Genomic DNA, 117,695 nt, shown 5'->3' with positions numbered 1-117,695 from the left:
CAATGAAGCGCAAAGGAAAGAACACTCGAAATGCGAGTTTTCCGTTCACGAAGTTTACGGTGTCGACGTTCTTGTTACAACGGGAGATGGAAAAGTGAAATGATAAAATAACTGATTATAGATGAAATTTCATGAGGATTTTCTATATAGTCTAGACAGTTGGATACTCGTACGACAGTATACAAGAAGACGGACGAAGTCTACAATCTGAAAATGAAAGCGTCCAGAAGTGAGATTCATTTTTCTTTTGAAAAATTCAATGTCAATTTGGAGGTCTGTGTAGATTTTTTTAGTGAAGTGTCAAACAAGTTTACTAGCATGCCTTTTACACTAAGGTAAATTATTTTAATTAGATATTTTTTTTATTTAATTATTTATCTCAGGGCCTGTGAGGATGAGAAAAGGGCCCGTATGGGTGTGGTAGAGTGTTCGAAACACGGTCTTCTTGACCCGTTTTATGTTCTTTATGACAAGGAAGGCACGTGATTTTGATTAATTAATTAATTGTATATTTTTTAGTGTTTGTGTGTGTGTAGGAGACATTGTAGCACAATTCAAGTTCACTGTCTTGCTGATGCCCAATGGACCTCTCAGGATTACGTCCGGGCCTTTTAAAGCCGATGAAATAAGTTCTGAATTGGAAGTGAAAGACGAGAAATTAAAAGTGAGGAGGAGGAGGAGGAGGAGGAAGAAATTTTGGGGTTAATTATTGATTATTGATTAATTAGGCACTACTTGCCACATCTGCAAATAAGAAGGCTCAGAAGAAAAAGAAGAAGAAACAGGTACACTGTAAAAAAAAGAGCAACTGTTTGTACATAATATAATAATGATTAGGCTTTGAAGGCGGCCTCAGCTGCTACAACTGCTACTTCCGCCGCCGAGGAGGAGGAGCCTCATGAAGAAATAGCCAAAGAAAGTGGACAGGACAAAGAATGATCATTTTTCCTAACGATTTGTCTCAATTTACCTATCCGGGTCGCGAGATCATTGTCGCCCGGATGTCGCACAGAGGCGGAGCCGGATCTTTTGGCGCCGCGCGTCCTCTCTCTTGCAGTGATTCTCTTTCTCTGAAGGCAAATGACGGAGGAGGCTTCGTTTCTGCGTACGCGAAAACGATCGAAGCGGTGCGTTCGTTTCGGTGACGTCAAAATACTTTTATTTGAACGCGCGCAAGGTTTTCAGGCGGTTCCGCGCGAAGGTGAGCTAAAATCGGTTGAAAAATAGCGCGCGAGTTGTCTCTTTGCAGGCGGATGCTCTCTCGGTATGAAATACGAGCATTTTATCGAGGAAACAATGAGTACTGATGAATGGGAAGCGCGATCGGGTGTAAAACGACGATATCCGCTTCCTCGTCGATCGAAACGCGTTCAATCGGCAGCAGAGGAACTGCCCGTGCTTAGTGCTATCGAAAGGGCCAAAATTCTTAAGAATTCGGGGCTCAGTTCGCTCGATTCGAGCGAGGATGGGGAATGTGAAGCGATTCGGCAATCACGTGACGAGTGCGGTTGCGTATGCGAGTCGTCGTGCGACTCGACGGCGTGTTCGTGCGTAAACGCTGGCATCGCGTGCCAAGTGAATGACGTCGACGATGCGTATCCGTGCGCGTGCACGCGCGATACGTGCTCCAATCCAAACGGACGCGAAACGTTCGATTCGATTGCTGTTAATGTAGCGCGCATGAAACTGCTGAGAAACATCGCGCGGAGAGCCAAAGAGGAGCAAAGGCAGGCACCTAAGAAAACTTTCTTCTGAGAGAATCAACAACAACGCGCGCTATCCCGTTGTATCTGAACTGTTTCTCTATGATTTTACACACACTGCTGCAACTGTACGGGTGCGTAGGAGGATCTCAATAGAAGCGTGCGCTCTTCTACTTTGAGAATGAGCGATCAGGAGACTCCTCCGTCGAACAGCGAAGACACCATACTCCTCGAGCCGGTAAACCGCCAAAACTCGATCGATTCCAACGCATTAGACGCCCTCCCGTCGCAAAAGAAAACGAAATCGTCGTCGATCTCGTCGAAAAAGGACGCGAAACGATCGTCGTTGAAGAGAAAAGTCGTCGTGAACGGGCTAATTCTTCTCGCTCTATGCATTATCGCCGTCGTCGTGCTCGTTCCCGTTCTACGACGAAACAGTAGAAAAAACGAAGGGTGGAAAACTTCGAATATATATATACGGGCTCTTTTAGAGTCGTCGAGTTCGTCGGCGAAGAAAAAGTTTGATCTCGATAGCATGACAGATCCGAATCTCAAGCCAAAGTCCTATTCCCACACGTGGATTCCGAATGGTGACGTCTCTATTTATTTTATATTTATTGATTGATTGATTTATATTAGCTGATCTCTATATACATCGGCTTGTGACTTCTGATGGCAGTCCAGCCGACTATGTTCTCATTGATCCAACGCAACCTAATGTTACTGTAGAAATTCTTATCAGTAACACAACAATGGTACAGTGTACATAGTATACATACATAGAGAGTATATATTTATTATAATAGGATTCTGTTAATGCTTCTTCAGCTATTTTTTCTGCTGACTTGCAATTCGCCATTCTTCTCTCTGACGTCAAACCCATTTATCGGCATTCATTTAATGCCACTTATCATTTGTATGATCGATCATCAGGGTATGTAAGGAATATTGGGGTACTTTATTCTATTGGAGATTTTGTAGCAATGTGACTTTGTTCTCGGGCGTCTCACAGAAGCAAATTCAGTACATGGGATGGAGTTCATCCAATCACTCTTTAGTAAAAGCCATGGTATTATGACGTCACTTTTTTTCCACTTCACAATCTAGGTTTTTGTACAAGATCACGACATTTTTCTACAGTTGGACTTTGAATTGGATGCCGTAGCTGTAACGAATGATGGCCCGGAAATCTTTGATGGCACACCTGACTGGGTTTATGAAGGTAATTGTTAAAATACCGGAAATATGTCGTCTATTGCTTTCTTTAATTAGAGGAAGTTTTTGGCACGAATTATGCGTTGTGGTGGTCTAAAAACGACTCGTTTCTTTGCTACATCAGTTTCAACGACACTTCTGTAATTCATTTTGAATTTCCTTACTATGGAGACACCATATACGGGCGTACGTACTCGATTCCTTATCCCAAGGCAAGAAACAGATATCGCGACCATTTTTTCTAATTAAAATTGCTAGGCTGGATTTCCTAATCCAACCGTTGTCGTAACGATAGTCGACGTTAAAAATCCGTCTTCAAAATTCACCGTTTCCGCTCCAATTGACGTTTTAACTGAGTTCGTTACTCTCCTTCTCTCTTTTCTTTGTAGTATTCGCGTTTTTATTATAGTGATCATATTGTGCAGAGTGTCACGTGGGCAAACGATAGCACAGTTGCCGTAGTGTGGATGAATCGAGTGCAGAACGAATCTGTTACACTTTTGTGTGACGCAATGACGAGTTCTTGCAGACAGGTGCGAAAAATCAATAAAAGTTTAACACGGAATCATTTTCTCTTGTAGTTTTTTGAGAACAAAAATTCCAATGGGTGGCTGACAATCGTACGTATTGCGTCACTATTGATACTTTTTTAATTGATTGGATTTTTAGAAAAAGTATTTGTTTACGTCATCTGGCGATCGCTTTGCTACAGTTTTGTCGCGTTCGTTTGGATCCGACTCATTTCCGCAAATCGCTCTATTTGATACAAATGTAAGTGATTTAGAGAAGTTTTTCAATGACTTGTATTGTGCCTAAAGGATGATATCGGTTCTCCCGTGTTTCTGACGTCAGGAAATTTCACCGTGGACGTTCTAGTGTCTTTTTCAGAAGATGAGACTTTGATGTGAAGTGAAACGACTCAAAACGTTTAGATTTGACGTTCTTTTTATCTTTTCAGTTACTATACGAGTACTGAAGGCAAAGAAGGCAGCAAATCGACTCAAAGACACCTATGGAGTGTTGCCATTAGCGGACAATTTGAAAAAACGTGTCTGACTTGCGAAAGTTGGGACTAAATTGCACTTTTTTCTTTTTTTTATATATATAAGATTTCTTTTCTCTAGGTTCTTGTGGCTATGCTTCTGCATCGTTTAGTCATTCGAAGCTTTGGTACTTCATGACTTGCCACGGTTAGACTAATAGTTCCTTTATTTCTGAATTTTTCTTACCCTTTTTGGTGTTGTTTAGGGCCAGACGTGCCCGTGTATTCTCTCGCGAATACCGTTGATACGAGTTTAGTGACTGTTGTGGAGAATAACGATGAATTGAGAGAGAATCTCGAACAGCTGGACATGCCCAAAATCGAATATTTTCGCCTAGTTACTGAATCCAATCGTCAGGGTTGGTAAACACGGCAAAAAGAGACGATTCCACCTTACGTAGACCTTCTAGGCTTATCAGCGATGAGACTTCTTCCTCCAAACTTCGACAAGACGAAGAAATATCCCGTTTTCTTTGAAGTGTAAGCGACGCGCGTACAGACTAGATTGTCCCAAGTGATATTTCTTTGATAGATACGGTGGACCGGGCTACCAGAAGGTCAACCGTCAATTATTAGGGGCACCACCGTGCATCGACTTCTTCCTTTAGGTAACGGAAATATTTGGCTTACGCTGGCACACGTACATCGCCAGTTCGTTGGACGTTATCGTCGTCATGCTGGACGGACGAGGATCGTGTTGTCAGGGCGACAAGTGAGAGGGGACTGTAGGAAAGAGCGCCACGAGAGTCATCTTCTTCTCTTTAGTTTTATGCAGTCTGTTTATCGTCAGTTGGGCCGCTTCGAGTCGCAAGACGTTGTTGAGAGTGCAAGGTAATTAGGCAGCGAGGAACGTTTTCTAATCGTCGTTCTATTCGTATTAGAGCACTAAAGACCGACTATTCGTACGTCGACGCCGATCGATTTGGAGCATGGGGCTGGGTAAGAGATATATTGGCAGTGTACCTATGTCTATTTCTTCGCGACTGTGTAGTCGTTTGGAGGTTATCTCACATCGATGGTGGCGTCAAACGGAAGCGGCGAGATCAAGACGGCAATCGCCGTTGCGCCCGTCACATCGTGGCGATACTACGGTACATAATGTAGTGTATGTAGAGTACGTCGTATTAGCATCTCTCACGCCGACTCAGATTCGATCTACACGGAGCGCTACAATGGGCTTCCGACATCGGAGGACAATCTGCAAGCCTACGAAGCACGTCGTCGTCGTCGCCGCCGCGCGTCGTTTGACTCCCATAATATGTTTTTCTGCGTAGACCTACAGTGTGATGAATCCCGCGGCGAATTTTAGCGGCGTCGACTATCTGCTCATTCACGGAACAGCGGACGGTTGGCAATTAGTCGTTATCATTCGTATTGTCTCACAATGAAATCGTTTCTCTTTTGCGGCGCCCGCCCCGCGCTCTTTTTCACCAGATAACGTTCATTTTCAAAACACTGCCCAGCTGGTCAAATCGCTTACGGAAGCCGGTGTCGACTATCAAGTGCAGGTATAGAACGAAGAGACATCTCTCGTCTTCTCTAAACGATTCTTTTTACGCTGCCGCTGCCGCTGCCGCGCCGCGCCCTGTCTCATCGCAGTTCTATACTGATAAACAGCACGGGCTCGAAGGCAGCGCGACGCAAAGGGCGCTCTACAAGTTGATGTCGAAATTTCTCGCCAACAGTTTCGGTATTGAGGCGCGCGTTTAGGGATTTCTATTTCGGGGGGGCTTTCTTTTGTTTGTTTGGATGCAGAACGCGTCCCCACGGTTTTGCCTAGTAATCTAAACAGCGAGTTTCTTCGAAGCCGGACGCGCGTCACACCGGATGTGTTTTTTGCCTACAGAAGCGTTTTCTATCTACCGACGTTCGCGCGTCGAATCGAACGCAATTGTTGTAGCGTTCTCCTTTCGTTCTCGGTACGCGGCATCGGCGAACTTTCCTTGGCGACGAGGATTTCGTGTCACGCGGTTGTCACGCGACACTCGCGCGCGCGCGCGCGCAGATTCACACGGCCACTCGTTACAAGCCTTTGCACCACCCAGACGGAACTGAAAGCCCTGCCTTGCGTCCAACCCTCCGCCGCTACATTCCGAAAGACTCTTCCCTTGCGAACGAACGAAATACGAACGCCATTTCCCACACGAAAGAGACGTCTGCTATGGAATTCGAGAAACAGGTTGGAGAGAAATTTTTTTTTTTGCGTGAACGCGTGCGTGGGGGGGCCTCCTTTTCTTTCCACGTGCGCGTCGAACGAGCGCGTTTGCTCGATACTGTACTTTGGGCTCGGTAGGCGTTTCGCTCCCGCTCCGCTGATCGCACAGCTGGGCCGTGCAATACGATGTGAGGCCCTCCTTTCCCCTCCCCTTCGCCGCAATGGAAACCTCCCCTTCCCCGGTGAGAATCGAGGCGTGGCGCACGGCGTTCGTTGACCAAACCCCTACTTCCACCCCCGGCGAAACGTTTACGCTACGCGCGGACGAGAGGGGGGAAAAAAAGAAGCGCTCGTCTTTCGCTCCTTTCTTTTCTTTCTCTTTCTCCCACGCGTAAGCGGACGTGAGCGGGACGTCGTGCGTGGAATTTTTTTGTGGCGCGCACCCACGCTCGAGAGCGTTCGTTATGCGCGCGTCGAACTCGAAAGGACGACGCGCGGGCGTAGGGGGGGCGTTTGGCGAAGAGCGAGCGCCAATTGCGTGCAATTGGAGCGTCGCGATGGGGGGGACGGGCGCGCGGGCGTTCACTAATTGAGTTGAGCTTCCTCGCTCTTTTTTGAGAGCGCATGGGGCTCCGTTTTCGTGCCGCTAATTGTTCTCCAAACATTGCTCGTGTCACATTCGCAAACGGTTGACGTGAGCATCGATGAGTGGGCGGGTCTCCAATTCCTTCAAATCGAATTAGAACGTATCGGCCACTCGTCGATCGTCGAGCGCCAACGACTTTCACCCAGCGGGGCAGATCCTGCATTCCAGGCTTCGCAGGCTTCCCTCCCGCCTTGTTCGAGATCGTTTACCGAAAGGGTGGGCTTTCGATAAGACGATTTCGAAGATCGACGATCGTCGTCGTCGTTTCGCGTTTTTTTTTCCCTTTCGTCGCACGTCGCTTCAGTTGCGACGCCACCACTTCATGTCCGCGTTGCCGCTTCCGCGCGCCACGTATCAATCGAAACCGGTAGGAAAGAGAGAGAGAGAGAGAGCGAGCGAGCGCGCGCGCGTACACGGATGGAGGAAGGGAGGGGGGAGGAGGGAAGGATGTGGGTAGGGACGAACGCGAAAAAAAAAACCGCCTTACGATTGTTCTTCCCCTCCCTCCTCCGTGCCCATACTAAATCTCCCCCGCCCTTTTTCTTTATTGTAGCCACAGGAGAACACACCCCAGCCGACGTCTCAGCCGTCCCCCTTGGCTTTACTCGCGCAAACGTGCGGTCGCATCGGTCCCGGTCAGCAGCAGCAGCAACAACAGGAAAGCGCGCGCGTCAAGACGAGCGCGAGCGTCGTCGTCGTCGGCGGCGGTCAAAATCAAAGTGCTAGCGAATCGCCGTGGCAGTTGCGCTCTATAGCTGAAATTTCGAATATGGCCGCCGCTGCTGCCGCCGCTTCTCACCAACAACAAATTCCTCCGCCGCCGCCGCCTATGTCTCAACAACAACAATCGCAACAGCAGCAACAATCGCAATCACAGCCTCCACCGCCGCCATCGGTTCAGCAACAAACGGCTCATCATCATCAACCGGTCGTCAATTTGCCACTCGTCACGCCGCCATTCGTCGCTACGATTCTTCCGCATCATTTTACCGGGGGCGTGCCGCCGCCGCCGCCGCCGCCGCCCGTTCAGCAAACGACCGATATGATGCAACTTCGGCAAAAGCATCAGCAACAACTAAATCTCGCCTCATCGGCGAATAGCAATCCGGCTCTGCCTCCGGCGTCAGGCGCTTGTACGCCCATACCGACAAGTGGCATCGACGTAGCAACGAAAACAACTGACGTTATTGCAACTCAAGCGCCCATTTGGTCGCCGCCGCCTCCGCCGCCACTTCCCCCACCCACGCAACTACCTTCGTCGTCGTCAAATCAGCCGCCTGCGTCGCAAGCGGCGGCGGCTGCTGCAAGTTCGGCTCAAGTAGCCGCCGCTGCTGCCGCTTTTTGGCTAAGAAACGGTGGCGTACCGGGAAGTTGGCCTAATCCTGCTGGATTACAAACACCTTACTATAGTCCCGCTCAAGGAATGCCACCCATATCGCCTATATCGCCTATATCGCCCGTCGTTATGCCTTCGACGACGGGAACTTCCATGGATCAGCTGAAAATCTCTAGTGGCGGTAACGGCGGGGGCGGGGGCGGTGGCTCTGCCGATCCGCAACAGCAACAGCAACAAGCCTTATTTCAACAGTGGGCTCAAATCAACGGAATGGCGGCAATTGCTCAAGCGGTTGCCGCATCCGCGTCGGAAAACGGTGCTAATGGGACGGCCGTTACAGGAAATGGCGGCACGCCGACAGGCGGTCCTTCCGTCATCGCCGGAACAGGCGGGCCGTCGCAGGGAGGAGGCGGCGGCGGCGGCGGCGGAACGGCGGCGGCGGCGGCAACGCGACGAGTTCGTCGCGTCGCTTGCACGTGCCCCTATTGTCGCGACGGCGAGGGAAAGACGATTGTTACGGAGAACGGAACGAAAAAGAAGCAACATCTTTGCCACTATCCCAGCTGCGGCAAAGTGTACGGGAAGACGTCGCATTTGCGCGCGCATCTTCGCTGGCACACGGGCGAGCGACCGTTCGTCTGCAATTGGATGTTCTGCGGTAAGAGATTCACGCGCTCCGACGAACTCCAACGACATAGGCGCACGCACACGGGCGAAAAACGCTTTCAGTGCGACGAATGCAAGAAGAAATTCATGCGAAGTGATCATCTATCGAAGCACGTCAAAACGCACGGTAACAATCGAGCTGCCGCCGTCGCCAACGCTGCCGGCGGAGGCGGAGCCACGACAACGCCGTCGTCGCGTGCTTCGAAAGCGACGACAAAAAGCGAGCATTCGCATTCTCAAAATATTGTTCAGTGATGCGTTCTTGTCCCGTGGGAAGCATCCCTGTCAATTCTATTTGCTTTGCGCACTTCCTTCCTTCGGATAGAAATGTAATTCAGCTGGGCACCCTTCCTCTCCCTCTTGTAGCTTAGGATCTAACTAATTTAGTGTTCACGCCTCCTCCGGTGTTTTTGATATGTACTCCATATCTGCTATGCGTATGGGGGAGTTGGGGTTTTTTTTGGTTTCTTTGTGGCACTTCTTTTTTGTTTGTTAGTACAAAGTTATTTATATGTAGATTAGGATTAGGAGGAGGATGGAAGATGGAATTTCTTTAGGGGCCTAATTTAGTTACGATTAACTTTTTCGTATAGTGACATGTTTAGAATCCCTGATTTTTCGTGAGAATTAATTAATTTCTTGCCTGCCTTTGAGCGAGTCTCGCGCGTCGCGTCATGTGACTGATCACGTGGTCTCGTAAAGCTGGGACGTCTTTTCGCGTCGTTTTCATCTACTTTTTCGCCGAGATTTATTCGTTTCGTTCGACGAGGCACGAGAATGCCGCCAAAGAAGAAGGATGCAGCTGCTTCGGCTAAGCCGCCCCCCCTTTTGGGACGCTTTGGTACGTCGCTCAAGTGCGGCATCGTGGGACTGCCAAACGTCGGGTAAGAAGCGTTCCCAGTCGAAAATTCGATAAAACGATGCAGGTGAATGCGCAGAAAATCGACTTTCTTCAACGTTCTAACGAAAAACGCCGTCCCCGCGGAGAATTTCCCCTTCTGCACAATCGGTACGTCGAAGAGCGCTTTTCTCACGTCTCTTGACTTCTCCATTCTCCACAGATCCTAACGAAAATAAGTAGATTCGCGTTTCGAGCGATTTTCACTGATTTTTCTTCTCTTTTCCGGCACGTCGCGTGGGCGTTCCCGACGAACGATTCGATTGGCTGTGCGACTATCACAAACCGGCGAGCAAAGTCCCGGCTTTTCTTCAAGTCGTTGATATCGCCGGACTCGTCAAGGGAGCTCACGAAGGCCAGGTAAGATTTGATTAATTAGTATTGAATTTATTGATTTTGCCTCAGGGTCTTGGCAATGCGTTTTTGTCTCACATCAAAGCTTGCGACGCCCTTTTTCATATGTCAAGTAAGGGGGAAGATGTAGCTAAGAGACAAAAGATATACATTCTCCTTCTAGGAGTTTTTGAAGACGACGATGTAACGCACATTGAAGGCGACGTGAATCCAATTCGAGACTTGGACATCATTTTGGAGGAATTACGTCTCAAGGTGTGGCGGATTAATCAATTAATCGTTATTAATTATGATAAATTTATTATTAGGATGAGGAGTATCTTCAGGCGAGACTCGTATGGGGAGGGGGGCGTGGTAATTTGTTTTGTCTTATCTTTTGATTAGGCTTCTTTGGAGAAGACTGTCATACGCGGGGGAGACAAGAAGGGCAAGCCAGAATATGTTCGTTTGTTTGTTTTGCGTGTCTCTCGCGACGACGTAGTTAGGGACGCGGTGTGCTCTTATTGCGTTAGTTGTGAAAACAATGAAAATATATTAGCAGAGATGGATGAGACCACTCCTCTTTATCTAGGATGATTTGGAGAAGATTTATAAGCTCTTGTCCGAGGAAAAGAAGCACGCGAGATTTTCAAGCTGGAATGTGCGAGAGGTGGTTATTAATTAATGATTTATTTATTTATTTATTATGTGGTGTACGTTCAGATTGAGACTCTGAACAAGCACTTATTGATTACTGCCAAGCCGATGATTTATCTGATTAACATGTCAGAAAAAGATTATATACGAAAGAAGAATAAGTGGTAAGAAGAGAGAGAAAGAATATAAAGTCCCCTCTCTAGTGATGAGGACATAGGCTAGTCAAAATCAAAGACTGGGTAGATGAACACGATCCGGGAGCCATTATCATACCTTTTAGTGGGGAATTTGAAACAAAGGTAGTAGAGTCACATAACGCCACTTCCGCATATATCACGTGTCTCGTTTAGATATTAGGCATGCCGGATGACGAAAGAGCAGCGTACGTCGAACGTAGCAAAGTCCAAAGGTGAGAAACTCCCGTTTTTTAATTAAGTAAATAATTCAATGTATCCTGTCAGTGCCCTGGCGAAAATTATAACGACAGGATATAAATCTTTAAATCTTGAGTACTTTTTTACGTGCGGTAAAGACGAAGTCAAAGCGTGGACAGTTATGGTTTGTAGCATAGATACTATGTAAGATAGGCACGATTTTTTGTTTCTGTAGAAGGGCACAAAGGCTCCACAGGCGGCCGGGAAAATACACACGGATTTTGAGAAGGGTTTCATCATGGCCGACGTACATTAATTAAATATTTTTATTATTTATAAATTGATTTTAGTGGGTTTAGGTTATGAAATACAGCGATTTTCGGGAGCTAGGGTCTGAAGCTGAAGTGAAGGTGCAATTATGTCAATAGTAGACCCTTTTGTCTCCCTTTGATATCCTTTTGAGAGCAGGCTGCTGGGAAGTATAGGCAACAGGGTCGGAATTACGTCGTCGAAGACGGTGACATAATCTTTTTCAAATTCAATGCCGGCGCGGGATTGTCAGACAAGAAAAAGAAATAGATTGATTCACGTGACGTAATGACATCGCCACTTCCGTATTCTTTCTCTCAACGACGCGTGTACGCATGTGCGAACTAAGATCCTCCGCGAATTCTCGCTGTTTATCGGAAAGGTAAGCGTTGTCGCGGCGCCAAATAGTCGGCGTATAGTCAACCGAGCGTAGATGAGTCGAAAAATCAGCAGCGGCGGCGAAATGGAAGCGATTTCGGGACGTGCAAGCGTTCATTCGATTGCACCTCGACACAGTCGCGTAAGTGCCGTAAATCAAACGAAGCCGTTCGACGCTACGGCTTCTTTAGGTCAGCCAGTATCGCATGTTTAGCGACGATCGTCCCTTTCACGTTCTAGCACCACCAAGTAAAAAAGGTGAGACATCGTATGTCTACGTTATCTTTCTAATGAGTAACCAATTATTAGTGACGTCGATTGTTGATAAACAAGATCATTACGGCAGACGCTATAGCGAACAAGTGGCGAACGCCGACTGTTCGGATCTGATTGAAAACATGGCGTCGAATCTCTACGACTTTCTCGCCTGTCTCGAATCGATTCACGTTCAAATGTACGCCGACTTTTGTCCGAGTCTTCGAATTCCCTACGCGTTTCGATGCGAGAAAAGCGTCGAAGGTTTTCTCCGATTTCATTTCTACGCTCCGCCAAATACGCGTTTCACCGACCCGGAAGCGATGATCAGCGGTCTCATTCGAGAGTCGGCTCGATCCGTTTTCCGCATGACCGTCACCGTTGTCATGACAATTGACGAGCAACTCGACGACATCCGGCATTGCGCATTTCGAATTTCCAACGATTCTTCTCAAGTCAATAGTCATTTATCTCCGCCGCGTGCCGCCGATTCCCACGCCTATTACTATCCGCCCAAACTTCGAATATCGCCTACGACATTCTGCAATGCCTGCCCCTTTCACGTTATCTTTGATCGTAATCTCGACATTGTTCAAGCGGGCTCGTCGCTTCAGCGTATCGTTCGCGTCGACGACAAATCCATGCTCAACTTTTCTCGCGTTTTCAACGTCTTTCGTCCCATCATGGATGACGTCACTTTCGACGCCTTTCTCCGTCGCTCCACCGCCGTAATTGAATTGCAAATACGCGACGTTGCTATGACGCCCGTTCTCCGTCGCAGTTACACACCACTCAGTTCTCGTAGCGAATCGTCTTCAAGTAGTTGCAGTTCTCCCATGCCGCGCGCCGGCCTACGTCTTCGCGGTCAAATGTTTCACGTTTCCGAATCAGATACGCTTCTCTTTGTCGGTTCGCCGGTTGTTCGAACGCTCGACGATATCGACAAGACGGGGCTCTACTTGAGCGATTTGGCCGTGCACGACGCAACGCGCGATCTCATCTTCCAAGACGGTTTCGGACTGGGGGAAGAGCGACTTGAAGAGCAATTGCACTACGTCAAGGAGGACGTCGAGGAGACGGGACGACGATTGGAGGAGCAGAAAGAACGCTCTGATGGGCTCTTGAAATCAATGTTGCCTGATCCCGTTGCTGAGTTGCTACTCAAAGGGGAAGAGGTTGCACCTACTCGCTATGATGACGTCACGATTCTCATGACCGATTTGACGAATTTTACGGAATTGACGGCCGATTGGGAGCCGCGACAAATCGTCGATTTTTTGAATGTTATGTATACGGAATTCGATGCTCAATTGGCGCTGCACGAAGTCTATAAGGTTACAAATATACATGTATGTATGTATTTTTATATAATTGTGTCTATTTTTTAGGTTGAAACTGTAGGGGATTCTTATATGGTTGTTGGTGGCTGTCCCAAGCCAAATCCAAACCATGCTATTGAGGTGGCTCGTCAAGCGGTGGACATGATCGAAACCATGTCCTTTATCACTCATCCCGTCACTGGAGAGCGGCTGAAAAATCAAGCAAGTGCACAAATTAGAAAATTGAAAAATTAATTTTTGTTATAGTTGCGTATTGGTATGCATTCCGGTGTCATTCAAGCGGGCATTGTTGGCAGTGAAAGACCGCGTTATTGTCTCTTTGGCGACGTTGTCAACGTGACGGCGCGCACGCTAACCAGCGGCCAAGGCGGCTCAATCGTTATCACAGAATATACATACAAGTAGGACAGAACTATATTCTAAGGGGTCTCCTATTTTTTTTTCTTTAGGAAACTGAAGCATACGAAGGAATTCGTTCTTCAGGAGTACATGTTGAAAGAAATGAAAGGCGTGGACGAGCCAGTGATGCTCTACTACCTCAAAGTGAAAAAGGCAGCAAATCGACGAATTTCAACTGACTCAAAAACGAGTTTGGATCGCGTTCGCTTTGAATGGATGTCCTACGCGCCAACGTCATCATCTCTCTCACTCGAAAGGTAATTAATTAATTAATTAATCAATTAATTAAAAAATTAGAAGTCATTTTCCCTCTGCTCTAGGCGTTTTCTTTCTCAGCCACGCAGCGTTTCGTGTCCGCACGGACCGCAATGGAAAGAACGTCGTCGTCCTGCGGTTCCAATACACGAGGAATCAAGAGCATTTCCGTTGCAGACCACTTTGATTCCGCCGTCGACGACGACGAAGACGACGACGAGAAAAAGTGCAAGTGTAGCGCGCGTTGATGTCAAGCGAATGAGCGTTGCGAGCACAAGCAAAGGAGTCCACGTGACCGTTGTAGGAACGACGGACTCGCAGAGTAGAAGGGAACGGTCGCAATCGAGCGGTTACAGACGTCGGTTTGGCGCTGTTGGGTCACCCAACAGATCGGAATCAGGATCGGGTTCAGGATCAGAAAAGTAAGCCATCCTTATTGATATTAGGCGCGCACGTTGTCAGCTGTTGGCACACTAACACTAAAGGGTCTCGTTGTTTTATTTACACGCAGAAGGAATTTTAGCTAACTAATTATTCTTTACTTCCATGTCTCCTAACTCAACTTTGATTCTCGTATATAAACGATCTAATACGCGTTCAACTACTTTGTATTTGACACTGTGTAGCCCGTCGTAATCGTATCGTTGTGGCCCGGATTTAGCAAGGTCCATTCTAGAAACAAAATACATAATTATATATATCAAATGAGATTTTTACCCTTTTTTGTTTCCTGGGGCTCGAGTGTGATGCTGAACGAGCATTGTATAGACTCCCAACGATTCGCTTAATCGTTTTCGTCCAACTTTATGACGAGCAAGCCTACACATATCACTCTAATAAGAATATATAATATGTGTAATTAATTATATATCTTGCCTTAAGTTCATGTCATCGTCTTCCCCTCCCCATCCCCAGAAAACATTTGAAAATCCGTCAACGGTTTTGTATTGATCCGTAGTCAAAATAGCGGCACCCCCAAAATTAGAATAGTACGGTCTCCTAAGGGGATTTTAATTAAAATTAACACTTTGTTTCTGTTTTTTCTTCTACCATTCGTGCCCGTATCGATGTATGAGAGCTGATAGGTGTAAGGGCTTATCGCCGGGGCATGCGTACATGTTGTGATCATTTTCAGCAATGAGATCAACGTCGTGTAATGCTACACATCCGTACTTCATGTCCTTCATTGCTTCAATGAAGCCGACATTAAAAATGGCACCTCGGTTAAAAACTCGTTTATCGGCCTGAGTGTGTCCAAATAAATAAATAAATAAATACAGATTATTTAATTATGTATGACCTGCTCAATAACGTAGATTCGAAATTCGAGCAATTGACGCTTGAACATGGGTAACATGTAGTGTAAGAAGACTTTCAAGTGAGCCTCGCGATCGCGAAATGGAATAATCACTGCAATCTACGACGGGCCCAGTGTAGCTATATTTTTCTATTTCCCGTATGTAAGAACGCGGAAATTCTTTACGGAGCTTTGTGGAGTGCAGTTGAGTGGACGGAAGTGTCCGCCTTCTTCTAAGTCTTTGTTTTCTTTTCGCATCGCGTCCAAGTCGACGTGTACGTTCTCGTCGACCTTTATCTTACCGACTACAGTGCGTAAAAGAATCGATCGCGCGTGCGCGCGTGTGTGAACTTTCATTCAAACCTAATCCGGGTGGTTCGACGGGACAGGCGACTTCTTTCGGCCGTAAGGGCGTTATTCTCTTCGTCGGTTCGACTGGAGCTTTCGCGACGTCGCCGTAGCTCTTTCTACTGCTATTGCGATTCGCTTGGGCGTTGTTCGGCACGTGCGAGAGACGAAGTTTGAGATTTCTCGGCCGTCGAAGCTCGATGAGAACAATTGCCGTCACGGCTACGGTGAAAAGCACGAGCGCTTTTACAATCGACGAAAAACTCATTGAAAGGTGAGCAAGACGAACGAAGTAAATAAAAAGTACTTCGTTCGTCGTTAAAATCAACCAATGAACGAAATGACGCAATGGCACGTGCGCTACACGATGGGGGCAATTTCTTTCTTTACCCAAACCTAATCGTTTCCTCGAACTCTCTCGCGCGCGAACACACCAAACCCGCTGACGTGACGAAGCCCAAAGAGTTATTGTATAGTGTTTCACCTGGTCGCGTGCGTATTTACGCTGTTGCGCACGTGAGCCGCCACTCCGCGTACACAAACGGGCTTCTGTCGCTCTCATTATCATTGCCATGTCTTCCTCCTTATTGGAACCGAGCAAAAAGACGCGCGGCAGCGACGTCGGCGAACGTCTCAGCCGTCGCGCCGATCATCTCGAACGCGAACGCGCCGTCATACTGAACCACGCGGCAAAAGAGAAACACTTTTATAACAAATCCTTACAAGATCTCAAAACAACGAAAACGTCGTCTCTAGTCGGTATCGGCGCCTCCTCCTCCTCTTTTCCTAGTCAACTCGATGCCGTCGCCGCGGGTGCCAATAGCAACGGGGGACGCCCGTCGAGTAAAGCGCGACCATTTTCTCGTCATCTCATCAAAGGCGAACCTGAGCGTCTACAAAGAAAAATTGTTCGCGCAGCTTCTCCTTCTCCTGGCCCCTCTAGTATTCCGCGTCGGCTCGCTCCTCTCGTCGACGGCGGCGTTAATCCTTCTCATTCTCTACTTCCCCCACTACAGTCTGATAATATTCGTCGATCGTCGTCCGAGCGACAATTGACGACGAAATGGTCTCCGGAAACGTTTCGTTCCAAAACGCCGTCGTTTCGACGGAAAGTCGTCGCAGCGAATGGAAATGTGAAAGCGATAATCGATTTGTTGCCGTCGCTGAAACGCGACGACAGCGATCCGTTTGGAGGCGGGGGCGGGGGCGGCGGCGGCGGTGACGTCAATAAAAAGAAATCTGACGATCAGAAAAAAGACTTTGGTGATGATCATGGAATGAGTAATCGATTGAGTAAAGCCGTTAAAGAAATCGAGACGGAATTGGCGGCGCACGGAATGACGCTCGATGACGTATCAATCAAACCGGACATACCAGAGCGACCAATGAATTTAGAGTTGCCCGATAAAACGAAGAAATATCACACATTCAGTAGTCTACCTCAACAAATTCCCATACCTTGGCATCTATACGGGACCGTCGATGACGAAGATGATGAAGATGACGATGATGATGATGATGATGACATTGACGGTGGTTTGACTATAAAAGTCCCGTCATTGCGTCAACCGTCGGCGAAATCGAGACAACCGTCGGCGAAACCGCGAAAGAAGAGCGCTTTTCGACGCGACGACATTCCAATCAATAAGACGCTGGAGCAGGAATTCAAGGAATTGAAGAATTGTCGATATTTGAGGAAGTACAAGCCAAACACGAAGCGAGAGTCGTGGTTTTGATAATTTCTTTAAGCTAAACGCAACCGTAGTTTATCAAACAATCGTTTTCTTTTCTTTTTTTTCCAGGGCAAAGGGGCTCTTTATTTTATATCGTTTTTTTTTCTATTTTTAGTGTCCACGCTACTGTGAATTTATGAAATGGTTTCTGGCTGTTGCTGATATTCTGCTTCGTCCATAATCGTTCGAAATGATTCGACGCTGACCTGAAACAACAAGGAAGGGAAAATGGTTTTTTTTAAAATTAGGATTTTTCTTACGGCTCCGTTGACGTCAAGTTGAGCGGCGCGACGCCACAACTCCTGAAATACGTCCTCTGTCATATCGACGCCAATACCGGTAAGCACAGTCTTAATCTTTATAAGGAAAATAGTTATTGAGAAGGGGGCCCTCCCTAAAATGTACTGTACTTCTGAGGGACTTCGTCTTTGGAAGAAGTCCTCTTCATAAACTCCGTGATTTGAATAGACGGACGGGTTAACGAGACCATATGCGCTTGATTCATCACCGTAGCTCTAAAACGAGACCTCTAAAAATTTGCAACTGGTTGAGTAGGCAAATGAGAGCACTTTTCGATCATCTAAACGGCGAATCCTCGGTGCAGGAAGGTCGGATCGAATCGTGGGGACTCCATGTGTCCTAAATTCTAAGAAAAACAATATATTCCATTCACGTAACCGTCGTAACGGGTAACGTAAGAACTCCTCTCTTGATTGGTCACTCGCCTTTGTGACGACATCACATGACCAAATTAAGTTAGGGAGTGAATGAAAGCCCTTAGCTCCTTAGCTTAGGACTAGGAATTGATTACCTTGTGTGATTCCGCCGCCAACGACGGCATTAATCGTTTGCGATGACGTCTTGTAGTCGTTTCCGCTCTTATCGATTTGCCGCGTAAATCCGGGTCGTCCAGGTGGCGAGGGAATGGGTTGATGCCAATTCAAAAAGCTGACGAACTCGTCGTAGTCGATTTGCCCGTCGCCGTCGGCGTCGCACCAGTCCATGACGAGCCGAATCATTTCGTCGTCGACGGGCAATTTGAATTGGACGCATACCTGACGTAATTCGTCGGCGTCAATCTTTCCCGAATCGTCTTTGTCGTAGTGACAAAACGCGGCGCCGAGATTGGAAAAATTCGCGAAATTGGCGCGTTTTAGGTGGTGCCGGACGGCGGCGATTGCGCCGCGCTGACGATCTTTACCTCGTAGGAAATTCTGCTTGTCTCGCTGGTGAAGCAAATCCCCGGCTCCTTTTGGGGGGAGGGGGATAATTAATCTATTAATTATTATTTTTTTCTGTTACCGTATGGGTCTGGTTTGGCTTTGATTCCGTATACGTGATTTTTGCCCACTTTGAGTGTATCTTTGATTCTATTCTCCCCCGCCCGTATTTTTAAAATTATTTAATTGTTTTTAATTTTTGCTTACGGATCGTGGACGCGTCCTAATTGTGGTTGGGTTTTCTCTCGGAAAGTGTCCACTCTTTTTGATACAAGTTTATCCCCCTTTTGCCTAGGATACCTCTCTTTGAAATATTTAAGGAAATATTGACTAATTTTACATTTCTGTTTCGTGTAGCCATTGAAGAGACTTTTTGACGTCAATTCCGTCGTTGTCGTGAGGTGTTGGGACTCCGAAAGAACTCCCCTTGTTCACTTTCGTCCAATTATATTCCCTGTCAACCATTTCACCTTATAAAAGTAAGCAAGAATACATATAAGTCTCAATACATAATCTTTCTCTTCTTACCAACTTCAAAACTGTTGTGACTCTTTTTGTAAAGATTTTGTCCCTGCGTCGATTCGAGATCGATTTCTGTACGCGTTTTATTGGGGTTCACCATTTCCGCTGCACTTCCGTCTATCCAAAATTCCAAATCTAAATCTTTCCCCTTTTTTATAACGAACCTATTATCGTTGGTTGGCCGAAACTTGTTTCCAGCGGATTTAGACCCGTTGGTAGTCCACCTGTTTGATCATGTGACCTTCCTAATAATAGATTTATTTAGAGAGGAAATATTTTCTAAATTGTATCTCTCCCTTACCCAGTGGGGCTCTCTGTTTACTAGCGTACAGACTCTCTTTTTTCTCCTGTCTAAGCTCATTAAATAAGGTTTGCGAAGGCGGATTCGCTAAACCACCGGCCTATTTATATAATTTATAATATTGGTTTTTATTATTGTTTTTCTCTTTACCGATAGGGATGGCTTTGTGCTGATTCCGTGCGTTTTTGTTGACGCTTCGTTGGCGTCTCCAGCTCTCGCGTGGAAGATTCTCTCTTGTCCGGGACCTGGACGACTTAGGGATTTCGTTCCTTGAAATTTCTTCACGACGTCGGGCGTTTTTCTCTAAGAATAATAGGGAACGATGATAGAAATGACGTTTCAGGTAAGCCTTACTCCCGAATCGGTCGGAGAAATGCACTCTTTCGCCGATCCTTTGAGTTGAATCAATTTTCCCGCCTGCGTCCAATCGCGTCAGAGAGGAAAAGTCTTTGTAGTGATCTTACGGCGCGAATGTCGGGATTTCGATCGCGATATTTGCCAGCAGTCGCGTTCATTTACGTCGAGTGTTTCGTTGTCAGGAGTTACGCGAGTGCGCAATCGCAAACAGTAGGCGTGGCATATTCGAGAGAGTGCAATACAAAAAAAATAGTAAGAGATGTCCTTTTTAGTCTAGATTTCTCCTACTAGTGCAGAAACAATTTTCTCCATATCAGCTGCTCGTCGTTTTCCCGTTTCCAAAACCTCAGCGTGATTCGCAGCCGGTTGACCATCTCCGTCATTGGCTAAAATCACCTTATTTGTGACCAGAGAAATTCCGACGATTTGCATTCCACAGTGACGAGCGACGACCACTTCCGGAGCTGTACTCATTCCCACGGCGTCGCCGCCAATCAGACGAAGATAACTGGCTTCGCTCGGAGATTCATAGGTAGGACCACTCACCTAATAAATAAATAAATAAATAGAATAGCCCTATAATTTCCCTTATGTACTACCATGCAATAGACACCCTCTTTCATACTCTCGCCGACTAGACGCTTTCCTATTTTTAATAATGCATCGCGAAGTTTTGGGGTATAGGCATCGGACATTGGGGTAAAGCGTTCTCCAAATCTAAAGTAGATGTTTAGTAGTGCGGGGGTGCGGTTGGGTGAGTGGGACTCACTGATGCATGTTGTGTCCTTGGAGTGGATGAAAGCCGACCATTCCAGGGAGAAAAACGTGATCTTTGATTGCCATGACGTCACCGGGTTTATAGGCGGGATTGAGTCCTCCAGCTGCATTGGTGACAATGAGAGTTTGAACACCAAGAAGCTTGAGGACCCGTACAGGCAAAGTAACCTAAAATTTATTAATTATAGCCCCTTCCACCTCCACGTTCGTTTTTTTTTTTATACTTTCCACATGGGATAACCCTCGTAGAAGTGGAATCGACCTTTCATGCAGACGACCGTCTTTCCGCTCAATTTCCCAAAGACGAGTTTCCCCGCGTGACCTGGCACTAGCAAAAAACTCTAAAAAGCGAGGGGTTTGGTTTTTTTCTCTACCTGTGCTAACGGGGAATTTAGGAATGCTGCTGTAGTCGAAATCTTCGGCATCGTCGACTTGATCGGCGAGTCCACCGAGACCTGAGCCGCAAATGATGCCAATTGTCGGATTATGGCGTGTTTTGCTCTTCAGATAAGCGGCGATCGCTTCTATTTCCGAATACGTGTACGGCTGCTCGGCGACGCTAAATCGGCACGGCGTCATGTGCATTCGATTCGCGGAGAGGCGCTTACGATAACTTGCTCATCGTTTGCTGCACCGGTGTGGGGGCGGATCCAGGGTGATGAAGACGCGCGCTAGATAGATACCACGTGAGTGAGCAGCACTCGAATTTTTCTCGGCTTTGTCAATGTCCGAGAGTCGCGTAAGAAGCAATCGAGCGTCAAGAGAGGCGGACGTATCGAATCGAAGTGGAAGCAGCGGAAACAACGATCAGGAAACGGAAAACGAAAGTGGGCACGATTATCACGTCATTTGGGTCGGTCTCATCGTCGTCGTCGTGTTAATCGGAAATGCTCTAAGTGTCCTCGATATCGATCTCCTTCCCCAGCCACTACACGATTTTTTCGCGAACAAAATGAATCCATTGAATCAATACTTTGTCAAGTGGGCGTGGGCGTGGACGTTTTCCGTTTCTCTTCTCTGCATCACGCTCATCTATTGTCATCTCGATCCTCCGCGATATTCCGAGTGGTTGTCTCATTATTTCATGCTCATTCTATGGACAGTGATCTGGTATGTTTGCACCAGTTTCTTTGACTTTCTGGGTCATTACACTGGGACGTGTTCATTGGCTGATCACAAGGGAAAACGTGCGTGCGCGAGTTCGGGTGGCGAGTGGAGCGATTTCGATATTTCGGGTCATTCGTTTCTACTCAGTTTCAGCATTCTTGTGCTCTATACTGTCCAGAAGAGTATCACTACTGTGTGTAACTACACCAATCAGACTTTCTATTTTTCCACTTCTCGCTATTTCACTATAGCACTTCGCGTCTGTGTGACGCTGTTGCAGCTCACGTCTCTCGTCATGCTCTTTTCCACTTCGCTATATTTTCACAAGACTGTGCCTCAATATGAAGGGATTTTCTCAAAGATTTTGGGCACGGGCTTTGGAATTAGCGGATGGGCGTTTGTCTATTTCTACTGTGCATACCCCTAATGAAAACTGTATTTTTGGATAATGTAATGCACGTCCGGGCTTTGTGTGCTATATTTAGTAGGCGTGGCACGAGTACATATACGCGAGTGCGGCGTAGAGGCGATAAAGGCGATGGCGGGCGCTGCGCATCGATCAGTCTCCTTCTGGGGTAGATACGCGACTGACCTGCACAAAGGAATGCAGCCTATTGCCGTTTTGGCTCCGAATTTGAGAAGGAGACGACGCGGCGAGTTCCCCGAGTGCGTATTGCTTATTATTAACGTTTTGTCTCATCGCGACGTCTTTTCTAGCCTACTGTGTTTATGTATAAGGGTCGAGAATCGACTGATTCAGCGAAATGACGATCGGTCTTCCGGAATTGTTTTGACATGCGCACTCCCATGGAGAGAATGAGAACATCGACGCCAGGCACGCGTGCTTATATACGACACCCGAAATAGCGACACCATATATGGAGCGCGAGGTCGAAAACAAGTCCGCTGATTGGCTATAAAGGTAACGTAATTCTGCCATAGACCCCATTCAAACCGCGCTTTCGCCTACGACATGGACGCTCTTCTACCGTCTAACTCGATCTTCGACGAATTCCAATTCGTTCACGACACGGGCTATTATTTCGACGAGCAGCCGCCACCGATGCTCATCGCCGTCGATCCCGAATACCAAACGCTTCCGTGGAATAATCATCCATGGACTCCTCCTCAGCAGAACGCAGCTCCAGAACCAGTCTACGATTTGCAATCGCCGTCATTTCCGCCGCCGCCGCCGCTGCAGCGACAACGGCAAGCCATCGATCCAACGCTCGACGATCTCTTCGCCATTTTGAGCGAATTACCTGAGTTTCGAGCCCCGCCTACCCCGGAAATCGACGCGACGTCGTTAGCACAGCCGAATTTTTTTTCTGTTCCTGCCGCCGAATCGTCGCCGGTAGCGGTCGTCGTGGAAACGCATTCGGACGCCCACAAACGAAAGAATTTATCGTTGCCCACGCCTCCGCGTTCCCCGGATGCGGAAAGCGCGGACTCCGATTCGACGTGCGAAGAATCGCCGGCCGCTTCGTCGAAAACGACGAACAACTCATCGAAACGTCGTCGCGGCAACGGCGTGGCGAAAAGCGATCGTCGTCGCCGACGCCGCATTCACGCATGCTCACATCCGGGATGCGACAAAGTCTACACGAAGAGTTCTCATTTGAAAGCGCACAAGCGCACGCACACGGGCGAGAAACCGTATCACTGTTCGTGGGACGGTTGCACGTGGCGATTTGCGCGCTCCGACGAATTGACGCGGCATTATCGCAAGCATACGGGCGTCAAACCGTTTCAATGTCAATTTTGCGAACGATGTTTCTCGCGATCCGATCATCTCGCCTTGCACATGAAACGGCACATTTGAAGAGAGAAAAAGACTCTTTGTATATACGAAGTAAGATTCTTTTAGTTTAGACTGCATGGGGACAGAACTTTGAGAAGATCTGTCTCTTTGCTTTGCTTTGCTTGATAGAGATGAAAATAGACAGAGAGACTATGACGACTCTTAGGGTTGTGACAAACAAGAAGTTTTTTTCTACTTTTTTTCTATTAACTTCCTTGTTAGTTATCCTAAGAAATGATGATGATAATGAATATTTAACACGTGATCATTTATTCTGTCCACAAACAAAGAAACACAGAAACAAACGTAGACATAAGAAACGCTTTCCTGTACATACACAAGCAACCCTACAAGTTTTAAAAGGGACTGTTATCTGTCTTCAAAAGTCAAAGCGTTTCTCCTCAGATTTCCGGCACCGAATGATCCATGTATTTTTTCAAATTTCCCAAGCTAGAGCCAATAAATAAATCAATAAATAGAATATGACCCTTCCTCCCCTTACCTTTTAACCATGTGCTGATAGACAAAGACAGGCATGATTGTGACTGTGCACGTGCGCGGTGCCAAGTCGAAAAGCGCGTGAATGTCCTTGTCTTTCAATCCAACGCAATTCTGACCATTCACTTCAACGAGATTATGATCAATAAGAATTCCATTTCTAACAGAAAATAATGAAAAATCAATACTAATTAATACTAATTAATTTATTTATTTATTTAACCTTGCTGCAGATGAGTCCTTGATGATTTGCTTGATTTCGCCCTTATTAAAGGCGAAACCAACGCCTCCAGAGCTGTCCTTTTGCATTGTGATTGTGCGTTCGAATGGTCGATCTCTCACGGCAAAGGTAATTCGTCCAGGAGCCGCTTTCTTGATAACCTTATTCACTTTGTCTTCACTGTATCCAGCGACGACCTCGCCGTTGATCTAAAACTATGACGTCACGACAGAAACGAGCGCGCGCGCCCCAAAAACCCACCTGAAGAATTTGATCGCCAAAACGAAGTCCTCCTTGCGACGCCGCCGAACCTTTGTACACGAACGCAACGAAAACTCCCTAAAAAAAGGTTAGGCATACGAAAAAAGGCGGCGACGAGCGTCTACGATACCTTGCTGATCGATTTGAGAGCCAAACCGACTTTTCCCTTCGCGTCTTTGCATAGAATGACTTCACGAACTCCCTGCTTGATCTGCGAGCGCATGATGCCCACTTCTCGCGATCCGCTGACAGGCGCGACGACTTGGGAGCCGCCAGGCGCGACAAGGGGCCCCGATTGGGGTTGGGGTTGAGGAACGACGGCCATGTGCTGGCGAACGACTTCATCGCTGATTTCCAGTCCCATGAAATCGTTTAGAGACGGATATAGGCTCTGCGTAACCGTTACGCCGGAGCCGTGTACTGTTACGGTTGGTGGTGGAGCTGGATGAGCCTTTAGGGAACGAAAGGGGGTTTCCTTAGTGGGGGCCCTCGAAAGGGAAACGGGCGAATTGAGGTACTTACTGCTATGGCGGCGGGTTGCGCACTTGCGTTGGCCTGCGAGATGAGATTATTCGTTTGTCGCACTATCGTTTTTCCTGTTTCTACCTGAGCTTGGGCCATTTTGTCGACGACCATGTCTTCGAGAGATGGATAGAGAGACATTTTACTTTGTTTTGTCGAGAACGATGCAAACGCTTCTGCAATGAGACGGTAAGTGACGCCTTTTGAGCGATATCACGAGAGTCAAAGGGTGACGGGTGCGTCACATGAGAATGACGTAAGACCTATATTCGGAAAGATGACGTAACTGTGGACGGGACTCGTTCGAAGAGGTCAGCGCTGGGTAAAGGTGCGAAACGACGTTGGTTTTCGTTAGATCATCGACGCGGAAATAGAAAATGGTAGAATGATTGCGCGTGCCTTCTTCCTCGTGATCGCGATCCTCCCGGATCGTCGCAGTCGACAAAGAAGAACAAATCGTCGAGCAAAAGTAGAGATAAGAAAGCGTTGCGAAAACAGGTAGAACGAACGAGCGATTCCTTCACCCGCAACTACTTTCGGTGTAGAAAAAAGCAGAATTGGCCAAGATTTGGGCTGTTATAGAGGAAGCGAATAAAGTCAGTTCGTCGCGTGACGTGTACACTACTGTAGCATTTTTTCTTTAGTGCCCGGATCCTATGGAGCATCTTGTCGCTTTTCGTCACTACACTCGAAATGGGTACAGTACGACGAAAATTTTATATATGTATATATTTTGAATTTATTGATTTTTAGTTTGAATGCTTTTATCACGTGTACTCGTTCTGCTGATTTGCCATTGGATGACCTTCAGTGGGCTTTTGAACTGACCAAAGCGAATATGAAAGATGTACATGAGAGGAATGAATGGAAGTGGAATGACAGAGAGAAAAGAGACGAAATGCAAGCGGATAACGCACGGTAACCACATCCAATAAAATTAGAAGATAAAATATATTTAAATTAGGTATATTATTGCAAGAAATGAAGACAAGAAGCCTCTAGGTTTTCTAACTTTTCAATTTGATCTTGGCGACGATGACGTAGAAGTAGGATATTGGTAAGAATAGCTAAAACATATTTAGAGTAGCAACTACGTCTTTATAGTTACGAAGTTCAAGTTGAAGCAGACGTAAGACGTAAGGGCTTGGGAAAGTTTTTAGTGCAGATTCTAGAACTTATTGGACATAGGTAGGTAGGGATATTAATTAATTAATTAATTAATTTGATTAGGCGTTGTGTGGAATTTTTATAGGTGGAAAATGAAGAAAATTGTTTGCACAGTATTCAAAGGTGAAAGGGGAGTGTAGCATAAAAAATAAAAATTTGATTTTTCCCTTTAGAAAATAGAGGATCAATGGATTTCTTCACTAAGAAGCTTCGGTAAGCTAATGACTTATATTTTATAAGAATATGTTCCAAATGATTTTTTAGGTATGAAACCGATGTGACGTCACCTTCGGTGTGCGATCCAATGAACGCTGACGAATATTCATATGAGATACTAAGCAAACAATTGGGAGGTAAATAATGTTATTAATTAAAACACGCAAACAAACAAAAAAACAAAAGTAGTGCAAAGTCCCTTTGGATAAAGTGTTCTAATTATTTAATTTCTTCACATGTCGTGTCCAATGAACATGGAACATGTGTCCCATTTTGAAATAGTCCTCTAAGTGTGACACATGTTACTGAGTCTGTAATAATGTCGCCCCCGTTTTTCTCCCACTCTTTGAGAAGACTCGCTTTCCAGTCCTTATCTAAATAGACGGGACCCGGCCTTTGGCTCTCACTAATAACATTGCTTCCGTCGCAAATCAAATTTCTCGATTGATCGAAATAGTTGTAATTGTAGTCGTAGGAAATTGTTCGCTCATTTTCATCAAATGTTACAAAATAAACGAAACACTCCCCCGTATATATATTGTAATAGGAAGCGGCCGTTTGCCTTGAATTGCCATTATAAACGTCATCGAATCGCGTGAGCACGCTAGCTGACGTCAAACTGTCGTTGTTATAAACATAGACCAAAACGGGACTTCCATCAACGCGAATATTTATCACCGTCACCATGACAATGATACCAAATACCATTACGCCACACAGTGCAACAATGTGCAGACTTTTCAACGCAACTTGCAACGTTGTATCGGCACTGGGAGTGCAGTGTCGAATAAAACATAGAATATATCCCCTCACAAATCCATAAATAATTTGAGTAATAGACGATATTAATTTGAAACCGATATTGACTATGAGACCCCAGAAAAGATAATCAGCGTCGGCGCTGCCTTCGACTTCGACCCAGCAATTGTTGACGCGAAAGAGATAGTAGCTAATTAGCAGGCCCCCAATGTTGTCAATTAGAAGATCAATAAGTACGATATAACCGCTTATTGATTCGGAGATTTTCCATTTGCATACGGGCCCAATGACTTTGACTAGAACGGCGAGCGGGACCGTTATCGATGCGCAGATCGCTTGAGCGAGCCACAGCGTTCGCAGAAGCGATTCGGGACCTTGTAAGGGGGTCACGCCCCTTCGGGCGTACGACGAATAGGCGAGCCAGTTGGAAACGATTCCTGCTATCGACGAGACGACGACAATGATTTGGACGAAGCCTTTCAGGTAAGGATCGAGCGCCGAGCATCTGTGGTCGCGCGTTGTCGCTTCGGGCTTTGTTTCCTTTGTTTTCTCGCCGCCACCACTTGATATATCGCCTAATTCGTGTTCCTCGAGCTTTTTGATCAACTTAGTGTCGATTAGAGGGTCGAGCCACAAGTGGCAAAGTTCGCTGCCAAAGTCTGTGGCGTCCAAGCAACGATCGCACATTTCTCACTTGACAGTTGACACAATCGTCCTAGAGCACGCTAAAGTCATCGAACGCATGCCGGATTTTCGCCGACCGAAAGCTCGAAGACTCAAGAGACGGTTCTGTAGCACCAGGTACGATTTCTATCACGCAAGTAAAGGGGCTCTACGTTTTTTTTACTGGGGCCCCCATTTGGGCTACCATGCGCTCCAACCACCGTCTATAGATAGCGTTGCTCCCGTTATCATTCTTGCTGCTGGAGTGCACAGATAGGCTATCATCTCACCAATCTTCGAGCCAAAACGGGGGAAATTAGATTACGTAGAGAAAGTGTCACTGTACCTCTTCTGGGGTGACAAAATCTTTGTGTGGATGTTTGTCCGCGACAAACATTTTCTAAAAAAATTATTTATTTATTTATTTATTTATGAGTGCACCCGAGATTCATTTGAACAAACTTTTGCTTCTTCGAAGGAGAGTTTCTTCTGATCTGCATACGCTTCAACTTGTTTTTTAACCACTAAAAGTATATAGAGATGATCGTTCTCTCGTTTTTCTTCTGACTTACATGGTGTATAAGCAAAGCCTGGGCATATAGCATTGCATGTTATTCCTGATTCAGCAGTTTCCAAAGCAACACTCTAGGAAGAAGAAGAGGATACATGTAGACTGATTAATTATTAATTATTAATTAATTAATCACTTTTGTCATGCCAACGATTCCATGTTTGGTTGCGCAATAGGGTGCCTTGTTTGCCGACGCCACTAAGCCGTGAGCACTGGCAATATTAATTATACGTCCGTATCCTTTTAGAAATTGATTTAGGGAAAGTTTACATAAAGCAATAATACTCAAAACCTTTTTCTTTCATTTTAGGTAATGCTGACTTGATAGCATGGAAAGGTGCAGACAGATTGACGGCAATCATATCATCCCATTTGTCATTGGGAAAATTCTCGGTTGGACACACGTGCTGAACCCCTAGGGATTCGAATAATATAAAGGTAAGGAAAATGAGGAGGAGGGGCCCACCTGCATTATTGACCAATACGTCTAACCCCTCCGGAAATATTTCATGAATTTTATTAAACATTTTCGCGATTTCTGTTGGCCTTGAGAGGTCGGCATTCACGTATTCGATTTGGCATCCTTTTGCGCTGGTCAACTCGCTTTTGATTTGTGTTACTTGATCCGCTGTAGCGAATCCACTGATGATAAGAGCTTCGAGCTTTGTCGCCAGTACGCGCGCTATGCCAAGCCCTATGCCGCTTGTTGATCCTGTAACGAGCCCGATTCGCGACACCATTTACTCACATAGAATAGTAGTGACGTAGTCTAACGCGCACTAGCATTGAATCTACATTTGGGCACCTTTTCGATTTCTAAACGTCTGTTTGACTTCAAACGATAATATTGGGCATTTTATTTTATCAACGCCGCGTTACTGACGACGACAAAGAAAGGCGATGACCGTTCCAATTTATTGCTTATCAAGAAGATGGAGACGAATATGGATAACTCGCTTTTTTAGTTGCATGTTAGCTGTAGTTAGGGTGGAGGAGTCCCGAGCATGACTTCAAATATGAAACTGCTCTTCTGGGGGTCCTGGGCAAGACCTCCGCGAACAAGAAAAGGCACCAGACGCGCAATACATGTAGAAATCTTTTATTTTGAATAAACCCGGAAATAACCCGGAAGTACAAAAATCCGCACATACTCTCTTCTACTTTTTGCTGTCCACCTGCACGGACGGCAGGGGGGGCCCCCCGTGCAGGCTTCAGAGTGGGGGTCACTCCATACTCCCCTCGATCGGAGTTAGAGCCTGTTTATTCTCCTGGCTCAGACGCCTGGGACCGGACAGCCCTCGGATGTGAGTTCTGCCAGCCTGATTTCCAGGGGGACCACTTTTTTACCCACCGCAGTCCTGGAGGGGGGAGGGTGCACTGCATAACCCTCATCAACAGGTGAGCCAATTTATCCTCTTGGCAACCGAGTTGGGCCGGTTTTATTTAGTCACCCCGGGGCCCAGGGGTGAATGAAGACATCGGAAAGTAACCTCGTTCGTACGATGATCCTTCAATGAGCCTACATAAAAGAAGAAGAAAGAGAGAGGTTGAAGAAAACGAGAATTATACCTGCTTCAGTAAGAGTGGCAGTTTTGCTCTCGTCCCAATTATTTATTGATTTTTTCCAATAGTTCTCCCCTCAGCCATCCCTATGGCATTCCCTCTCAACCGGATGAGAGAGAAGACTTCTCTCCACCTCCTCAGATTGAAGATTTTCGTCAAAGGCTTGGGTTTGTCCTTACTCAAGCAACTCCTTCTTCCTCCACGTTTATTCGACCAGAGAGTTGGTTGATTCGATGGGGAGAAGAACTAGACGAAAAAAATCTGAAAAGAAAATTATTAATTACGCAGAACGTTACCTTGTGATGTCACTTCCTTCTCGGCTCAAGGAGAAAAGACTCGACTGAAGATTTCATTGGTTGACTCGTCAAATACATTCAACTACATGAGAAAATATTTGGAAAAGAAATCAATAATTATTCCCTAATTATTATTATTATACATTGGTCAGACATTTTGAATTTATCGCAATTCCTCCCCCGCGTGGCAAATTCTCACGAGTAGTGCTGAAAGTAAATTTCGTGAAAGCCTGTGTCGTTCGAGCGAAGGAGAATGGAATTGTCACGTGGCAAACCTAAAGAGGGGCCCCTAGAGTTTCTCAGACCGCGATCGTCTCATTTTCTTACCTTTAGCTTTCCATCTCATCTTCGTAGACGTACTTTTCATTCCGGCGTGCTCTAGGGGGGCTATATGGAGAGAAAAAGTCGAGACGATTACCAAAGTCTCCGCGCGCGCGCGAAAATCTCTTTACCTTTCGCTTTTCTTCCAAAAATCAAGGTCTACGCGAACGCAGGCGCTGGCGAAAATTGCCGTCCGAAGGAAAGCGACGACGAAAAAGACGATGACGCGTTTCGCGTAAAGGAAAAGCGCGCTAATGGTCTGTACGCGCGCGAAAATGAGCGGCGAAACGATGAACGAAACGAAAAGTCTTACCTAAAACGATTGTCGACCTCGTTGTTTTCGCCATCTTGTTTCGATGCGAGCGACAAATCTTACATCATCTAAAGAAATCGTTATGCAATAATCGTGTCAAACCGGTTTGTGTTTCGCGCCTCTGTTTTTCGGACCAATGAGAGCGTTAGGTGAGCCCCACGTGACCGCGACGGATCAATCAGCGCGCTGGGCGGGGCCACAGGGTTCAAAAGCGAAGCGCACACCGATTTCCCCTCAGTTGCGGCTGAGGGTGGATGCGTCGCGGTTCGCTGCGTCTCTTCCTTGATCGGACCGGCTCGGGGGAAGACAAAAGGCAAGTTCTGGGTTGTTGTTTCAGCGTGGCCCACGGATTAATCCCGTGCCGGAGCCCGTAGGCAGGGCGATGGGGGGCTTCGGCCTCGGTTTACGCACTGGGCGGAATGGTCGCCAAAGTCTTATTGTTGCCAAACAAGTACGGCCCGCGCTAGGCTCGAGCGGGCACGACTTGGAGGGGGTGTTGCAAGCGGTCTGGTTGCCGGCACTTTTCTCACCAATGGCACGATTAGACTGAGGATGACCTGGCCCAGGAGACTTCGACTTGGGGCATTGCACTGCCTTTCCTGTCGACTCCTACAAACAGTGGTCGGCCGCTTCTCCACTTCCGCAAGGCCCGGTTCTTCTCAGGAAGACATACCGAAGGCTTTGGTACCAACGAGCCGGGGGACTCGGTTTCAGGGGCCGACTCTCGTCCAGGCGGTACTGATCGGAGTGGCCGAGGACCCGTAACTCGCCCTAAATTTTTGGAACGGGTGGTCATCGCTTGCGGTGGCTGCCTTGGGCTACGAAAGCGTCCAAACCTCCCCGTGGTGTAGCCTGGGTAACGCGAATATGGACGCAACGAAAAAGGTACGTAAAACGATGATTTGACAGAGACTAACCTTCTTTTTTCTTCTAGGTGGAAACGTGGCGAAAGGGGCTCAAGAAAAAAACGAGAGAGACTGGAGAAATCGAAGACAAGACGATAAGATAGGATTTTGCATGTGTGTACGTTTATTTTTCTAAATAAATGAGTGCTCACATGAACTATTCGTAAAAATATCCGACGCGAGGCCGAAATCGTTCGTCGTTTCATCTGCGTCGTTTTTCGAGCAAATTTTAGTGATGGCGCTCCTCTCTCGATCTTCTTCCTCGTCTCTGGAGCGAGTTTTCGCGAACGCATGTCCGGGAAAGCCGTGACATCACAGTTTCAGAACATGGAAGGAACGGCGAGCGTTGGCGGCGTCGGAAAAGACAAGACGGCAACGACTCGCCGTCTCGATCCACTGAGAGACGTTCGCTTTCAGAATTCTCTCTTGCTCGAGCTGTAAAACGGCGCTAAAACGCAAATCCGGTCGTGGAATCTTATACAGCACATTTAGAAAGCTCTTACGATTGAACAGTCCAAGCGGAGTCTTCGTTATTCCTTCGCTGAAGTCTCTTCAAGGTAGTACGAAGCATCGCGAAGCATTTTTCGACGCTTTTTTATTGACTTCCAGTATGGCATGGCGTCATTTTTTTATTCTGTGGACCCTTGTCTGGAGGCGTCTTTCGCTTCGAAATCGTCTTACCTGATGGGTGAGAAAAATCAATAGTTATTTAATTTGTTTTTTGAAATCACGTGGTTTGACAGTTATCCACGCGATCCACCTGTAATGAAATTTACGTCGAAAATTTTTCATCCTCAGGTCCACCCAAATGGGTAAGAAGGAAAATTGAAATTTTTCCACACAACAAAATGGGTTCTTTTAGACTCTTGAATTTATCTGAAGAATTTCCTGTGTGGAAATCAGATGAGCATAAAGTTTGGTAAATAACAATAATAATTAATAAATTCGCTTTAGATTATTTTTTCTAGGCATATTCTTCTCTATGCTAAACGTTGTTTGGAATCGCTCAATACTTGGCAGCCAAGCAATGAACGAGCAACAGCAACGTTTGTGTCACACAATAGTCACATGTTATTTGATTTTTATTTATTATGATTATTAGCGTTTATGAAAGTATAGCTGCGTTTCAGGGGAAATCTCAGGCATGTGTGCTTCAGTCTCTGCAAGACGTTGAAACGAGTTTTGCAGAGAGTGATTCTGCAGGTAAAGTCGATAAATTTATTGGCAATTTTTAATTTATTGTGCTGGGGTTGGATTAGCGGATCACGGAAATTGTTTGCAGTTTTCGGATATCAGCCCAGGAAAATGCAAACAATATATCGAGGAAATGAAATCCCAAGTGATTTCGAATCCCGTAATATTCTCAACCCCATTTTAAAAATATTCTCTCCAGGCTTTACGGAATTTGAGCGACAGCAAAAAATTTTAGAAAGTACTGTACCTTTTATTAGTTCTTTGAAAAAAGACAATTGTTCATTTGCACTCGTTTCTTCTTCCTCTTCTTCTCTGACGTAAAAGCGAAGCATGTGAACAAGTGGTCACATGATGACGGACGTCTCCTCCCACTCTTCCTAACGAGCAAAGCGAGCGCTCATCTCTCTTTCCAATTTGCATATTGTCCAGCCAATCGGCGACTCACAATGCAATTAGCAATCCCTAACAAGGCGGCTTTAAAATTGTGCTCACGAACGAGCGGATCAGCCAGTGTTGATCCCCAATCGCGATGGAACACTATATGAACTTGTATCGTTACGTTGCGCCGCCGCCGCCGCCGCCGCCGCCACCGCCACCACCACCACCACCAACGTCTCATATAAGATCAGCCGCCAAGGTCGTGTACCCTCTGCCGCCGCCGCCGCCGCCGCCACCGCCGTCAAATGACGTTGCGACGACGCCAGTAGAACGGCCGCTCAATCTGGAAGATGTCATCGCGATATTGAATAGTTACAGTTCGTTCGACATGCAGAATATCATCTGCTGCATTTGCGGTGAGTAAACGAAGGGGTGGTGCTACATTCTACGCGAAACGTGACGCATGGGCGGGTACGGGGCGGTTCGACTCGTTAGGGTTCTCTTTTCTCCTTTTCTCGACCGTGCTCTTGCGTTCGCGAGCGTTGGGGAAAAGATTTTTGGTGCTAAATGGACGGGGTGTGTGTCGAGGGGCACGTGGATGCGATTAGCATTGAGCCGCTGATAAAAAGTCGATGAGTAAGCCAAACCGCGGGTGCGACCCCTTTTTTCCCAGGCTTACGGACTCGACGAACTGTAGGCCCATTGTGCGCGCAATCGATTACGATATCGGACGTATCGCAAGCGATGAATGGAGGGCGGAGCGCGCGCGCGAAACACGATCCTCAGACCCCTCCCCTCTCTCTCCTTCGCACTCAATTAGGCGCGCTCTAAAACGAAAATCTAGCGTTTTATCGAGTCGTTCGACGTAAACAGGAGCGCGCGAGAAAGGGGGGAGGCTCTAGAAAATATTTAGCCAGCTCCCACTCATCTCTTTCGCTCTTCCCCCTCCAGGAAAACACTACAAGAGTCGCGTCTGCTTTACTAAACACCTGTGGGAGCATAGCGTCTATTGGGATTGTTTCGCCGGCGGAAAGAATCAAGATCGCGTGCTCGCGATTCAAGCGGCGATCATTCTAAGTCGACCGGCTTTGTCGTTTTTGCTCGTCACTTATCCGCAGGAGAAGAAAAAGGAGACGAATGTCGTCGATCGACTTCAGCGGCAGCGAAAACGAAAATATTCAAAAATCAGTTTTTAGTACTAAAGTTTCTGTATAAGGTTTTCTTTTTAGAGATTTTTAGAGTTTTTTTTCTTCTTCTTTTGCCGCGCTATAGATTAGAGAGTTCAAACTTTGTATTGGGAGTCGGGCACTCTTATTTTCCAATAACCATTACAATAATAATAATAATAATAATAATACAGTACCCAAAAAACACGAGATTTCTCTATTTTAGCCTTTTTTGCTGGGCTTTGGCTATGAGTTCCTGATACTCCTGTACTTCGCACGACTGATAGAACTTGTGTGTATTCTGCATTGCATACGGGCCATTAACTGGATACACTGTAAGCGCTTTGAGCAAACGCATGTTACTGAGCGACAGCTCCGATTGAAAAACTTTGCCAGAATAGTCAATATAGAACAACTTTTCTAACTATAAGGAGGGAAGGGACCCCACCCCCATAAATATATAAATATATAAATATATATATGCTTACCTCGTATGCCCACGTGCACTGAATTCCAATTCGTCGACTTATACATCTTCCAATTTCGACCGCCTCATGCTGCGAAGGTGCCGGATCTTTTAAACAGAGATGAGCGACGGACTCGATTCGTTTCAAAATGCTACGCGATACAACAATCCCGGGTCCCGTCATACAGAAGACTTCGCCTGGTCTGAGTTGGAGTGTCGTGCGATGTTCCGGTGCGCCGAGACCCGGCTGTCCGAGATAGACGTCACCAATTGGATTGAGTCTGTGTAACCAATCCGAAAGTCGACGCGTGCGCACGTATGCGTTATCGGATACGACGAGAAACCAATCGTAGTCATTGGCTACTTTTTGAGCCATGTATATGAATGTACTAAGGAGACTCATGTGGGGAGCGTGTTTGGAGTTTGTTTGGAGTGGGGGAAGATTGTGTATTGGAAGGTGATGTTTTTTTGCGTTTTCTGTTGCGTCCGATGGGACGAGAAAGGTCGCGTCGCAATTTGGGGGGAGGTGTCGAAGCCACGTGGTGTTGATGGCTGTCGCGCGCGTTACCAAGTTCGATGTTTGCGTGCGAATCGCGATAAAGAGCGATTTTTTGCTCGTTTGCAGCTCCGATGTTACGTGCAGAGGTCGATTGCCCGTTTTGAATTGCGACGAAGATGCGCGCGACGTCGTTTTGTCCGAACAGCAAAGATCTGGCGACGTCGAAGCCGTAGACGTGGATAGGAAGCTTCGAACGACTATGATACCGCAGGAAATTCCCACAATAAACCCGATAACGGTCTCCTTTCGCCCGCGGCACGACAACATCGCGCAAAGCAAAATCACGTGATCCTCTTCCCCGGATGTCAAGGAGAATAAGATTCCACCACACATCATTAATTAAAGCTACAGCTCTATCGTCTTCCAAATAAAATGCAAATCAAAAGTTCTAATAGAAAACTCTATTATATATACCCCTTAGTAGTAGTACCACTACATGTCTGATTGTGCTGAAGAACTAACTGGTGGTATATTAGGAATATTGGGGGGATGTGTATCAATAGATGAAGACAGGGGTAATGATGCTGATTCCTGCGGCTTTGCTTCGTCTTCAACCCCAGCGCCGTTGCCGGCACTTGTACCACCTTCTCCATCTTCACCATCATCACCGTCGCCAGGCTGCGTGAAACGAACGCACTTTTTCTTTCGTCTTGAAGAGAAAGATGTAATTATTATTATTATTATTATTCTCAATTTACTAACCGGCACGGTTTGCACCACTTGTCCTGCTGTTCGAGTCCATATCGAGCCCTACACTTCTTCAATGCAATATCTAAAAAAATATACATAGAATCCATACGTATATATGATGCTTGTTTGTTTTACCGTTTTGGGTCTTGTCTTTCTTCTTTTTCTTCTTCCTGCCCGTGGCATAATTGTCTCTCGCCGACCAACCAGGATAGAGAGTCTGGTGGAGAGCCCGCTCTTTTCTGGCCAATTCATAATATCGGGCTTGCTCAGCACGATCCAGGGAATGCCACTAAAAAACCACATAATTAATTAATTAAATAATAAATATATTTCTTTTTTCAAAATATACCTTTTTGCCCAATATCTGATTGATAGCAGCACTCTCTTTCAACGTGCATTCCTTAATAACATGTGGTCTCATGTCCTTCATGTATAGCATGAATGCGTTTAGCGGTTTTTTCACGTGCAGCTTATTCATTCGGTTTGCTTCCATTTCCTGAGCAGAAGACATCGAAGGCGCCGCTTGAGAGGAGGAGGGCGGAAGAGACGACGACGGCGGCGGCGGTGGCGGCGCCGGCGGATGATGCTGCAATTGAGGAAGTCCCGGATACTGATTAAGAGCCGGATGATGATGATGATGATGATGTCTGACTGAAGCCCTAATACACAAAGAGAAACGTCTCTACTATGAAATATAGTAACTATAATGGTAACCATGGTGACATGTCAGGCATAGGCGGATGTTGGCCCATGTGAGCCATAGTCGGTGACGTCATCTGTACGTGGTAGTTGGACGGAAGAGGATATCCCGGGTAAATGGATCGAGCGGGAGTGAGTGCCGGCGGAGCGGGCGGCGGCGGCGGCGGAGGCGGCGGCGGCGGCTGAACGTAGTGCATATATTGTTGAGGTAACGCGGCGAGAGTGGGAAGCATCGTCGGTCGCGAAGTCATCATCATCTACAGTAGGCAAGGCAAAAGATAAGCCGTGCAAATAATACGGGGACCCCCCCCCCCCCCCCCCCCAATGGTCACACCGCCGCCGCGACCAAGTGAAAACAAGACGAAAACGTATGCGCTTAGGGGGTTAAACGCTGTGTGAAAAAAGGCGATAGGGAAAAGGAGCATGTCAATTCTTGATTACGACCCGCCCTAATGGAAGGCGCCCCCCTTTCTTCAAACGCTAAGGGGGCGTCACGTGCATTCCTCGAAACTGGGGATTCGAGCGATCGAACGCGACGCGCATTCCGACTCGTCGTAGCGCGAGCAAATGGGAACGAACGTCGCGACAAAAAGAAGAGCGAACGAGTGGAAGGAAGGCTGGAAAACGCGGAAACCTCGTGCTCTTTGTGTCGCAAGCCGCCGCCTTTGAGGCGAGCCGCGCGACAAGAAAACGCCGACACGCGTCCGGGGTAGAGCGAGTGAGGCCACGGGGACGCGGGGAGGGGGAGAGAGAGCGCGAAATTCGCGCAATGCGTACGCATACCGTTCGTTGATCGACGACGGCGGCGGAGACGGGGCCCCCGCCTCCTACGACGCCGCCTTGACTATTTTCGTTCTTGCTCTCGTCCATTTCGTCGCGCAGGCCTAATTCGTCGTCCAAATGCTCGTTCGCGTCGTGTTCGTCTCCTTCGTCGACGAATGTCTTCGTTTCGTCTGGCGGATTGTCGTCGAGAACTACAGCGCTTGTTTGCGCTGCCATTTCGCTTATAGTCGACTTGGGCTCTGTCTCTCTCTTTCTCTCGAGATACGATATGTAATGTGAAGCGCTCTACGGGGCGGCGAAGGTGAAAAGGACAAAAGATCAAAGAGCACCGACGCCTCGAGTAATCAGTTAGCGAATCAGCGATTAGGCGGTTCCTTTCGTCCAATTAGGATCGTTTACTCTGGCTGTGCTCAGTCGTAATCGCGGCCAGACGTCATTCGTTCTGGCTTCGGCCTTATTAGAACCATAGAGGCGAAGAAACGCCGATTTTTGCACATTTTATCGCGACGCAACTCTATTTGACGTGCGCACGCTAGAAAAAAAGAGAGCGTTGTACCCGTATACATATACAGCGCAGGACAGAACGGAACTCGAACCGAAACAGCAGAGCGTTCGTAGAGATACTACACCTTGCCACCTTACCTACTTCCTAATCTAATTTCGAAAGCTCAAACTTCGTAGTCATCAGTTCCTAAAAGACGCCGAAAAATGAATAATAAATAAATAAATACGCTATTTAGCTACGTACCTCATCAGAATCAAGCAGACTTGGCAACGCTCTAAAGGATAAAAAATCAACGAGAGAATCAATAGTGTATATAAAATTACGCGTCGACTGCCGTTGTGGGTAAATTTTCCTCGACCCACTTGAGGTCATCGGCCTGATTAATAATGAATAAATAAATAAATAAATGCAACTGGTTGCCTAGTGACCGCACCGCAGTTGACGAAGGTCGAGATTTTTCAGAGGCTTCATCATCACCACTCTTCGACTTTGTCGGTCTCATTTTCATTCCATCTAAAGGAATATATAGATATATATGTATTATTTATTTATTTTTCTTACCGTATGCTTCCAAGGCGTCTTGTTGTTCGTCTTCTTCGTTTTCGGTCAGTGGATGATAGGCGAATCTGCGTGTGGAGTCCAGTTGACGTCAAGTGGTTAATTTCTGGCTTCCATTATTATTCTTGGGTACCTGGCCTTGTTATTTGATGGTCTCCAAATGAGCATAATTGCGAGAAGAAGCATGGAGAAGAGGATGTGAAAGAAGCCGTCCTTTCTCAGCCACAATTCGCCCCACATCTAGAGAGAAAAAATAGAAACAGAAGTAGCAACGTTGTGTCAGACTCACTTCCGGGCAATCTGAGTCGTCGCCAGACGTAGCGTACAACCACCAGCCCATAAATAAGGCGGAAGCTAATAAAAAAGCAAAATATGTATTATACAAATACGACGCGATTATTGATTTATTTATTTATTTATTTACCCCCCACAAAAAATAAGATGGCGACTGTGAAATGGCGGTATAAGGCAAGCTTGACGTCATTTTTACGTAGGCGAAGATTTCTCATTGTTCCGACGAGAGAAAGGACGACCCACCAAATGATGCCAGCATCTAGTATGACCAAAGGAAGAAGGAGCATCATCTTCTTGTTTGACGGGTCTTTCATTCCAGGCTAATAAGAAAATGAGTACATGCATAATTAAATAATGAACTTTCAGTCACTTTCAAAGCGTCGTATAATCCGTAGACAGAGCAGAGAATGAAATAGATGCTTCCGAGAAGAAGAATCTTATTTAGAACGGGTCCCAGTCTAGGTCTAGGAAAGAGAGGAACATGAGGAATAGGGGGAGGGGAGAGAGACTCTTTCTCTCTCTCACTTGACTATGCCAAAGCCTGTGCTGGCAATAATCACGAGAATTCGTCCCAGAGTTCTTTTTACGCATGATACCAATTCAGCAACAATAACAATGCCAGCTACAATTCATTTCTATATCCATTTTTAATTAATATTAATTACTGACCGTCATTGCCCGTTTCCCTGACGCTGTTGAAGGCGGAGAAGAAGAGAGCCTTTTCAAACATTCCTAAAATACGAAATAATTCATATATGCATATGTATAATGAGGTAGTCTCATAACCTAGGGCAATGACTACCCCAATCCAGTACTAAGAGAGACTGTGTTTTATATTGAATTCGGATTGAATGAATGAAGCGTCACCTGCAAACGAATGAGATCTCTCCAATTGCATGCCATTGTAAGAAGCCAGAAGAAGGCCAAGAAACAATAGATACCTGTCATGCCAGCATACAGCTACACAATATTTATCATTGATCAATCAAAAAATATTAGAAACATCGTCGGCTATTTTACCTGCCACAAAGGAAAGTCTGGTGATGATAATTGACCATGAGACGTCTTGGCTTCAACTTTGATTGAAACTAGAAAAAAAACAGTATTTATCTAGGGCCCTATCCTTTGCAAAACTCACCCTTTACACTGCCAGGAGTGTCCTCTTTAGTAACGAGACTGATTTGAATATCAACCTTATACAAAGCTGTCTGGGTAACATTCCATTTTGAAGTCGAGTGGCTATTGGTTGGTGGTGGTTTTGTTGTGACGGGGGTCTTGGTCGGCTTGGGGGTCTTGGAGGAAGTGCGTTTTCTCCTGCGTCCGCTTTGAGCATCATTCGTATTGGAGTCTTGTTGAGCGTCAAGCGATGAACAGACCTAAATTACAATAAAAATAATAATAATTTATATGATGATGATGCTCAGAAATCATCTTACTTCATTTAGCTTATTCAATTTTTCGATTATCTTAGAAAGGTCTTGAAATAACAATACATCGTCTGCTTTTCCCACTAAATTAGCAGAAATCGCGCACTCCTCCTGTTGTTGAAAAAAAATAAAACGAATGCATAATATGCAACGAACGCGAAAACATTCCTCTTTCGCATTTTTGCAATAGACACGGTGCAGAGTTACGTTCAAATTCAACTCCCCTTTATATTCTTTGACCTCAATGATGTCTAGAAATCAACATCGAATTTAGAAGCGAACCATTTACTTTCTAACGTTCGTACTTATAGTGAAGACCAGCGAGTTCTTTTTTTCTTCTACGAGGGGCACATAGGAGAGCGTCGTTGACACTTCGGGATTCGATTTACTAAGAGTCTAAAAAGTCGGTCGGAATCGCTTCTCGATCGATTGACGACATACCCCGCTTTCTTGGGCTATTGTTGGTACTGGAGCCGAGGCTTCGACGCCCAGTTGCGTCGCTGCGACGAGAAGAAACGCTAGAAAGGAACGCATCGTCATCGTCGATCAAGTCAAGATTGCGCACGCTCAGTGATAAACGCGCGCTAAAAACATGAGCGAATCTGGCACCGCTAGCGAAAACGGTACAAAACAAAGAGGAAATCGAGTGGAAATTAAACGGAATGATTTAGATTATCGATATCGGCTTGCTGGATATCAAAGCGAAGCTGATTACTGCGAGAAAACTGGGAAAACGCCCAAAGAAGTAGGAGCTAAGCGGCGTCTCCAAAATTACGCACGATTTTCGTACAGATAGAGCGTTGGGAAAGCGGATTCGTTAAGAAAATTCAACGAAAAGACGGAACGTTCTACTATTTCAATAAGGAACGCGAAGAGAAATGAAAACACGACTTTGTGTGTGTCCTAACTCTACTACTACTACTACTGTATCATCATTTTTTAATACATAACATGTATTAAAATATCATTTTCGCGGCATTTTAGCAGTCGTTTTCCTCGCCACATTCATACCTTAGAAATGAACGAACAATTGCCTTTTCTCTTTGAAGAATGTCTCCTACAGTCGATCCGCTCTCAAACAGATATTCTTGACTTACTAAAAAGTCTTCAGCATTGAAACTTGTATTGGCATTTGAAGGAGCTTCTAATGCCTTTGGATTTTTCCCTACAATCTGCATACCTATACGAGAACCTAATTTTTCTGTTCCTCCCGCCATGGCAACGAGAGCCCCGTATTTTCCAATAGCACAAGTGAGACCCGGATATGATTTAGGAACGCCCACGTGCGCGTATCCATGGACAGAAACGCCGTTCTCCGATTGGTGAAGCGAGCAGCCGCGTCTCAATATAATATTTTCAGACAGCTTTGATATCAAGCTCGTCAAGAGACTTCCCACAGTCATTCCATCAATGGAAAGACGTGCGAGATCATCACCTGAATAATGACAAGTCGTTTTGTTCTCGAGGGAGTGAAAGTGAAAGGCTTTCGCTGCTGAATTGACGAACGACTGAAAGGCTTCATTACGTGAAACGAAATCCGTTTCACAGTTAATCTGATAGGATATACTGTATGTTTTTGTGGGGGTGTGTCTTTCTTTTTTTCTTACTTCGATCATCGATCCTACGTTTGCTTTCGTTGTGATGGCGACGAGTCCTTCGATCGTTTTGCGATTTTTTAACCGTTCTACTTTCGTCCATCCTTCTTTCTGAGCTTGCTCGGAAAGCCAGATCGAAGCGCTGCTCAAATTATTGGTGCACGCCACGAGAGCTTCTCTGCATTTCGATATGGGATAGCCTGTCGACTTGCGGAGCTCCCAGATGAGTTCTTTCGGCACTTTCGGTTCGGTTCCACTCGATAGATTTCGTCTAAATAACAAAAGTCGCGAGCTCCACGTTCTGAACATGCTGCTAGCCTCTAACGCACGCTATCAACAAAAAATCAGTGATCAGGGGGTCAGTGATCGAGAAAACTGTAATCTGTCATATCTGAAACAGGATCCATTTCTTTTTCGTTGCTGCTCAAAAGGCTCTCCGATTCCGGATAGGAAATATATCGATGACGACGTTGTTTTCTCTTTCCACAATGACATAGAATACGTTTGACTTGGCGTCGAATTCTGCTCCAAAATGCCGACGCTGGCTTAGCCATGAGTATATGAAGAGCAAAGGAAAAGGCAAAAATGTCAAGCAAAATGAGAACAGTGATACAAAATAGAAGAGGATGATTCTCCTTGAAGTAGGGAATGCAATTGTGTTCGCCACGTTGTAGACATTCCAAATATTCAATTGCATCACTTATGAGCGATTTGAGTCGTTGCCCTAAGAAGTAGCTAGTTGTACCGGCCATAGCAGCCAAGAGAATGGGATAAAGTATGATGTGAAGTAGAAAACGACGTTGGAGATTGTCAAAGACTTCGTAGACTTTGTTTCCCCACGTTTGATTGGGATCCAACGTAATCCACTTCTGATAGGACACCTTATTCTAAAGAGAAATAAATAAAACGAAATACATATTTGAATAGTTGATTTATTTACCCGTTGGAGTCTAACAACGGTGATATAAGAAATAATAATTCCTACGGTGACTATCACTTGAATTGGAACGACAAACGTGTAGAAAAAAGTGTTGATTGGCGGAGCACATACTACTATAACCACTCCAGGAATGCTGTATCTTGGCCCGTCTTGTATTGTAGCAAATACAGCCAATATGCATCCAATAGGAAAAGCAATTGCTGCGAAGATTTCCAGAGAGAAAAATAGAGTGGGATGCCTTCGTAGGGGATTTGACGTCTGAAGCGTGCACACTGAAACGGCGACGTTAACAATTGAAAAAAACCACCACGCTAACATGGAAAGAACGCCGAAATGAACAACAATTCCTTTAGATTAAAAAGAGAATTAGTTTTAATGAAAGAAAACGGTTTCTTTTTACCTTGAATCGTGCAAGATCTTGTAGGATTCTGATATGAACTTAGAGTGTCTTCATAGCCGCAGAACGTTCGTTTCTGTCCAATTATCAATGGCACAGTGACAGATGCAACTAAAATTCCAAAAGATGCGCACATGAGAACGAGAGTGCATTGAGGAAAAGATCGCCTAATAATAAAATCAACAGATTAGATAATTTCATTTTTCTTCTTCTCTTACAATTCTTTAACAGCGAATGACGTGATGAGTATGAGCAAGACGAGAAAGGAGCAGAAAATCGCAGAGAATATGATCGTAACTTGAAACATGACAAATTCCCAATGATATGACCAATTGGAAGCGAAACACTTGGGAGAACAAAATTGACCAGTGTCATTTCTTTGCGTTCGAATAAACGGATCCACACAAATGCAACGAGGAAGGGCCGGACAAAAATCATTTCGCAGAACCGGCCGACTATGTTTTGATTGAAGAAGGCCAAGATCTTGGATAAAAGTCCACGTTGAATTGCAACGTGGATCTCTCATCATTTCACAAATATCAACTGTATTCTTACGCGGTTCCCCTTTGTCTGTGCACGTACGAATTGTGCTGAGACACAAGGATTTCAAAAAGTAATTTGCGCAAATAGCGAAATTCTTGGTGTTGTTGTCATTTTTCGTTGGGGGTATTGTCAATGTTTTGTTGATCATTTTCAGCTTTTCTTCCAGACGTCTTAAATCGTCTAGAGCTCTTTTCGATGTGCACTGGCTCGCGTTCCTAAACGTCATCGAAACTGAAGGTGAAAGCGGTTTGGAAGGATTCGAGGGACACGGAAGGTGATTGACGAAACGACAGCAAGGAGAAAGTCTCTCAACAGACACGTTTTCACAATGAGGAGACGACTTCTCGCTGAACTGACGTAGAACTTCGCTCACAGGAACATCGTCATTATTATTCTTCTTAGATCTATGATTCTGTTGGAAAAAGGAGAAGAATTTGGAATTATTTGGAGACGTTTTGTTCGTTTCTTACCAAGCTGGACGGTAGAACTTTCCAGAAAAGGATGGGTAGAATGACAACCGAAGCAATGACCAATATCAAAACAAACGTAAAGATGCACGTCTCCAATTTTTTTCTTTGGACTACCCGAACCATAAAGCCAGTTGCCATGCTCATTTTTTGATGTATCGAGCTTCAGACGACGAACGAGAGCGAGGTGAGAGACTGGAAAAATCCGCTTTTTTCTCCGCCTAAGAATCGCTAGTCGCTCCTCCTTCTCACTTTCGGTTTTTGCGACTTTTGACCAATGGGAGAGTAGGGAACGCGTCGAAACTGAACGGTGCCGCTTTATCGTCATATCGAAACCGAAAGAAGACAGCAGAAAGGCAAACTACGACAAAAAAGGTCCCGATACGCATGCGCATTCGCATTTCTTTCACGCGCATTCGGACTAAAAAAATACACACAAAGCGAGTCACAAATCCCCTCTTTCAACAATTTCATTGTCCTCCCTAAAAGTAGTTTTTAAAAAAAAACGAGAGAATTCATTGCCTATTGGTCTTACATAAGTACGGCCTCCGGGAAATTGATTTGATGTACGTCAATGAAATGACTGAGTTCTTCAATAGTAGCAGAAAACGTCATTTTCTCGTAAAGCTTGTGACTGGGGGACCGCCGTAATCGTAAGTTCAAGCATCGCGGATATCTTATTCACTTACTTCATAAAAAGACCGGTGAGTCTGAGCAATCGTTCAGTCCATTTTCCGCAATGAACGAGATACACGTCTTTCACTTTCCTTTGAAATCTAAAAAAACACTCACGGTAAATAAGAAAAAATAGAAATTTTTTCATCCCACTTTTTTGTTAGCATGAAATACCACTGTCTCATCCAACCGAATTTATCAACATCTTTTCCACTCGTACCTCCGTACAAGTAAACAGCAATAAATTTCCTACAGCGCAATTTATTGACAAAATCAAAGCAGAAACTACCAAAGAGAAATAAGTATTAATTTATAACCAAAAATATAGACGCTTCACCTGTAGAGATGTTGCATGATAGTATCATAATCAGGCCTACTTCGTTCTGGAAGACGACACGCCGCACAGACAATAATAGGAATGTCATCATGATGATGATGTCCTAAAATAAATAATTACATTATATTATTTCCCCCTGTCTCACGTGACGTCTCTCACCAGACAGCCACATGACATTGCTGTATTCATTAATAATCACGTCCGTCAAAGGCGGAGATGAAGAAAATCCCTTGAGAAAATCAATGACGTGTGATAGAACGACATTCCTTTGCGAATTCCCCGTGTAGTAGACAAGAACGCCTCCGACTTCATCAGCAGGACTCAACTCCAAATCATCTCTTTTCGACAAATATTCAACGACTTTTTCAACCAATTGCTCGTCATTTCCGTGAACACTCATCTGACATTTTTCATCATGGGAGGAAGACATGAGAATGAGTAGAGCCAAGTCTTTCTCCTTAACAAAACGTATCAGAGCGTCACGAGCATCAGAACGAGCGAGAAATTCTTCAACAGATTCTCCCAATAACGATGCACCGGAACGAATATTTCTCGGCGTTTCAACGGCGTCATCATAATCGCGACGTAGAATGTCGTAGGCTGTCAAAAAACGTCGTCCCTCGTGATGGCGATCGTGACGAAGCAATTGTTGTAGAAGAGCATCGCAATCGACGTTTGTCATTTCGCTGAGTCGTCCGACGACTTCGCGATCTCGTTCCTGTGTTATTGTCAGATTTTTCGTTGTGTAGAGAATTGTTCCGAGTAGGAGAACAATTATTTCGGGATTGTTTTCGAGCAATTGGGGCATTTGATCGAGATAGCATTCCGCGATGAGAGTCGCCGTGCACGTGACATCCGGGTCGACCCAAATAGGCAAAGTAGGCTCGTAGACGTCTTCCGTTTCGTCTTGATGATGATCGAGAATTTCGACGACGTCCCGTACGAGATGCTTTTGATTCGACGATAGTCGATTGTGATCGACGAGCGTCAATTTGAGTCGTCCGTCGTTTTGGAGTGACGTCAGATTGACGTCATCGATGCAGGCGATTCGTGACGAATCGACGTGGCATTCGTTGAATAGATACGTCGCTTCGGTGCAGAAAACGACGTCGGAACGAGGCGCATTGAAGAGAGGAATCAGAACGGACGACGCTTGGTTGAATTTTAGATTCACCTGTCAGTGGTACGCACAATCTACGTGAGATTGCGCGTCTTTGCGCTTAGTGTACCTGTTCGTTGAAGTAGGAATGAGCCAGTGACGAGACCATGGAGTCGAGACTGCACTCTTCGTTGCATAGGACAGCGTGCATGACTTCCATCGCTTCGGTCTAGATGGAGAAAGCGCGTCGCGCGCGATCGTCATTTTTTTTCCTCTTTCGCTTAGGTACTTGATGGTAGACTTTCGCCGTTTCAACGGACGCGCGAACGTCGATAAACGCTTTGAAGTCGGTCATCGTCGCGAGATGCCCTTCGGCTCCAAACACTTCCGTGGAATCGTTCGGGACTTTAGCGTCTCTCAAAAGTGAGACGTACGTCATCACACAGCAGCGATTGTTGTTCTTATCAACCAAATCAGACGGATCTAACACCTAAGGTAAGCGGATGAAGCCCTAAGGATTGATATCTCGCGCGCGCGCGCGACTGACCATTGGTACGCTGAGATGAGAATGAGCTCGTTCCATAGCAAGTCGCGCGTTTTCCACAGCCCTTGTCTCGTTCATCGTTTCGTGCTCGGGACAGAGACCCGGTTGGATGGCGTTGACAAGTGCAGCGATATTGACGCCGCTTCGCCAGTCTTTCGTGAAATTCGTGACGTTTTTCTCCGGTATCTTTGACTGGACCCATGCGAGAAGTGGGTGGGGCGGCGAATCCGGGTCCTGTGGCGTCGTCATCGTCGTCGTCGTCGTCGATTTGTCGATTTGATAGTGGAGAATGATTTTCCAGATAAGACCGAGAATGAGCTTGGGATGTTGGACTCCATGAACGACGTTATCGCTTCCTATACAGAAAAAAGATCACGTGATCTTTTGTTGACGCATCCTGCGGCGTTTTTCTCACCAATTCCGACGAGATTGATGCCTTCGCTCTTCATGAAGTCGAAACACAACTTACAATTGGCTAATTTTTCGAATTTGTCTTTGGGTTTTTCGCTATAGGAACCCAAATTCTTTCCGGAAACGACTTGGAGTAAATTGATGAGAAGCGTTCCGTCATTCAGATCGACGGCGAGTCGATTGTTGATAAACTTCCGGCGCGGTTTGAGACGATCGTTGCACCAGGCGGCGAACGTGCGTTCTTGCATCTTTTCCCATAGATCCCGATCGACTGTTCGAAGACCATCGGGATCATCGTCCCCGTATAAGTCCATTTCGATGAATTCTTCCATGACGATGCCCAGCGAGAGTGCGATACAGGTTGTCGTAAGCCGGGAAGGTAAGAAATCGACTCCTACACGCAATGACGTCCGAGTAGATGAGTAGCCCATCATCCTCCGCTTTTCATTCCTGATAAACATACGGGCGCCTTTCTCTAGCTCAGGCGCAGCACATTCACGTAAAAAAAGAAACTCCGTCGGTCTACCTAGGCTCACAAGAAGAAAAAACAAACAAACATTCATGCATAGCAACAAAAATGGGTCACAAAGTCATAAAATACGGTCACCGTATTAGAGGACGTCGACTTTTTCCGCTCCATCATCGGTGTTTTTCACCTTGGCTTGAGTGATTGGTCTTCCGCCTCTCTTAGCATCCTCTCTGAAAAAAAGACGCCGCTGTTATTTCGCTTGCTCTAGAACAAACACTCACTCTAAAACGGGTTCTGGAAAACGAATTTGATCTGTGTCGACGAACGCTTCCAGGTGCTCTAGCGTCTTGGCGAAATGAAGTTTCGCGTAAAACTTGCGGCTATAGAAAACTGTGTATATTCGTATAGGCGGATTGATTGACAATTTACCTAATAAAAGGCCTCATTAGCCGAATCAACGTCTTGATCCAGAATCCGCAATGAACCATGACAATCTTTTTCATACTTTTTCGAATTCTAAAACGATGATAGAGTAGAGTAGAGTAGAGTAGAGAAACTTCGTTTTCGAAAGAGAAGACGCACCTGCGATCAAGTAAAGGATAGCAACGTCTCATCCACCGAAATTTGGGCACATTTCGATCGGGAGTGCCGCCGTGCAAGTAAACGACCATATAATCGTCGGCAGCGAGAGTTTCCAAAACGCTAACACAGTAGCTAAAGAAAAAAAAGACCATAGATAAAGGCAATATGATGATGATTGGTCTCTCGTCGTACTAGAACAAATTGTCCATGATTTTCTCATAGTTGCGCTGCGATTTGTCCGGAAGACGGCAGGCGGCAAAAACGATTATAGCCATTCGATTGGGTCCGTGATAACCTAAGAAGTATGATGCTGATTCTTTTAATTAACTATGCTTCCTCTTTACCTCCGTGTTGTATGACGCCTCGATAGGGTTCAATCAATTTCATATCAATCTGAAGATCCTTACCACTAATTGTAACCGTTTTGTATGCTCTCTCTTCTTCAAGTTCTTCTTCAGCTGGATACTCAGGAATTGATTTGATCTCGTCTTTTTCAGGGGGAGGAGGAGTAGGAGTAGGCGGAGTTGCTTCCTGTTTGTTAAGCCCCTTTAGGAATTCAACGAATGTTGGCATGATGATTTTCCGCGATCCTTTCGTATTCGCTTGATCGTACGTCGCAACGTGTGGCAACTCAATATCATCGAGTTTCAACGGACTCAATTTCAAATCGTCGCCTTTCTCCGTCATGTATTTCCCCGTTTTCGCTCTCAGCGCTTCATCCGGACTATAGACGGCTAAATATCGACGCGGTTTCTTCGGATCGTCGTTTTCGAACGTCAAACAGACGAGAAGAAGAACGTCGTCGCCTTTGTCTTCGGCGAAACGTTTGAGAGCGGCGTCGGCGTCGGATCGACGAAGAAATTCGTCCACGCTTTCCGTCACCGATGCCGTGCCGCCTCTCACGCCAGTCTCCGGCGATTTGGCGGCGAATTTGTAATCTTTACGTAGAACGTCGTAAGCGGAAAGAGTCGTCGGATGAAATTTCGCCATGTGCATTTGTTTGAATAAATCGTCGGGATCGACGTTGTCGAGAAGTTGACCCAATTTGCCGGCGATTTCGCCGTCTTTCGCCGTGATTCGACCCGCTTCCGGATTGAGATTCGCCGTGTCGAGAAGTATAGTACTCAAAAGAAGTCGTACGAGATTTGGATTGCGTGCAAGAACGTCTGGGATGTGATCGAGAAAATTTTCGGCGACGAGAGTCGTCGTCGAACCGAGAAGTTCGATTTTGCACGCTGTTTCCGGTCCGTAGACACCTTCTGTCATATCCAGATGATGGTCTATGATTTCGATGACGTCACTGGCGAGGAAACTTTGCTCGGCGTGGAGGACGTTGTGATCGACGAGCGTCAATTGGAGACGACGTTCGTTGTGGAGTTTTTTCAAGGTGACGTCATCGAGGAAGATTTTGGAGCGCGCGTGAACGTTGCAGTCGGAGAAGAGTTTGGCCGCTTCGACGCGGAGCGGGAAATCGGCGCGAGGGATATTGAAGTAAGGGAGTATAGCGACTTTGGATGAGTCAGGCTTGCCCGTCAACTAGAAAGAGAATAGAGTATAGTACCTCAGGGCTTGGGTAGAATATAGTAATCTTAGAGAGTGTACCAGTGCTCTAATAGTAACCTCTATAAAGGGGTTAGGGTTGTGTCTTACGTTGAAAGTGAAGTAGGCGTGAGCCATTGCTGATACCATTGAATCAAGATCGCATGCTTGGTTGCCCATGACAACGTGAACAGTCTGCGCTCCTTCCTTTAATTGAAAAGAAAAAAATTATTTAAAAAATTAAATTATGATATATAGTCTTACGTTTGTTGCGTGTTTTGCTACACGTACAGACGCTCTTTCCTCCAAAAATGATTCAAAATCAACGAATTCCTCCTCTTCCGCCGCGCCAGGCAACGTTTCCGGAAGCGACGGCACCGTTTCTTGAACCATAACCCAGCTCTGCATTTCGGCGGCGGGCGGAGTCGGCTGATCGAGCGCCTCGACGAGCATAGGCAATAAAGCAATGCGAGAAACAGTCGGATCTTGTTCCGCAACCAAAACGTCATCATTCCCCGCCCCCGCCGTAATTTCAACGGGAGTCAATCTAGCGGACGTTTGAGCGACGAAATAGTCAAAGACTTTTTTCCTGTCGCCGTTATCGCGAGAATAAATTCCCAATTGCCGTTTGATGTCAACGGATCCTTCGTTCTCTTTCCAAACGCAATTCAGCATCAAAACGGAGACGTTTTTCTCCGTCGTTATGCGTTGGAGCGCTTCGTTGGCATGGGGACGAGCGAGAAACACGTCCACGCTTTCCGGGATGGAGGCAGCGCCGCCACGAGTGTCGGACAATTTGGGCGAAGCGGAGTCCTTGTAGTCGCGACGGAGAAGATCGTAGGCGGAATTAATATCTGGCGGGAAAAAACGCGCCGATTCCAAATCGGCGTAATTGGGACGATCGATGAGTTGAGTGAGTTTTTCGACGATTTGGCGATCTGTTTCCGTTGCGCGTTTCGCGTCTGGTGTCAGGTTTGATGTTTCGAGGAGAATTGCGCTTAGGAGAAGTTTTGCGAGGTCGGGATTTTTTGGTAATGAGTTTGGACTTTCTTTGAGGAATTTTTGCGCAATGAGAGTCGCTGTTGAACCGGTTTTCGCCATTTCTTTGACTTCGGTTGGGAAGAGGTCAGCTGTTTCGTCGTCATGGTGATCTAGGATGTGAATGACGGTTGGTGAGAAGATGAAATCGGTTTGCGACGGAGAGGGGACGTTGTGAGCGACGAGCGACAATTCGAGACCGCCGTTACGACGACGAGAATTCAAATCGACGTCATCGATACAGGGAATCGATTCCAAGTCGATATTAGAATCTGTGAAGACTTTGATGACGTCAGGACGCAAGGAAACGTCTGTTCGTTGACTGTTAAAGATGGGGAAAGGAGGATACGAAGGCTTTGTTGTAGTCTGAAAGAAAAAGAATAATTGATGCGCGCGTTAAAAACTCATTGTGACGTAATACCTGTTCAAGGAAATAGGCATAGGCTACAGCTGAAACAGTCGAGTCAACGTCACAAGCCTGGCTGCCAAGAACAACTCCAAAATCCTTTGAAGGATCCTTCATAAAAGAGATACATTAAAAGATTTCTCTCATGATGATGATGATGTCACTTACTGAAGCTCTCTCCCTAGCAACGCTAACTGACGCGCGTTCCTCAATGAAGACTTTAAAATCGGTTTTTGCGGCGCCGGCAAATTCATTGATCCCGGCGACCAAAAGTGGCAAGACGACTTTTCGCGATGCTTTCACATTTCCCTGAGCGAACGCTGCGATAGGAGTAAGACTCGTTGTCAAGGGCGACAAGGCAAGTAAATCCTGTTCGGCCAAATAAGCAACAGTGCGTTCGCGCAAGCGATCGTCACGACAATAGACTCCAAGCTGGCGTCGAGGCATTCGCGATTCATCATCAAAGAAAATGCAAACGAGAAGTAGAACACTCGTATCGCGTTCCGAAGCAAAACGCTCCAAAGCGTCAGAGGCATCGGGACGCGTCAAAAACGCCGACAAACTCTCCGTTATTGATGATGCGCCCGCTCGAACGCCGCCTGGCGCTTCGACGGCACCGTCGCGATAGTCGCGTCGGAGAAGATTATAAGCGTTGAGGTGCTCGGAGGGGCTAAAGCGCGCCGATTGGAGTTGCGGGAAAACGGATTCGGCATTGAAAACGACGTATTCGCCGAGACGTGCCGCTATGTCGCGATCTTTTGCCGTCGTCCTGCCCGCTTCCGGGTTCAGATTGACAGTCTCCAGGAGAATGACGCCCAAGAGAAGACGAACTAAATCGGGATTTTTTTCCAATGCGTGTGGCATTTCGTCGAGAAATCGCGCGGCAACAAGCGTCGCGCATGCTCCTGCTTCTTCAATATGTTTCTCTACGGTGTCCTCATAAGCATCTTGCGTTTCGTCTCGATGATTATCAATGATGGAAATGACGTCAGTGGCGTAATGACGTTGATCCGGGCTCAGAGCGTTATGAGTGACGAGAGTGAGACCAAGTTTGGAATGATCATGTGACGGTTTCAAATCGACGTCATCGATGCACGTGACTGATGACGTGTCCAAATTGCAATCGGCAAAAAGACGCGCTGCATCTTCGTGAAGACAAATTGTTTCACGCGGTGCGTTGAATACGGGATATCGCGTTGTCTTGGAAACAGACTGTTCGTCAAAATAGGCTTGCGCAAGTGCAGATACCATGGAATCCACGTCACCCGTTTGACTGCCAAGAACGAGAGCCAATTCATTGGTGTCGCTATGCAACGCTGCCTCCTTGGCAACGGCAACGCACGCTCTCTGATCAACAAATAATTTGAAATCTGTTCTCGCCGCTCGTTCCTTGAGAAACGTCATGATCATGGGTAAGGTGACTCTCCGCGAAGCGCGAACGTTTCCTTGTTTGAAAACGTCGGTGTTTGATTCGGTCGATGTAGCGCGCGTTAAAGCGAGCGTTTCTTGCGTTTCAAATCGTTGTGCGAGATCGCGTCGAAGATCGGGATCGCCGCGACAATAGATACCGAGTTGTCGTCGAGGAACGTTGAGTTCGTCGTCGAAAAAAATGCAGACGAGTAGAAGTGCGTCCAAACGGCGTTTAGCGGCGAATTTTTCGAGCGCTTCGCCGGCGTCGGGGCGACGAAGAAATCCGACGAGACTTTCGGGGATTGATGACGCTCCAGCGCGAACGTCGACGTCGCCTGACACGCCTTGGCGATAATCGCGTCGTAGCAAATCGAATGCGCTCAATCCCGAAGCGGGATTGAAGCGCGCCGATTGGAGTTGAGGAAAAAGCGATTTTGCATCGATGTCCGCGTATTCGCCGAGTCGCGCCGCAACGTCGCGATCTTTCGTCGTCGTTCGACCGGCATCCGGATTGAGATTGACCGTTTCGAGAAGGATTACGCCCAAGAGAAGACTCGCGAGATCCGGGTTCTTTTCGAGCGCACGTGGCATTTCTTCGAGAAATCGCTCGGCGACGAGCGTCGCGCACGATCCGGCTTCTTCGATATGTTTCTTCACACTTCCATAGACGTCGTGAGTTTCGTCCATGTGATTGTCGATGATTCCGACGACATCCGGGATGTAGTCATTTTGATTGATATCGAGCGCGTTGTGTGTGACGAGAGTGAGACGAAGGGTGCCTTTGGAATGAGGCACGTTCAAATTGACGTCATCAATGCAGGGAATGGAGACGGTATCCACGTTGCAATCCGAAAATAGTTGCGTTGCATCGCCGAGAAGTTCGAGATTCGATCGCGGTGCATTGATCACGGGGAATGGAGTCAGATTAGTATAGCCACGTGACTGAGATTTCTATATAGAAAAGAAATGATTTATTTATTTATTCATTTATTTATATAAATAATGTACCTGTTCGTCAAAGTAGGCTAGCGCTAGAGCTGAAACAACGGAATCTAAATCGCCAGTCTGACTGCCAAGAACAACTTGAATTCGTTCACTTGGACCCTAGAGATGACGTCATTTTATTTCATTATTTATTTTATTTATTATTGTACACTGCACCTCTAAGGCTTGTCTTGCTGATTCGACGGCTGCTCGATCGTCCAAAAACTTCTTAAAATCCGTTCGAGTGTCTTCCTTTGGCGTCACGACAACCCAACTTCCCATTTCGGGACCCTTTTCCGCGATTTCACTCAACCCCGTCACGATCATCGGCATGACAACCCGCCTCGACATGCGCACGTCACCTTGATCATATCCAAGACACGACGAATCGAATTCCAAAGACACTTTTGTCAACGACAAAGCCTCTTGCGCCGTCAAATAAGAATCGAGCGCTTGTCTCAATCCATCATTGCGACAATAAACGCCTAATTGCCTCTGTGGTTGGCCCCCCTCACCCAATGAAATGCAAACAAGAAGTAGAACGCCTACGTCACGTTCCCCAACGAATTTCTCCAAAGCGTCACTAGCATCTGACTTGGCAACGAACGTTGCTAAGGAAACGGGCATAGAAGAAGCGCCAATGCGCATGCCGTCACTCGATTCTTCAGCTGCATCGCGATAGTCTCTTTGGAGAAGATCATAAGCGGATAAAGTAGCAGTGGAGTCGAAGAGCGACGATTGAAGTCGACCAAAGAGAGCGTTTTGATCGACGCCCGTTATAGCGACGAGTTTTTCAACCGCTTCGCCGTCGCGTTCCGTCGCGCGACCAGCATCCGGGTTCAAATTAACGGTTTTGAAGAGAATGACGCCGAGGAGAAGTCGAGCAAGATCCGGGTTCTTTTCCAGTGCATCTGGCATTTGATCGAGAAAACATTCGGCGATGAGCGTCGCGCACGTACCCACTTCCGGTTCGATCCAAATCGGAAGATTGGGATCGAAGATGTCTTCCGTTTGATCGTCGTGGTGATCCAGGATTTCAACTACATCCGGGATAAAACGACGTTGTTGAGGCGGAAGTACGTTGTGATCGACGAGCGTGAGTTTAAGTCGGCCTTCGTCTTGGAGATGAGCGAGATTGATATCGTCGATGCACGTGACGCTGTTGGCATTCACGTGACATTCTTTGAATAGTTCGACGGCTTCTGCGCGAAGTTCAATGTTGCTACGCGGAAGATTGAAGATGGGAAGAAGAAGAGATGAGGGTTGTTCGAATGATTTGTTCACCTGACATTAAGAATTCAAAATAAATATATATTAATTATTATTATTACTTGTTCATTGAAATAGGAGTGAGCCATTGCGGAAACCATGGAGTCTAAATCGCAAGCTTGACTTCCGAGAACAACGTGAACCATTTCTTTTCCACCCTATTAGAATGCATATATTATAGAGGAGAGGTATTATTTTAATTATTTATTATTTATTATTACCTCTGCGTATTCCTTTGTTACGTTGACGGATGCTCTTTCATCGAGAAATTTTTTGAAATCTGTTGTTTGAACGGCGTCTGTTTCTTCGTCTTCGCTACTTGAACTACTGCTACTGCTGCTGCTGCTGCTACTTTTAGCAGAAGAGTCTGAGTGACTTCCGCCGTCTTTTGAATCCTTTTCCTTCTTTCTTTTCTTTCTCTTTTCTTTCCTCTTCTTCTTTGCAGCTGTCTTCTTCTGTGGCTTTGGTGTACCGAAAGTGGGCATGCCCTCCTTCGGTTTTGCTTCAGGGAAATAGGATAGATACGTCATGACGCTCAATTCGTCAATTTTAGGATTAATCAAATCCTGTGCATGAAGCACCTAAAATACACAAAGATAATTAATTAATTATTTAAATTTCAATGACCACGCCCACCTGAGGAACACCAAGCCATTCTTCAGCTCTCGTCATTGCCATATCCGCATTTTCAAGTGGCGTTGATGAGTCCATTTGTCTCCATTCTGGACATAGACCCGGTGCAAGAGCCTCTACAAGAGCAGCTACATTGATGCCACTATTCCAATCTGTTGTGAAATTCTTGATATCTCGTTCGGGTAATTGAGATTGAATCCAACGAAGGAGAAGTTGTTTTGGACTGGCTGATTTGTCGGCAGAGGCATTGCCACTTGAGTCGTCATCGGACCCAAATCTGGGAAGTCCACTGATTTGATAATGAAGAATCAACGTCCAAATAATTCCGAGAATGAGTTTGATATTTCCTTCGACGATGTCGGAAGCGCCTGTAACAAATAATCATCACGTGATGACGATTATCTGAGCATGCGCTGCAGTTCCCTCTTGGGAGGCCCCACTTGCGTATCGCTAAAAATCTCACCGATATTGACGAGTTTCATGCCTTCCGATTGAATAAATTTGATGCAGGCCGTGCAGTTTTCGTGCTTTTGCTGCACGATTTTAGCTTTCTTGTTGTAGCGACCGAAGCTTTTCTTGGAGAGAACTTCGAGTAAATTGATGAGCTTGATGCCGTCGTGGAAATCGGTCGCCAAACTGTCGACGTTCATGTCGCGCGACTTGAGATTCTGATTGCACCAGCGCGTAAACGTTTTCTGCTGAATATCCTTCCATTCGCCGCCTTCGCCGCCTTCGCGACCTTTCTTCGGAGACGACGACATAGCACGTAGACTTTTTTCGCGAGGGTGCGAACACAATGACGTGTGACGTAACCAGTTCCAATCACGTGGGACCGCGTGCGCGTTAGTAAGTGTGACGTGCGACGCCGCGTGCGTTAGTACAAGTCTAAAACACATCGATTCCACAGCAAAAAATGTCGGTTTTTTTTACTTCTTGTCCTCTTGAGTGCCAGCTAATTCGGTCTTTCCGTCGGGAACCCACATTCCCGAATCAATACATCTCTTCATATGAAATCTTGCCTCAGTGGGATCCATTTCCTTGAGAACTTTTTGCAACATTGGTATATCCTTCTTCTCGAAACAATCCTTCATCGATTGAGGCAACGAATCAAAAACCTCGACAGGATCCAATCCCCCAGGCCCAAGACGTTTCTTCCTCTCCTCTTCCTCAATTTCATCCTCAATTGCTTTCATGCGAATTTTCGCGCGTTCCTTCACTCGACCAATCAACGCTCGATGCTCGTCATCCATAGCTTCAACGTATTGCTCATCAGCGACTTTAATTCGCTTGAAAAAAGTGAGAAAAGTGTCGCGTGGATCCTTGCGTATTTGACGCGCCAATTCGAGAATATATTGCATGACAATCGTCTGCCTAGCCACGTGACTCATCAGATCATGTTTCTCCTGACATTCCAACGTAATGCACCATATCGTTAAATAATTTGCCGCCGCTTCGCAAACGAGATGAGGATTCTTGCGTAGAAATTCCGAACTGCTATCATAATCGCGTAGCATTCCATAATGTTTGATTTCCTTTTCGTGTTCATCCCAGAAATCTTTTCCTATGTCGTCGTCTGATTTTTTCGATTTTTTTTCATCGTCGGTTGGATTGATGATTGTTTTTTCGAATCCGGCGCTGCTCAATGTGTCGACGTTCCATGGGGTTAGACGTTCTTTTTTCTTAAGTTCCGCTTCTTTTTCTTTGAAGTGTTTTTCCTGTTTTTCCAGCTCGCCTATCTCCAGTTTCAGCTTGTCCAATCGTTCTTGGACATTTTCACCACCTTCCTCTATAAAATAAAATAATATATATTTTTTCATTTTTCCCGTTTCCTCTCTCCTTACCCTCCGTCTTTTCCATCATTCTCTTCAATTCGGCGAGACGTCCTTTCGTTTTCGATACGCCTTCTTCGAATGATTCGCGTTCGTTTTGCTGTTCGGTCATTCGTTCGACTCTCGCCTGATGACGCCAGCGAAAAAGGCTCGGCGTATCGACGTTCGGGTGCGTGTCGTCTTCATCGTCGCTCACTTCGATGTGGTCCCATTTGCTGTAGTCAACCATGGCGATGAGAGAGAGAGAGAAAGAGAGAGCTTCTGGAAATTTCCAGGTCTCTCGCTGGGGGTGGAACGGTTATACGGGCGTTGAGCTCGGCCAGCCAATCACGTTCCACGATGACAGGTGCGTGGCCCGTACGATGACAGGTGCGTAGCCCGTCGTTCTTTTTCAATCTTTTCAGCAATGAAAGCGGTTTGTAAAATTGAAAAAATATTACGCGATGATTTGAACGATGAAATTGCGATTTTTTCGTCGCTTCCGGTTAAGAGTGCGCACGCTACGCGGGAAAAATGGCTTTGGAACCATTCGACGATCAGGACATGATAACGGTGTATCTACCTCCGTATGAGCCGCCACCGGCGTGGATACCAGCGGAGGAGGTTGGTCAAAGCCCGAAAATTCGAAAACAGAGCCGAAAAACTTGTGTGGCTGCAGAGAGAAGGCGATCCTGATTACGGAAACGATTTGGAAGCATTCTTACCTCGCGATATCCACTTGAAAAGGCCCGGTCCATCGGATCAGGCGAGAAAATAACTTGTTGTATTGATGTTGCGACGTTTATCCTTTATTTCAGCTCGGTTTTCACGTTCGAGGCGGAAGCGAACGACGATCAGACATCTACATATCGAAGGTGAGCGAAGATAATGATGACAAGCCTTACGTACGTAAGTCTGTCGTTTTCAGATTGTTCCAAATTCGGAAGCGGAGAAAATTGGACTCAAAGTTGGCGATCAGGTATCATATGTAGCTATTGTGTTCAAAGGGAGGGGGCGTGACGCTTTTTCCTGCCAGATCCTCCATGTGAACGGGGCTTCATTCGGAGACATAGACCACGCACAGGTTAGATGAGATTGATTGAGATTCTACACAGAAACATCTCATCAATTATCATAGGCTGTGAAAATACTGAAATCTACCAGTGACATTATGATGACTGTTCGTTATTATCCCTACGGTAATAATTATTTTCTATTTTGATACTATTTAATTCTTCATCTCTTTTTTTATTGGAGAAGGTTATCGCAAAACTTTCACTGTGAATCGTTGTCTGACGCGTCGAGTCTCCGAACCGGCAATGACGAAATAATTATTAATTAATTAATTTCTTATAATCAGTATGAACAGTTTTGAGGTTTTCGTCGCAAACAATAAAACTAGAGCGGCGATCCAACCTTAATTAATAATTGTTGATTCATTAACGAGTCGAAGAACTCCCTGCCGGATCAGCTATCTGAGCAGCGAGATCATGAAACTTGTTGACAAAGTCAACACTGTTTTCTTCCATCATGCAACGCAATGTCAAATCGACATCAGCCATGTGACGAGACAAAACAACACTTTCTTTTCCATCCGACGACGAAGTTGAGTCCTAGAAGAAATAGAAACAACGTAGTAGTGACACCGAAGATGTGTTACCTGTGACAAGTGCCTCATCTTTACAGGAGACGATTCCAATTGCCCTAGAAGAATATCAATGAAAGATTAACGTGACCGATGATGTCACAAAGGCAAGCGTCCAATCAAGAGTTCTTATGTAACGTAACGTAAGAATTCCTCTTCTCTTGATTGGTCCGCTTTCCTTTGTGACATCATAGCTCTTCTTGACCATATATGGTTAATGATGCATACCTAAGAAGCCTGCAGGCAATGATGTCTCAACCTAAGAACAATTTCATATGAATTTTGATTTTAGAAACTGCTGTGTTTCTCACCTCAGGTAACCATGACAAATCATCTCCAATATCTGACTTGACTGGTGAAGACTCCTTTCTCCCCTCCCCAAAAGGAATTGTACTAAATGCCTTGAGAAAATTGGTTGGTTCCGCTGAGACGACGGCCGTGGCTTCGCCAAATCCATTTGAGCTCGTTGCAAAACCAAAGAGAGTGTCTTCGGAGGGCAACGGACCTCGTAATGCGTCATCATTAAGACTGACGGAATCATCAAGAACATCCGGGGGATTGTCATCGTCATCATCATTGTCGTTCTTTCTTTGGTTTTCTCCATCTTTTTTGGGCGTTTCGAGCAATTGTTCCAACGTCATTTGCGTGGATGGAGGAGGAGTGGACGGTTGTGAATGAATTGGTTCCGGATCCGGGCTTTTTCGAGGTGATGACGTTGACGTTTTGATATTGGACGCTTTGAGAGCGAGTTGAATGAGTGAAGCACCCGTTGTCGTTGCCAGGGGCGACGACAATGATGACGATGGAGGAGGAGGAGGGGGAGGGGGAGGGAGAGGAGGAACGGTCTTGGGTGCGAGTAAACGGCTTTTTGGCGACGGAAGAACGGGAACGGTGAACGATGGAGTCAATTTGGGTAGAAGAGACTTCAAAAAATTATTAATAAAAAATTAGCACGTGACTTGTTTTTACCTTTTGTTGCCTAGTTGGAGGCGGAGGCGGAGGAGGAAGGGGTTTCATAGCAAGCATTAGATGATTCATTGGAACAGGAACACTCTAGCAATTAAATAATCAATACCGTTTATTTATTAATTTATTATTATTACTTGAATTCCGTCTCGTCCAGAATACAAGACTTTCCTTACAGTACCACTAGGACTAGAAAAAGTCGTATGAGATCTCAATAAGAAATATGTATTTTCGTTTTCTTACGTCATTAGAGTTACCCCTGATGATAAATCTGGTTTTTTTGCTGGTGGCAATGTTACGCCAGATCCTCTGCGTTTGTTCACGTTGCCACCACAACTTGATACAGCTGACGGAACGGCAAAAGTGACGGAAGTGGACGCAGACGACGTTGAATTCAATGGGGATAAAATCTTTGGAGATTTGGAGACAGACTTTGGTTTTTCTTTCTCTTTGGACGCCGTTATGAGATGACAGAGATGAGAGAGAGCAGAAAACGACGATGAAGATGATGATGATGATGATGATGATGATGATGATGATGATCCCTCCGTTTTCGTTGTCGTTGTCGTCGTCGTCGTCGTCGTCGTCGTCGTCGTCGTCGTGGCAACAGACTAAAAATACGATATAATAAATATAATATAAAAAAGTTTTCTACTTGATTCTTTCTCGTCCAACTGTAGTGCAGAACGAATTTGCTTGGTTTGCTCAATTTCTGATAGATTTTTCCCACAGTGACATCACGTGACGTATCCAAAGTCCATTCAAGATACTCCCCCTCCCCCTCATCTTCATCATCCGGGGAAGAAGAAGAAGAAGAAGGAGGTAAAAAACATAATGAAGATCCGGGTCCCTCTACGTTGCCAGGGTGACGTGATGGTGCCCATTTGGACTGCATGTACGAAATGACTGATGCAATTGATTGCGATGGCGTTAAAATCATTCTAAAGTGACGTCATCATATGATGACGTCATAGAGTCTGTGAGCTTACTTCACTCTTGGATTGCATGCGGATAATTGCACGGCAATGAAATCCTGATTTGTTTGGGGAAGAAGTTGAAGAGTGATTTTCTTTGGAAGTGAAGGTGATGATAAGACAGCGGAACCACTACACACACAAAAAAATTAGAAGAAAGGCAAATGAACGAGGAGGAGGGGAACAAACCCGGAAACGTGGCCTTCTTCATCTAAACGCAAACATTGATTTATGATATAAGAATTAGAGAGCAACTAACCGTCTTTTTTGAGAGCTTTGCATATGGGCAACTTCACTCTAATCAATACAGTAAATAATCTATAATGGGGAGAAGAATACTATTTATTATTCTCTTACTTCACTTTCTTGCCTTTGACTTTAAACAGGGTAGATCTAAAGGAAAAGTCAGCAAATATATCAATTTTTAATTCTCGTCTTTTACCCTCGGTTTTTCAATTGAGTAAATCTCACTCCAAATTTAGGATCGTCTTCTGAGAAAAACCATTTATTACGTATTCATTTATTTATTTATTATTTTTGACTTCTCAATTTTTTCTTTAGTACTAAATAAGCCAATATGGCTTTGATTTCCTCTCTCGTTCCCTTTTTGACGTCATCTTTTTCACGTCGCACTTTCTTGACACTTTCATCTCCCACTTCGTGAGGTAAAGCCTCTTTTCCTATTATCAGATAATGACGTCATAAGGGAGACCCTTTTTTCCTTTTTTTTCGTTTGCCTGCTGTTTCTTCAATCAGTTTACATACTTTGTTCCATGTTCTGTAATACATGTGTCGAACCTAGAGAAATTTGATTTTTTCGCTGGTCAAATATTAATGTTTAATTAATTAATTAACCTGATCGCGATTTTTCACTTTATCCGACGTCGACAAACGTTTCTTCAACTTTTGCTTCATGAAAATTTGTATTTTATCGAAATCTCTTCCATGCTTTTCGACGAAAGAGATGGTGCTTATTTTTCAAATAAATGCGCTCCTTCTTTCCTTCCTTACTTCAGCAATGGCTTCGGAGAAAATCTCTTGATCGGCTTGCGTCCAAAGCGCTCTGTGTCGCGGCGCTCGTTTTGGCGTTGTCGATTGCCTTTCGCCACCGTTATCGAGATCGACGTTCGTTGGGACTAGAACGAGGCGAGAACAAAGTGAAAAAAGGCGCGATAAGACAATGGAGGTGGGGCGGCCATGTTGGACGAGAAGAGAAGTCGAGTTCGAGGGCATAACTCGTCGAAATCAGCACGTACTCGTCGTTATCGAACTCGGCTCTGCTTGCATGTGCGATACAGGCGATTTTCGTAGGCGTTTGCTCGTTCTTTTGGTGAAAACGCGCCCGGTACGTCGTCTTTCTTCTTCTTCTTCTATTATGCGATCGTTGCGACCCGATGCGTCGATGGGAATCGAAGCCATTGGGTCGCTGCTAGACGACGATTGCGCGCCGCCCGCGCCCGTCGCCTCTTGAGCCTCCACCGCTGCTGCCGCCGCCGCCACCGTCGATTGGTGCGGTCCAATCATCGCACGGCGCGCGCTCCAAATGTTGCTGCTACTAATTTCCCGATTGGTTGGGCTCTCTTTGGCGCTCGCGCGAAAAATGATGACGTATCAATGCGCACGCGGCTTGAATTCAACGAGCTCTTACAAATTTGACGACGAGTGTACAAAAAAAAAGAAAAGAAAATCGAGGGGAAGGGTCTTGCGTTAGTGAAGGCGCGCGAGGGAGAGTGCATGCCAAATTCTATAACAAAAACATTGCGTTCAATCGTCCTTACCATCAACGTTCTCCGTCGCCGCCGCCGCCGCCGCCGCCGTTTCCTCTGCTTTTGATTCTTCCTTAGTTTCTGCATGAGTCGTCTCCTCTTCTTTCTCTTTCTCTTCCTCTTTCTCGGGCTGGGTAGTCGTCTCTCCACCGTTTTCATCATCGGCATTTTCTTCTTTCTCCACTTTTTCCTCGCCGCCACTAACGCCTTCCTTTTTCTCACTCTCTTCCGCATCCGCTTTCTCCTCCTGCTCCTCCTCCTTCTTGCCGCCGCTATCATTGTTGCCGCTTTCATTGTCGCCAGCTGTTGGCTCTTCTACTGCGCCCTCTTTATCCTTTTCTTCGCTCTCCTTTTCTTCTTTCTGCTCCACCTCCTCCTCCTTCTGCTGTTCCTTCTCCTCTTCCTCCTCTTTCACGGGCTCAGCTTTTGGTTCATCAGACGCCTTGACCTCCTCCTCCTTCTTCTCCTCTTCTTCGCTCGTTTTGGGCTCATGTGCGGCGTCAGCTCCGACGTCGTCGTCATCTTTGGAATCTTCAACTTTGGCGGTGGCTTCAACACTATCATCATCAGCAGCTTTTTTCTCTTCAGCGTCTTTAGTATCATCGCCAGCCTTAGTATCTTCAGCAGCAGCAGCATCAGTGCCATCAGTAGCCTTAGCATCTTGAGCATCCTTGGGAAGTTCATCTCCACCGTTTGCTGCTGCAGCTGCTGCATCCTTTTCATCATCTCCATCAGCATGAACGACGACACGAATCTCGCTAGTTTGTCCTCCTCCTCCTTCTCCTCCTCCATCATTGGCAGGAGAAGCAGAAGCAGCAGCAACAGCAGCCGTCACCGTCAACGTTGTCGTCGTCACTTTTCTTTCCTTTTCTTCGTCGTCCTTGTCATCATCCAAAGGGCATAAAACGCTAGCAACTTGCTGAATGCGTCGTCTCGATCCCTCTTTCTGTCGCATGACCAATTTCTCGACGTATTCAGCATGATTTTCGTTGACTTCCTCCCATTTGGGACGCGCTTTGATCTTCTCCATCCACGCGCTCACTTTGGGCCACGGATCCCAATCGAAATCGGGGACCGATTCGAGTAAAGTGAGTACGGTCGCCACGCACATATCGGCGACCGTATAGTCGTCGCCGAGTAGGTAGTCGTGTCCGGCACGGGTCAGATATTCGTTCTGTATTGTGTCGAGACAAGCGCTCACCTCCTTACGACCCTGTTCGATGAGTGCCGCGTTCGCTTCGAATGACTCGAGTTTGTAGGCGTCGACGAACTGGGGAAAGACGAAATGGTAAGCGATCGCTCTAGAAAAAACAAATAGAAAGTGAGTCATACATAACACGTAGAGAAGTGTATCTAGCCGGCCGCGCGCCCACTGAAAAGGCCGGCGGCCGCGCGCGGGGGCCGGGTACGTGACGATGACTCGATCGCGCGCGCGTAAAGAAATCAACTACTCACTTGGTTAGTGTCTTGCAAGCCCAGCAGCAGAGCGATCCGGCAGTCGATTGCGCTTTGAGTGTTTTACCGAAACCGGCGAAAGACGTGTGAGAATTGGCGAGATAATAAAGAATGGCAATACTAAAGCGAAAGAGGTCGTACGTTCCATTAGTATTCGATGACGACTGAGCGACGGTAAAGAGTCGCCGCCGCATACCATAGAAAAAGGACACTTCTCTCCTGGCTAATTGCCTACCTTTCGAAAACGACAACGTCGCCGTCTTTGAGAATGGGAACGCTTTCGTGAGGATTCATTTCGTGAAATTCGGCCGTTGCCGTCTCGCCGCGATGTTCGTCGACAAATTGGAGATCGAACGGAACGTCGTTCTAAAACACGCACGCATGCAACTAGCTATAGCTAGAATAGAGAGAATAGAGAGAGAACCTCGGCGCAATAGAGCCAGACCATACGGCAAGACGCGTTCGGCTTATTGACGTAGAGCTTTACGGGATCCTTCTTTGTCTGCTGTTGCTGCTGCTTCGATTTCTTGCGTCGAAGCGAACCGAATCGCGATTTTTTGCGCGACGAAGAACGATTTTCCTGCTGTGACGTCGGCGTCTTCATGCTCCCCGAGTTGCCCATCTTGCACGTAGGGAAAAGGCACGCGAGACACGATCGGAACTTCAGTAGGGAACTACGCACAAGGCGGATCAGGAACGGAGTCCAGAGCCCCGCCTTTTTTCCTTCTTTCAATACACGCATGCTCGATAATATAGTCTATTTTTAGACAGACAAAAAAGCGAAAAAACTTACATCTAATCATCGTCATCGTCGAGCAATGAAGCGATGGCCAATCCAGCCATGAGCCTGGCAAGTGGATCGACTTGACGCACTTGACGCACTTGCTCCATACGAAGAGACGTCATCGATCCAAAGGGCGTTTGCACATTACGCATTTCCATGCGAGTTTGTGTGCGCACTTGAGTACGAGGCTGAGCTACAGCACTCAAAAGAGCAGCCATACCCAAAGAACTCGACGGCGATATCTGCTGGCGGTTTCCGCCGCCGCCGCCATCCCGGGCCGCCGTCGATACCAAACTTACACTATTTGGTTCCGCGATGTAAATCTTTGCCTGACCGTCGCACGGACTCGTGCAAAAATTCATTCGATAGCGACCCTTGCTGTCTTTGACGTGAACGATAGCGTTGCGAAGTTCTCCACCGCCGCGGAGAACGGCCTTTAGTCGATCGCACCCGGAAACGACGTATTTTTCCTCGGACATTTCGTCGTTGTTACAAACGAAATAGTTCATTTCTTTGTCGACGTCTTCGACGGTGATGCGTCCACTTACAGTCGGACCCGTGTCGTAGAAGCGCATGCAATTGCGATGGTCGAAATGAGCACGCGAACTCGTCCAACAATTATTACAAAGATCGTAGCCCGGGTGGTTGGCACAGCTGTTGCAGTGCCACAGAAGCATGAGGGAGTTTTTGGAACAGTTATCGCAACGGGCACAAAGACTGGGAACGCTTTCCCAGTACAAAGGAGCGCGATACGACATTCTGACAATGGGGACTCTTGATCACGCGACCACTACTACATATATATTCTTACCCTTACACTGGCGGCTTGACGTCATAATCGTCGTCCCCGTGGCAACAGCATTAATGAAGAGCGTTGCTGTTGACCAGTCTCGTCGTTCACCTTCTCGGCGCGGAGCGTCATCGCATTTTCGCGGTGCCGGCACCGCCGTCGTCGAAAAGAGACAGTCATTGATGATTCGACATCCGCCCGAGTTTGTTGAAATGGCAAAGGAACTGGGGCTTACGCCAAAACAAGTCGAAGGTTTTTTTCAGAATGAAGAGAAAGGAACTGAAAAATAGAAAGTGTTTCTTATAGCATTTAAAGAAGCCTTTGACTTGTTTGATGTTAACGGTGGAGGTGTCATTACGGCGGATAAACTCGATGCGGCTATGAAATCGGTCGACATTGCTCTAAGTGCCAAAGAAATCGAGACCATTCTAAACAAAATCGATGCAGACGGTAAGTAATATTTAACTAGAGCTCACCGAATCGATATGCTGTCATATATAGGAAATGGAGTGATAGATTTTGGTGAATTTCTACTTCTGATGACCTCCACAGAAAAATATCTCGACAGTTTACGTGGTGGGTTTAAAAAAAACTAAAAAATTCTTTCTATTGGTATGCGCATGCATGAAGACCAAAAGGAAGGTGACGAAATGATACTTTTTACTGCGCTCAACCGATTTATGACAACGTCAGCTCTCTCGTCAATTCGAGAAATTCAACGGTATAAATAGCGCGCGTGTATCTAGATGCAAATGAAGTGGTTTCACGAAATAGATACTATGATATCAAAGTACGCAAAGCGCCTCATGTCGTGGGCCACTACGCCGCCGGGGCAAGACTCATTGGACTAACAGACAAACAACTTGCTAAGCATTTGGCCGATTTAAAGGCAAGCAACACGGATAGTGATGAGGATTCGCCCTATGCTCAACCGCTCCAAATGTTTCAAGTCAATTGGGAGCCGACAAGTCGTCAACAACAACGCGTCATTATGAAAAAAATTAAACAGAGATCAAATCGTCGCGAAATTGGAATGAAAGTGCGTCAAAAACAAAACTAATATAATTAATTATTAATGATTATTGTGAGTAGACGGATGCGTGGACGAGTGTGCGAGATACTAGTCGAGTTCCTTTACCCACTATTACTTTACCGAGTCGACGACACGATTTTTTCACTGTAGAAAAACTTTCCGACATTCGATCGAGGGTAGAATTATTTGCTACTTAATTAATTAATTTTATCAATCAATCGTTTTTAGGTTTTTTCGGCTACGCGTGACTATTATAAGCGAGTGGCGAGAGAGAAAGCGTCGTTGACAAAGCAGCATTGGAATGACCTCAGCTTTCATTTGAGATTGTCTACGCGCTTACAAAAGAATTTTAAGCGAATCTTCGAGACGTACATGTGCGAGAGTAATATTACAACGCCAAGTTGGTAAGAAAAATTAATTAATTAATTAATTTAATTAATTAATTTTCCTAGGACTCCTCAGCCGTTTCAATGCCAATACAGTAGCAGTTTAGGAAAGCATTGACTTTGAATGTGGAAGGTAAAATATATGCTATTATACTTGCCGTCACATTGTGTCACTACACTACTAGTAGTATCAAGTCTTAGCTTTGTTTTGGCTTCTGTCTTCCTGAAGCCTTAGCCTTATTTGTCATACGTTTGTCTAGAGAGATTGCAGAGGAGGAAAATGACAAAAACTCAATTAATTAAGGCGCGATCGACGATTCTTGCCTTTTTTTGCCTTTGATTTTTCTTTCTGATCGATCATCTTGATCATTTTGTACGAGAGAAAGACGCTAGCAATCATGAAAGGCGACAGAAGAAGAAAGACTAGAAAACGACGTTTTTATGCGGCGACGAAGCTCCACTTGCTTGCGTTGTACCGTAGTAGAGAAACTCTGTCGTATTGTACATAGCATACTCGGCCAACGAATCGAACCACGATCCCTTGACCATCTCGTAAAGCCACCCCATCTTTTTCTTCGAAACTTAGCGCACGCACGATGACGATGATGATTTCCCTCCCCTCCAGCATAGATGTTCCCGCGCACAGCAACAAAGTACACATTAGACTGAAAAAAAAACACGTACAGTACATTGAATGCAAAATTCGTTTAATTAAAGCAAGCAAATTCAAATTGTCGTAACTTCGTTGTCGTCATCGTCATCTGAAACGCCCACGTATTGATAGATATTATTAATTAATAGGCAATTACTTACCCACGCTAGTACCAACAGTTAATCCTCTAGCGAGTCCTTGTCTCCTTTCCCAAAGAGCCTGTTCGTGTCTTTCTTGACGGCGACGGAGATTAGCATCCTAGAGTACGAGAAAAAAATGATTGGCACTCTGACGTCACTAGGACTATGACCTCTCTTTGGTGACGATCCAAAAGCTGTTGGATCATATTTTTCAACTCCTGTATTTGCTCGATGCTCGCATCTTCCGTGTCGGACAGGCAGATTGCCTTATTTAGAGGAAAGAAATCAATTTCGTCTTTTTTGAGCTAATAATAAGCGAATGAATAATAATCGATTAATAAAAACTAAAGTTTTACTTTCTCTGCCACGTGACTTTCAATTGACGTATAATCATTGTGCAGTTTCTCACTCAGGTGAATAAAATAGAAGAGATAAGCCCACATATTGTGCTCATTCTTCACGTGATGTTCAAACCCCTGGATATAACAGGAGAAGAATAATGGTACTGTACAGTAACTAATGCGTCTCTAGTGTGACGTACATTGCCTCTTTTCTCAAATTCAAAACTCGGATTGCCGCAAATAAAGCAGACGCTAGCCATGTCGTTCTGAGCTTTCCACTACAAAAAGAAAACAACCATGATGATGAACTAATTATATGTGTATTGTCTATTTTTTACCTTGTCATCTCGCAATTCGGAAAACGTATCGACAATGATACCAAAGACGATGTTCAGTGCTATGATCGTAATGACGATGAAGTAGGAGAGATCAAAGAATATTCTCAGTCCCGGTTCGAAGAAACTGTACGTCTTTGGCGCGAGAGCTTCGCCCAATCCCCCGCCACTCAACAAACCAAATTTGAGACTCGTGACAAAACATTGGCCGAGATTTTCGCAGTAGAGACCCTCGTTGCGATCAAATGACTGACGCAAGAAGGCAAAGGCGACGACAGAATAGACATAGATGATGATTAACATCATCGCTGCGACCCATAGCAAAGACACTCCTACGTACATGTATGTATATGTATGGTCCATCTAATAAACGACGTTATTCTGACCGTTTCTCGTTACTGATTGGAGCACACGCAGTAGAATGTCGTTGTTGACGATAATGATGAACAGGTGGAAGCAGTAGAAAAAGCCATCAAAGAATAAAGACAGGACCGAAGCGGCGACAAACAGCTATAAGAAGAAATATGATGTTGTGACTAAAATTCAAATCAAACTGTACCAGGTAAAACAAACTCCTCAATCCGAGGATGTTGATGGACGAGTGGCTGTCTTCAGGACGCTTCTTTCTCCTAAAAAATTCGATCTAAATATAATTAATTATTTAATAACTGGCGTACGTACAATAGGGAATAGAGGAAGGAGGGCAGAACAAAGTTGTGAGCGTTTGCTATGTAGAATGTAATCAGCATGCAGAGACTGAAAAACAAATGCAAGCCGCCGAGGGAGTAGAGGACAGGATAAAAGTAACTTGTCTCTACGTGAGGACGATGTCTGCAAAAAGAAAAAGAGTCAATAACTAGTGTATCATCAAGAAATGATGATGCGACTTCACTGGAAAAGATTTTCAGGAGCGTTCCACGTGGAGAGAACAAAAACGTTTAGAGCCAAGGTGAGAAGCAAAACCATCCAATACCAAAAGGAACTGCGCAAGAAACCATCGATGATTAATTAAATTCAAAGAAAGTAAAACACGTAGACTGACTTTCCCAATACGAACAGCGAAGCAAGCCAATGACTGCGAACTTTTTTCTATACATATCACCGCGTTTCCTTGTTCAATAGTGTATTATATATAGTTACCTGATATTGTATGTCTTTTTGAATATCTCGGCCCCATTCCAAGAAATCGCGTAATTTGTCAGTGGGACTGTCGCGAGATATGTTCCATTTGAGCGTCTCCTTCACTTCCTCTCGAAGTGCGCTCTACAAACGAAGCCAATCGCAATCAGAAGAAAGCCGCCACCCACGTAGCCTATAGAGACTACCTGATCTTTGACTCGAAAGTAGACTTTATGCAACTCGTCTCCATCGAGAATTTCAACAGACATTGTCTTGTTGTCGAGCTCCTTTTCGGCGACGGTTTCCTCTTGCGAAATCTTGTGACGAAATTTCCCTAGACGACGAATTTAATTAATTAATAAGGTTACGCTACTACAATCAAACCGTCGTACATTTTTTTCCGTAAAGAACGCCACCAAAATCCCTGAAACGCTTCAAAACGTGTTCAATTGTAAAGGCCAATCGACGAGCGGCTTCTCCTTCATCACCAGGCTAGAAAAAAAAATCGTCAAAAAACCCCATATATTGGATAATGTTTAATTAAACTTGCCGTTTCTTCAGCAACTGTTTGAAACGTGGTCATGCTTTCGTAGAGCGCATCAATGTGAATCGTCTCGAGAATTTCTTTGGCTAATCGCTTTGTTTTGTCGTCGTTTCTCTCAACCATCGCTGAAAGAAGATCCATGGCCGACTGTTTGAGATCGTAGGCGTCGTCGACATGATCGGAATCAGCAAAACGAGTCATTTCCATTCGCATGACGTCATTGATCATGTCGATGATCTGATGATCGAATAGAGTCGCTTGATTGTCTTGATTTCCCTACGAAAAAGACTTGGATTGAGAAAGAGATGCATTGCAAGCGCGTACGCTGGCAAATTCGACGAGAGTATTAAACAATTGAATAACGAGAGGAATATTATCTTCGTCAATGGCATTATAGAAGAGATGGAGATAAGTGCAAACTTCCGACACGAGATTCAACGATTTGATATTGTCTGGCTGCTCTCGCAAATAGTCCTACGTAGACAAAAGTGTCTCTTTTAATTAATTAATAATTAATCTCTATTGCTTCTTTACTTGCAAGACCCTGTGATGTCCGTCGCACATGTAGCCCATTATTCTCAAGACAATTTCAATGTAGCCGTCGTCTCGGAAGCGGAGATGATCGGGTGACGGTTCCCCCTTCACTTCATCAGCCGCAACACCCTACAAAAGAAAGATGATGATGATGATGATGATGTATTCTATATACAGTTAGTGTACCGCTTTCATAGCAATTTCCTCCATTTCGATTTCGTCCTCAGCCTTTCCCATAGCCGCGTATCCCATCTGTGTGCATGAGACGCGCGTGATAAACATGCACAGGTGAACATTTCCGTACCTTTTCGCCAGTCGTCTTTCCTTGAGTTCTTTCCCTCAGCGTCTCAGCCTGAAAAGAAGAAAGGTTCCAATTCCCTAACCCCTACAATGACGGCAGTGGCACCATTTTCTTTGATTTCTCTACTTTAGCTTTGTGCTGAGATAGCAAAGCTCTCCTAAGATGAATTTCCTTTGTTTCCTTTCCGCTTTATTAGGCGACGCGACTAACCTTTCCCTAGTAGCGACGGCCGAGCGTTTAAGGCGTCCTTGTATGTCAATAAAGAATCTCTCTTCTCTCGTATGAAGAAAATAATCCTCGAAGCTATTTTGAACTTGAGGATTTCCGCGATAAATGAGCGACGAAAGAAAGGCCAACGTCTCGCGAACAATATCGTCATTGTGATGAGACAAAAGTGGAATAATCTAAAAGAATGCGACGGAGTGTGTGTGTGCATGGCTTTCTTTTTCTTCTAGCTCCTCTATTTACTTTCAATGCAGCGCCAAAGGAATTGAGAGACTTTTGAACCGTTTCCACCGAATCCATGGCGACTTTGTAGCTTTTGGGCACTTCAAAACCTTCTTTGAGTTCGGGAACTTGAACGATTTGATTGTGAATGATAGCGCGTAGAACTTGGAGCGAACGAATGCTGAGACGCTCAAGTTGAAGCCGTTCCGTTTCGCTCATGGTCCGCAACTCGTGGCTACTGTACGAAATGCTAAAAAAAGGGGAAAATTTGACGTCGAGTGGCGGGGAATTGAGTGACGTACCAGAGTTGCTCGACCAATTTTTCCCCGTTAGGATCGACGACCGTGCCATGTTTGCTAAATACGAGCAAAAATAAAAATCGTTCTGGTGGGTTGTTGGTGAATTTACTTACCAAAATGCCTTCACGTGATCTTGAAATTCTTTTCCGAGCGGCAACGGCTCGTCGTCGTCTTCGTCTTCGCAATATTCTGCACGAAAAGGAATTTACACATTGACCAAGAGCACGTTCTTCTCGTACGTTCGTCAATTGGAACGTTAATTTGATCTCGTATCATGTTTCGCTTCTGATAGGCTCGCTTGAAATTGATTGCAAAATTGTTCAGTTCATAGTTGAGCTTCTCTTCAGAGCGATGCTCTCTCTCATATTGCTAGAAAAAGAGAAAGAGAATGACATATATATAATCGTCGTTGCCTTGACGACACCTTGAGTGCCGGACTTTTGACGTCCATTGTTCGATCTCCAAAACCGCCCATGTCAAACTGAGCTACTTTCTGTAGAAAAGAAACAGACTTTATTCTCTCGTGTGAAAAGGTGTACACGTAGTTTTAAAAGAGAGCGTCGATTCTCATACAACTCACATCGTCGGGGAGATTCAATGCGGGCTGAGCCAAGACAGCCGTCACGGTGCGTCGCATCAATCGATGTTGGGCTTTGTTAGCGACGTATTGAGCGATTTCGCTTGAAATGCCGAGCAGAGTGTCGGCGAGAACGCGCGACGTGCCGATTTCGTGCCGATGATCGAGATTGTCCGGATCCGACCGGAAATAATCCGAATAGAAAACCTAGACAAAGAAAAACATCGACTCAAGAAATTTCTATATATTGGTGTCTGTTTTACCTGAAGCAGGGGGAGGACTCCGTCAAAGAAATACGACAAAAATCCTTCGTCCAAAATTCGACTAGTTGTGCTTTGTTTTCGCCTGAAAAACAAATTCAATTCAAATAAATATCACGTCTGTTTAGTTGTTTCGTTACAGCATTTTTTTTGGACGTTCAGACGTCGCGGACGTTCGTGATCTTGGGCCAAGTCGAAGGCTTTTCTGCATGGCACGCACTTTGGATACGTCTTGCGAAATGCCTTGAAGGCCCGTTTTGATTTCGCCGAGAGCTCTGCTGACGAGATCAAGAAATTTCCACATGTCTCTACGTACACAAAGAGGAGGAGGAGGCTCTTATTATTATTATGGGAAAAATGAATGAATTAGGCATTTTACGGGTCGTGGTCCATATCGCCTGCGCCGCTCTCCACTTGTCCGCTCGCCGTGTTTAGGTAGACCCAAATGAAAAAGCGAAGGTACGGTCTCTTGCAAGCGACAATGATATCAGGATTCAATAGAACCTTATAGTTAATTTTACGAAGCCGCGCTCATTGAACATTTGAATTCCTACCTCAAATAGCTCAGGAATGCTGAAAATATTTTGACACATGGATTCAATAAAACGATTCTCACCCTAAATAATAATAATAATAATAATAATAATAATAATAATTTATTCCTATTCGTACTTACTTCGGCACACGTGGCCAAAAGATCGACGAGTCGGAGGAGATAATTCAATTTGGGACTGGACATGTCTCCTTCTTCGAGCAAACTTTTTCGCGTTTCCGCTTCGGATGATTCGAGAATTCCACACACTTTGGAGCGTTGTTGATTGATGGCTATCATCACAAATCCCTGATTTCGTTTCAACGGTAAATCCAATTCTTCAATCTAAACGAGAAGATGAATTTTGGAATTTTTTATTGCAAGTGACGGCGGTTACCTTGACGACAGCGTTGAGAAGATCCAAAAACTCGCTTGCATCTTGCTGATGAAGTGCGAGTAGACCAACAATTTTTTGAACCTATATAAAAAATTAATATATCCTAGATTAATTATTAATTGTCTTTGAGTCATAAAAAACCTGATAATTTCGAATCCTCATGCACATTTCTTGATTTCCTGTAAAAACTTCGGCAAGGGCATTAGCCATTTGAGCCTCGGCACCGCGAATCGTTAGCAGCCGATCGAGTCGGCTATAGAGTCTCTGCTGAACGACGGCGTTTCCTCGAGCGAGCGCTTGAAGCAGTGAAAAACATTTGCGAAACACTTCACGTAATCCTTCGTATTCCTTTCGATCAATGTCGATCTCTTTTTCGAGAATGTCAAAAATGTCGGCAAGGATTCCTTTTTGAGGAGTTTTAATTAATTAATTAATTAATTCAAGATATCAGGGTTTATACCAAAATTATAAAGAATGGTTTGATTCATTTTGTGCGATTCAAAAGCCGATTCACCGTCGGCGGACTGAATCCAACATTTTCTAGTAAAAAATTTATACATTATATGAAATTACATATTTTCTTTTCTTACCGGCTGTAGGCGTCGAGAATTTCTCCCATTTTGAGTTCCTGTTCGTGCGTCATTTTTGCCGCCGCCAGTCGTCTGAGCACTGGCAACGTTTTCTCAATGTAATGAAACGTATCAATTGATTTCTCGTGAACGAGGACCTGAAAAGAGATGTGTATTTATCTCTCTCGTTTTTGAGTGTTTTGAGACAAACCTGTGCTTGAACGGCTCGATCAAAGAGCGTGCTATTTGCTGAAAAATATCGACTCATCAGTCTCATTGAAGCAATGACCATTTTATCGTATTGATAACGTGAGAGATCTTTGAGAATCAAGTCCAATTCTCTGTTTTCGAAAAACGAACTCTCGTCCAAAATCGCTTCAAGTTGAGTACGAGCAAACGTGGCAAGGCTAGCAAAAAGAGAGTGTATAAGTTAGACAAATTGAGAGTTTAAAATATACTGATCATCATCCAAAACTTTGCACTCGGCTTCAGACTTTACAAGAGCAGCGTATTCCGTCTATAAAAAATAAGAGAGTGTATAGAGGGGGTATAGAGAGTAGAGCATATTCATGATTACCCCCGTCAATCTGTGCATACGTGTCGATGGCATGCGAAGCAATCGTCGGAGTTGAGTCGGAGGTTCAAGGACTGGACGAAGTGGAGCTGAATCGCGGCCTGACGAAACGCGACGAAATTCGTAAATGAAACGCTGTCACCGCCGCGAGAAGACAATTAATTAGAAGAAAAGTTGAGATGCGTTCGTCCTCTATCAACTTACTTCGAGACGAATATTAAATCGGAAATTGAAGAGAAGATCAATAACTTCCATGGCCATGTGTTTTGCGTTGACGACTTCTTTGTTATTTTCGCTCTGTACAAAACGCGTCGTTTGTCTGTAATCCTCCAACGCTTTGTCTTGGGCTAAAGAAAATACAGAGGATATATGAGTAGAGAGAGAGATCTAGGGGGAAAATAGAAACCGTGTGGAGAAGGCTCGTCATTTCGACCGTCCATGACGCTCAGCATTGGCTTAAGAAGTCTTTGAATGTCGTCCACATTCGCGTAGTATCCGTAGCCGACGAGATAGTGCAAGAGTCGAAGCACTTCGGTCAAAAGTTGATTGTGGCCTTTTTCCGACGCTTTCATATTCTATTTTTAATTAATTAATTAATTAATTAAACGCCGTCTACGTCACTTTTTCAAACGTACCCCATTTTCATCCAAAAATTTCCCAATCCAATCTCGAATATTGGGGAAAAAGTCCATTCGTGCTCCAGTTATTGCCTCTTTGGGATCATCAGCCGCAGATGAGTAGGGTTTCGCCTCAACTTTGTTAAACACCTGCGCAAGAAAAATTACATAGAAAAGAGTCAACATCTTCTTCTTCTTCTCAAGTTACGTAGGAAAGACAGAGTTTATCTAAAACGGATCGATTTTCCCCGACGTTGATAAACATTCCTATAGGCGTCAAAAGTTATAAATTATTTTGGATGGAGAACTGCTGTACTTACCAATGATGACGTTGCAATATTTAGCTCGAAGATGATTGGGAAGTTCTTTGGATCTGAGACAGAGAAACGCTTCCTTCCATGTCAAATATTTCAGCTCCTAAAACACGTGGCTATGACGTACGTAGACAGTATAGACGATGAACATACTTTGGTGATGACATTGATTGCGTATTCGTTTCTTCCCTAACAGAGAGTGTGGGTCAGTGTGCATACGAGTACTAAAACTATGTCGTCGTCATACATGACAGAGTTGATTGAACAGATCCAATTGCCTTTCAAGGAAAAGATATCTTGGACTAGGATTTTTTTCCTAGGGAAATCATGCACTAATAATAATAATAATAATAATAATAATAGGGTTTGTTCATTACTTGGCCTTTGGCAAATTGAGCCAAGGGAGTCCAAATTTTTCCGCTGTCTTCCGAAACGTAGACCATTTGCGGATCTCGAGCGGGAGACAATGAATCGCCACATTCGGTGAGATACACAACCGACTATACATTATTATATGATAAGAAGAAGGATACTACATACAGTTAGTATATGATTTACTTGGTTTTCTTGGAGGAGTTTTTTCGTCACGTAATCTGATAATGAAGATAAGAATAAAACAACGAACCAACTATATGTAGTCGACTCACTTTGGTTTGTTGGAATTGCTATTCCGTCACAAACGCACAAAACGCCGAGAAAGTCGAGGAAACGATAATCCTAAGAGGACAATCATTTTTCAAACGAGCCCAATTCAATTTTCGTACCCTGCTTTCGGTTAGGAAATTCACAAAGCGATCTATTTGCGATTCTTCAACACGATCAACAATTTTTCTATTTCCAGGAGAAGACATAAGAAGAAAGTTCTAGTAGCCCCCTATATAGTACAGTACCTGTTGTCGCGCACCAATTCCATAACCATCGTCTCAGCTTTCAAGCCTTGGCCAATCTAAAAGACGAAGGAAGATAGAACATTTCCTGTGTGGAAAGGCGAGGGGATGTACCTGGCCTTGAAAAAACGGAATGTACTTGGCGACGTAGAGTTCATTTTTGCGACTGTTTCCTACTAAGTATTGCTCCAAGACGTGATAGGCTGCTTGGCAGACGAGCACGTGATTCTGATATCTACATAAAGAAATAACAAATCTCAAATACTTAGCATATGACTAGTGTACTCTTTTTCCTGCTTGGCACGAGGAAGTTTGAGCAATTCGACGAGCAAATCAATGATCTAACGTAACGTAAGGTAAGGTGAGATTTAGAAAAGCGTGCATCATGTGTTCATTCTCTCACTCGAAGATTTCTAAGCAATTTTTGTCGCGCCTTTACAGGTTCTCCTTTCTCAATTTGAAAGGCTCCAAGTTCGCGCAAACCCTGCAGCAGCAAGAAGAAAACAAGTGCCGTTTGTAGATAGATATATAGATATATAGATAGATATATATGGGAGAAAGCAAGTGAAACCTTGTCAAGTCTTGACGCTGTTTTTCGAGTGAGAGCTCGACGCCCTTCTTCTCTCTACAAACAAAGGAATAATATGACAGTGAGTGATGATCATCGTTTGTCGTTCGTCTCACATCTTTGATGTATTGGCGGATGACGGGAATCATTCCGGCCGTGTGATTGAGAATGTCCACGTGCTCCTTTTCCACTTCTTGAATGGTGAAGGCGTCATCGTAGTTCATGACGTCAGAAGAGCCAATCTGAGGGGAACGGCGGGTCAATAAAAAAATAACAACAAGTTATGTTAACCTGTTTCAATTTTGCACCGTCCCATTCCAATTGTTCCATACTCGTTTTGCCTTTTTCCGTCGCTTTCATCGATTCTTTTTCGTAGTCATCTAAGAGCCCAGAGCAGTCGCGATGAGATTGCGCGCGCGAATGTGTGTGCTACATGATCTGTTACCTGTGAGTGCGTGGAGCCACTGTTTGCTCTGGGGATGTTCAATGCGACAGTATGTGTCGTAGCAAACGGCATTCACTTCCTATTCCGCGCAATACGAGCGAGCGAGTGAGCGAGTTAATACGTGCAACTGTCTGCTTTGCCTGAATAACGGAAAAAAGACGAAAGACGGTCGAAAGTCCAGGATCATCAGTCAAACTGAGCTACAAAAAGAAAATTTGTTCTTAATGAATGTGCCCTTTAATTTATTAATTAATTAAAATTAATTAATTTATACCGTGTAATGAACATCAATTGATGTGACAGGAGTCACGCTATTCTCTTCTTTCGTCAGACAAAGATATTTGCGAGTGCACACGTGTCGAAGACGACATCTTTGTTCCCATTTGATTATTTCACCTGTAAAACAGTAATTTAATTAATGAATAAAGGCAACTGAGTGACTCCTCCTCACCTGTGACTGACGATTTTTCAAGCTCAATTTGCCAATAGGTTATGGCACTCGTTGACGGAAACAAACTTCTTGGACGATCTTGATCGGCGGGACGAAGTCTCAAATGAACTAAAAGGAAGACGATTCAAATCGTTTGGCCCCCATGCCTTGTCTCTAGTACCGTTTTCAACAGGCTCTGCTTCAATAAAACTGCCTTCGGCTACAAGATAAGCTTCGACTTCACGATGAAATAATCGAATAATACTGCCAGCCTATAGAATTGAACGAGGCTATTAGAGTAGAAGGCGGGGGAATAGACAAGACGTACGTACCTTGACAGCATTGGAAGGATTGTCTTTTTGTGGAGAATAATGGGACATAATTGTCAGCGCTGATTGAGTAGCTGACAAGTTGAGCTCTTTGCTGTGACGACGTCGCGTCTAACACTTTATTATTTTGTAGAAACAAATGAACAAACCTTCCTTCTTCCGTTGATATTGGACCCTCAATTGATTTCTTGTCTCTGTACAGAAAACGACTGCAGTGAAGAAATTGTCCTTCTGATTTGACACTTTCCAGTTGAACTTGATCACCAATCATCACCTTAATTAGTTATTGAATTATTACAAGGTAACCCTATAACCCCTTCAAAGATCTCACTTTGTCACCAATAGATCTGACTTTGTATCGAGGTAGCACTTTGAAACGAGACTGTTTGATTCCAAACGAGCTCAGTTTCATCTAAAAGAAAGAGAGAGAGATTGATTGGAGGAGGAGGATGACGTCATTAACATGCCTGCATGTTGCTTGGTTCCAATTGCGACGTAGCAGTGGTACTGACTGAAAGAAATTGATTGGTGTACGTGTGTAGCAACTGCAAAGAAAGAAAGAAGGATGCAATTCAAAATTATTCTAGACAGACGTTCTATTTCACTCTTCACCTCCACTACTTGTCCATATTCCAAGTGACGTCCTCTCTGTCGATTTTGCTCTTGTTCATTGTCGTCCTTCTCGGCTACATACTTTTTCTATGATTAAAATTAATTAATTAATTTATAGTCATTTTGATAAACCATCCTGCTGTCGTACTTCCGCTTGAACGAGCTCCTCTAACTCTCTCGAGGTCAGATGACTCTTGGGCGCTGATCTGCACAAGATAGATCAAAGGTCAAGTGCCGCCGCCGCCGCCGCCGCCGCCGCCGCCATGGCAACGAAGCTACTATACAAACCCGTATTTTTCCTTCATCTTCTCCTTCATCTTTAGTAGGCGTTTTTGCGCTTTGAACTTGTTCGGGTAGAGAATTTGAAAGGTTACCACTAAATTTAGAAAAATGCTAATGTGACCTCTCAAAGGGTCGCTGGACAACGCCCAACGAATGAGCCGACCCCGGGCCCCCGGGCCCCCACCACTAGCACGTGTGCAAGAGCCATTGCAAGCGTCTCGCTCGCGAACAACTCCGTCCCATCGACAATCTCATATATCTCTATCTGTCTATCTATCTATCAAGGCGTTCCTCCGAGTTGTCATTAGCAATTAGACTTCCCCTTTCTCCCTCTCCTCACGCTCACGCACTTATTCACTCATTCACACTTATATAGTAACATGTACTTGTACTGTAGTTGCGACTGCTGTCTCGCGCCTCTCCCATGACCCCAGGGGTCCCCGCCCCCACTTTTTTACTGACCGTGAACGTTTTTGAGACCGGGATTCGTTTCGTGGACGGCGGCTGGATTTTTCATATCGCGATCACGCTGCACGCTTACGGCGACGGAAACGTGAGCCGAACTAAGATGAGGAAAAATGGAGAAGGCGCGTTCGCGATCGCGATCGAGATCGATCGAGCATCTACACTTACCTCGTCACTTGCGTGTACACGAAACCGGGTCCGTCATCGCAATAGAGACTGATTGTATCCCCGTAATGAACGGGATGAACTTGGGCATCGGGAGCGGATGCCATGCGGTCCAGAGGGGGCTCCAGAGGGGGGCGAGAGAGAGAGAGAGAGGGGCGGGAGGCGGGCGGGAGTGTAGTGCAAAAGATAGCACGTGATTCGAATGCCAAATATGCAATCGCGATGCGATGACAAGTAGTTCGTTTGTTCGTACAAAAATAAACGAAGACAAAATACAGTAACTCAGGTTTTTTACGGCGCTTTTTGATTGTCAACGGTCGACGTCGACGACGTCCTATTTTTTTAATGATACATGTATACCGGTACATGTAACCCTAGTTCTTACTTTGAAGGAGCTTCAAGAAGCGACTTTTCCTCTCCCTCTTTCTTCTCCCAAGGCGATGGACACCTAAAGAGCTATTATTAGGAGTTGTAATAGACAATTAATTGGCCATTTAGTATCATCTACTGTACCAGGGGTTTTGATAGAGATGAGTGTGTCGATCTTCGACTGCTTGTCGAAATTCTCCTCTCTACTCAATAATTTTAATTAATTATTGATTATGACGTCATCATCGCATTATTCACCGATATTTGATGACCCGTTTTTAGTAGAGAATCATCTGTGAGATTTTTCAATCCCCATCCGACGTCGCCAACACAATTTCCCTTCAATGGAGGAGGTGAACTATCCGGAGCTGATCTGCACAAATAATTGACGTCACTTGTCCCTTCCGAAGACATTGTTCCAATTCCAACGAAACGTGGATCGATGACGTTTACGCGAAAATCTCCAACGCCATCGGGGCCTGTAAAGAGAACTTGGCCTTCGCCAATTCGACGCTGCTCTTCCGTCACCGCCGCCGCCGACGATTCGTCGTCCATCCCAAACCGCCGGCGTTTAGAAGGAGACGCGGCCAGAAACCGTAACAACTAATACGGGGCTCCTCTATAATCAGTTTACGTTACTGGGATTTCGATTGTCCCGACTGTACATGCGCTACGGCCGAAGAACTGTCTTCATACAATGGTACGTTTAGTTCGTCGATACACGTCGCTAACCGTAGAACGTTGGAAATGTTTCGTAGACGAAGAAACGACGCAACGGAGGACGTTCGAAGAAGGGACGTGGCCACGTGAATCCGATTCGATGCACGAATTGCGGCAGATGCACGCCCAAGGATAAAGCAGTGAAGAAATTTGTCATACGAAACATTGTCGAAGCGGCCGCTGTACGAGACATGGCCGAAGCAAGCGTTTTCGAAAGTGAGGCCCCCTTGTAGGAAACGAGACGTTTTCGAACTTATTTCGTAGATTATGCATTGCCCAAGTTATATCACAAGCTTCAATACTGCGTTAGTTGTGCAATTCATAGCAAAGTGGTAAGAAATCGATCGCGAGAAGCTCGTAAAGATCGCACGCCTCCTCCACGATTCCGAAATAGAGTAAGAAATTCTCTACTTTCAATTTGCGAAACTTATTATTTCGAGTCATTTTAGCCGGAAGGTGGTCAGTCAGGTGGTCAGTCAGGTGGTGGCGGCGGCGGCGGCGGCGGCGGACCACCAAGAGTTGGCGGAGGGGGCCCCAGTGGGGGAACCACTGGAGGCAAGTAGAACCCTAAGTTCGATACGTAGACTATTTTACGTATGGGCGGGCGATTGTTTGAAAAAATAAAGCTGTTGCGTTTCAAAAACATTTTTCTTCGCGAAACGAAGAGCGCGCGTTGCCTAGCCTGTGACGTCACGTGCATCAAGACGACGACGCCCCAAGATCTTCGCTATGAAAGCCGTTATATTGATCGGTGGACCGCAAAAAGGTCGAATGTGTTATTTGATGTTGCAATCGAATGCATTTGGTTGGTACTAGGCACGCGATTTCGACCGCTTTCGCTGGAAATTCCGAAACCATTGTTTCCTGTTGGTGGTCAACCAATGATAGAACATCATATTGAGGCGTGCATTCAAGTAGGGGAGCTCAAAAACGAATAGAATAGTAGTAGAAATGACTCGCCGCGCGCGCGTCTAGGTGCCAGAAATGCGTGAAATAATCCTTATTGGATATTTTAACAATTGCGAGCCTTTGCGTCGATTTCTTCAGCTGGCAAAAAAGAAATACAACGTCCCTATTAGGTACAATAACATGGGTGGGTGGGTGGGGTCTATCATTAATTAATTAATTAATCAATTAATTAATTTATGAACTAGATATCTTCAAGAATATGAAAGTCTTGGGACTGGTGGCGGATTGTATCATTTTCGCGATCATATTTTGAGTGGTTCTGCACCTGATTGTTTCTTTGTGATGAATTGTGATGTCTGCTGCGATTTTCCTCTGAAAGAAATGTTGAAATTTCGTCAAGAAAAAGCGTCCAATGCGACAATCACAATCCTGGGAACAGAAGCAAATCGAAAGCAAGCTCTCAATTATGGATGTATAGTTGAAGACACAGATACTCATGAGGTACTGTAGAATAATAATAATAATAATAATAAAATGATGTACATGATTGTTCAAAGGTTTTACACTATGTCGAGAAGCCGGAGACTTTTGTTAGCAATGTCATCAATACGGGAGTCTATATCTTTTCACCAAAAGTATTCGACTGCATGAGAGAAGTTTTTGAGGCAAACTATGCTCTAAGGTAACTCTTTAATTAATTAATAAGGAAAGAGGCCGGCTGGGCATTCATTCGTTGTTATTAGTTTGGAAGAAACATGCAAAAGGGACAGTATTCGATTAGAACAAGATGTTCTAATGAAACTCTCAGGCAGTCGAACGGGTCAAGTCTTTGTCTATAAAACCAATTGTTTTTGGTCTCAAATTAAAACGGCCAGGTAGAGAAGAAGAAGAAGAAAGAAAAAAAGTTCTTTTCTCTCTCTAACCCTGATTTCTATACTAGTTCAACTATTTACGCCAATAGGCTTTACCTGGGGAAATTCCAAAGAGATTGTCCCGATCTTTTGGAGAGTTCATCTGAACCAAATATCCTTGGTGACGTCAGAATTCACGAAACAGCTGAAGTTGATCCAACTGCAAAGGTATCTAAATTCAGTTCATTAGTTAATAAATAAATAAATAAATAAAATAAACGAGTTATTCAGCTGGGACCCAACGTCTATATTGGAGCAGGAGTGAAAGTGGGAGCTGGAGCAAGAGTAAAGGAATCAATTGTTCTTGACGGTGCCGTTCTTGACGTAAGTTGTTGCTAACGATCTGTCAGCCAGGCACGTGTACAGTATGAATGAATGAATTTTAGGAACACTGTTGCATCCTTCACAGCATTATTGGCTGGAACAGCAAAGTGGGACAATGGGCAAGAGTGGAGGGTTCTCCGTGCGATCCAAATCCCAATGATCCTCTCGCTCAAATTGCAAGCGATTCCGTCTTTAATGAAGACGGTCGTCTCAATCCTGCCATTACCATTTTGGGTATCATATGATAATGAATGCCATTCATTGAGCCCTTATCTATCTATACAATACACTGTAGGTAAAGATGTGACGGTGAGCAACGAGATGATTATCCTCAATTCCATTGTACTGCCTCACAAAGAACTTTCGTACAGTTACAAGAACCAGATCATTTTGTAGATGTGATTTCTTTTCTTTTTCTACATGCTACATGAAATAAAAATGTCTGTTCTCTTCTTCAAACGTTCTATTGTTTATTATCTCTAATTTGAGCGACTCTCTCGCACCAACGACAATGGACGGGTGCGTAGCAATAGTTTCTATGCAACAGCCTCAAATTAGTGACGTCCCATTGAAAATAGGAAGCGTACAGTTGTGGGTCATTATCCACTTTTTCTACGTGAGCAATTAGCTCTTGAACGGAGCCAAATTTGGATGCATCAATGTAAGATCGTTTTGGAACAAAGAGATGAACGTCTGATGCACCGTGATAGATGGGAATGACGCCCGTTGCGAGGCAACTATAGATCTTTTCCGTTACGTATTGATCGATATTTTTGCTCTCGTATGCCATGCCAAATTTGTGTTGTTGAAATATTTCTAATTTCATGGAATGCCAATTGGGATTATTGAAACGCGTTTGTTGCGTCTTCATATTGTTTTCACAGTGGCCATAGGAGAAAACTTTGACTTTGGATGCATTCATAAATGCTTTGAGAACGGTGAGTCGATTATTAGCAACTTTCTGACAGTTTGATATCATTGCTACAAGACCAGTTCGATGTTTGGGTGGAACAATCTCCCCAGCGTCATATTTGCGAAGCAAAGAGCCGACAATGTCTATTCCATCAAAATCGCCGCATCCGTATAAAAGAGGAAGATCACTGTCAAGTCTAAATGTCAAAGACAATGAGAATAGTATATATCTACATGATGACGCCTTCCCTAAGGGCTAAGGCTAACCTGTATCCAATTTTGAAATCCCACATGTTCGTCAATTGTGGATCACTCCATTCCTTTTCCTTTTCTCCTTCCATATTGAGCACAAACAAGACTTGTCGATCGTGATATCTCTTCAACTGATCGCGATATCGAAGAGGTACAAAACGATTCAAAAGAATTCCGTCCGCTGTAGCTTTCTCTTCCTCTTTGTGCGTCATACGACACTTAATAGTCAATCCTCGGAGGAGGAGAGCGTTTGTGCAAGCGGACGCCGCCGTTTCTTCCCATCGTTGAGGAGAATTATCGTAAATGTACTTCATAGATCGATAGTCGTGAATGAATATGCTAACGGACTGCTCGCTTCTAACTTTTACCTCCTCATTTGACATCCTAACAATTCGTTCGTCACGTCGTTTGGGATCATGATCGTTTGTCGCCTTCGCCTCCGTGTCTTTCTCATTCGCTCTCACCAACGTTTTCTTCCTCCAAATGCTGTATACCGATAAGAGGAAGACCCCCAATGTGAAGACGAAGCAAAGGAAGCGTAAACGTCCCTTCGATCGCATACTGAACAACAACTAAATCGATGAGCACGCGCACTGTTATTAGGCGATTAGGTTATCACGCGCAGCAGTCTATACGTGGCCTATCTCGTTCATAGACTTCCGAAGTGGGTCTAAATGAGCACCACACGGAAGCCATCGTCAAATATCTTCGCTTCGCGCGTTTTAAGCGCGCACAGCGCATCAAAACCGTCGATTCGGCGTTCGACGATTTAAAAGAAAGCAGGTACGTGCAATAGATGTCTATAACGTGCATTCTACGCGTTTTCGTCTCGTCTAGATTGACGGAGGAGACGTTTACAGCCGAAGAACTACGGGACATGTTATTCGGTCTTTGCGCCGTTGTCAAGGGCGACGTCGAATCGGAACTGATTCATACGACGCATACGAACGTTCTTCTGCTACGTCAAGTTTTTCGACAGGCGGAGAAATGGCATCTGAAGTTGAGTGCTGACGTTTCTGAGCTCGACAATCAGTAAGAAGACGATGAAAAGTCAATTTTTCGTATTTGTGATTTATTTCGAAGGGAATTGATTGAGGAAATTGCTCGATTTGAAGAGAAACAGTTTGCTTCTTCTGGATTAGGATCTGCAACAGCTTCAAAGGTTGCACCACAAGGAGGGGGGCAGACAACTATAGAATAGAATAATGTATTATGTACGTAGACTCTTCCGGCAGCCAAGACGAAATTGGAGCCGTTGAATGAGGCTGGTGGGAGTGCTCTTCTGCAGATGGTTAGTGTAGACTCACTGTGATGATTTCTTTTGATTCTATATCTGTATAGGAAATTTCTCGGCTGAAAGAGGAGAATGAAAAAATGAAGGAACGAATGCGAATGATAGAAGGAAAGGTAAGGAAAGAAGAGATCTTTCCTATTGAACTACAATGATTATTTGTTCTTTTTTTAGGCTCATGATGCCTTGGAAGAAAAAGGGAAATTAAAGAGTCAATTAGTGCAAGCTGAAGCAGCTCTAAAAGCAAAAGAAACCAAATCAGTATTTAATTAAAAAATCAGTTGGAAGATAGTTTTATGAGATATTTTCTTGTTTTCTAGTCAGCAGCATCGGATGTTGTTCCAACAACCTCTTCACAATCAAAGGCAAATCCAGTTTTAAGTGGAAAATCTGCTGGGGGTGAAGACGATGGAAAATTGAGGGAAGAATTGGGAGAAACCAAACACGAATTGTTGGCTATCAAAGCTAAGCTTGAAAATGCTGAAAAGGTTTGATTTTTCATACTTGGAACTAAATAGTGAAAAAAATGGATAATGATTTTAGGAATTGGAAAAGAAACTCGGCGAAACGGCTCAATTTACAAACATGAAAAAAATGCTTACGAAGAAAAACGAGCAATTAAAAGATCTTCGAAGTCGTTTAAAAAAGTTAGCACTACATCCATCTTCAATCAATTATTCAGTGATTTTGATTTGGCATCATCTCATTTTCTCTAGATACGAACCAGATGCCGAAATATTATAGATGTCATCTGTACTCGAGTGTGTTAGGACTGGTCGTTTTAGAAGACGCACTGCTTGCTTAGATTAGTAGTACTCGTTTATTAATTAAAAGTGTACGTGCAACAAAGATTCGAATTTTCTTTTCTGGGCGTAATCGGAAATCACCAAATTTGGCGAACTTAATTAATACCGCAGACACGGAACACTGTCCAAATTACTTTCTCATCTAATCAAATCGTTCGCAGCTGCCAAACACTAATTACGCTGCAGCAGCGCGTCATCGGCCCTTTGACGCCTCGCGCACCAAGCGAGAGCGCATCGCACACAAAATTTCATTCTCTCGCGAGCGCGTGTCCGGACTCATTCGGCTGGACGACGTGGCGAACGTCGAAGCCACACAGCGCAGTGCGGTAAGTTCAGCCAGAGTGCTCGCGTGCAATTGCAGCGTCCCTTTGTGCAGATCACGCGAGAGAACGCGCGCGAGGCACGCACGAAGCACGCGTCTCTCCAACGCCGAAACTGTAAGCCAATCGCGTCTATTCACTATGCAGGCGTCGAATTCTCCTTCCAGATCGTTCGCACGCGCGTGGACGCGGCGAACGCGAGACGACACGACGCGCCGTCGAGTAGAACGAAGATCGAAGAGCTCATCGGAGCGAAGAGGACGTCGCAAGGTAAGCGGGGGAATTTGTAGCTCCTTTTTTTCGCTCGCGCGCGTTTGTTTCTCGCGTACGCGTGCATGTTTGTGTGGGTGCGTGTTTATCCCCTAGGCCGGGGCCCCCAAGCGCATTCCATCCACGCACAACGCTAGCTAGGACTAATGTCTAAACGATAATCGTCCCCCCTTAGAGAATCCTTTCAGTGTTGTTCGTGTGTTTTGTTCGAGAAGTCGTGTTAGGCTACGTCATTTCCGTTTGGCGAGCGGCTATTTTTAGCGACTTTTGTAGTTAGAGGTTTCGAGACGCTCGCAATGACGCACCCCGTTCCGGCGAATGGGCGTGCGTCATGATTAGGATAGGGAAGAATATAGAAAAGGGAAAAGCAGTGGTGCATTTAGGATGCTAAAAGACATTTAGAAAATAGGAAGCATCCACCAAAGCTTTAGGGGTCCAACACTTCAGCTAAACACGTGCAACACTCTCGCTAACTGCCCCTATACTATTCCTTTACCTATTCCTATTCCTATTCCTATTCCTATTCCTATTCCTATTCCTATTCCTATTCCTTTAGAATCATAACTTAGGCCCTCAATTTAATACTTAGGCCTTTAAAATCAAAGATTAGGCCCTCAATTTAATATTTAGGCTTTGTGAATCAAACATTAGGCCCTCAATTTAAAGTTTAGGCCTTTGGAATCAAATATTAGGCCCTCAATTTAATTTGTAGGACTTTATAATCGAAGGATTAGGCCCTCAATTTAATATTTAGGCCCTGTGAATCAAAGATTAGTCCCTCAATTTAATATTTAGGCCCTATGAATCAAAGATTAGGCCCTCAATTTAAAATGTAGGCCTTTAGAATCAAAGATTATGCCATCAATTTAATATTTATGCCTTTATAATCAAAGATTAGGCCCTCAATTTAATATTTAGGCCTTTAGAATCAAAGATTAGGCCCTCAATTTAATATTTAGCCTTTAGAATGAAAGATTAGGTTCTCAATTTAATACTTAGGCCTTTAGAATCAAAGAGTAGTCCCTCAATTTAATATTTAGGTCCTGTGACTGAAAGATTAGGCCCTCAATTTAAAGTTTAGGCCTTTAGAATAAAATAGTATGCCCTCAATTTAATTTTTGGCCTTTTGAATCAAAGATTATGCCCTCAATTTTATATTTATGCCTTTAGAATCAAAGATTAGGCCCTCAATTTAATATTTAGGCCCTGTGAATCAAAGATTAGGCCCTCAATTTAAAGTTTAGGCCTTTAGAATCAAATATTAGGCCCTCAATTTAATTTGTAGGTCTTTAGAATCAAAGATTAGACCCTCAATTTAATATTTGGCCTTTAGAATCAAAGATTAAGCCCTCAATTTCATACTTAGGTCTTTAGAATCAAAGATTAGGCCCTCAATTTAATATTTAGCCTTTAGAATCAAAGATTAGGCTCTCAATTTAATATTTAGGCCCTGTTAATCAAAGGTTAGGCCCTCAATTTAAAATCTAGGCCTTTAGAATCAAAGATTAGTCCCTCAATTTAATATTTAGGCCCTGTGAATCAAAGAGTAGTCCCTCAATTTAATATTTAGGCCCTGTGAATCAAAGGTTAGGCCCTCAATTTAAAATGTAGGCCTTTAGAATCAAAGATTAGGCCCTCAATTTAATTTGTAGGCCTTTATAATCAAAGATTAGGTCCTGAATTTAATATTTATCCTTTAGAATCATAAATTAGGCCCTCAAATTAATACTTAGGCCTTTAGAATCAAAGATTAGGCCCTCAATTTAAAGTTTAGGCCTTTGGAATCAAATATTAGGCCCTCAATTTAATTTGTAGGACTTTTTAATCAAAGATTAGGCCCTCAATTTAATATTTATCCTTTAGAATCATAAATTAGGCCCTCAAATTAATTCTTAGGCCTTTAGAATCAAAGATTAGGCCCTCAATTTAATATTTAGGCTTTGTGAATCAAAGATTAGGCCCTCAATTTAAAGTTTAGGCCTTTGGAATCAAATATTAGGCCCTCAATTTAATTTGTAGGACTTTTTAATCAAAGATTAGGCCCTCAATTTAATATTTAGGCCCTGTGAATCAAAGATTAGGCTCTCAATTTAATACTTAGGCCTTTGGAATCAAAGATTAGTCCCTCAATTTAATATTTAAGCCCTGTTAATCAAAGATTAGGCCTCAATTTAATATCTAGGCCTTTAGAATCAAAGATTAGTCCCTCAATTTAATATTTAGGCCCTGTTAATCAAAGATTAGGCCCTCAATTTAATACTTAGGTCTTTAGAATCAAAGATTAGGCCCTCAATTTAATATTTAGGCCCTGTTAATAAAAGATTAGGACCTCAATTTAAAGTTATGGCCAATTGTCTCCAGGACAATTGTCTCCAGGACAATTGTCTCCAGGAGAATTGTCTCCAGGACAATTGAGGACAATTGTCCCCATGACAATTGTCCCCAGGTCAATTGTCTCCAGGACAATTGAGGAGAATTGTCTCCAGGACAATTGTCCCAGGACAATTGTCACCAGGACAATTGTCTCCAGGACAATTGTCTCCTGGACAATTGGCCCCAGGACAATTGTCTCCAGGACAATTGTTCCCAAGATTAAGCCCTCAATTTAATACTTTGGCCTTTAGAATCAAAGATTTGGCCCTCGATTTAATATTTAGCCTTTAAGTTGACGACGTCTCATTAGAATAGAGCGGCACAGTTGACGACGTCTCATTAGTATAGAGCGGCACAGTTGACAACGTCTCATTAGAATAGAACGGCACATTTGACGACGTCTAATTAGTATAGAGCGGCACAGTTGACGACGTCTCATTAGTATAGAGCGACACAGTTGACGATGTCTCATTAGTATAGAGCGACACAGTTGACGACGTCTCATTAGTATAGAACGGCACAGTTGACGACGTCTCATTAGTATAGAACGGCACAGTTGACGACGTCTCATTAGTATAGAGCGGCACAGTTGACGACGTCTCATTAGTATAGACGGCACAGTTGACGACGTCTCATTAGAATAGAGCGGCACAGTTGACGACGTCTCACTAGTATAGAACGGCACAGTTGACGACGTCTCATTAGTATGAAGCGGCACAGTTGACGATCTCTCATTAGTATGGGACGGCACAGTTGACGACGTCTCATTAGTATATAGCGGCACAGTTGACGACGTATCATTAGTATGGGACGGCACAGTTGACGACGTCTTGTTAGTATAAAGCGGCACAGTTGACGACGTCTCATTAGTATATAGCGGCACAGTTGACGACGTATCATTAGTAAAGGACGGCACAGTTGAGGACGTCTCATTAGTATAGAACGGCACAGTTGACGACGTTTCATTAGTATAGCTCGCACAGTTGACGACGTCTCATTAGTATAGAGCGGCACAGTTGACGACGTCTCATTAGTATAGACGGCACAGTTGACGACGTCTCATTAGTATAGAGTGGCACAGTTGACGACGTATCATTAGTAAGGGACGGCACAGTTGACGACGTCTTGTTAGTATAGAGCGGCACAGTTGACGACGTCTCATTAGTAGAGACCTTTGTAGCTTTTGTAGCCGTTGTAGCCTTTGTAGCCGTTGTAGCCTTTGTAGCCGTTGTAGCCTTTGTAGCCTTTGTAGCCTTTGTAGCCGTTGTAGCCGTTGTAGCCGTTGTAGTAGTTGTAGCCGTTGTAGCCGTTGTAGTAGTTGTAGTAGTTGTAGTCGTTGTAGTCGTTGTAGTCGTTGTAGCCGTTGTAGCCGTTGTAGTAGTTGTAGTCGTTGTAGTCGTTGTAGCTTTTGTAGCCGTTGTAGCCTTTGTAGCCGTTGTAGCCTTTGTAGCCGTTGTAGCCTTTGTAGCCTTTGTAGCCGTTGTAGCCTTTGTAGCCTTTGTAGCCTTTGTAGCCGTTGTAGCCGTTGTAGCCGTTGTAGTCGTTGTAGTAGTTGTAGTCGTTGTAGTCGTTGTAGTCGTTGTAGCCGTTGTAGCCGTTGTAGTAGTTGTAGTCGTTGTAGTAGTTGTAGTAGTTGTAGCCGTTGTAGCCGTTGTAGTCGTTGTAGCCGTTGTAGCCGTTGTCGTTGTAGTAGTTGTAGTCGTTGTAGCCGTTGTAGCCGTTGTAGTAGTTGTAGTCGTTGTAGCCTTTGTAGCCGTTGTAGCCTTTGTAGCCGTTGTAGCCTTTGTAGCCGTTGTAGCTTTTGTAGCCTTTGTAGCCGTTGTAGCCTTTGTAGCCTTTGTAGCCTTTGTAGCCGTTGTAGCCGTTGTAGCCGTTGTAGTAGTTGTAGCCGTTGTAGCCGTTGTAGTCGTTGTAGTAGTTGTAGTCGTTGTAGTCGTTGTAGTCGTTGTAGCCGTTGTAGCCGTTGTAGTAGTTGTAGTCGTTGTAGTCGTTGTAGTAGTTGTAGCCGTTGTAGCCGTTGTAGCCGTTGTCGTTGTAGTAGTTGTAGTCGTTGTAGCCGTTGTAGCCGTTGTACTAGTTGTAGTCGTTGTAGCCTTTGTAGCCGTTGTAGCCTTTGTAGCCGTTGTAGCCTTTGTAGCCGTTGTAGCCTTTGTAGCCTTTGTAGCCTTTGTAGCCGTTGTAGCCGTTGTAGCCGTTGTAGTAGTTGTAGCCTTTGTAGCCGTTGTAGCCGTTGTAGCCGTTGTAGTCGTTGTAGCCGTTGTAGCCGTTGTCGTTGTAGTAGTTGTAGTCGTTGTAGCCGTTGTAGCCGTTGTAGTAGTTGTAGTCGTTGTAGCCTTTGTAGCCGTTGTAGCCGTTGTAGCCTTTGTAGCCGTTGTAGCCTTTGTAGCCGTTGTAGCTTTTGTAGCCTTTGTAGCCGTTGTAGCCTTTGTAGCCTTTGTAGCCGTTGTAGCCTTTGTAGCCGTTGTAGCTTTTGTAGCCTTTGTAGCCGTTGTAGCCTTTGTAGCCTTTGTAGCCTTTGTAGCCGTTGTAGCCTTTGTAGCCGTTGTAGTAGTTGTAGCCGTTGTAGCCGTTGTAGTCGTTGTAGTAGTTGTAGTCGTTGTAGTCGTTGTAGTCGTTGTAGCCGTTGTAGCCGTTGTCGTTGTAGTAGTTGTAGTCGTTGTAGTAGTTGTAGTCGTTGTAGTCGTTGTAGTCGTTGTAGCCGTTGTAGCCGTTGTAGTAGTTGTAGTCGTTGTAGTCGTTGTAGCTTTTGTAGCCGTTGTAGCCTTTGTAGCCGTTGTAGCCTTTGTAGCCGTTGTAGCCTTTGTAGCCTTTGTAGCCGTTGTAGCCTTTGTAGCCTTTGTAGCCTTTGTAGCCGTTGTAGCCGTTGTAGCCGTTGTAGCCGTTGTAGTCGTTGTAGCCGTTGTAGCCGTTGTCGTTGTAGTAGTTGTAGTCGTTGTAGCCGTTGTAGCCGTTGTAGTAGTTGTAGTCGTTGTAGCCTTTGTAGCCGTTGTAGCCTTTGTAGCCGTTGTAGCCTTTGTAGCCGTTGTAGCCTTTGTAGCCGTTGTAGCTTTTGTAGCCTTTGTAGCCGTTGTAGCCTTTGTAGCCTTTGTAGCCTTTGTAGCCGTTGTAGCCTTTGTAGCCGTTGTAGTAGTTGTAGCCGTTGTAGCCGTTGTAGTCGTTGTAGTAGTTGTAGTCGTTGTAGTCGTTGTAGTCGTTGTAGCCGTTGTAGCCGTTGTAGTAGTTGTAGTCGTTGTAGTAGTTGTAGTAGTTGTAGTCGTTGTAGTAGTTGTATATTGGAGGTCTCCCTAGTATCATACGGTAGATATTTTAGGTCTCCTTAGTACCATACGACAGATATTGGAGGTCTCCTTAGTACCATACAGCGGATATTTGAGGTCTCCCTGGTACCATACCGCCGATATTGGAGGTCTCCCTCGTATCATACGGCAGATATTGGAGGTCTTCCTAGTAGTATTATACGTCAGATATTGGAGGTCTTCCTAGTACCATACGTTATATATTTGAGGTCTCCCTAATACCATGCGACAGATATTGGAGGTCTCTCTAGTACCATACGGCAGATATTTGAGGTCTCTCTAATACCATACGGCAGATATATGAGGTCTCCCTAGTATCATACGGCAGATATTTGAGGTCTCCCTAGTACCACACCGTAGATATTTGAGGTCTCCCTAGTACCATACGACAGATTTTGGAGGTCTCCCTAGTACCATACGACAGATATTTGAGGTCTCTCTAATACCATACGACAGATATTGGAGGTCTCCCTAGTATTACACGGCAGATTTTTGATTTCTCCCTAGTATCATACGGTAGATATTTGAGGTCTCCTTAGTACCATACGGCAGATATTGGAGGTCTTCCTAGTACTAGGGATCGTGTAGCATGAGCTTCCCTTCCTTTCTTATATAAGGAAGAGCGTGTAGCATTAGCTTGCCCTTCGTTTCTTAAATAAGGTAAAGCGTGTAGCATGAGCTTGCTCTTCGTTTCTTCTATAAGGTAGAGCGTGTAGCATGAGCAGGCCCTTCGTTTCTTATATACGGTAGAGCGTGTAGCATGAGCTTGCTCTTCGTTTCTTCTATAAGGTAAAGCGTGTAGCATGAGCTTGCTATTCGTTTCTTCTATAAGGCAGAGCGAGTAGCATGAGCAGGCCCTTCCTTTCTTATATAATGTAGAGCGTGTAGCATGAGCACGCCCTTCGTTTCTTATATAAGGTAGATCGTGTAGCATGAGCACGCCCTTCGTTTCTTATATAAGGTAGGGCGTGTAGCATGAGCTTGCCCTTCGTTTCTTCTATAAGGTAGAGCGTGTAGCTTGAGCAGGCCCTTCCTTTCTTCTATAAGGTAGAGCGGGTAGCATGAGCAGGCCCTTCTTTTCTTATATAAGGTAGAGCGTGTAGCATGAGCTTGCCCTTCGTTTCTTATATAAGGTAGAACGTGTAGCATGAGCAGGCCCTTCGTTTCTTATATAAGGTAGAGCGTGTAGCATGAGCACGCCCTTCGTTTCTTATATAAGGTAGGGCGTGTAGCATGAGCTTGCCCTTCGTTTCTTCTATAAGGTAGAGCGTGTAGCTTGAGCAGGCCCTTCCTTTCTTCTATAAGGTAGAGCGGGTAGCATGAGCAGGCCCTTCTTTTCTTATATAAGGTAGAGCGTGTAGTATGAGCTTTCCCTTCTTTTCTTACATAAAGTAGAGCGTGTAGCATGAGCAGGCCCTTCGTTTCTTATATATGGTAGAGCGTGTAGCATGAGCAGGCCCTTATATAAGGTAGAGCGTGTAGCATGAGCTTGCCCTTCGTTTATTATATAAGGTAGAGCGTGTAACATGAGCAGGCCCTTCGTTTCTTATATAAGGTAGGGCGTGTAGCATGAGCTTGCCCTTCGTTTCTTCTATAAGGTAGAGCGTGTAGCTTGAGCAGGCCCTTCCTTTCTTCTATAAGGTAGAGCGGGTAGCATGAGCAGGCCCTTCTTTTCTTATATAAGGTAGAGCGTGTAGCATGAGCTTGCCCTTCGTTTCTTATATAAGGTAGAACGTGTAGCATGAGCAGGCCCTTCGTTTCTTATATAAGGTAGAGCGTGTAGCATGAGCACGCCCTTCGTTTCTTATATAAGGTAGGGCGTGTAGCATGAGCTTGCCCTTCGTTTCTTCTATAAGGTAGAGCGTGTAGCTTGAGCAGGCCCTTCCTTTCTTCTATAAGGTAGAGCGGGTAGCATGAGCAGGCCCTTCTTTTCTTATATAAGGTAGAGCGTGTAGCATGAGCTTTCCCTTCTTTTCTTACATAAAGTAGAGCGTGTAGCATGAGCAGGCCCTTCGTTTCTTATATATGGTAGAGCGTGTAGCATGAGCAGGCCCTTATATAAGGTAGAGCGTGTAGCATGAGCTTGCCCTTCGTTTATTATATAAGGTAGAGCGTGTAACATGAGCAGGCCCTTCCTTTCTTATATAAGGTAGAGCGTGTAGCATGTACTTGCCCTTCGTTTCTTATATAAGGTAGAGCGTGTAGCATAGGCTTGCCCTTCGTTTCTTCTATAAGGTAGAGCGTGTAGCATGAGCACGCCCTTCGTTTCTTATATAAGGTAGAGCGTGTAGCATGAGCTTGCCCTTCGTTTATTATATAAGGTAGAGCGTGTAACATGAGCAGGCCCTTCCTTTCTTATATAAGGTAGAGCGTGTAGCATGAGCTTGCCCTTCGTTTCTTATATAAGGTAGAGCGTGTAGCATAGGCTTGCCCTTCGTTTCTTCTATAAGGTAGAGCGTGTAGCATGAGCACGCCCTTCGTTTCTTATATAAGGTAGAGCGTGTAGCATGAGCTTGCCCTTCCTTTCTTATATAAGGTAGAGCGTGTAGCATTAGCTTGTCCTTTGTTTCTTAAATGAGGTAAAGCGTGTAGCATGAGCTTGCTCTTCGTTTCTTCTATAAGGTAGAGCGTGTAGCATGAGCAGGTCCTTCGTTTCTTATATAACGTAGAGCGTGTAGCATGAGCAGGCCCTTCGTTTCTTATATAATGTAGAGCGTGTAGCATGAGCAGGCCCTTCGTTTCTTATATAACGTAGAGCGTGTAGCATGAGCACGCACTTCGTAGGCTTTCATTTGAATGTACATGTTTTCATTTGAATCCACAGAGCCGCAAGTAAATGCACAGGCTTTCATTTGAATGCACAGGCTTTCAATTGAATGCACAGGCTTTCATTTGAATCCACACGCTCTCTATTGAATGCACAGTCTTTCAATTGAATGCACAGGCTTTCATTTGAAAGCACAGGCTTTCATTTGAATTCACAGGCTTTTATTTGAATGCACATGCTTTCATTTGAATGCACAAGCTATTATTTTAATGCACATGCTTTCATTTGAATGCACAGGCTTTTATTTGAATGCACATGCTTTCATTTGAATGCACAAGCATTTATTTGAATGCACAGGCTTTCATTTGAATGCACATGCTTTCATTTGAATGCACAGGCTTTCATTTGAATGCACATGCTTTCATTTGAATGCACAGGCTTTTTTTGAATGCACAGGCTTTCATTTGAATGCACAGGCTTTCATTTGAATACACAAGCTTTTATTTGAATGCACATGCTTTCATTTGAATGCACAGGCTTTCATTTGATTAAACAGGCTTTCATTTGAATGCACATGCTTTTATTTGAATGCACAGGCTTTCGTTTGAATGCACAGGCTTTCATTTAAACGCACATGCTTTCATTTGAATGCACAGGCTTTCATTTGAATGCACAGGCTTTCATTTGAATGCACATGCTTTCAATTGAATGCACAGGCTTTCATTTGAATGCACAGGCTTTCATTTGAATACACAAGCTTTCATTTGAATGCACAGGCTTTCATTTGAATGCACAGGGTCTCAAGTGAGTGCACAGGCTCTCAATTGAATTCAGACGCTTTCATTTGAATGCACAGGCTTTCTTTTGAATGCACATGCTTACATTTGAATGCACAGGCTTTCATTTGAATGCACAGGCTTTCATTTGAATACACAAGCTTTTATTTGAAAGCACATGCTTACATTTGAATGCACATGCTTTCATTTGAATGCACAGGCTTTCATTTGAATGCACAGGCTTTCATTTGAATGCACAGGGTCTCAAGTGAGTGCACCGGCTCTCAATTGAATTCAGACGCTTTCATTTGAATGCACAGGCTTTCATTTGAATGCACAGGCTTTCATTTGAATGCACAGGCTTTCATTTGAATGCACAGGCTTTCATTTGAATGCACAGGCTTTCATTTGAATGCATAGGCTTTCATTTGAATGCACAAGCTTTTATTTGAATGCACATGCTTGCATTTGAATGCACAGGCTTTTATTTGAATGCACATGTTTTCATTTGAATTCACATTGCCTCAAGTAAGTGCACAGGCTCTCAATTGAATGCACAGGCTTTCATTTGAATGCACAGGCTTTCATTTGAATGCACAGGCTTTCATTTGAATGCACAGGCTTTCATTTGAATGCTCAGGCTTTCATTTGAATGCACATGCTTTCATTTGAATACACAAGCTTTCATTTGAATGCACATGCTTTCATTTGAATGCACAGGCTTTTATTTGAATGCACATGTTTTCATTTGAATCCACAGGGCCTCAAGTAAGTGCACAGGCTCTCATTTGAATGCACAGGCTTTCATTTGAATGCACAGGCTTTCCTTTGAATGCACAGGCTTTCATTTGAATGCACAGGCTTTCTTTTGAATGCACAGGCTTTCATTTGAATGCACAGGCTTTCATTTGAATGCTCAGGCTTTCATTTGAATGCACAGGCTTTCATTTGAATACACAAGCTTTCATTTGAATGCACATGCTTTCATTTGAATGCACAGGCTTTCATTTGATTGCACAGGCTTTCATTTGAATGCACAGGCTTTCATTTGAATGCACAGGCTTTCATTTGAATGCACAGGTCTTCATTTGAATGCACAGGCTTTCATTTGAATGCTCAGGCTTTCATTTGAATGCACAGGCTTTCATTTGAATACACAAGCTTTCATTTGAATGCACAGGCTTTCATTTGAATGCACAGGCTTTCATTTGATTGCACAGGCTTTCATTTGAATGCGCTCGCTTTCATTTGAATGCACAGGCTTTCATTTGGATGCACAGGCTTTCATTTGAATGCACACTCTCTCAATTGAATGCAGTGTGAAATCTTTGTTTTCAATACTTGTTTTGACGTCACATCTATAATCCACCATAGTCACGTGCGTACGTTAGCGCGCTTGACTCGTTTGTTACGAATGAATGGAAAATGGCTCAAAACGAGGGATTCGAAGCTTGAGCGACGTCAAAAGAGTGAAAGAGGCGAGTTTTGAGTAGTTTAGAACCCGTTCGACCTTTCGCAATGGCGCGAAACGATCGAAATCGAGGCGTCGTGTGGCCAAGGTGCGACGCGCACTGCGAAATGCTCTGGAATCGTTTCGTTTCGACGCAGAATCATGTGTTCGGAACGCTACGAAGCGTTTAGCTGCATTCCGTGGCGTTTTTCTGAATAAATGCCGCATTTATTCTGAATAATTCTGAATTTATTCTGAATCATTGCTGCATTTATTCAGAATAAATGCTGCAATTATTCTGAAAAAATGCTGCATTTATTCTGAATAATGCTGCATTTATTCTGAATAATTCTGCATTTATTCTGAATATTTGCTGCATTTATTCTGAATAAATGCTGCATTTATTCTGAATAAATGCTGCATGAATTCTCAATTAATTCGCATTCGCCTTCGCCTTCGCCTTCGCCTTCGCCTTCGCATTCGCCTTTGAATTCGCATTCGCCTTCGAATTCGCATTTGCATTCGATTTCGAATTCGAATTTGCCTTCGAATTCGCATTCGCATTCGCCTTCGAATTCAAACTCGAATTCGCCTTCGAATTCAAATTCGCCTTCAAATTCGAATTATTAGGAAAGACCCGTTGGCTAACCCCCTGTAATTTTGCTGTAATTTATTACAGGAAAGACCCGTTAGCTAACCCCCTGTAATTTCGCTGTAATTTATTATCAGGATAGACCCGTTGTCTAGCCCCTGTAATTTCGCTGTAATTTATTCCAGGAGAGACCCGTTGGCTAGCCCCCTGTAATTTGGCTGTAACTTTTTACAGGAGAGACCCGTTGGCTAGCCCCCTGTAAGTTGGCTGTAATTTATTCCAGGAGAGACCCGTTGACTAACCCCCTGTAATTTCACTGTAGTTTATTACAGGAGAGACCCGTTGGCTAGCCCCCTGTAAATTCGCTGTAATTTATTACAGGAGATACCCGTTTGCTAACCCCCTGTAATTTCGCGGTAATTTATTACAGGAGAGACGCGTTGGCTAACCCCCTGTAATTTCGCTGTAATTTATTACAGAAGAGACCCGTTGGCTAGCCCCTGTAAATTCGCTGTAATTTATTACATGAGAGACCCGTTGGCTAGCCCCCTGTAACTTCGCTGTAATTTATTGCAGGAGAAACCCGTTGGCTAACCCCCTGTAAATTCGCTGTAATTTATTACAGGAGATACCCGTTTACTAACCCCCTGTAAATTCGCTGTAATTTATTACAGGAGAGACCCTTTGGCTAGCCCCAGTAATTTCGCTGTAATTTATTACAGGAGAGATCCGTTTACTAACCCCCTGTAAATTCGCTGTAATTTATTACAGGAGAGACCCGTTGGCTAGCCCCTGTAATTTCGCTGTAATTTATTACAGGAGAGACCCGTTTGCTAGCCTCTTTAATTTGGCTGTAATTTATTACAGGAGAGACCCGTTTACTAACCCCCTGTAAATTCGCTGTAATTTATTACAGGAGAGACCCTTTGGCTAGCCCCAGTAATTTCGCTGTAATTTATTACAGGAGAGACCCGTTTGCTAACCCCCTGTAATTTCGCTGCAATTTATTACAGGAGAGATCCGTTTACTAACCCCCTGTAAATTCGCTGTAATTTATTACAGGAGAGACCCGTTGGCTAGCCCCTGTAATTTCGCTGTAGTTTATTACAGGAGAGACCCGTTGGCTAGCCTCTTTAATTTGGCTGTAATTTATTACAGGAGAGACCCGTTGGCTAACCCCCTGTTAATTCGCTGTAATTTATTACAGGAGAGACCCGTTGGCTAACCCCCTGTAATTTCGCTGTAATTTATTACAGGAGAGACCCGTTGGCTAGCCTCCTGTAATTTCGCTGTAGTTTATTACAGGAGAGACCCGTTTGCTAACCCCCTGTAATTTCGCTGTAGTTTATTACAGGAGAGACCCTTTGGCTAGCCCCTGTAATTTCGCTGTAATTTATTACAGGAGAGACCCTTTTGCTCGCCCCTGTACTTTCGCTGTAGTTTATTACAGGAGAGACCCGTTGGCTGACCCCCTGTAATTTCGCTGTAGTTTATTACAGGAGAGACCCTTTGGCTAGCCCCTGTAATTTCGCTGTAATTTATTACAGGAGAGACCCGTTGGGTCCTCAACTTTATCTTCAGGGCCTTAGAATCAATTTTTAGGCCCTCAACTTATCTTCAGGTCCCTAGAATCAAAGTTTAGGCCCTCAACTTTATTTTCATGTCCTTAGAATCAGAGTTTAGGCCCCCAACTTTATCTTCAGGTCCTTAGAATCAGAGTTTTGACCCTGAACGTTAACTTCAGACCGTTAGAATCAAAGTTTAGACCTTCAACTTTATCTTCAGGTCCTTAGAATCAGAGTTGTGGCTCTGAACTTTAACTTCAGACCCTTAGAATCAAAGTTTGGGCCTTCAAATTTCTCTTCAGGGCCTTAGAATCAAAGTTTTGGCCTTCAACTTTATCTTCAGGGCCTTAGAATCAAAGTCTCGTCCCTCAAGTTTATCTTCAGGGCCTTAGAATCAGAGTTTAGGCCCTCAACTTTATCTTCAGGCCCTTAGAATCAAAGTCTAGGCCCTCAACTTTATCTTCAGGCCCTTAGAATAAAAGTTTAGGCCCTCAACTTTATCTTCAGGTCCTTAGAATCAAAATTTAGTCTCTCAACTTTATCTTAAGGTCCTTAGAATCGGAGTTTAGGACCTCAACTTTATCTTCAGGCCCTTAGAATCAAAGTTTAGGCGTTCAACTTTATCTTCAGGGCCTTAGAATCAAAGTTTAGGCTCTCAACTTTATCCTCAGGTCCTTAGAATCAAAGTTTAGTCTCACAACTTTATCTTCAGGTCCTTAGAATCGGAGTTTAGGCCCTCAACTTTATCTTCAGGCCCTTAGAATCAAAGTTTAGGCGTTCAACTTTATCTTCAGGTCCTTAGAATCAGAATTTTGGCCCTGAACTTTAACTTCAGACACTTAGAATCAAAGTTTGGGCCTTCAAATTTCTCTTCAGGGCCTTAGAATCAAAGTTTAGGCCTTCAACTTTATCTTCAGGGCCTTAGAATCTAAGTTTAGGCCCTCAACTTTATCTTCAGGTCCTTAGAATGAAAGTTTAGGCTCTCAACTTTATCTTCAGGGCCTTAGCTAGCCCGTGTAAGTTCGGTGTAATTTATTACAGGAGAGACCCGTTGGCTAACCCCCTGTAATTTCGCTTTAATTTATTACAGAAGAGACCCGTTGGCTAGCCCCTTTAAATTCGCTGTAATTTATTACATGAGAGACCCGTTGGCTATCCCCTGTAAGTTCGCTGTAATTTATTACAGGAGAGACTTGTTTGCTAACCCCCTGTAATTTCGCTGTAATTTATTACCAGTGAGACTTGTTTGCTAACCCCCTGTAATTTCGCTGTAATTTATTACAGGAGAGACCCGTTGGCTAACCTCCTGTAATTTTGCTGTAATTTATTACAGGAGAGACCCGTTGGCTAACCCCCTGTAAATTCGCTGTCATTTATTACAGGAGATACCCGTTTGCTAACCCCCTGTAAATTCGCTGTAATTTATTACAGGAGAGACCCTTTGGCTAGCCCCAGTAATTTCGCTGTAATTTATTACAGGAGAGACCCGTTTACTAACCCCCAGTAAATTCGCTGTAATTTATTACAGGAGAGACCCGTTGGCTAGCCCCTGTAATTTCGCTGTAGTTTATTACAGGAAAGACCCGTTGGCTAGCCTCTTTAATTTGTCTGTAATTTATTACAGAAGAGACCCGTTTGCTAACCCCCTGTAAATTCGCTGTAATTTATTACAGGAGAGACCCTTTGGCTAGCCCCAGTAATTTCGCTGTAATTTATTACAGGAGAGACCCGTTTACTAACCCCCAGTAAATTCGCTGTAATTTATTACAGGAGAGACCCGTTGGCTAGCCCCTGTAATTTCGCTGTAGTTTATTACAGGAAAGACCCGTTGGCTAGCCTCTTTAATTTGTCTGTAATTTATTACAGGAGAGACCCGTTGGCTAACCTCCTGTAATTTCGCTGTAATTTATTACAGGAGAGACCCTTTGGCTAGCCCCTGTACTTTCGCTGTAGTTTATTACAGGAGAGACCCGTTGGCTAACCCCCTGTCATTTCGCTGTATTTTATTACAGGAGAGACCCTTTGGCTAGCCTCTGTTATTTCGCTGTAATTTATTACAGGAGAGACCCTTTCGCTAGCCCCTGTAGTTTCGCTCTAATTTATTACAGGAGAGACCCTTTGGCTAACCCCTGTAATTTCGCTGTAATTTATTACAGGAGAGACCCGTTTGGCCCTCAACTTTATCTTCAATGCCTTAGAATCGAAGTTTATGCCCTCAAATTTATCTTCAGGGCCTTAGAATCAGAGTTTAGGCCCTCAACTTTATCTTCAGGCTCTTAGAATCAAAGTTGAGGCCATCAACTTTATCTTCAGGTCCTTAGACCCTCAACTTTATCTTCAGGTCCTTAGAATCAGAGTTTTGGCCCTGAACTTTAACTTCAGGCCCTTAGAATCAAAATGTAGGCCCTCAACTTCATCTTCAGGTCCCTAGAATCAAAGTTTAGGCCTTCAACTTTATCTTCAGGTCCTTAGAATCAAAGTTAGTCTCTCAACTTTATCTTCAGGTCCTTAGAATCGGAGTTTAGGCCCTCAACTTTATCTTCAGGCCCTTAGAATCATAGTTTAGGCTTTCAACTTTATTTTCAGGACCTTAGAATCAAAGTTTAGTCTCTCAACTTTATCTTCAGGTCCATATAATCAGAATTTTGGCCCTGAACTTTAACTTCAGACACTTAGAATCAAAGTTTGGGCCTTCAAATTTCTCTTCAGGGCCTTAGAATCAAAGTTTAGGCCTTCAACTTTATCTTCAGGGCCTTAGAATCAAAGTCTAGGCCCTCAACTTTATCTTCAGGGCCTTAGAATCAGAGTTTAGGCCCTCAACTTTATCTTCAGATCCTTAGAATCAAAATTTAGGCCCTCAACTTCATCTTCAGGTCCCTAGAATCAAAGTTTAGGCCCTCAACTTTATCTTCAGGTCCTTAGAATCAAAGTTTAGTCTCTCAACTTTATCTTCAGGTCCTTAGAATTAAAGTTTAGGCCCTCAACTTTATCTTCATGTCCTTAGAATCAGAGTTTTGGCCATGACCTTTATCTTCAGGCCCTTAGAATCAATGTTTGGGCCTTCAACTTTATCTACAGGGTCTTAGAATCATAGTTTAGGCCCTCAACTTTATCTTCAGGTCCTTAGAATGAAAGTTTAGGACCTCAACTTTATCTTCAGGGCCTTAGCTATCCCGTGTAAGTTCGCTGTAATTTATTACAGGAGAGACCCGTTGGCTAACCCCCTGTAATTTCGCTGTAATTTATTACAGGAGAGACCCGTTGGCTAACCCCCTGTAATTTCGCCTTAATTTATTACAGAAGAGACCCGTTGGCTAGCCCCTTTAAATTCGCTGTAATTTATTACATGAGAGACCCGTTGGCTAGCCCCAGTAATTTCGCTGTAATTTATTACAGGAGAGACCCGTTTTCTAACCCCCTGTAATATCGCTGTAATTTATTACAGGAGAGACCCGTTTACTAACCCCCTGTAAATTCGCTGTAATTTATTACAGGAGAGACCCGTTGGCTAGCCCCTGTAATTTCGCTGTAGTTTTTTACAGGAGAGACCCGTTGGCTAGCCTCTTTAATTTGGCTGTAATTTATTACAGGAGAGACCCGTTGGCTAACCCCCTCTAATTTCGCTGTAATTTATTACAGGAGAGACCCTTTGGCTAGCCCCTGTACTTTCGCTGTAGTTTATTACAGGAGAGACCCGTTGGCTAACCGCCTGTAATTTCGCTGTAATTTATTACTGGAGATACCCGTTGGCTAACCCCCTGTTAATTCGCTGTAATTTATTACAAGAGAGACCCTTTTGCTAGCCCCTGTAATTTCGCTGTAATTTATTACAGGAGAGACCCTTTGGCTAGATCCTGTAAATTCGCTGTAATTTATTACATGAGAGACCCGTTGGCTAGCCCCCTGTAACTTCGCTGTAATTTATTGCAGGAGACCCGTTGGCTAGCCCCTGTAAGTTCGCTGTAATTTGTTACAGGAGAGACCCTTTTGCTATCCCCTGTAATTTCGCTGTAATTTATTACAGGAGAGACCCGTTGGCTATCTCCTGTAATTTCGCTGTAATTTATTACAGGAAAGACCTGTTGGCTAGCCCCCTGTAATTTCGCTCTAATTTATTACAGGAGAGACTTGTTTGCTAACCCCCTGTAATTTCGCTGTAATTTATTACAGGAGAGACTTGTTTGCTAACACCCTGTAATTTAGCTGTAATTTATTACAGGAGAGACCCGTTGGCTAACCCCCTGTAAATTCGCTGTAATTTATTACACGAGATACCCGTTTGCTAACCCCCTGTAAATTCGCTGTAATTTATTACAGGAGAGACCCTTTGGCTAGCCCCAGTAATTTTGCTGTAATTTATTACAGGAGAGACCCGTTTACTAACCCCGTGTAAATTCGCTGTAATTTATTACAGGAGAGACACGCTGGCTAACCCCCTGTAAATTCGCTGTAATTTATTACTGGAGATACCCGTTGGCTAACCCCCTGTTAATTCGCTGTAATTTATTACAAGAGAGACCCTTTTGCTAGCCCCTGTAATTTCGCTGTAATTTATTACAGGAGAGACCCTTTGGCTAGATCCTGTAAATTCGCTGTAATTTATTACATGAGAGACCCGTTTGCTAACCCCCTGTAATTTCGCTGTAATTTATTACAGGAGAGACCCGTTGGCTAGCCCCTGTAATTTCGCTGTAATTTATTACAGGAGAGACCCGTTTGCTAGCCCCTGTAAATTCGCTCTAATTTATTATGGTGGTAGAGACCCGTTTCCTAGCCCCCTGTAATTTCGCTGTAATTTATTACGGGAGAGACCCGTTGGCTAGCCCCCTGTAATTTCGCTGTAATTTATTACAGGAGAGACCCGTTCGCTAGCCCCCTGTAAATTCGCTGTAATTTATTACAGTAGAGACCCGTTGGCTAACCCCCTGTAATTTCGCTGTAATTTATTACAAGAGAGACCCGTTGGCTAGCCCCCTGTAATTTTGCTGTAATTTATTACAGGAGAGACCCGTTGGCTAGCCCCTGTAATTTCACTGTAATTTAATACAGGAGAGACCCGTTCTCTAACCCCCTGTAATTTCGCTGTAATTTATTACAGGACACACCCGTTGGCTAACCCCCTGTAATTTTGCTGTAATTTATTACAGTAGAGACCCGTTAGATAGCCCCTGTAATTTCGCTGTAATTTATTACAGGAGAGACCCGTTAGCTAGCCCCTGTAATTTCGCTGTAATTTATTACAGGAGAAACCCGTTGGCTAACCCCCTGTAATTTTGCTGTAATTTATTACAAGAGAGACCCGTTGGCTAGCCCCCTGTAATTTCGCTGTAATTTATTACAGGAGAGACCCGTTGGCTAGCCCCTGTAATTTCACTGTAATTTAATACAGGAGAGACCCGTTCTCTAACCCCCTGTAATTTCGCTGTAATTTATTACAGGACACACCCGTTGGCTAACCCCCTGTAATTTTGCTGTAATTTATTACAGTAGAGACCCGTTAGATAGCCCCTGTAATTTCGCTGTAATTTATTACAGGAGAGACCCGTTAGCTAGCCCCTGTAATTTCGCTGTAATTTATTACAGGAGAAACCCGTTGGCTAACCCCCTGTAATTTTGCTGTAATTTATTACAGGAGAGACCAGTTGGCTAATCCCCTGTAATTTTGCTGTAATTTATTACACGAGATACCCGTTGGCTAATCCCCTGTAATTTTGCTGTAATTTATTACAGTAGAGATCCGTTAGCTAGCCCCTGTAATTTCGCTGTAATTTATTACAGGAGATACCCGTTGGCTAATCCCGTGTAATTTTGCTGTAATTTATTACAGGAGAGACCCGTTGTCTAACCCCCTGTAATTTTGCTGTAATTTATTACAGGAGAGACCCGTTGGCTAATCCCCTGTAATTTTGCTGTAATTTATTACAGGAGATACCCGTTGGCTAATCCCCTGTAATTTTGCTGTAATTTATTACAGGAGAGACCCGTTGGCTCACCCCCTGTAATTTTGCTGTAATTTATTACAGGAGAGACCCGTTGGCTAACCCCCTGTAATTTTGCTGTAATTTATTACAGGAGAGACCCGTTGGCTAACCCCCTGTAATTTTGCTGTAATTTATTACAGGAGAGACCCGTTGGCTAGCCCCTGTTATTTCGCTGTAATTTATTACAGGAGGGACTTGTTGGCTAACCCCCTGTAATTTCGCTGTAATTTATTACAGGAGATACCCGTTGTCTAGCCCCTGTAATTTCGCTGTAATTTATTACAGTAGAGACCCGTTAGCTAGCCCCTGTAATTTCGCTGTAATTTATTACAGGAGAGACCCGTTGGCTAACCCCCTGTAATTTTGCTGTAATTTATTACAGGAGATACCCGTTGGCTAATCCCCTGTAATTTTGCTGTAATTTATTACAGGAGAGACCCGTTGGCTAACCTCCTGTAATTTTGCTGTAATTTATTACAGGAGAGACCCTTTGGCTAGCCCCAGTAATTTCGCTGTAATTTATTACAGGATAGACCCGTTGGGCCCTCAACTTTATCTTCAATGCCTTAGAATCGAAGTTTAAGTCCTCAACTTTATCTTCAGGGCCTTAGAAACAGAGTTTAGGCCCTCAACTTTATCTTTAGGTCCTTAGAATCAAAGTTTAGGCCCTCATCTTTATCTTCAGAACCTTAAAATCGAAGTTTATGCTCTCAACTTTATCTTCAGGGCCTTAGAATCAATTTTTAGGCCCTCAACTTGTCTTCAGGTCCTTGGAATCAAAGTTTAGGCCCTCAACTTTATCTTCAGGTCCCTAGAATCAAAGTTTAGGCCCTCAACTTTATCTTCAAATCCTTAGAATCAAAGTTTAGGCCCTCAACTTTATCTTCAGGGCTTTAGAATCGGAGTTTAGGCCCTCAACTTTATCTTCAGGCTCTTAGAATCAAAGTCTAGGCCTTCAACTTTATCTTCAGGCCCTTAGAATAAAAGTTTAGGCCCTCAACTTTATCTTCAGGCTCTTAGAATTAAAGTTTATGCCATCAACTTTATCTTCAGGTCCTTAGAATCAAAGTCTAGGCCCTCGACTTTATCTTCAGGTCCTTAGAATCAGAGTTTTGGCTCTGAACTTTAACTTCAGACCTTTAGAATCAAAGTTTGGGCCTTCAAATTTCTCTTCAGGGCCTTAGAATCAAAGTCTAGGCCCTCAACTTTATCTTCAGGTCCTTAGAATCAAAATTTAGGCCCTCAACTTTATCTTCAGGGCTTTAGAATCAAAGTTTAGGCCCTCAAATTTATCTTCAGGTCCCTATAATCAAAGTTTATGCCCTCAACTTTATCTTCAGGGCCTTAGAATCAATTTTTAGGCCCTCAACTTATCTTCAGGTCCTTGGAATCAAAGTTTAGGCCCTCAACTTTATCTTCAGGCCCTTAGAATAAAAGTTTAGGCCCTCAACTTTATCTTCAGGCTCTTAGAATTAAAGTTTATGCCATCAACTTTATCTTCAGGTCCTTAGAATCAAAGTCTAGGCCCTCGACTTTATCTTCAGGTCCTTAGAATCAGAGTTTTGGCTCTGAACTTTAACTTCAGACCTTTAGAATCAAAGTTTGGGCCTTCAAATTTCTCTTCAGGGCCTTAGAATCAAAGTCTAGGCCCTCAACTTTATCTTCAGGTCCTTAGAATCAAAATTTAGGCCCTCAACTTTATCTTCAGGGCTTTAGAATCAAAGTTTAGGCCCTCAAATTTATCTTCAGGTCCCTATAATCAAAGTTTATGCCCTCAACTTTATCTTCAGGGCCTTAGAATCAATTTTTAGGCCCTCAACTTATCTTCAGGTCCTTGGAATCAAAGTTTAGGCCCTCAACTTTATCTTCAGGTCCCTAAAATCAAAGTTTAGTCCCTCAACTTTATCTTCAAATTCTTAGAATCAAAGTTTAGGCCCTCAACTTTATCTTCAGGTGCTTAGAATCAAAGTTTAGTCTCTCAACTTTATCTTCAGGTCCTTAGAATCAAAGTTTAGGCCCTCAACTTTATCTTCAGGCTCTTAGAATCAAAGTTTAGGCCCTCAACTTTATCTTCAGGTCCTTAGAATCAGAGTTTTAGCCATGAACTTTATCTTCAGGCTCTTAGAATCAAAGTTTAGGCCCTCAACTTTATCTTCAGGTCCTTAGAATCAGAGTTTTGGCCCTGACCTTTATCTTCAGGCCCTTAGAATCAATGTTTGGGCCTTCAACTTTATCTTCAGGGTCTTAAAATTAGAGTTTAGGCCCTCAACTTTATCTTTAGCTCCTTAGAATCAAAGTTTAAGACCTTAACTTTATCTTTAGGTCCTTAGAATCAAAGTTTAGGCCCTCATCTTTATCTTCAGAACCTTAAAATCGAAGTATATGCCCTCAACTTTATCTTCAGGGCCTTAGAATCAAAGTTTAGGCCCTCATCTTTATCTTCAGGGTCTTAGAATCGAAGTTTATGCACTCAACTTTATCTTCAGGGCCTTAGAATCAATTTTTAGGCCCTCAGAATCAATTTTTAGGCCCTCAACTTATCTTCAGGTCCTTGGAATCAAATTTTAGGCCCTGAACTTTATCTTCAGGTCCCTAGAATCAAAGTTTAGGCCCTCAACTTTATCTTCAAATCCTTAGAATCAAAGTTTAGGCCCTCAACTTTATCTTCAGGTCCTTAGAATCAGAGTTTAGGCCCTCAACTTTATCTTCAGTCCTTAGAATCAGAGTTTTGGCTCTGAACTTTAACTTCAGACACTTAGAATCAAAGTTTGGGCCTTCAAATTTCTCTTCAGGGCCTTAGAATCAAAGTCTAGGCCCTCAAGTTTATCTTCAGGGCCTTAGAATCAGAGTTTAGGGCCTCAACTTTATCTTCAGGTCCTTTGAATAAAATTTTATGCCCTCAACTTTATCTTCAGGCTCTTAGAATCAAAGTTTAGGCCATCAACTTTATCTTCAGGTCCTTAGAATCAAAGTCTAGGCGTACGTACACCGCCTGCCAGAATATCTACACCGCCTGCCGGAATACACCGCCTGCCGGAATATATACACCGCCTCTGGCGGAGTACGTACACCGCCTGCCGGAATATATACACCGCCTGCCAGAATATCCACACCGCCTGCTGGCGGAGTACGTACACCGCTTGCCGGAATATATACACCGCCTGCTGGCGGAGTACGTACACCGCTTGCCGTAATATATACACCGCCTGCGAGAATATATAAAACCGCCTGCCGGCGGAGTACGTACACCGCCTGCCAGAATATAAACACCGCCTGCCGGCGGAGTACGTACACTGCCTGCCAGAATATATAAACCGCCTGCCAAAATATCTACACCGCCTTGTGGAATATATTCACCGCCTGATGGTGGAATACGTTCACCGCCTGCCGGAATATCTACACCGCCTGCCGGAATACATACACCGCCTGCTGGCGGAGTACTTACACCGCCTGCCAGAATATCTACGCCGCCTGCTGGCGGAGTACGTACACCGCTTTCCGGAATATATACACCGCCTGCCGGAATATATACACCGCCTGCTGGCGGAGTAGGTACACCGCCTGCCGGAATATATACACCGCCTGCCGGAATACACCGCCTGCCAGAATATCTACACCGCCCTCTGGCGGAGTACGTACACCGCTTGCCGGAATATATACACCGCCTGCCGGAATATATACACCTTCTGCTGGCGGAGTAGGTACACCGCCTGCCGGAATATATACACCGCCTGCCGGAATATATACACCGCCTGCCGGAATACACCGCCTGCCAGAATATCTACACCGCCCTCTGGCGGAGTACGTACACCGCTTGCCGGAATATATACACCGCCTGCCGGCGGAGTACGTACACCGCCTGCCGGAATATATACGCCGCCTGCCGGAATATCTACGCCGCCTCCCGGCGGAGTACGTACACCGCCTCCCAGAATATATACACCGCCTGCCAGATTATATACACCGCCTGCCGGCGGAGTACGTATATCGACTGCCGGCGGAGTACGTACAATGCCTGCCGGCGGAGTACGTACGCAGCTTGTCGGAATATATACACCGCCTGCCGGCGGAGTACGTACACCGCCTCCCAGAATATATACACCGCCTGCCAGCGGAGTACGTACAGCGCCTGCTAAAATATCTACCCCGCCTGCTGGCGGAGTACGTACACCACTTTCCGGAATATATACACCGCCTGCCGGAATATATACACCGCCTGCTGGCGGAGTAGGTACACCGCTTGCCGGAATATATACACCGCCTGCTGGCGGAGTACGTACACCGCCTGCGAGAATATATACACCGCCTGCAGGCGGAGTACGTACACTGCCTGCCACAATATATACACCGCCTGCCAAAATATCTACACCGCCTGCCGGAATACATACACCGCCTGCTGGTGGAGTACGTTCACCGCCTGCCGGAATATCTACACCGCCTGCCGGAATATATACACCGCCTTCTGGCGGAGTAATTACAACGCCTGCCAGAATATCTACACCGCCTTCTGGCGAAGTACGTACACCGCTTTCCGGAATATATACACCGCCTCCGGAATATATACACCACCTGCTGGCGGAGTACGTACACCGCCTGCCAGAATATATACACCGCCTGCCGGAATACACCGCCTGCCGGAAGATATACACCGCCTGCTGGCGGAGTACGTACATTGCCTGCCGGAATATATACACCGCCTGCCGGCGGAGTACGCACACCGCCTGCCGGAATATATACGCCGCCTGCCGGAATATCTACGGAGCCTGCCGGTGGAGTACGTACACCGCCTGCCGACAGAGTACGTACACCGCCTGCCAGAATATATACACCGCCTGCCAGATTATATACACCGCCTGCCGGCGGAGTACGTACACCGCCTGCCGGCGGAGTAGGTACACCGCCTGCAGTAATATACAAACCGCATGCTGGCGGAGTACGTACACCGCTTGCCGGAATATATACACCGCCTGCCGGAATATATACACCGCCTGCCGGAATATATACACCGCTTGCCGGCGGAGTACGTACACGCCTGCCGGAATATATACACCGCCTGCCAGCGGAGTACGTACACCGCCTGCCAAAATATCTACACCGCCTGCTGGCGGAGTACGTACACCGCTTGCCGGAATATTTACACTGCCCTCCGGAATATATACACCGCCTGCTGGCGGAGTACGTACACCGCTTGCCGGAAAATATACACCGCCTTCTGGCTGAGTACTTACACCGCCTGCCAGAATATATACACCGCCTGCCTGAATATATACACCGCCTGCCGGAATATATACACCGCCTGCCGGCGGAGTACGTACACCGCCTGCCAGAATATATACACAGCCTGTCGGCGGAGTACGTACACCGCCTGCCGGAATATATACACCGTCTGCCGGCGGAGTACGTACACCGCCTGCCGGAATATATACACCGCCTGCCGGAATATATACACCGCCTGCCGGCGGAGTACGTACCCCGCCTGCCGGCGGAGTGCGTACCCCGCCTGCCAGAATATATACACCGCCTGCCGGCCGAGTACGTACACCTCCTGCCAGAATATCTACACCGCCTGCTGGCGGAGTACGTACACCGCTTTCCGGAATATATACACCGCCTGCCGGTATATATACACCGCCTGCTGGCGTAGTACGTACACCGCCTGCGAGAATATATACACCGCCTGCCGGCGGAGTACGTACACCGCTTGCCGGAATATATACGCCGCCTGCCGGCGGAGTACGTACACCGCCTGCCAGAATATATACACCGCCTGCCGGAATACACCGCCTGCCGGAATATATAAACCGCTATCTCGCGGAGTACGTACACCGCCTGCCGGAATATATACACCGCCTGCCGGCAGAGTACGTACACAGCCTGCCAGAATATATACGCCGCCTGCCGGCGGAGTACGTACACCGCCTGCCGGCAGAGTACGTACACCGCCTGCCAGAATATATACAACGCCTGCCAGATTATATACACCGCCTGCCGGCGGAGTACGTACGCAGCTTGCCGGAATATATACACCGCCTGCTGGCTGAGTACTTACACCGCTTGCCGGAATATGTACACCGCCTGCTGGCTGAGTACTTACACCGCCTGCCGGAATATATACACCGCCTGCTGGCGGAGTACTTACACCGCCTGCCAGAATATATACACCGCCCTCCGGAATATATACACCGCATGCTGGCTTAGTACGTACACCGCCTGCAAGAATATCTACACCGCCTGCCGGAATATATACACCGCCTGCTGGCAGAGTACTTACACCGCCTGCCAGAATATATACACCGCCTGCTGGAGGAGTACGTAGACCGCCTGCGAGAATATATACACCGCCAGCCGGCGGAGTACGTACACCGCCTGCCGGAATATATACACCGCCTGCTGGCTGAGTACTTACACCGCCTGCCGGAATATATACACCGGCTGCTTGCGGAGTACTTACACCGCCTGCCAGAATATATACACCGCCTGCCGGAATATATACACCGCCTGCTGGCGGAGTACGTACACCGCCTGCCAGAATATCTACACCGCCTGCAGGAATATATACACCGCCTTCTGGCGAAGTACTTACACCGCCTGCCAGAATATCTACACCGCCTGCTGGCGGAGTACGTACACCGCTTGCCGGAATGTATACACCGCCTGCCGGAATATATACACCGCCTGCTGGCCGAGTACTTACACCGCCTGCCAGAATATATACACCGCCTGCCTGAATATATACACCGCCTGCCGGAATATATACACCGCCTGCCGGCGGAGTACGTACACCGCCTCCCGGAATATCTACACCGCCTGCCGGAATACATACACCGCCTGCTGGTGGAGTACGTTCACCGCCTGCCGGAATATATACACCGCCTGCTGGCTGAGTACTTACACCGCCTGCCAGAATGTATACACCGCCAGCCGGAATATTTACACCGCCTGCCGGAATATGTACACCGCCTGCAGGAATATATACACCGCCTGCTGGCGGAGTACGTACACCGCCTGCCAGAATATATACACCCCCTGTAATTTCCCTTTAATTTATTACAGGAGAGACCCGTTGGCTAACTCCCTGTAATTTCGCTGTAATTTATTACAGGAGAGACACGTTGGCTAACCCCCTGTAATTTCCCTGTAATTTTTTGAGAATTTGTTCTGGGACAATTTGTCCTGGGGACAATTTGTCCTGGGGACAATTTGTCCTGGGGACAATTGGTCCTGGGATAATTTGTTCTATGACAATTTGTTTTGGGGACAATTTGTCCTGGGGAAATTTTGTCCTAGGACAATTTGTCCTGGGACAATTTGTCCTGGGACAATTTGTCCCCAGGACAATTTGTCCTGGGGACAATTTGTTCTGGGACAATTTGTCCTGGGGAGAATTTCTCCTGGGACAATTTGTCCTGGGACAATTTGTCCTGGGACAATTTGTCCTGGACAATTTTTCCTGGGGACAATTTGTCCTGGGGACAATTTTTCCTGGGGACAATTTGTTCTGGGACAATTTGTCCTTGGTACAATTTGTCCTGGGACAATTTGTCCTGGGACAATTTGTCCTGGGACAATTTTACCTGGGGACAATTTGTCTTGGGGAGAATTTATTCGTAATTAATGCGGCATTTATTCGGAATTAATGCGGCATTTATTCGGAATTAATTCGGTATTTATTCTCAACAAGTGAAAGTTCTACCTTCACTAGGAGTGTAGGTTGTACCTTCACAGCGAGTGAAAGTTCTACCTTCACAACGAGTGAAGGTTCTACCTTCATTAGGAGAGATCATTCATTAGTAGTGAATGTTCTAATTTCATTAGTAGTACAAGTTTTACCTTCGTTAGGAGTGAAGGTTCTACCTTCACAAAGAGTGATGATTCTACCTTCACTTCGAGGGAAGGTTCTGCCTTCACTAGGAGTGAAAGTTCTACCTTCACTATGAGTGAAGGTTATACCTTCACAACAAGGGAAGGTTTTACCTTCTATATTAGTGAAGGTTCTATCTACACTACGAGTAAAGGCTCTACCTCCACAACGAGTAAAGGTTCTACCTTTACTACGAGTGAAGGTTCTACATTCACAACGAGTAAAAGTTCTACCTTCAGGGTTCTGCCCACATGGGTCGGCATGGGTCGGCCCCGACCCTTACTCGCCTATCGCCGACCCATACTACTATAACGTTATGACAGCCCGTAGCTTGCAATAATTACTGCCGGGTACATCGTCCAAAACAACCGTCCAAGACAATTTTTAAAATGGTCCAAGACAATTTTAAAAATCGTCCAAGACGATTTTATAAATGGTCCAAGACAATTTTAAAAATTGTCCCAAGAAAAATTAGATGGTAGGTAGATTGTAGATTTGTAGATTGTAGATTTGTAGATTCGTAGATTGTAGATTCGTAGATCGTAGATTCGTAGATTGTAGATTTGTAGATTTGTAGATTGTAGATTCGTAGATCGTAGATTCGTAGATCGTAGATTTGTAGATTCGTAGATTGTAGATTCGTAGATCGTAGATTCGTAGATCGTAGATTTGTAGATTGTAGATTAGTAGATTTGTAGATTCGTAGATTTGTAGTTTTGTAGATTGTAGATTTGTAGATTCGTAGATTTGTAGATTTGTAGATAGTAGATTCGTAGATTGTAGATTTGTAGATTCGTAGATTTGTAGATTTGTAGATAGTAGATTCGTAGATCGTAGATTCGTAGATCGTAGATTCGTAGATAGTAGATTCGTAGATCGTAGATTCGTAGATTGTAGATTTGTAGATTTGTAGATTATAGATTGTAGATCGTAGATTTGTAGATTGTAAATATAGATCGTAGATTTGTACATTTGTAGATCGTAGATTCGTAGATCGTAGATCGTTAGATTTGTAGATTGTAGATCGTAGATTCGTAGATCGTAGATTTTTAGATTTGTAGATTGTAGATTCGTAGATCGTAGATCGTAGATTTGTAGATCGTAGATTTGTAGATTGTAGATTTGTAGATCGTTAGATTCGTAGATTGTAGATTCGTAGATCGTAGATTCGTAGATCGTAGATTTGTAGATTGTAGATTTGTAGATCGTTAGATTTGTAGATTGTAAATATAGATCGTAGATTTGTACATTTGTAGATCGTAGATTCGTAGATCGTAGATTCGGAGATCGTAGATTTGTAGATTGTAGATTTGTAGATCGTAGATTCGTAGATTTGTAGATTATAGATTGTAGATCGTAGATTTGTAGATTGTAGATCGTAGATTGTAGATTTGTAGATTTGTAGATTTGTAGATCGTTAGATTTGTAGATTGTAGATCGTAGATTCGTAGATCGTAGATTTTTAGATTTGTAGATTGTAGATTCGTAGATCGTAGATCGTAGATTTGTAGATCGTAGATTTGTAGATTGTAGATTTGTAGATCGTTAGATTCGTAGATTGTAGATTCGTAGATCGTAGATTCGTAGATCGTAGATTTGTAGATTGTAGATTTGTAGATCGTTAGATTTGTAGATCGTAGATTTGTAGATTTGTAGATCGTAGATTCGTAGATCGTAGATTCGTAGATCTCAAGACATTTCTAAAGATTGTCCCCAGACATTTCTAAAAATTGTCCCAAGACAAGTCTAAAATTGTCTCAGGACAATTTTAAAAATTGTTCCAAGACAATCCTTTAAAATTGTCTTGGGACAATTTTTAAAATTGTCCTGAGACAATTTAAAAAATTTAAAAATCGCCAAAACAGTTTTAAAAATGGTCCAAGACAATTTTAAAAATCGTTTTAAGAAATTTTTTAAATTGCCTAGGACCATTTTAAAATTGTCTTTGACGATTTTTAAAATTGTCTCGGACTTTTTTTAAAATTGCGTATTTTATCTATCCTTCCATACCTTCTTCCCACACTAAAAATATTCTCGGCAGAACCCTGTACCTTCATTAGGAGTGAAGGTTCTACCTTCATTATGAGTAAAGGATCTTTTCAAAATTGTCCTTGGGGCAATTTGTCCTTGGGACAATTTGTTCTGGGACAATTATAAAATTGTCCTAGGACAATTTTCGAGAATACGAACGACGCGCCGTTCCAGTCGTCATAACAGGCGCAACGGACACGTGGAAAGCGAGAACCGCGTGGACAGATACTGGGGTGAAGGTTTAGAAGGTAGGGATCGGGTTAGGTACAAAGCGAACCGAGTTAGAGCGAACAGACTGTGTAGAGCTGCCGTCGAGTGGAATTCGGGCTCGTTTAACGCTTAACGTGTACCGTTTTGCCTCGAACACCCTCGCAAACCCCTGCTACACTATTATCGATTGTAAATAGTTTGAAATCTTGGTTTTCAATACTTTTTTTGACGTCACTTATATAATCCACCATAGTCACGTGCGTGCGTTAGCGCGCTTGACTCGTTTGTTACGAATGAATGGAAAATGGCTCAAAACGACAGATTCGAAGCTTGAGCGAAGTCAAAAGAGTGAAAGAGGTGAGTCTTGAGTAGTTTAGAACCCGTTCGACCGTTCGCAATGGCGCGAAACGATCGAAATCGAGGCGTCGGGTCGCCAAGGTGCGACGCGCCCTGCGAAATGCGCTGGAATCGTTTCGTTTCGACGCGGAATCATGTTTTCGAAACGTTACGAAGCGTTTAGCTGCATTCCGTGGCGTATTTCGAGTCGTTTGCGACGATTTCGATGTGCGAAAAGGGGGCGTGGCCCTTAACTTTCGCGCTCGCTCCACGACAAACGGCGTATCGTATGCCGTCGGCGAATCGAAAATCGAAAACTAGATGATATAGGGTTTCCATCGATGGTACGTTCGTCGCCGTACGTGGCGTCGTTGAGGCACGACGGCGTCGCAAAGGTGGGGTGATTTCGACGCACGCGAGAAGGCGTGTTTGTTTATTTGACACGTTTTTATGTCGAAAATTCGCGAATTTCGACATGGCTTTGAACCAATCTTATAGAGTCGTCGTTGGCGATTCGATTGGTCGTGGTCCGGTCGTCGTGCGACGTTTCGTGGCGAAATGGCACAATTTTTAAGTCGTTTGATCGCGAACGAGAAAATTCGAAATTGTTTTTCGATTTTCTCCGTCCCCTGAAGGAATTCGTTCGCGATTTTTCCTGGAGAGGATTTCTATTGGGTGGTACGCAAGGGACGAAAGGGTTTGGTGGCCGTCGGTCAAATTTTTGAGTGAAATTTCTACTCGTAAACTTTTTGGCTTTTTGTACATCTTTGCGACGTTGGCAAAGTGCCTTCCCTTTGTCGGATCGAGCCGAGATTTTTTATCTGGTCTCTCTGACCCCGGAGTTGTTGATAGCCAAAGTATCGTTGCCATAGCAACCAAAAATAAAATTGTTTTTTATTTTTTAGGTGTATCTTCCCTTGTTTCAAGCGGGCCCTTGGGGCCGCGAAAACGCGACAGAATATCCTTCGGGCGTGTAGCTATGTCAAAGACCATCCGGATCCCTATGCAGATGTTGAGGTAAGAAGTTACATCGCGAAACGTCTTCCATAAGGACTAGGCTTAGAGTAATAACTATAGAGGTATCCCAAGTTTACTCATAGTTCCTTTGTGTAATTTTCTATTTCTAATAAAATTACTCATAGACCTTATATTTCATGCTAGCCATTCCTCTGTGGCCAAGAGCGACGAATAGGCCTTTAGTTGTTCCAGACGTTTATCTGCTCGAGACTTTGGCCGACGCCAGGTACTTTTCTTTGTTTTCCCCTTTGTCAATTG

At 44.8% G+C, this 117,695-nt stretch overlaps 34 protein-coding genes and 2 long non-coding RNA genes across 47 annotated transcripts in view; 17 read left to right on the top strand and 19 right to left on the bottom strand.

Annotated features, from left to right (window-relative positions):
• The window catches only part of LOC136190666 (proliferation-associated protein 2G4-like), a 2,918-nt gene extending 1,904 nt beyond the window's left edge, over positions 1-1,014 (top strand). Inside the window, 7 exon segments of the mRNA XM_065978894.1 lie at positions 1-94; positions 151-229; positions 284-335; positions 384-478; positions 537-664; positions 729-785; positions 838-1,014. The exon segment at positions 1-94 is cut by the window's left edge and continues 20 nt beyond it. Of these exon segments, the coding sequence (XP_065834966.1) occupies positions 1-94; positions 151-229; positions 284-335; positions 384-478; positions 537-664; positions 729-785; positions 838-939 (607 nt within the window). The 3' untranslated portion in view covers positions 940-1,014.
• Positions 1,015-1,767: 753 nt separating this feature from the next.
• LOC136190658 (prolyl endopeptidase FAP-like) lies at positions 1,768-5,772 on the top strand. Its single transcript, XM_065978886.1, has 26 exons — positions 1,768-1,941; positions 1,999-2,140; positions 2,195-2,293; positions 2,343-2,458; positions 2,510-2,637; positions 2,685-2,760; positions 2,811-2,925; positions 2,976-3,130; positions 3,177-3,274; positions 3,328-3,451; positions 3,500-3,538; positions 3,588-3,689; positions 3,737-3,822; positions 3,877-3,983; positions 4,043-4,108; positions 4,167-4,319; positions 4,371-4,440; positions 4,493-4,517; positions 4,569-4,672; positions 4,726-4,791; positions 4,842-4,899; positions 4,952-5,051; positions 5,109-5,173; positions 5,235-5,307; positions 5,395-5,468; positions 5,560-5,772. The coding sequence occupies exons 1-26, from the start codon at positions 1,885-1,887 to the stop codon at positions 5,668-5,670; spliced, it is 2,409 nt and encodes an 802-aa protein (XP_065834958.1). The 5' UTR covers positions 1,768-1,884; the 3' UTR covers positions 5,671-5,772.
• A 143-nt stretch (positions 5,773-5,915) lies between these two features.
• On the top strand, positions 5,916-9,411 carry LOC136190662 (transcription factor Sp5-like). 2 transcript variants are annotated; one of them, XM_065978890.1, is made up of 2 exons: positions 5,916-6,139; positions 7,315-9,411. In XM_065978890.1, the coding sequence occupies exons 1-2, from the start codon at positions 6,122-6,124 to the stop codon at positions 9,016-9,018; spliced, it is 1,722 nt and encodes a 573-aa protein (XP_065834962.1). In that variant the 5' UTR covers positions 5,916-6,121; the 3' UTR covers positions 9,019-9,411. The 2 variants fall into 2 exon arrangements, with proteins under 2 accessions (XP_065834962.1, XP_065834961.1); XM_065978889.1 differs by lacking the exon at positions 5,916-6,139 and adding an exon at positions 6,704-7,128.
• A 39-nt stretch (positions 9,412-9,450) lies between these two features.
• Positions 9,451-11,623, top strand: LOC136190667 (obg-like ATPase 1). The gene is made up of 16 exons (XM_065978895.1): positions 9,451-9,647; positions 9,702-9,772; positions 9,825-9,836; positions 9,894-10,021; positions 10,067-10,127; positions 10,179-10,270; positions 10,324-10,350; positions 10,400-10,456; positions 10,587-10,664; positions 10,718-10,815; positions 10,869-10,950; positions 11,002-11,060; positions 11,113-11,209; positions 11,261-11,332; positions 11,385-11,435; positions 11,494-11,623. The coding sequence occupies exons 1-16, from the start codon at positions 9,541-9,543 to the stop codon at positions 11,602-11,604; spliced, it is 1,203 nt and encodes a 400-aa protein (XP_065834967.1). The 5' UTR covers positions 9,451-9,540; the 3' UTR covers positions 11,605-11,623.
• LOC136190659 (guanylate cyclase soluble subunit beta-1-like) lies at positions 11,590-14,669 on the top strand. The gene is made up of 8 exons (XM_065978887.1): positions 11,590-11,716; positions 11,768-11,854; positions 11,904-11,970; positions 12,022-13,301; positions 13,356-13,508; positions 13,554-13,708; positions 13,757-13,963; positions 14,027-14,669. The coding sequence occupies exons 2-8, from the start codon at positions 11,768-11,770 to the stop codon at positions 14,385-14,387; spliced, it is 2,310 nt and encodes a 769-aa protein (XP_065834959.1). The 5' UTR covers positions 11,590-11,716; the 3' UTR covers positions 14,388-14,669.
• On the bottom strand, positions 14,442-15,956 carry LOC136190670 (beta-1,4-galactosyltransferase 2-like). Its single transcript, XM_065978898.1, has 7 exons — positions 15,622-15,956; positions 15,445-15,563; positions 15,262-15,378; positions 15,012-15,205; positions 14,838-14,960; positions 14,679-14,780; positions 14,442-14,633 (listed from the first exon to the last, which is right to left on the bottom strand). The coding sequence occupies exons 1-7, from the start codon at positions 15,872-15,874 to the stop codon at positions 14,489-14,491; spliced, it is 1,053 nt and encodes a 350-aa protein (XP_065834970.1). The 5' UTR covers positions 15,875-15,956; the 3' UTR covers positions 14,442-14,488.
• LOC136190669 (uncharacterized) lies at positions 15,384-20,983 on the top strand. 3 transcript variants are annotated; one of them, XR_010670590.1, is made up of 7 exons: positions 15,384-15,880; positions 17,455-17,678; positions 18,917-19,038; positions 19,539-19,949; positions 20,012-20,271; positions 20,474-20,864; positions 20,912-20,983. XR_010670590.1 is itself a non-coding variant. In XM_065978897.1 (2 exons), the coding sequence occupies exons 1-2, from the start codon at positions 16,179-16,181 to the stop codon at positions 17,477-17,479; spliced, it is 1,152 nt and encodes a 383-aa protein (XP_065834969.1). In that variant the 5' UTR covers positions 15,633-16,178; the 3' UTR covers positions 17,480-17,501. The 3 variants fall into 3 exon arrangements, 2 of the variants coding, with proteins under 2 accessions (XP_065834969.1, XP_065834968.1); XM_065978897.1 differs by lacking the exons at positions 18,917-19,038; positions 19,539-19,949; positions 20,012-20,271; positions 20,474-20,864; positions 20,912-20,983 and having other exon boundaries at positions 15,633-17,305; positions 17,455-17,501; XM_065978896.1 differs by lacking the exons at positions 18,917-19,038; positions 19,539-19,949; positions 20,012-20,271; positions 20,474-20,864; positions 20,912-20,983 and having other exon boundaries at positions 15,637-17,501.
• Positions 17,345-19,953, bottom strand: LOC136190663 (EF-hand domain-containing family member B-like). The gene is made up of 14 exons (XM_065978891.1): positions 19,847-19,953; positions 19,737-19,799; positions 19,533-19,685; positions 19,383-19,482; positions 19,246-19,326; positions 19,088-19,198; positions 18,900-19,029; positions 18,767-18,850; positions 18,642-18,709; positions 18,151-18,588; positions 17,909-17,985; positions 17,750-17,854; positions 17,600-17,695; positions 17,345-17,545 (listed from the first exon to the last, which is right to left on the bottom strand). Exons 1-14 carry the CDS (start codon positions 19,895-19,897, stop codon positions 17,474-17,476), a joined length of 1,629 nt encoding a protein of 542 aa, XP_065834963.1. The 5' UTR covers positions 19,898-19,953; the 3' UTR covers positions 17,345-17,473.
• LOC136190679 (purine nucleoside phosphorylase-like) lies at positions 19,946-21,634 on the bottom strand. Of its 2 annotated transcripts, XM_065978913.1 has the most exons (6): positions 21,125-21,634; positions 20,891-21,075; positions 20,741-20,844; positions 20,509-20,684; positions 20,339-20,456; positions 19,946-20,285 (listed from the first exon to the last, which is right to left on the bottom strand). In XM_065978913.1, exons 1-6 carry the CDS (start codon positions 21,136-21,138, stop codon positions 20,013-20,015), a joined length of 870 nt encoding a protein of 289 aa, XP_065834985.1. In that variant the 5' UTR covers positions 21,139-21,634; the 3' UTR covers positions 19,946-20,012. The 2 variants fall into 2 exon arrangements, with proteins under 2 accessions (XP_065834985.1, XP_065834984.1); XM_065978912.1 differs by lacking the exon at positions 21,125-21,634 and having other exon boundaries at positions 20,891-21,110.
• On the top strand, positions 21,241-22,050 carry LOC136190028 (acyl-coenzyme A diphosphatase FITM2-like). The gene has a single exon (XM_065978104.1). The coding sequence runs from the start codon at positions 21,241-21,243 to the stop codon at positions 22,048-22,050; it is 810 nt and encodes a 269-aa protein (XP_065834176.1).
• An 83-nt stretch (positions 22,051-22,133) lies between these two features.
• Positions 22,134-23,680, top strand: LOC136190682 (Krueppel-like factor 6). 2 transcript variants are annotated; one of them, XM_065978917.1, is made up of 3 exons: positions 22,134-22,289; positions 22,341-22,513; positions 22,566-23,680. In XM_065978917.1, exon 3 carries the CDS (start codon positions 22,597-22,599, stop codon positions 23,443-23,445), a length of 849 nt encoding a protein of 282 aa, XP_065834989.1. In that variant the 5' UTR covers positions 22,134-22,289; positions 22,341-22,513; positions 22,566-22,596; the 3' UTR covers positions 23,446-23,680. The 2 variants fall into 2 exon arrangements, with proteins under 2 accessions (XP_065834989.1, XP_065834988.1); XM_065978916.1 differs by having other exon boundaries at positions 22,341-23,680.
• LOC136190678 (syntenin-1-like) lies at positions 23,678-25,160 on the bottom strand. Its single transcript, XM_065978911.1, has 7 exons — positions 25,010-25,160; positions 24,926-24,958; positions 24,534-24,854; positions 24,404-24,481; positions 24,146-24,351; positions 23,927-24,082; positions 23,678-23,874 (listed from the first exon to the last, which is right to left on the bottom strand). Exons 1-7 carry the CDS (start codon positions 25,064-25,066, stop codon positions 23,826-23,828), a joined length of 900 nt encoding a protein of 299 aa, XP_065834983.1. The 5' UTR covers positions 25,067-25,160; the 3' UTR covers positions 23,678-23,825.
• On the top strand, positions 24,464-26,840 carry LOC136190686 (N-alpha-acetyltransferase 40-like). 3 transcript variants are annotated; one of them, XM_065978922.1, is made up of 10 exons: positions 24,467-25,181; positions 25,235-25,394; positions 25,471-25,521; positions 25,570-25,622; positions 25,679-25,843; positions 25,890-25,982; positions 26,030-26,113; positions 26,178-26,215; positions 26,266-26,305; positions 26,357-26,840. In XM_065978922.1, exons 2-10 carry the CDS (start codon positions 25,311-25,313, stop codon positions 26,451-26,453), a joined length of 705 nt encoding a protein of 234 aa, XP_065834994.1. In that variant the 5' UTR covers positions 24,467-25,181; positions 25,235-25,310; the 3' UTR covers positions 26,454-26,840. The 3 variants fall into 3 exon arrangements, with proteins under 3 accessions (XP_065834996.1, XP_065834994.1, XP_065834995.1); XM_065978923.1 differs by having other exon boundaries at positions 24,471-25,305; positions 25,364-25,423; XM_065978924.1 differs by lacking the exons at positions 26,266-26,305; positions 26,357-26,840 and having other exon boundaries at positions 24,464-25,394; positions 26,156-26,215.
• Positions 26,841-27,853: 1,013 nt separating this feature from the next.
• Positions 27,854-29,065, bottom strand: LOC136190685 (D-beta-hydroxybutyrate dehydrogenase-like). Its single transcript, XM_065978921.1, has 7 exons — positions 28,768-29,065; positions 28,594-28,716; positions 28,438-28,541; positions 28,303-28,375; positions 28,193-28,254; positions 28,077-28,130; positions 27,854-28,024 (listed from the first exon to the last, which is right to left on the bottom strand). Exons 1-7 carry the CDS (start codon positions 29,039-29,041, stop codon positions 27,932-27,934), a joined length of 783 nt encoding a protein of 260 aa, XP_065834993.1. The 5' UTR covers positions 29,042-29,065; the 3' UTR covers positions 27,854-27,931.
• Positions 29,066-29,396: 331 nt separating this feature from the next.
• On the bottom strand, positions 29,397-30,687 carry LOC136190691 (uncharacterized). The gene is made up of 5 exons (XR_010670593.1): positions 30,613-30,687; positions 30,488-30,547; positions 30,304-30,435; positions 30,161-30,242; positions 29,397-30,110 (listed from the first exon to the last, which is right to left on the bottom strand). It is a non-coding gene; the product is annotated as an uncharacterized lncRNA (long non-coding RNA).
• A 1,303-nt stretch (positions 30,688-31,990) lies between these two features.
• LOC136190025 (protein crossbronx homolog) lies at positions 31,991-33,253 on the top strand. The gene is made up of 9 exons (XM_065978101.1): positions 31,991-32,136; positions 32,192-32,256; positions 32,309-32,387; positions 32,443-32,511; positions 32,562-32,618; positions 32,668-32,745; positions 32,802-32,902; positions 32,959-33,038; positions 33,093-33,253. Exons 1-9 carry the CDS (start codon positions 31,991-31,993, stop codon positions 33,126-33,128), a joined length of 711 nt encoding a protein of 236 aa, XP_065834173.1. The 3' UTR covers positions 33,129-33,253.
• A 9-nt stretch (positions 33,254-33,262) lies between these two features.
• On the top strand, positions 33,263-34,637 carry LOC136190054 (uncharacterized proline-rich protein-like). Its single transcript, XM_065978129.1, has 2 exons — positions 33,263-33,687; positions 34,223-34,637. The coding sequence occupies exons 1-2, from the start codon at positions 33,423-33,425 to the stop codon at positions 34,465-34,467; spliced, it is 510 nt and encodes a 169-aa protein (XP_065834201.1). The 5' UTR covers positions 33,263-33,422; the 3' UTR covers positions 34,468-34,637.
• On the bottom strand, positions 34,348-35,798 carry LOC136190053 (chondroitin sulfate synthase 1-like). Its single transcript, XM_065978128.1, has 2 exons — positions 34,926-35,798; positions 34,348-34,861 (listed from the first exon to the last, which is right to left on the bottom strand). The coding sequence occupies exons 1-2, from the start codon at positions 35,796-35,798 to the stop codon at positions 34,655-34,657; spliced, it is 1,080 nt and encodes a 359-aa protein (XP_065834200.1). The 3' UTR covers positions 34,348-34,654.
• Positions 35,778-37,954, bottom strand: LOC136190052 (transcription factor 7-like 2). 2 transcript variants are annotated; one of them, XM_065978127.1, is made up of 7 exons: positions 37,635-37,954; positions 36,867-37,108; positions 36,616-36,811; positions 36,502-36,552; positions 36,288-36,441; positions 36,165-36,234; positions 35,778-36,111 (listed from the first exon to the last, which is right to left on the bottom strand). In XM_065978127.1, the coding sequence occupies exons 1-7, from the start codon at positions 37,848-37,850 to the stop codon at positions 35,895-35,897; spliced, it is 1,146 nt and encodes a 381-aa protein (XP_065834199.1). In that variant the 5' UTR covers positions 37,851-37,954; the 3' UTR covers positions 35,778-35,894. The 2 variants fall into 2 exon arrangements, with proteins under 2 accessions (XP_065834199.1, XP_065834198.1); XM_065978126.1 differs by having other exon boundaries at positions 36,502-36,811; positions 37,635-37,952.
• Positions 37,955-38,167: 213 nt separating this feature from the next.
• On the bottom strand, positions 38,168-40,981 carry LOC136190051 (transmembrane protein 87A-like). The gene is made up of 19 exons (XM_065978125.1): positions 40,860-40,981; positions 40,724-40,814; positions 40,589-40,669; positions 40,428-40,531; positions 40,130-40,367; positions 40,012-40,079; positions 39,859-39,951; positions 39,778-39,805; positions 39,661-39,723; positions 39,517-39,613; positions 39,362-39,455; positions 39,122-39,311; positions 38,987-39,051; positions 38,831-38,937; positions 38,701-38,765; positions 38,573-38,652; positions 38,463-38,515; positions 38,383-38,413; positions 38,168-38,325 (listed from the first exon to the last, which is right to left on the bottom strand). The coding sequence occupies exons 1-19, from the start codon at positions 40,956-40,958 to the stop codon at positions 38,284-38,286; spliced, it is 1,689 nt and encodes a 562-aa protein (XP_065834197.1). The 5' UTR covers positions 40,959-40,981; the 3' UTR covers positions 38,168-38,283.
• Positions 40,982-41,298: 317 nt separating this feature from the next.
• On the bottom strand, positions 41,299-42,322 carry LOC136190048 (elongation factor Ts, mitochondrial-like). Its single transcript, XM_065978123.1, has 2 exons — positions 42,026-42,322; positions 41,299-41,971 (listed from the first exon to the last, which is right to left on the bottom strand). Exons 1-2 carry the CDS (start codon positions 42,320-42,322, stop codon positions 41,399-41,401), a joined length of 870 nt encoding a protein of 289 aa, XP_065834195.1. The 3' UTR covers positions 41,299-41,398.
• On the bottom strand, positions 42,260-44,625 carry LOC136190046 (uncharacterized). The gene is made up of 5 exons (XM_065978121.1): positions 44,364-44,625; positions 43,569-44,305; positions 43,354-43,517; positions 42,954-43,300; positions 42,260-42,900 (listed from the first exon to the last, which is right to left on the bottom strand). The coding sequence occupies exons 1-5, from the start codon at positions 44,505-44,507 to the stop codon at positions 42,373-42,375; spliced, it is 1,920 nt and encodes a 639-aa protein (XP_065834193.1). The 5' UTR covers positions 44,508-44,625; the 3' UTR covers positions 42,260-42,372.
• Positions 44,626-44,671: 46 nt separating this feature from the next.
• LOC136190044 (uncharacterized) lies at positions 44,672-47,989 on the bottom strand. The gene is made up of 10 exons (XM_065978118.1): positions 47,431-47,989; positions 47,019-47,371; positions 46,761-46,961; positions 46,602-46,700; positions 45,532-46,546; positions 45,373-45,475; positions 45,189-45,320; positions 45,050-45,136; positions 44,896-44,994; positions 44,672-44,842 (listed from the first exon to the last, which is right to left on the bottom strand). The coding sequence occupies exons 1-10, from the start codon at positions 47,987-47,989 to the stop codon at positions 44,806-44,808; spliced, it is 2,685 nt and encodes an 894-aa protein (XP_065834190.1). The 3' UTR covers positions 44,672-44,805.
• On the bottom strand, positions 47,836-56,553 carry LOC136190043 (uncharacterized). Its single transcript, XM_065978117.1, has 16 exons — positions 56,220-56,553; positions 55,760-56,124; positions 55,345-55,704; positions 55,186-55,281; positions 54,032-55,138; positions 53,879-53,974; positions 51,629-53,821; positions 51,476-51,571; positions 50,281-51,420; positions 50,128-50,223; positions 48,822-50,013; positions 48,670-48,772; positions 48,478-48,609; positions 48,325-48,411; positions 48,177-48,275; positions 47,836-48,125 (listed from the first exon to the last, which is right to left on the bottom strand). Exons 1-16 carry the CDS (start codon positions 56,515-56,517, stop codon positions 48,038-48,040), a joined length of 7,548 nt encoding a protein of 2,515 aa, XP_065834189.1. The 5' UTR covers positions 56,518-56,553; the 3' UTR covers positions 47,836-48,037.
• A 50-nt stretch (positions 56,554-56,603) lies between these two features.
• Positions 56,604-57,886, bottom strand: LOC136190047 (hsp90 co-chaperone Cdc37-like). Its single transcript, XM_065978122.1, has 2 exons — positions 57,598-57,886; positions 56,604-57,542 (listed from the first exon to the last, which is right to left on the bottom strand). Exons 1-2 carry the CDS (start codon positions 57,812-57,814, stop codon positions 56,683-56,685), a joined length of 1,077 nt encoding a protein of 358 aa, XP_065834194.1. The 5' UTR covers positions 57,815-57,886; the 3' UTR covers positions 56,604-56,682.
• A 200-nt stretch (positions 57,887-58,086) lies between these two features.
• On the top strand, positions 58,087-58,986 carry LOC136190050 (PDZ domain-containing protein 11-like). Its single transcript, XM_065978124.1, has 7 exons — positions 58,087-58,188; positions 58,244-58,330; positions 58,383-58,439; positions 58,493-58,543; positions 58,601-58,648; positions 58,703-58,763; positions 58,825-58,986. Exons 1-7 carry the CDS (start codon positions 58,099-58,101, stop codon positions 58,893-58,895), a joined length of 465 nt encoding a protein of 154 aa, XP_065834196.1. The 5' UTR covers positions 58,087-58,098; the 3' UTR covers positions 58,896-58,986.
• LOC136190045 (mucin-5AC-like) lies at positions 58,876-62,728 on the bottom strand. Of its 2 annotated transcripts, none has more exons than XM_065978119.1 (18): positions 62,406-62,728; positions 62,161-62,285; positions 62,005-62,097; positions 61,887-61,947; positions 61,692-61,829; positions 61,592-61,640; positions 61,507-61,542; positions 61,409-61,446; positions 61,339-61,360; positions 61,165-61,281; positions 60,831-61,116; positions 60,419-60,786; positions 60,313-60,364; positions 60,179-60,262; positions 59,521-60,132; positions 59,438-59,468; positions 59,225-59,268; positions 58,876-59,177 (listed from the first exon to the last, which is right to left on the bottom strand). In XM_065978119.1, exons 1-18 carry the CDS (start codon positions 62,671-62,673, stop codon positions 59,004-59,006), a joined length of 2,598 nt encoding a protein of 865 aa, XP_065834191.1. In that variant the 5' UTR covers positions 62,674-62,728; the 3' UTR covers positions 58,876-59,003. The 2 variants fall into 2 exon arrangements, with proteins under 2 accessions (XP_065834191.1, XP_065834192.1); XM_065978120.1 differs by having other exon boundaries at positions 61,592-61,637.
• Positions 62,729-62,753: 25 nt separating this feature from the next.
• Positions 62,754-65,928, bottom strand: LOC136190040 (ABC transporter F family member 4-like). Its single transcript, XM_065978115.1, has 4 exons — positions 64,795-65,928; positions 64,606-64,736; positions 64,371-64,490; positions 62,754-64,216 (listed from the first exon to the last, which is right to left on the bottom strand). Exons 1-4 carry the CDS (start codon positions 65,110-65,112, stop codon positions 62,914-62,916), a joined length of 1,872 nt encoding a protein of 623 aa, XP_065834187.1. The 5' UTR covers positions 65,113-65,928; the 3' UTR covers positions 62,754-62,913.
• LOC136190041 (uncharacterized) lies at positions 65,161-67,521 on the top strand. Its single transcript, XM_065978116.1, has 8 exons — positions 65,161-66,196; positions 66,251-66,394; positions 66,446-66,520; positions 66,575-66,665; positions 66,719-66,983; positions 67,037-67,153; positions 67,206-67,381; positions 67,430-67,521. Exons 1-8 carry the CDS (start codon positions 65,830-65,832, stop codon positions 67,479-67,481), a joined length of 1,287 nt encoding a protein of 428 aa, XP_065834188.1. The 5' UTR covers positions 65,161-65,829; the 3' UTR covers positions 67,482-67,521.
• A 445-nt stretch (positions 67,522-67,966) lies between these two features.
• Positions 67,967-80,249, bottom strand: LOC136190039 (inositol 1,4,5-trisphosphate receptor type 3-like). Of its 2 annotated transcripts, none has more exons than XM_065978113.1 (71): positions 80,102-80,249; positions 79,931-80,031; positions 79,475-79,562; positions 79,335-79,392; positions 79,187-79,273; positions 79,042-79,119; positions 78,906-78,986; positions 78,724-78,848; positions 78,578-78,668; positions 78,427-78,517; positions 78,267-78,374; positions 78,090-78,211; positions 77,956-78,015; positions 77,816-77,894; positions 77,662-77,750; positions 77,487-77,612; positions 77,374-77,427; positions 77,206-77,286; positions 77,088-77,143; positions 76,917-77,037; positions 76,806-76,861; positions 76,680-76,746; positions 76,563-76,632; positions 76,474-76,508; positions 76,293-76,415; positions 76,163-76,231; positions 76,069-76,104; positions 75,922-76,018; positions 75,810-75,868; positions 75,620-75,751; positions 75,391-75,559; positions 75,189-75,331; positions 74,988-75,119; positions 74,869-74,927; positions 74,622-74,817; positions 74,432-74,568; positions 74,302-74,381; positions 73,983-74,245; positions 73,842-73,922; positions 73,589-73,789; positions 73,467-73,529; positions 73,292-73,416; positions 73,053-73,220; positions 72,916-72,997; positions 72,656-72,859; positions 72,500-72,586; positions 72,315-72,444; positions 72,189-72,264; positions 72,079-72,132; positions 71,798-72,026; positions 71,540-71,733; positions 71,435-71,486; positions 71,333-71,380; positions 71,215-71,280; positions 71,029-71,157; positions 70,819-70,968; positions 70,501-70,770; positions 70,343-70,442; positions 70,157-70,284; positions 69,972-70,094; positions 69,874-69,920; positions 69,724-69,813; positions 69,513-69,662; positions 69,391-69,460; positions 69,218-69,341; positions 68,835-69,163; positions 68,697-68,774; positions 68,512-68,631; positions 68,326-68,460; positions 68,177-68,273; positions 67,967-68,124 (listed from the first exon to the last, which is right to left on the bottom strand). In XM_065978113.1, the coding sequence occupies exons 1-71, from the start codon at positions 80,203-80,205 to the stop codon at positions 68,090-68,092; spliced, it is 7,758 nt and encodes a 2,585-aa protein (XP_065834185.1). In that variant the 5' UTR covers positions 80,206-80,249; the 3' UTR covers positions 67,967-68,089. The 2 variants fall into 2 exon arrangements, with proteins under 2 accessions (XP_065834185.1, XP_065834186.1); XM_065978114.1 differs by having other exon boundaries at positions 72,500-72,568.
• A 43-nt stretch (positions 80,250-80,292) lies between these two features.
• LOC136189882 (protein SPMIP2-like) lies at positions 80,293-81,073 on the bottom strand. The gene is made up of 4 exons (XM_065977915.1): positions 80,726-81,073; positions 80,612-80,670; positions 80,484-80,546; positions 80,293-80,432 (listed from the first exon to the last, which is right to left on the bottom strand). The coding sequence occupies exons 1-4, from the start codon at positions 81,020-81,022 to the stop codon at positions 80,390-80,392; spliced, it is 462 nt and encodes a 153-aa protein (XP_065833987.1). The 5' UTR covers positions 81,023-81,073; the 3' UTR covers positions 80,293-80,389.
• A 17-nt stretch (positions 81,074-81,090) lies between these two features.
• LOC136189883 (small ribosomal subunit protein eS26-like) lies at positions 81,091-81,832 on the top strand. Its single transcript, XM_065977916.1, has 4 exons — positions 81,091-81,167; positions 81,226-81,403; positions 81,452-81,582; positions 81,637-81,832. The coding sequence occupies exons 1-4, from the start codon at positions 81,165-81,167 to the stop codon at positions 81,748-81,750; spliced, it is 426 nt and encodes a 141-aa protein (XP_065833988.1). The 5' UTR covers positions 81,091-81,164; the 3' UTR covers positions 81,751-81,832.
• A 20-nt stretch (positions 81,833-81,852) lies between these two features.
• On the top strand, positions 81,853-83,790 carry LOC136189880 (mannose-1-phosphate guanyltransferase alpha-A-like). The gene is made up of 10 exons (XM_065977912.1): positions 81,853-81,953; positions 82,004-82,101; positions 82,163-82,266; positions 82,342-82,597; positions 82,654-82,778; positions 82,840-82,971; positions 83,037-83,175; positions 83,239-83,331; positions 83,394-83,565; positions 83,627-83,790. The coding sequence occupies exons 1-10, from the start codon at positions 81,917-81,919 to the stop codon at positions 83,725-83,727; spliced, it is 1,257 nt and encodes a 418-aa protein (XP_065833984.1). The 5' UTR covers positions 81,853-81,916; the 3' UTR covers positions 83,728-83,790.
• On the bottom strand, positions 83,717-85,047 carry LOC136189881 (uncharacterized). Of its 2 annotated transcripts, XM_065977914.1 has the most exons (3): positions 84,864-85,047; positions 84,511-84,803; positions 83,717-84,440 (listed from the first exon to the last, which is right to left on the bottom strand). In XM_065977914.1, exons 1-3 carry the CDS (start codon positions 84,876-84,878, stop codon positions 83,795-83,797), a joined length of 954 nt encoding a protein of 317 aa, XP_065833986.1. In that variant the 5' UTR covers positions 84,879-85,047; the 3' UTR covers positions 83,717-83,794. The 2 variants fall into 2 exon arrangements, with proteins under 2 accessions (XP_065833986.1, XP_065833985.1); XM_065977913.1 differs by having other exon boundaries at positions 84,511-85,047.
• A 78-nt stretch (positions 85,048-85,125) lies between these two features.
• LOC136189752 (leucine zipper transcription factor-like protein 1) lies at positions 85,126-86,635 on the top strand. The gene is made up of 9 exons (XM_065977747.1): positions 85,126-85,278; positions 85,333-85,527; positions 85,579-85,657; positions 85,718-85,786; positions 85,837-85,902; positions 85,961-86,047; positions 86,107-86,274; positions 86,330-86,433; positions 86,503-86,635. The coding sequence occupies exons 2-9, from the start codon at positions 85,373-85,375 to the stop codon at positions 86,528-86,530; spliced, it is 756 nt and encodes a 251-aa protein (XP_065833819.1). The 5' UTR covers positions 85,126-85,278; positions 85,333-85,372; the 3' UTR covers positions 86,531-86,635.
• Positions 86,636-115,795: 29,160 nt separating this feature from the next.
• The window catches only part of LOC136189976 (uncharacterized), a 2,235-nt gene continuing 335 nt past the window's right edge, over positions 115,796-117,695 (top strand). The window contains exons 1-3 of the long non-coding RNA XR_010670487.1: positions 115,796-117,277; positions 117,326-117,437; positions 117,563-117,695. The exon at positions 117,563-117,695 is cut by the window's right edge and continues 335 nt beyond it. This is a non-coding gene — a long non-coding RNA (uncharacterized lncRNA). The remainder of the gene's footprint in view (positions 117,278-117,325; positions 117,438-117,562) is intronic.

This window comes from Oscarella lobularis, chromosome 8, assembly GCF_947507565.1.
Source record: "Oscarella lobularis chromosome 8, ooOscLobu1.1, whole genome shotgun sequence".
In the NCBI taxonomy this organism is placed as follows: Eukaryota; Metazoa; Porifera; class Homoscleromorpha; order Homosclerophorida; family Oscarellidae; genus Oscarella; species Oscarella lobularis.
The sequence above is the reverse complement of the archived record's forward strand: the minus strand, read 5'-3'. Positions and strand labels throughout refer to the sequence as shown.

Coding starts and splice junctions, on each gene's coding strand:
- LOC136190028 (XM_065978104.1), top strand. CDS start 21,241: ATGTCCGAGAGTCGCGTAAGAAGCAATCGAGCGTCAAGAGAGGCGGAC.
- LOC136189882 (XM_065977915.1), bottom strand. CDS start 81,022: ATGGACGACGAATCGTCGGCGGCGGCGGTGACGGAAGAGCAGCGTCGA. Junction 80,671..80,725: donor AAACGGGTCATCAAATATCG/GTGAATAATGCG, acceptor ATTATTGAGTAG/AGAGGAGAATTTCGACAAGC. Junction 80,547..80,611: donor CATCTCTATCAAAACCCCTG/GTACAGTAGATG, acceptor ATAGCTCTTTAG/GTGTCCATCGCCTTGGGAGA.
- LOC136189881 (XM_065977913.1), bottom strand. CDS start 84,878: ATGTCAAATGAGGAGGTAAAAGTTAGAAGCGAGCAGTCCGTTAGCATA. Junction 84,441..84,510: donor GATTTCAAAATTGGATACAG/GTTAGCCTTAGC, acceptor TTTGACATTTAG/ACTTGACAGTGATCTTCCTC.
- LOC136189752 (XM_065977747.1), top strand. CDS start 85,373: ATGTTATTCGGTCTTTGCGCCGTTGTCAAGGGCGACGTCGAATCGGAA. Junction 85,528..85,578: donor GTTTCTGAGCTCGACAATCA/GTAAGAAGACGA, acceptor TTTATTTCGAAG/GGAATTGATTGAGGAAATTG. Junction 85,658..85,717: donor GATCTGCAACAGCTTCAAAG/GTTGCACCACAA, acceptor TTATGTACGTAG/ACTCTTCCGGCAGCCAAGAC.
- LOC136190048 (XM_065978123.1), bottom strand. CDS start 42,322: ATGTTCAGAACGTGGAGCTCGCGACTTTTGTTATTTAGACGAAATCTA. Junction 41,972..42,025: donor ACGTAGGATCGATGATCGAA/GTAAGAAAAAAA, acceptor ATATCCTATCAG/ATTAACTGTGAAACGGATTT.
- LOC136190043 (XM_065978117.1), bottom strand. CDS start 56,517: ATGTCGTCGTCTCCGAAGAAAGGTCGCGAAGGCGGCGAAGGCGGCGAA. Junction 51,421..51,475: donor ATGCCTATTTCCTTGAACAG/GTATTACGTCAC, acceptor TTTTTCTTTCAG/ACTACAACAAAGCCTTCGTA. Junction 50,014..50,127: donor ACGCCTACTTCACTTTCAAC/GTAAGACACAAC, acceptor TTCTCTTTCTAG/TTGACGGGCAAGCCTGACTC.
- LOC136190685 (XM_065978921.1), bottom strand. CDS start 29,041: ATGGTGTCGCGAATCGGGCTCGTTACAGGATCAACAAGCGGCATAGGG. Junction 28,717..28,767: donor CGTATTGGTCAATAATGCAG/GTGGGCCCCTCC, acceptor TCGAATCCCTAG/GGGTTCAGCACGTGTGTCCA. Junction 28,376..28,437: donor GAATCGTTGGCATGACAAAA/GTGATTAATTAA, acceptor TCTTCTTCCTAG/AGTGTTGCTTTGGAAACTGC.
- LOC136190054 (XM_065978129.1), top strand. CDS start 33,423: ATGGAACACTATATGAACTTGTATCGTTACGTTGCGCCGCCGCCGCCG. Junction 33,688..34,222: donor TATCATCTGCTGCATTTGCG/GTGAGTAAACGA, acceptor TTCCCCCTCCAG/GAAAACACTACAAGAGTCGC.
- LOC136190659 (XM_065978887.1), top strand. CDS start 11,768: ATGAGTCGAAAAATCAGCAGCGGCGGCGAAATGGAAGCGATTTCGGGA. Junction 13,302..13,355: donor CGCTGCACGAAGTCTATAAG/GTTACAAATATA, acceptor TCTATTTTTTAG/GTTGAAACTGTAGGGGATTC. Junction 13,509..13,553: donor GAGAGCGGCTGAAAAATCAA/GCAAGTGCACAA, acceptor TTTTTGTTATAG/TTGCGTATTGGTATGCATTC.
- LOC136190658 (XM_065978886.1), top strand. CDS start 1,885: ATGAGCGATCAGGAGACTCCTCCGTCGAACAGCGAAGACACCATACTC. Junction 3,984..4,042: donor AACGTGTCTGACTTGCGAAA/GTTGGGACTAAA, acceptor TCTTTTCTCTAG/GTTCTTGTGGCTATGCTTCT. Junction 5,174..5,234: donor ACAATCTGCAAGCCTACGAA/GCACGTCGTCGT, acceptor TTTTCTGCGTAG/ACCTACAGTGTGATGAATCC.
- LOC136190669 (XM_065978896.1), top strand. CDS start 16,179: ATGTCTTCCTCCTTATTGGAACCGAGCAAAAAGACGCGCGGCAGCGAC.
- LOC136190044 (XM_065978118.1), bottom strand. CDS start 47,989: ATGAATGTTTGTTTGTTTTTTCTTCTTGTGAGCCTAGGTAGACCGACG. Junction 45,476..45,531: donor CAATGTCATGTGGCTGTCTG/GTGAGAGACGTC, acceptor TATTTATTTTAG/GACATCATCATCATGATGAC. Junction 44,995..45,049: donor CTCACCGGTCTTTTTATGAA/GTAAGTGAATAA, acceptor GCGGTCCCCCAG/TCACAAGCTTTACGAGAAAA.
- LOC136189880 (XM_065977912.1), top strand. CDS start 81,917: ATGAAAGCCGTTATATTGATCGGTGGACCGCAAAAAG. Junction 81,954..82,003: donor GATCGGTGGACCGCAAAAAG/GTCGAATGTGTT, acceptor GGTTGGTACTAG/GCACGCGATTTCGACCGCTT. Junction 83,332..83,393: donor TTGACGGTGCCGTTCTTGAC/GTAAGTTGTTGC, acceptor AATGAATTTTAG/GAACACTGTTGCATCCTTCA.
- LOC136190682 (XM_065978917.1), top strand. CDS start 22,597: ATGGACGCTCTTCTACCGTCTAACTCGATCTTCGACGAATTCCAATTC.
- LOC136190051 (XM_065978125.1), bottom strand. CDS start 40,958: ATGACGATGCGTTCCTTTCTAGCGTTTCTTCTCGTCGCAGCGACGCAA. Junction 39,806..39,858: donor GAGATCTCATTCGTTTGCAG/GTGACGCTTCAT, acceptor AGTCTCTCTTAG/TACTGGATTGGGGTAGTCAT. Junction 39,456..39,516: donor ACAGGCTTTGGCATAGTCAA/GTGAGAGAGAGA, acceptor TCTCTTTCCTAG/ACCTAGACTGGGACCCGTTC.
- LOC136190039 (XM_065978113.1), bottom strand. CDS start 80,205: ATGGCATCCGCTCCCGATGCCCAAGTTCATCCCGTTCATTACGGGGAT. Junction 78,669..78,723: donor ATATCAACGGAAGAAGGAAG/GTTTGTTCATTT, acceptor ACGTCGTCACAG/CAAAGAGCTCAACTTGTCAG. Junction 72,027..72,078: donor AAATTGGTCGAGCAACTCTG/GTACGTCACTCA, acceptor CCCTTTTTTTAG/CATTTCGTACAGTAGCCACG.
- LOC136190663 (XM_065978891.1), bottom strand. CDS start 19,897: ATGAACGCGACTGCTGGCAAATATCGCGATCGAAATCCCGACATTCGC. Junction 18,589..18,641: donor AGCCAAACCAGACCCATACG/GTAACAGAAAAA, acceptor TCCCCCCAAAAG/GAGCCGGGGATTTGCTTCAC. Junction 17,855..17,908: donor GCCGTTTAGATGATCGAAAA/GTGCTCTCATTT, acceptor GTCTCGTTTTAG/AGCTACGGTGATGAATCAAG.
- LOC136190667 (XM_065978895.1), top strand. CDS start 9,541: ATGCCGCCAAAGAAGAAGGATGCAGCTGCTTCGGCTAAGCCGCCCCCC. Junction 9,648..9,701: donor GTGGGACTGCCAAACGTCGG/GTAAGAAGCGTT, acceptor GTGAATGCGCAG/AAAATCGACTTTCTTCAACG. Junction 10,128..10,178: donor CGCCCTTTTTCATATGTCAA/GTAAGGGGGAAG, acceptor TTCTCCTTCTAG/GAGTTTTTGAAGACGACGAT.
- LOC136190045 (XM_065978119.1), bottom strand. CDS start 62,673: ATGATTGGACCGCACCAATCGACGGTGGCGGCGGCGGCAGCAGCGGTG. Junction 60,787..60,830: donor GTTGGACGAGAAAGAATCAA/GTAGAAAACTTT, acceptor TCGTATTTTTAG/TCTGTTGCCACGACGACGAC. Junction 59,269..59,437: donor ATTGCCTGCAGGCTTCTTAG/GTATGCATCATT, acceptor ATATTCTTCTAG/GGCAATTGGAATCGTCTCCT.
- LOC136190046 (XM_065978121.1), bottom strand. CDS start 44,507: ATGAGCATGGCAACTGGCTTTATGGTTCGGGTAGTCCAAAGAAAAAAA. Junction 43,518..43,568: donor TCATTCGCTGTTAAAGAATT/GTAAGAGAAGAA, acceptor TTTTATTATTAG/GCGATCTTTTCCTCAATGCA. Junction 43,301..43,353: donor AAGATCTTGCACGATTCAAG/GTAAAAAGAAAC, acceptor TTTAATCTAAAG/GAATTGTTGTTCATTTCGGC.
- LOC136190040 (XM_065978115.1), bottom strand. CDS start 65,112: ATGCGTGTATTGAAAGAAGGAAAAAAGGCGGGGCTCTGGACTCCGTTC. Junction 64,737..64,794: donor TCTGGCTCTATTGCGCCGAG/GTTCTCTCTCTA, acceptor TGCGTGTTTTAG/AACGACGTTCCGTTCGATCT. Junction 64,217..64,370: donor GCTTGCAAGACACTAACCAA/GTGAGTAGTTGA, acceptor TGTTTTTTCTAG/AGCGATCGCTTACCATTTCG.
- LOC136190053 (XM_065978128.1), bottom strand. CDS start 35,798: ATGATGTGTGGTGGAATCTTATTCTCCTTGACATCCGGGGAAGAGGAT. Junction 34,862..34,925: donor AGTGCACGTGGGCATACGAG/GTAAGCATATAT, acceptor CCCTCCTTATAG/TTAGAAAAGTTGTTCTATAT.
- LOC136190662 (XM_065978889.1), top strand. CDS start 7,084: ATGTCCGCGTTGCCGCTTCCGCGCGCCACGTATCAATCGAAACCG. Junction 7,129..7,314: donor CCACGTATCAATCGAAACCG/GTAGGAAAGAGA, acceptor TCTTTATTGTAG/CCACAGGAGAACACACCCCA.
- LOC136190041 (XM_065978116.1), top strand. CDS start 65,830: ATGAGGGAGTTTTTGGAACAGTTATCGCAACGGGCACAAAGACTGGGA. Junction 66,521..66,574: donor ATATCTCGACAGTTTACGTG/GTGGGTTTAAAA, acceptor GCATGCATGAAG/ACCAAAAGGAAGGTGACGAA. Junction 67,382..67,429: donor AATATTACAACGCCAAGTTG/GTAAGAAAAATT, acceptor TAATTTTCCTAG/GACTCCTCAGCCGTTTCAAT.
- LOC136190025 (XM_065978101.1), top strand. CDS start 31,991: ATGTCCGGGAAAGCCGTGACATCACAGTTTCAGAACATGGAAGGAACG. Junction 32,512..32,561: donor CCTCAGGTCCACCCAAATGG/GTAAGAAGGAAA, acceptor GGGTTCTTTTAG/ACTCTTGAATTTATCTGAAG. Junction 32,746..32,801: donor AATGAACGAGCAACAGCAAC/GTTTGTGTCACA, acceptor TATGATTATTAG/CGTTTATGAAAGTATAGCTG.
- LOC136190678 (XM_065978911.1), bottom strand. CDS start 25,066: ATGTCTCTCTATCCATCTCTCGAAGACATGGTCGTCGACAAAATGGCC. Junction 24,959..25,009: donor ACAAAATGGCCCAAGCTCAG/GTAGAAACAGGA, acceptor CTCATCTCGCAG/GCCAACGCAAGTGCGCAACC. Junction 24,482..24,533: donor CTCTCAAATCGATCAGCAAG/GTATCGTAGACG, acceptor ACCTTTTTTTAG/GGAGTTTTCGTTGCGTTCGT.
- LOC136190670 (XM_065978898.1), bottom strand. CDS start 15,874: ATGAGTTTTTCGTCGATTGTAAAAGCGCTCGTGCTTTTCACCGTAGCC. Junction 15,379..15,444: donor ACTGCACTCCACAAAGCTCC/GTAAAGAATTTC, acceptor GGCCCGTCGTAG/ATTGCAGTGATTATTCCATT. Junction 14,961..15,011: donor CATCGATACGGGCACGAATG/GTAGAAGAAAAA, acceptor AAATCCCCTTAG/GAGACCGTACTATTCTAATT.
- LOC136190050 (XM_065978124.1), top strand. CDS start 58,099: ATGGCTTTGGAACCATTCGACGATCAGGACATGATAACGGTGTATCTA. Junction 58,331..58,382: donor GGCCCGGTCCATCGGATCAG/GCGAGAAAATAA, acceptor CCTTTATTTCAG/CTCGGTTTTCACGTTCGAGG. Junction 58,544..58,600: donor GACTCAAAGTTGGCGATCAG/GTATCATATGTA, acceptor TTTTCCTGCCAG/ATCCTCCATGTGAACGGGGC.
- LOC136190679 (XM_065978912.1), bottom strand. CDS start 21,101: ATGCACATGACGCCGTGCCGATTTAGCGTCGCCGAGCAGCCGTACACG. Junction 20,845..20,890: donor TAAATTCCCCGTTAGCACAG/GTAGAGAAAAAA, acceptor GTTTTTTGCTAG/TGCCAGGTCACGCGGGGAAA. Junction 20,457..20,508: donor CAAGGACACAACATGCATCA/GTGAGTCCCACT, acceptor CATCTACTTTAG/ATTTGGAGAACGCTTTACCC.
- LOC136190686 (XM_065978922.1), top strand. CDS start 25,311: ATGATTGCGCGTGCCTTCTTCCTCGTGATCGCGATCCTCCCGGATCGT. Junction 25,522..25,569: donor TTATAGAGGAAGCGAATAAA/GTCAGTTCGTCG, acceptor TTTTTTCTTTAG/TGCCCGGATCCTATGGAGCA. Junction 26,216..26,265: donor TGTTTGCACAGTATTCAAAG/GTGAAAGGGGAG, acceptor TTTTCCCTTTAG/AAAATAGAGGATCAATGGAT.
- LOC136189883 (XM_065977916.1), top strand. Junction 81,404..81,451: donor CGAAGCAAGCGTTTTCGAAA/GTGAGGCCCCCT, acceptor CTTATTTCGTAG/ATTATGCATTGCCCAAGTTA. Junction 81,583..81,636: donor CTCCACGATTCCGAAATAGA/GTAAGAAATTCT, acceptor GAGTCATTTTAG/CCGGAAGGTGGTCAGTCAGG.
- LOC136190052 (XM_065978126.1), bottom strand. CDS start 37,850: ATGGCAGCGCAAACAAGCGCTGTAGTTCTCGACGACAATCCGCCAGAC. Junction 36,812..36,866: donor ATGCCTGACATGTCACCATG/GTTACCATTATA, acceptor TTTGTGTATTAG/GGCTTCAGTCAGACATCATC. Junction 36,112..36,164: donor AAGTGGTGCAAACCGTGCCG/GTTAGTAAATTG, acceptor TTTCTCTTCAAG/ACGAAAGAAAAAGTGCGTTC.
- LOC136190047 (XM_065978122.1), bottom strand. CDS start 57,814: ATGGTTGACTACAGCAAATGGGACCACATCGAAGTGAGCGACGATGAA. Junction 57,543..57,597: donor AATGATGGAAAAGACGGAGG/GTAAGGAGAGAG, acceptor TTTATTTTATAG/AGGAAGGTGGTGAAAATGTC.